Below are 144,179 nucleotides of genomic sequence, written 5' to 3' on the forward strand. Positions count from 1 at the left end.
TTCAAAGCCAATATTTCCTTTTTTATTTTCTATGGATGATCTATCCATTGATGTAAATGGGGTGATAAAATCCCCTACTGTTACTGTATTACTTTAAAACAATTATTTTACATATTTTGTCTAGTTTTTTAATTGCTTTTGGTAAGATGGCAAGCCCAGTGTAAGTTATTTGTCATGGCCAAAACCATAAATCATAACTATTTAACTTCACTTGGCTGGCCTTTCATGGAGTTCCAAAGCCTGGAAGGAAGAGAGAGGGAAAGACCAAGAGAAACAAAAGAATATATTCATAAGAATATATGCCTGGAATATAGTAAGCACTCATTCAATGTTAAGTACCAATATTCTTAATGCTTCATGTTCAAGAATACTTGCAGCATATTCAGAATACTAGAGAATGTATTTTCTATGAATGTTCCTATTGAATATGTCATCTTTGACATATACCAAGATTATATTTTTCTGAAAGGTATATTCAACAAATATATCCTACTTATGTAAATATTCTTCAAATGATTAGTCTTCTTAATATAAATAATGAAATAGCATGGAGAAAATCTTAGAGGATTTGAGGGAGATTGGGTCATGGGTCATGGTTTTATAGTCTTCCTGGATACCCCCATAAAAAAAAAAGCATAACTAAATAGCAAGCATAATCCCATTAACAACGTCTATGACAAAAATAAGTGATATGTTATCCCCTTTACCTCCAAACACAAGCAGATGGGCACAAACCACCAAGAGCTTAGTATCAGCATCTGTGCAGGAAGAAACAGAAGGAAGCAACAGGACATCTGGCAAACCTGAAACTCCAAAACAACTAATCAGTATTCCAAGTAACTCTCAAAAGGCCAATTTGAAAATAGCACCTAAAACTGGAAGGGATTTTGCATTCTCCAATAGTGTGTGAATTTAAATTACTCCATACTAAGATCTGAAGGAACTACAGTTTTCAGACTATGAACTCTCAACATAAAGCAACCAAAGCTCCCTACAAGAGTAGGAATAAAACCCAAACTAAACAGAACAAGGCAAATAGAGACAAAAGAAAGAAAAGGTCCAGATAAATGTAGAAAGGGGACAGAGCCAGGAGATCTCAGACAGTAAAGTCATCATATTTTTTAACACCTCACAAAAGCAACAGAATAGGGAGTTCTATAGGTATGTAGTCAGAAAAAAAAACTAATTTGATATAAAAACGAATAGTAGAAAAGAATCAAAAAGAAATTCCATATAAAATTATAAGTAAAAAGAAAAATTTTCTGATAGAAAATGTGGAGCAAACCACAAAGACATATTGCATTAGTCTGCTTAGGATACCATAACAAAATACCACAGAATGGGTCACTTAAGCAACAGAAGTATATTTTCTCATAGTTCTGGAATTCAGGGTTCCTACATAGGTGATGTCTCATGAGGACTCTTCCTGGTTTACAGGTGGCTGCCTTTCCAGTATTTCCTCACATTGGGGAGAGAGTGAGCTCTTCCTTGTCTTATGAATGGCACCAGCCCTATCAGATTAGGACACCCCCCCTTATGTGGCCTAATGTAACCGTTATCACCTCCTTATATAGGTTCTGTCTCAGAATACAGTCACATTGAGGGTTAAGCCTTCAACATATGAATTTGGGGGTTGGGGGAACACAACTCAGTCCATTGCCCATGACTACAAATAAATGAATACTATTACATTATTTCAAAATGAACTAAAATACATGAAAATGTTACAAGGTATGAAAGAACAACAAAAGTCAGAATTAGAAAAACTTATAAATTGGGCAAGAGAACCCAAGAAATTATTAGAAATAAAAGAAAAAATAATTTAGAAATATGACTGAATTAGAAGTAGCAGAAGAGCTAATAAACACAACAGATAATACCTTAGGAGAAATAGAAGGTGAAAAGCGGGGTATGAAATAAGAGAGAGAAAAGAAATGAAGAGGGTTTATGGGAAAGCAACAAATATAGACACCAGACAAAGAAAATCTACTCCACATAGAGTAGGAGCTACAAAGGAGAAAACCAAAGCAAAGGGCAGAATAGATAATAAAGACTATAATTCATGGATCTTTTCCTAGTGTCAAAAAAATTTTTTTGAAGTGACATATTGAAAAGAATCATCACACCTAAGAAAATTGCCCCAAAATAAGTATCAAAACATATCCCAGTGAAATTATTGGCCTTTTTTAATAAGAGATCCTTTGAGAACCATGTAGCCCGAAACTTCCTGGTTCTTTCTAAAAAGACCTAAAAACAATAACCAACCCAGAAGCAATGAGCCTCTCTAGCACCTAATTACTGGTCTTGAAATTCCATTTCACCACTAAAAGAAAGCATATTTCCTGGAGAAATGATCGATTCCTGATCTGAAGAATGAAATATCTGAGATGAGCTCAGAACATCTTGTCATAACAGATAAAAATTAGTATTAGAGACTAGGAGCACTCTTGTCAAAGACTCAAGAGACAAACTGAAGAGAATTCCACAGGCCAAAGATAGAAAATTTGAGCAACAAAAGGATAATAATTGTAATGACACATAAAATATGTTTAAAGTGATGAGAGTATAATGATTCTAAAGAAAAATAACTGGTCACCTTTGGACGATAATAAGAAACCAAACCATTATTTTGAAAATCAGAATATGAAGGCCATGTAAGTGTTTTTATCTGAACTGTGGGTGGATAATGAACCTATGCATGAGATAAAATTGCATTGAACTAAATGTACACACACACACACAAATGAGTACAAGTAAAACGGGGGAAATCTGAATGAAATCCACAGGTTGTATATGGCAGCATGGGTGAGTGGTATTGTGATGTTGCAGTATAATTATGCAAATGTTACCATTGAGGAAAACTGTATGAAGGGTACACAGGATCTCTCCACATTATTTCTTTCAACTGCACCTGACTCTGTAACTAACTCAAAATAAAAAGTCTAAAAATCATTAGCGGGATGCCTGGGTGGCTCAGTCAGTTAAGCATCTGCCCTCCCTCAGGTCATAATCCCAGGGTCCAGAGTCTGCTTCTCCCTCCCCTTGCTTGTGTGCTCTCTCTCTCTCTCTCTCAGACAAATAAATAAATAAAATCTTAAAAAAATAAAAATAAAAGTCATTAGCAACATTTTCATGAGTAAGATATCGCTGAATATAATCTCTAAAAGTAAATTTTCTTATGAACATTTTCCCTTTGTGAATAAGAATATGCATGAAGAGTTCTTATAATTCTACCTCTTACATCCTCTTACATCCCTCAACCTCCCGCCATTCCACAGTGGCCATCTACAGGTACAGGGTGACAAGTTCAGTGTTCCTTATAAACTTAACATCCCTCTACTGAAGTTCTGGTTTGTTTTAGTAAAGTATTTTCATTTGTTTCAGAAACATTTAAAATAAACAGTTTCAGCCTAATTGATTATGCCTACTGAAGAATAACATTGAGTAGTAGCCATAATAGTAGTAACCGATGATGTGGATTGTAATAACAAGTGGTGGCGGTGGTGAGGATGACGGGTTGTTGGCTATCAGATATTTTTTTTTTTTTTAAAGATTTTATTTATTTATTTGACAGAGAGAGAGACAGCGAGAGAGGGAACACAAACAGGGGGAGTGGGAGAGGGAGAAGCAGGCCTCCCGCGGAGCAGGGAGCCCAATGCGGGGCTCGATCCCAGGACCCTGAGATCATGACCTGAGCCGAAGGCAGTCGCTTAACCAACTGAGCCACCCAGGCGCCCCTGGCTATCAGATATTTGAAGGCTGGCATAAGACTCTTAAGTTTCCCAAGCTGAAGATGACTCCAGGTAAAAGGAAAATTAACACACCTGGGAGACAAACCATGCTTCACAGCAGAGGAGGACACCAAGACTCTAATTGCTCCTTCAGCACAGACTCTGGGCTCCGAAGTGACTGCATCCCAGGAGGTTCTGCCTGTGTGTTATATAAACAGACCTCCAGTCTCCCAGTCTCAGTGACCCCATTTTTCATAACCGTGCTGGCCCCTCAGAATACATTTAGGACTAGATACAAATCTGTATGGTTCTCTCCTTTCTTGCTGTTAATTTCCTGACTACTAGAATCAAGGCATCCCCTAAAATTTCCAAGAGACCGTGTTGTTTTTTTCTCACCACAGGTATTCAGTTATGGATTTAAAGCAACTGTATGAGAAAAATATTTCTTCCATGAACTCCTATTTCTAATGCAGTCTTTATTTCTAACATTTGTCTACCTTCATCTCTAAGCATCTTTTCTTTGTGTGCTGCGTTCTCATCGTCAGCAATCCCAAGCCTCTGATGGTCTGGTAAAGCTAGAGGTAATCATTGTAGTAACTGATATCAAATACACAGATCATGTTATACCATTAGATGATTATAGAAGTAAAAAATTAACTTATTGCTGTCTAGGATTTTCGCCATCTGCACCACACTGAGTGGTGTTTACCCTGCACTGCTTTGTAAAGCACTTTGATTTCTGGTAATGGTATATTCAAGGTGGTTTTTCTATGTTTCTTATTAAGAGGTGAAAATTGGGTACAGGGGATATGTAAGATTTTTTAACCTATTGTTATCCAGAAGAAATTTGTTTTCTCCTCTAATAAATGGAAAAAAAGTTAGCTACTTCTGAGACGAGTTATTGTGAAGTTAAATGCCATACCACCAATAACTTAACATATGAAGTTTACAATGCAATGCAGATTTTCTTATCTTCACACCACATCCTAAGGATTTAAAAACTGTTATATCTAAGAAAAGGAAATACAGTTAGTGCCAGAGTTATTATTATTATAGGAATCAAATGAGACAATGTATTATAAAGTACTTTTAAAAAGCAGGTTACAAAATGTTTTTTTAAAAAATGCATATATATTTATACACATGTAAGATAGATAGATAGATAGATAGATAGATAGATAGATAGATAGATAGAAAAAATCTAGAAATATAGTCACTGCCACCACCAGACTCCAGATCGCTGGGAAATGGTGTTTTTACTTTTGCTCATTTGTATTTTTTTTAAGATTCATTTATTTTAGGGGGAGGGGCAGAAGGAGAGAGAGAGAGATTGAGAATCCCAAGCAGACACCACACTCAGCAGGGAGCCCAACATGGGGCTCTATCCTATGCCTCTGGGATCATGACCTGAGCCTAAGGCAGAGGCTTAACCAACTGAGCCACCCAGGCATCCCTGCCTTTGTAATTTCTTAAATGCCCCTGAAATTAGCAATGAAATCCATCCTGCATCTCCAAAAATTCAATAAATTAAGTTTACTAAATAATAATAAACTGCTACCCAAAGATAAGCTACAGCAAAACAATACAGTTTAATGGAAACAAAACAGATGATAGAAGTCCTGGGTTATAGCCTAGTTCTGTCTCTACTAACTATATGATTTGGGGTAATGTTTAGAGCTCCAATTTAGTAGAGGATGAAAAAAAATAGTGTAACATTCCTCTTTTCTCATTGCTGTGCACAAGCTAAGACATCAAGCGTAAAGCACTTTCAACCACCACATCGCTTAGAGCTGTAGGTGTGCAGATATACAAGGCGGCACACTTGGGTGTGCAGAAATGAGCTCATGATCAGGTGAGAAGGGTTTGAGTTCTAAGTCACTGATCATTAGTATGCTTCAAGCAAGTCACTGAGGATCTGGCACTTCTGTTTTCTTAATAGGAAAATGGAAATAAAAATCCTAGTCAGAACACATTTCTCCTCATACCCAAAATTTTAGGAGTTAGAGATTGACCTTTGAGGGCATTATACAAAAGTTAGTAATTATATGAGGAAGCAATAAAAAGAGTGAGAACTTAAGGTTTTTAGCCTAAGCACTGTATCTTAGAGATGGGATGTCTGTAAGTATCAGGTCCAGCAAGGATGATCCATACTTCTTAGGGACATGTTGACAATTTGAGTACCTTGTCATTAGGGAGATCGTGGAGCCTGGCTTCATGCTACAATCTGAAAATCATCATCATAACAATAATGGCCTTTGGGCACTTACTCTGTACCATATTATGTGCCAGTGCCCATGCTGCACCACAGATCAATTAAATCTGAACCTCTATGGGTGGAGCCCAGGCATCAATACTTACAAATGCTCCGGGTGATTACAGTATACAGTCAATGTTGAGAACCACTGTCTTAGAGCCTCAAGTCCAGTGAAAAACTAAGAACAAATTCCAGACACCTAATGACAACTCACTTTTATGGGAACTGAGTGCTTGAAAAACTATTTCTAAATATGCATTATCCCATGTTATTTTTACAACCACCTTTGAAATTGATATTACTGATTTCTTTTTTTTATTTAAATTCAATTAGCCAACATATAGTAGTACATCATTAGTTTCAGATGTAGTGTTCATCACATCACATACCCTCCTTAATGCTCACCACCCAATTACCCCAGCCCCCCACCCACCTCCCCTCCAGCAACCCTCAGTTTGTTTCCTATAGTTAAGAGTCTCTCATGGTTTTTCTCCCTCTCTGATGACTTCCCATCCAGTTTTCCCTCCCTTCCCCCATGGTCCTCTGCACTATTCCTTATAGTCCACATATGAGTGAAACCACATGAGAGTTGTTTTTCTCTGATTGACTTATTTCACTCAGCATAATACCCTCCAGTTCCATCCACATTGATGTAAATGTTAAGTATTCATCTTTTCTGATGGCTGAGTAATATTCCATTATATATATATATATATATATATACCACATCTTCTTTATCCATTCACCTGTCGATGGATATCTCAGCTCTTTCCACGGTTTTCTATTCTGGACATTGCTGCTATAAACATTGGGGTGTAGGTGACCCTTCAGATCACTACATTTGTATCTTTGGGGTAAATACCTAGTAATGCAATTGCTGGGTTGTAGGGTAGCTCTATTTTTAACGTCTTGAGGAACATCCATACTGTTTTCCAAAGTGGCTGTACCAGCTTGCATGCCCACCAACCCTGTAAGAGAGTTCCCCTTTCTCCGCATCCTCTCCAACACGTTGTTTCCTGTCTTGTTAATTTTATCCATTCTGACTGGTGTGAGGTGATATCTCATTGTGGTTTTGATTTGTATTTCCCTGATGCCAAGTGATGTGGAGCATTTTTTCACGTGTCTGTTGGCCATTTGGATGTCTTCTCCGAAGAAATGTCTGTTCACCTCTTCTGCCCATTTCTTGACTGGATTATTTGTTCTTTGGGTGTTGAGTTTGATAAGTTCTTTATAGATCTTGGATACTAGCCCTTTATCTGATATGTCATTTGCAAATATCTTCTCCCATTCCATAGGTTGCCTTTTAGTTTTGTTGACTGTTTCCTTTGCTGTGCAAAAGCTTTTTATACTGATGAGGTCCCAAAAGTTCATTTTTGCTTTTGTTTCCCTTGCCTTTGGAGACGTGTCTAGCAAGAAGTTGCTGCGGCCAAGGTTGAAGAGGTATTCTCCTCAAGGATTTCAATGGACTCCTGTCTCACATTTAAGTCTTTCATCCATTTTGAGTTTATCTTTGTGTCTGGTGTAAGAAAATGGTCTAGTTTCATTCTTTTACATGTGGCTGTCCAATTTTCCCAGCACCATTTGCTGAAGAGACTGTCCTTTTTCCATTAGATATTCTTTCCTGCTTTGTCAAAGAATAGTTGACTATTGAGTTCCGGGTTCTCTATTCTGGGTTCTCTATTGTTTTCTATTTATCTGTGTCTGTTTTTGTGCCAGTACCATACTGTCTTTATGATTACAACTTTGTAATGTAGCTTGAAGTCCAGCATTGTGATGCCACCAGCTTTGGTTTTCTTTTTCAACATTCCTCTGGCTATTCGGGTTCTTTTCTGGTTCCATACAAATTTTAGGATTATTTGTTCCAGCTCTGTGAAGAATGTCGATGGTATTTTGATAGGGATTGCATTGAATGTATAGATTGCTCTGGGTAGCATAGACATTTTAACAATATTTATTCTTCCAGCCCATGAGCATGGAATGTTTTTCCATTTCTTTGTGTCTTCCTCAACATCTTAGTAAGTATTCTGTAGTTTTTAGACTACTGATCCTTTACCTCTTTGGTTAGGTTTATTCCTAGGTATCTTATGGTTTTGGGTGCTATTGTAAATGGAATTGATTCCTTAATTTCCATTTCTTCTGTCTCATTGTTAGTGTATAGAAATGCCACTGATTTCTGTGCATTGATTTTATATCCTGCCATTTTGCTGAATTCCTGTATGAGTTCTAGCAATTTTGGGGTGGAGTCTTTGGGTTTTCCACATAGAGTATCATGTCATCTGTGAGGAGTGAGAGTTTGACTTCTTCTTTGCCTACTCGGATGCCTTTTATTTCTTTTTGTTGTCTGATTGCTGAGGCTAGGACTTCTAGCACTGTGTTGAAAAACAGTGGTGAGAGTGGGCATCCCTGTCATGTTTCTGACCTTAGGAGAAAAGTTCTCAGTTTTTCCCCATTGCGAATGATATTCGCTGGGGGCTTTTCATAGATGGCTTTTATGATATTGAGGTATGTTCTCTCTATCCCTATACTATGGAGAGTTTTAATGAAGAAAGGATGCTGTATTTAGTCAAATGTTTTTTCTGTATCTATTGAGAGGATCATATGGTTCTTGTCTTTTCTTTTATTAATGTAGTGTATCACATTGATTGATTTGTGGATGTTGAACCACCCTTGCAGCCCAGGAATAAATCCCACTTGGTCATGGTAAATAATCCTTTTAATGTACCATTGAATCCTGTTGGCAAGTATCTTGGTGAGAATTTTGGCATCTGTGTTCATCAGGGCTATTGGTCTGTAATTCTCCTTTTTGGGTGTTGTCTGGGGTCTTTGTTTTTGGGATCAAGGTAATGCTGGCTTTGATCCCACTGGTTTTGGGATCAAGGTAATGCTGGCCTCATAGAATGAGTTTGGAAGTTTTCCTTCCATTTCTATTTTTTGAAACAGCTTCAGAAGAATAGGTATTAGTTCTTCTTTAAATGTTTGGTAAATTTCCCCTGGTAAGCCATCGGGCCCTGGACTGATTTCTTTGTCAACAAAAAACATCTTGGAATGCAAGGACTCCTCAGAGGCAAGGAAAAGCTTCATTGCCCTGCAGTTTGCAAACCAGGGAGACATGGCCTTGGGCTACAAACCAAAGTAGCTCTGTCAGGGAAGTTCAGGCTCGGGGTTTAAATAGGCAAAAGTCTAGGGCAGGCTCTGTGCCCTTTCTGGACATTGGTCAGACTCAGGTCCCAAGCTGCAAGTTTCAGGAGCAGAGTGGCAAGCAGGATATACAGTTCGCTATTTCTGGTAACCGTTTCAGGATATGGCAGCTGCTGAAGAGCATGACAGGATGCGTTGCGAAGGGTTTTTTTCGAAAATGTTGCTGAATTTTGTGCAAGCTTGTCATCTCAGGCTGTGCTGACTGGTTTTGTTCCCTGTGGTCATTCGGCCTGACTAAAATTTTAGTTTTTCTCCCTTGACATGAGGGCACCCATCTTGCCTGTCAGCCATTACTGTCTAATTATTGGGGCTTTTTGTTCTCATCTTCATCTTTCAGATACAGACATTGACTTGTCACTCAGTGATACAGTTGTAACTACCATACTACCCTGACACTGTGTGGATTTGAGATGGGTATTTGTGCATTCACACTCAGAGACTGTTTGGGAATTGCACGGATGACAAGGAAATTTTATTTCTGAAGCAAAATACATCTCCGAGTACAAAATATGAAATATGCTGCTTGTTACCTATAGGATAGAGGTTTTCAAACCTGAGCATGCATCAGCATCACAGGAGAGAGTGTTAAACCCAGATTGTTGGCCCCACCCCCAAGGGTTTCTGATTTGGTAGGTCCTGGGTGAGGCCTGAGAGTTTGTATCTCTAACATGATGCTAACGCTGCTGGTCCAGGGAATACACTTTAAGAACCATTGCTGTAGGATATTTGAGAAACATAAAAGTGGTAAAAGTCCCAGATCTTGCTCCCTTTTCCTTCTCACCCTCATGATCTTTGAAACAACCAGAGGCTGGTCTTTCTCCCTGCAAACAGCAAGATGAGGGGAGGATTCATCAGGAAAGAGCCCAGGATCGCCCAGCTGACCCCAAGTGCTCAAAACTAGCTTCACCCAAAAGTCCAAGATGCAGCCTTTCATGGGCTCTCCTTTTCCATCCCCACAGGGCTCCCAAACACAGGAGAATGGCTGCAGAAAATCACTCTACAGTGACCGACTTCATTCTCAGGGGATTGACAAATCAGCCAGAGCTCCAGCTCCCCCTTTTCTTCCTCTTCCTTGGGATCTACTTGGTCACCATGATAGGGAACCTGGGCATGTTCACACTGATTTGTCTGAATCCTCAGCTTCACACCCCCATGTACTACTTCCTCAGCAATCTGTCACTTGTGGATTTCTGCTACTCCTCTGTCATTACCCCAAAAATGTTGGTGAATTTTGTGTCAGAGAAGAACACCATCTCCTATGCAGGGTGCATGTCACAGCTCTACTTCTTCCTTGTGTTTGTCATTGCCGAGTGTTACATGCTGACAGTGATGGCCTATGACCGCTATGTCGCCATCTGCAGCCCTTTGCTCTACAATGTCATCATGTGTCATCAAGTCTGCTCCCTGCTGGTGGCTGTGGTCTATGCCATGGGGCTCATTGGCTCAACAATAGAGACTGGCCTCATGTTAAAACTGTCCTATTGTGAGCTCTTCATCAGTCATTACTTCTGTGACATCCTCCCTCTCATGAAGCTTTCCTGCTCTAGCACCTATGATATTGAGATGACAGTCTTCTTTTTGGCTGGATTCAACATCATAGTCACCAGTTTAACAGTCCTTGTTTCCTACATCTTCATCCTCTCCAGCATCCTCCACATCCGCTCCACAGAGGGCAGGTCCAAAGCCTTCAGCACCTGCAGCTCCCACCTTGTGGCTGTGGGGATGTTCTATGGATCTACTGCATTCATGTACTTAAAACCCTCCACAGCCAGTTCCCTGGCCCAGGAGAACATGGTCTCCGTGTTCTACACCACAGTGATCCCCATGCTGAACCCCCTGATCTACAGCTTGAGGAATAAGGAGGTAAAGGCCACCATGCAGAAAACACTGAGGAGAAAAGTGTTTTGAGGTAAATGTTATTCTTTCTCAATTTTAAAATTAAGTTGTTTTAATACCAGAGGGAAGCCCCCTGAATGCTTATCCAAGCATGATGGGAAATAGGCGCTTGACTACATGGTTGGATGAATGCCTCCTCCCCTTCTTCCCTCTTCCTTCCCTCCCTCTCTGGACTCCTGTTTCTGTTTGAAATCAAATTATTTCAAGTTCATGTTTTCTTTCACTTGAGATCCATTTTCTCTGTCCTGAACCCTTTGGTAAACATTTACTACCTTAACTGTAATTTAACATAAATTTTAAACTTTCAGCATTGAGTTTGAAAGTCATCCATTGTTTTATTACCTTCCCTATAGAAAATATTACTCAACCCAATTCTTTTGTGTGTGTGTGTGGGTGTGTGTGCCGGGGAGTACACAGGCAAGGAGAGGTGAGTGTGAAAGTCACCAAGAAGTGAGACACAGATCCTTGCTCATCCAGACCTCTTCTCCTCTCTTCACTCCTCTCTACTTGTTCTTGCCCAAGAACCTCTACATGATCCCTTTGTGTAATTTCGTAGTAACAATAAAAATAGTAAGAGCCAGTCACATATTTTGAGATGCTTACTCTGAGCCATGCAACTCCCCTAAATGCTTTATATGCATTATTTCAATAATGCCTCACAACACATAGGTACTGTTGTTATCCCCATCTCACAGATATGCAAACTTGGTTCAGTAACTTGCTAAGGTCACATAGCTGGCAAACAAACAACACTGGTATCCAAATCTAACTCAGAGCCCACAGTCAGCTCTCACACATTATCCCTTCACCTTTAGGCCGACACTCCTTTTGAACAGCCTCTTAAGCTTGACCTAATTATGCTTTTCCAGTTTTAGATACCTCCAAAAAAATAATTTCTCATATCCCCACCTTTTATCACCTGCCCTAGCCTCTTTCCCTTTGTAGACAACTTCTTCAAGATGACTAAGGAAAGATTACACCAGAGTGACCAACTTGACCCTGTTTGATGGGCCCTTTCCCAGCATTAGCACTGAAAGCCCTACATCTCGGGAAATCTCTCAGTCCCAGACAAAGCAGGATGATGGGTCACCCTAGATTACACATTGCTGCAAAACCTCTTGTCCTGCTTAAATAATTGATAGATCTACTGTCAGCCTCTCAGTAAATCCAGTGGCCATGGGACAAATTTCCCCCTGCTCCCCTTGCTTATAATGATATCAAGGATAAAAGGGTTTTAGACTCAGCAGCCTGACATAGGGCAAAGGATTTATGGACATCCTCTTGTCATTTATAGCTATTTTTGGTATGCTGTTGTATCAAGCTGTGGTTTATTATGGGAAACAGAAATAACTAGTTTTCTCAAGCAGAAAGGAATCTAATACAGGAAAATAGTTGCTTACAGATTTTTGAGTGACTGGAGAAGGAGTGAGGTGGCTCCCAGAGTGACTTCACAGTAGACATGACCTAGGGGTCCTACTATCCCTGTCCCCACTGCCCCCATGAAAATTGCCTCTCACACTCATGAATAGCAGAAGCTAGGATGAGCATCACCTGGAAACCTGTCAGAAATGCAAATTTTCAGGCCCTCTGTAGGCTCCAGGCCTATAGAATTAGTCACAATCTGTGCTTTAATAAACCCTCATGTGATTCTGAGACAAAATGAAATATGGGAACCCCCTCCTACCACCTTTCCAATGACAATTAATTCACATCCCAGGACTCCAGCTACCAGAGCATCTGGGTATGTAATTTTTAGTTTTTAACCTGACCAGAAGGAAAGTAGAATGGATATTGAAAGAGCCATTCCCAAGTGGCTACCCATTTTTTCCTGACCTTTCTCCCGAGATAAGATCACTACCACTATAGAGGCCTGCTGGTTAGAAAAAAAACTAGGAAAATACTTGTTAGCTGAAGGTGAGAAACCATAAAGCCAAATAAATTGGTGAATTTCATTATGTCAAAAATGAGGATATTTGTTTAGCAAAGGACACAGGGGATGGAGTTAATAGAAATAGAATGGAAGACGATATCTAACTAGCCTATATTAGAAACGCGGGCAAACCAACAAGAAGAAAAACATCAACAGAAAAAATGGGCAAGGTATATACAACAAACACTTTACATGACAAAACCCAAAGGGCCACCAAGCATGTGAAGAGATGCTTAAACTAATTACTAATCAGAGCAGTGCAAATTAAAACAATGAGCTCTCTCTTTACACCCACCACTGGGTACATAAAAGGACAGGGTGCGGCAGAGACTTGGCAGCAGTTAGAAGCAGAGGATTAGCTACAAGCGATAGAGCCTAGAGCTCGAGGGCTGTACGAGATCTACAACACATTACTTATGTATATAAAATTACATGCACACAAACCAGGAAAAAAAAACATATTTAGAAAGAAAAAATAACATAAAATATACATTAAGTAGGTTAGAATGGTTACCCAGAGAGATAAGACGCCTGGAAGTAGGGAGTGGGGAAAAGAGAAACAGAAATAAAAGCTCCTTTTTCTAGACTCACCACCACCCCCTCCCCCAGATGCATACCAATCAACACGCCCCAAGAGCCCTGGCTCAGAGCTGGCCACTGAACTGCTGAATGGGGAGACAGGCAGGCCCACCCTCAATATCCGTGGGGCCTGGAGAAAGATTCTCTAAATATTTGGAAGTTAAAAATCAAGCTAACAAAATGTTAAATATTTTCTTCTTCCTACCTTGACAAATATACCTTCATAACAAGCTAAAATGCCAGGTTCAAATTTAGAAATCTCAGAATGCTAAGTGTTCTGCACCAGAATGTGATATTAAAGGAAGACTCTGCCTGGTCTCCAGCCCCCTGCCCACAGCCACAGCATGCTCCCTCCATGTCCTACCACCAGATCTGGCTCCCTCTGCAAGGGGCTTCACGCAGACACATTTATGGATATCCTCGCATCCAAACTCCATCTATATCCCCCATACACAGCCATCCCCTGGTCATCCCTTTGGTCTCGGGGTGAACAACCAGCTGTGTGATCTACTTTTAGGGGATGGACCTTAGGAAGAGCATTATAAGCAGGTCGGGTATTTGAGCAGGGAATTCTGGTATCCCAACATTGAAAGCAAGTCCTAAATGAGGTACAGAGGTTCTGGCTGAGCATGTCGCCTTAGATCTGTTTATCCTGTGGGAAGGCGCACAGCCAGAGAAGGACCGAGGACAGAACACCTCTCACCAAGTCTAAGAAGGCTGTTATGGAGGGAGATGACCTTTGCCCATGTGTCTGCCCATAGCTGCTTCTCTCCCTGACTGGCAAGTCCTACAGTTGAGATAAGTTTGTCCTTCATATTACACTTTACAAAGCATCTTTTTTTTAAGAGTGAATTCAAATTTATATGCAGAAGACTATTATGAGAAAGCATATTAAGTTTGAGATAACTTTAATTTCAGCTTTCTCAGGGGTTTTTTCTACTTGTTATGGGTGTGGCATAGAGTTTTCTTAAAAAGAGAGGAAAGCTATGTGAGTACATAAGCTCTTTTCTCATTTTTCATACCATTAGAGATAAAAAGAGTGTGTACACAAGGAACATCCTCTCTCATGTGTCCTTTGAGAAGTATACTCAGCCTAAACTTCAAAGGGTCTCTTTCTTTTTTTTGCCTGTAGTTAACAATATGGTATTGTATACTTAAAAAATTTGCTAAGATGGTAAATCTTATGTTGTGTTCTTGTCACAAAAAATTTTTTTAAATAGGAGACAGAAGGAAACTTTTGGAGGCGATGCATATGTTCATGGTATTGAGTGTGGTGATGGTTGTTTTCATGGATGTATACTTACCTACAAGCTCATCAAGTTGTATACATTCAATACGTACGGCATTTTGTATATCAATCACATCTCAATAAAGTGTTTTTCTTTTAAATGGCATCTTAACGCTCAATAGCAATCAATACTTACCATCTTGTGAGATCTCTTATATACTGTTTACAAACAAAAATAGGGGGCGCCTGGGTGGCTCAGTCAGTTGGGGCTCCAAATCTTGATTTTGGCTCAGGTCATGATCTCAGGGTCATGAGGTAATGGGATGGAGCCCCATTGGACTCCATACTCAGTGGGAAGTCTGCTTCTCTCCCTCTCCTTCTGCCCCTCCCCCAACTCACATGTGCATGTGCTCTCTCTCTTTCAAATAAATAAATAAATCTTAAAAAAAATCAGATAAGAAAAATAGGGCTAAGTGAGTTATCCAAAGTGTGGAAAAAACAAAGACCACCAAATGAGAACAAGCAAAGGCTATTTATTCAGAGCTTGCCATAACAGGGAGCCAGCCACTGTCGCTTGCCTTTGGTAGAGAGACTCGTAAGTAGGCCAGGGAGTGAGAAAAAGGGGAAAGGCCTCAGTGGTGCTCTAACTGGAGGATGTTGGCATGGGGAAGCTGGAGGCAGGCTAACTAGAGCCGGGGCTCCCTCTGTGATTGGTTGGGGGAATATATTTGGCTTTCTCTGGTCCGGAGTTGGAACAGAGGGCAGAAATCAGCAAAGCAGTCAACAACTGAATCCTGACCACTCTGGGCTAATTATTGCAGAGGCTGTGGTTTGGCTTCACGGGCTGGTTGCTGCGGAGGTTGTGGGGAAGAATTCTATTTTTACACAAGGTCTGGCCATTATGTGTTCGTGTATTCAGTTCCTCAAAAGTTACACAGCAAAAAACTGATACTATGGTCCCTGGTCTTTTGACTGCAGCTATCAAAGTTCATGCCTTTTGCACTTCTGTATCCTGCTATGCATTCCAGAGCTTTATAGAAGGCTCTCATGTAGTTGAAACAGCTTATGAAAAGTCCAGGGCAAGGGTGTGGAAAGGATAGTCTTTAGCATCAAAGGCACAGCAGTTTTTGAATAAGAACCACAGTCCAGAGTTAAAACCTTCATTAGGAAAGAGAAGAAAATGCAGTTGTAATAATCCCAAGCAGAGTCTTGGGGTTCCATTCTCATTCAGAACCATAAAGTAAGAACCTTCAACACATTTAAGCAAATTCCGCTCAAATCCCACACCAATTATGGAGGGTCGCTGGCCCATAGCCTCCCTTTCCCTATCACCACGCTGAAAATTCCTTTGTGAGGGTTTAGCACAAAGCAGTGGAGCTCCACCAGCTCAGGGGCAACTCAGGGTAAGCAGTCTGGCACCAGGCCCAGCTGAAGTTGGATCCTCTTCCAGCAAAGACTCTCTCAAGGCCAAGCCTCCCTCTAATTACCCAAGGCCTAGACAGTTAGAGAAGCATCTCCTTCTCCTAGCATAGATAACTGCTCAGAGCCACCTGCTGAAGCTGTCCTGTCCTCACCCTGCCTGTCCTGGGATCCCTCCTCCTGTCTCTGCCTCCCCACCCTCACCCATCCCTACCCCAGTGCTCAGCAGTATCTTGGGGCTTGTACACACAGCTGCAGGGCACTTGCACTCTGAAGCCCTGGTGGCCAACGGGGAATCACGTTCATAGCCTTGGGCTTCCTCCTGCCACTCATGTTGCTGGCCCAGGAGTTCCCCTCCAGTATGTTGCTGCCACTACATAATGCAGTGGGAGTCTCCACCACCTCATTTCCTGTCTTTGCACGGAATTTAGAGTAAGGCAGCTCCAAGTGTGAAGCATACGTTGACCAAGTTTCATTACTTGGGGCTGGGCTGAAAGCAATGAAGCAAGCAGATGAAGCAAGTGCTTAGACACCAGTAAATCAGGACACCAGAAAGATTTTAGAAAACATCTCTACAGTCTCCCAGTTAAAAAAAAAAGAAAGCCAAAAACTAATTTCAGAATAGAGGTAATTTTTGCTTCGTTTCAAATATTAAAATTATATTTTGAATTTCATGTGGCTGAGGGAGAGTGGGCACCATGATTGTTTCATGGTCTGAGACCCCAATGTAATTGAAATATCTCCTTGACTAGTATCATGTGATCTCACTGATATGAGGAATTTGAGAAACAAGACAGAGGATCATAGGGGAAGGGAGGGGAAAATGAAATAAGACGAAACCAGAGAAGGAGACAAACCATAAGAGACTCTTAATCTCAGGAAACAAACAAGGGTTGCTGGAGTGGAGGGGGGTGGGAGGGATGGGGTGGCTGGGTGATGGACATTGGGGAGGGTATGTGCTATGGTGAGCGCTGTGAATTGTGTAAGACTGATGAATCACAGACCTGTACCCCTGAAACAAATAATACATTATATGTTAATAAAAAAAATTTTTTTAAAGGAAAAAAGAAAGAAATATGTCCTTTACTGATAGAAGAGTGGGTTTCAAACTTTAGCCTGCATCAGAATGACCTAGGAGGCTTAGGAAGACAGCATGCAGGGTTGTACCCCAGAGTTTCTGATTTACTAGCTCTGGGGCCAGGATTGAGAACCTGTATTTCTAAAAAGTTCCCAGGTGATGCTGATGCTGCTAACTTGGGGACTGCACTTTCAGAAGCATTGCTTTAGTTAAAAAGTGTCCATGTAAGCCACTTTATCAGTATGTATAAGGCTTGTCTGTTTCACCAGGAAGTTCTTCAACCTCCTTATTTAAGGTTGGGTTGGGATGGGCAAGGAATGAGTCCACGAGACTGGCTGCCAGCATTCTAAAAACCCAGCAATGGAAAGAGCATCAGGATGTCACAATGTGGTACATAAGATATTGGTAGTGTTTCCATTTTACAGCTAAAGTGAACTGAGGTTAACAAAAGTGAAATAATTAGTTCAAGCTCAGGGGTTAGTAAGAAGCAGCACAAACATACAAGTGCACATCTCAACAGTATATCTCAAAAGATCATGCTCTTTTTTAAGACACCACGTCCTTATTTATGTTAAGATTGGAAATTAATGTATAAAGCCACAGGGGCTCAAAGTGATAATTATCACTTAGATGCTCAGAGAAATGCAAACCTTGTAGCGGCATCAGACAGCGCAAACCGCATGGGCTTTGTTGTCGGGCTGAGCTGAGTGCAAATTCTGATGCCTTCATTTACTGCCGGAACAAAAGGTGCCCCACTGGATTCTTCTCCTACAGAGAAAAGGTGTGGCCAGTGCCAATCACCTAAGAGATAAGTGGATTCTCATCCAGGAAACCAACATTGTAAGACGAGGGGCCTAGGTGGAAAAAGAGAGAGAACCTGGCATCCCTTCCTCAGGCTGGACTTTGAGAAGTAGACAGGCCAAAGGCGATCCTGCATAGTGAGGGTAAAGGGTGGCCTCCGACACAGGAGCTAGGGCGTGGACCCCTCTGTGGGACTCCCGAAGCTGGTAATGATCAGACAATATCTCATAAGATGTATTCTGTTCACATGCTACCTGCTTATTTCCCTTCTACCATCCCCTAGCCTCTAGGACAGTCATGTTGGAACCGTCTGGCCTTGTCTCAAGAGGCACCACAGGGCAACAAGGTTGTGGTCATTTGTCCGGTGTTGAGGAGAAGCAGTGGCCCTCTGAGGCCTGCATGCTGGTGAGTGGACAGCAGAGAGGAGGGACAGGGAAATCTCCAGGACAGGGTCTGAGTCACTCGGTGCAATCACCTCTCCCCACCCTGAGAGTCCATCTCAGTGCCAAATTTGAATGTTCTGAGTTTATTTTAGGAAAAATGGCTTTTTTATGGAAGATTCAGCAAGTACACAGCAGTGACCAAGAGGCACATGAAAGAGAAATAAATATTTCTGTTTATTAAAATAATTATTAAAGCACCCATTCAGGAGGGCACGTGACGTGATGAGCACTGGATGTTATACGCAACTGATGAATTATTGAACGGTACATCTGAAACTAATGATGGCTAACTGAATTTAAATAAAAAATAAATAAAAATAAATAAAGCCTCCATTCATTAAATTGAAAAATATTTATTGAAACTATAAATAATTCTGGCTATATAAGCAGGAAAATAAAACCTATCACTAGAGACACATAAAAATAGTGGATAAGCAATATTAAAGCGATCTTTTATTATATGGTATGATTTGTGGGAAAGTAAGGGAAATTGCTGTGAGGGAAAAAAAAAAATGTAAGAAAGCAGGACTCTGACAGTGTACATGAAGCTGGAGTCAGGGTTGACCTGCGGGTGTCCTTGGGCCAAGAACCTGGATTTGCACACATGAGGGGCAAGAGATGAAGCTCGTGGCCCTGGCATGATGCTGAGTGGGAGTCGAGGCCATGTCACCTCCCACCACACTCACAAACCCATGCTCAAAGAAAGTGAGACTTGAGAGAATGAACTAGAAAAAAACTGCCCCCACACAGACAGAGGTCAAGGACACAGGCTGGTCTCAGCCTTGGCTCTGGAGGAAGCAGGGAAAAAGGAAAACCCTCTCCCCTGAGAACCCTAACCACACCTGCACTTGCATGTGTGTGGGCCTAGAATTCACACCTCCTCTATGAGCTGCAAAACCTCACACCAGACATTTATCATAAAGAGGCCCTAGATGTTATTAGATTGAATTAGAAGTGTGGTAATGCTCCAAGAGAAGGTACAGGGTTGGGTGAAAGCATTAAATGGGGGAATTGAACTGAATTTCCAAGGTCAAGGATAGCTTCCCTGAGGAAGTGAAATTCAGAGAACTGAAGGATAGGTTGTAGTCAATATTGGGCTTCCCAGCACCAGAACCCCCTTCTCTGTCTGGAAACCTGCCCTGGCTTGACTATTGAATTCTCCCCAGTTGGTAGCTAATAAGGCCAGACAATGCTCCCCAGATCTCTAAAAGGTACAGAGAGACCTCAGCCAATCAGATTCCCCCATGTAGGATTTGCTTCCAGAGCAAGTGGTAGGAAGAAGCAAGGAGAATTTTGAGTCCATAATGGAAAGACAAAGATGATAATCCTTCGCAACCAGCGGTGCTACATTTGTAATGGGACCAGTGATAATGGCCAATGCCCAGTGTGACTTAAAGCAGCACATTCCTTACTTGAGGCCATAACTGTGATTCTAGCCCCCAGGCTTCCCATGGTTCCTAATTATTTCCTAAACTTGGCTCCCTAGGTTCTGTACAGTTTTGTGAATTACCCCATATCTTTCCAATAAATTTCTTCCCTGCTGAAGTTAACCAGAGTCAGATTGCTTCTTGCAGCTAAGAACCATCACGGGCTGTAACGGGAGCTAGCCAATTGGAGCACCCAAGGGAAGGGAGGGGGGCAGAGAGCATTCCAGGCTGGAGAACAGCTCGCACATCCTGTAACTGGTCATCAGCCCCTCCACCATCTTGCTAGTGGGGCGAAAACAGCCCTCCCCTCTTGCTTCCACACAATACTCAGTATGTACTTAGTTTTTTTTCTCCCCTTCCAGACTCTTTTTATTGGTGTAGTACACCACCACCCCCCCAAAAAAAGTACAAATAGGCCAGATTCCAGAGATTATTATTCTCTCAGAGAGTAACATCTTTGAGGAAGTGGGTAGGGGAAGTCTGTAGGCCATTTGTCTCACAAGAGCTATATTTTAAAAAGATAAACTCATGCTCTAATGTCAGCAAAACAACTCTAACCACGTTTGCTTGCAACCTAGATATCTATCTACGTATCTGCTCAAAATCTACTGGGAACCTTCTCAAAATAACTTAATACATCCCCCAAATTATTTTCAAACTCCGATAAGGCTAATGACATCATTATTGTTCACAGGCTAACATGGGGCATAGTTAGCATTTACATTTTAAATGAGCCCTGTTTATAGTAGCGGTCTTTTATGTGACACACACATGCACGCACACGCACTTACATGCACGCACACGCACGTACATGCATGCACACGCACTTTGTTGTCTGCTGAGGAGTATCTCATTTCTTATTTTATACAATTTCTTTTATGATTTTGGGGCGCCTGGGTGGCTCAGCGGTTAAGCGTCTGCCTTTGGCTCAGGTCGTGATCTCAGGGTCCTGGGATCGAGCCCCGCATCAGGCTCCCTGCTCGGTGGAAAGCCTGCTTCTCCCTCTCCCACTCCGCCTGCTTGTGTTCCCTCTCTCCTTGTGTCTCTGTCTGTCAAATAAATAAATAAAATCTTTAAAAAAAAAAAAAAAAAAAAAAACAATTTCTTTTATGATTTTATGTTTTAAATTATTATAGTGTATAATATGTGGTGTGTCTTTATTTTTATGACAGATAATTGGCCAGACCTTTATTTATTTTATACTCAATCTTCACTCAGAAACCATGTCCTATTTCTTAACATCGTTACTATGGAAATACATGATTAAGTTTTACAGTGTGCTAAGAACTCTTTGCTCAGAGTCCTAAGTGATAAGTAGAAGGTGACTAGCAGACGATGGGAGTATTTCCAGGTAGGGAAAGCAACATAAAAAAAAGACATGGAGGTACAGAAAATACAAGTATATTTAGGGAAAGGTGGGTGATAGGGCGAAATCAGTGAGTGTACTGAAGAGTAAAATAAGAGAGCTTTGGCTAAGATTCTTGGTATTATGTGTCAGTTTGCCTGTATCGTGTTAGGAAGAAGTACGGCTTTTGTTATTGTCTTTATATGGAGATTAAGTACGGTTCAAGGAGATACATTTGGATGCCAAGTTGACAATGGATGGACTATGACAGCTGATTTTATATGTCAGCTTGTCTAGACTATAGTATCCAGTTGTTTGATCAAACACTAGTTTAGAAGTTGCCATGGATGTATTTTGTAAATGTGATTAACATTTATGATCATCTGACTCTAAGCAGGTTATTTCCATAATGTGGGTTGTTCTCATCCAATTGGTTGAAAGCCTTAAAGCAAAGAAATTTCCTGGAGAAGGAATTTTGCCTCCAGACATAGAATCCTGCCTGAGTTTCCAGCCTGTTGGTCTGACCCAAGAATTTGAGATTCAAAACAACAACATCAACTCTTACCTGAATTCCAGCATGCCAGCCTGCCCTACAAATTGCGGACTTGTTTGTTCCCACAATCACGTGAGCCAATTCCTTAAAACAAATCTGTAGATAGATAAATCCTATTGACTCTGTTTCTCTGGAGAACTCTGACCGATACATGTGGCTACTGATAATTAATCCTCCTCCCCTCCACACTCTGAGTGGTGAACTAACTGAGAAAGAAAACAGGAGCCACACAAAACAAGATAAAGACCAGCCTAAATACTGATGAAGTTGATAGGACGCACCATCACTGCTAGCCAGTTGGAGCACCCAAGGGAAGGGAGGGGGAGGAAAGCATTGCAAGCTGGAGAACAGCTCTCACATCCTGTGACTGGTCATTAGCCGCTCCACCATCTTTCCAGTGGGGTAAAAACAGCCCTTCCTTCTTGCTTCCACACAATACTCAATGTGTATTTATACTTGTTTTTTCCCTCCCAGGCTCTTTTTGTTGGTGTAGTAAACCCCCCCTCCAAAAAAAAAAAAAAAGTACAAACAGGCAAAATTCCAGAGATTATTGTTCTTTCAGAGAGTAACATCTTTGCAGAAAAAGGTAGGGGAAGTCTGTAGGTCATTTGTCTCACAAGAGCTATATTTTAAAAAGATAAACTAAACACCTTAGAGCTGAAACCATAAAAGGACTCTCTAATTCCCTCCCTACTTCCCCTAACTTTACAAACCAGCAGAATTGGCCATAGTAGTCTCCCCTGCAAAGGGAAGGCACTCTGAAGAGGAGGAAACTCCTGAGGACAGGCTTGTCCTAAAAAGAAAAGGCACAGGGAGTGGGGCCATACGTCACCAGTACCGTCTCCTAGCCCCAACACTCAGGACGCACTATTTTCTCTTGGGGTTGAGTCAGGAGGGAATGTGGACAAAGAGAAAAGATTCCTCCCATTTTTCATCATCCTGGGGCACAGAAGGAATAGGCACCCAGTTACACAGGATTCATCTGCTTTTGGCCAGAGCCATGGCCCCTTCACAGATGGGGCAATCATTTGCCTGCAGCAGGTTCCCTCCTTGTCACATCTTAAAGACTCCCTTATAAAGTTCCACTAAATATAGTTCAATACTGATACTACTGAGACATACCTTTAATTTTTAAACTACCCCAAAGAAGTAATTGAGAAATCTTAAGATACAACCTCTTTAAAAGACTATTTCCCTTTTAGCCTAGCCATTTCTTTCCACTGGTCAGAGTTTGGATCTGTTTCTGGGAACCCATGTGCAATTTGGGGTAAATATACAAAGTGTGTCTCAAGTAAAGAGCAACCCAGAGAATTCCCAATCCAATTTGGGAGCTCTTTTGGGAGAGGAGCTCTTTGTGGGGGGAGGGTAGCAGAGAGATGTGCACCTATCAGTCTTAAGGTCTTTGGCTTCCCTGTGTCCTGTCCTTCCTGTGGGCTGCTGGGGCAGGCAAGTATATAAGACCTGACTTAGTGCACAGGATCCATAGGGCAGAGCAAATCTGGCATTTGGTGAGGCAGGGAGCATAGAGAGTCCTAGCCATGGGTGAATAAGGCACAGGAGCTAGAAAAGCAAAGGCAGGAAGGTAGGCAGGAATCCTTTTCCTGCATCCTGGTGATCTTTTCATACATAGTAGGGCCACAATCAGTGGCTGGTGGGAAATAAAATAGTTCCCACAGAGGAGACTAGCCAAGAGGTAAGGTTAGAGTCTAGGTCAAGGAAATTGAGGGCCTGCCCAGGAAACTAAGACAATGTCATTCAGAGTCCCAGTAGAAAACAGCACGCTCAATTGGATGGTTTACCCTACACTCAAGTTCCAAGAGAATTTATGAAGAACATGAATGCTGGGGTGCCTGGTGGCTCACTCAGTTAAGTGTCCAACTCTTGATTTCAGCTCAGGTCATGATCTCAGGGTCGTGGGATTGAGCCCCACATCAGGCTCCTCACTCAGTGCAGAGTCTGCTTAAAATTCTCTTCCTCTTCCTCTGCCCTTCCCCTTGCTCATGCTCTCTCATGCTCTCTCTCTCTAAAATAAATAAATCTTTTTAAAAAGAGAATGAATGCTGAAGCAGTGGGGAAGGGTGAAAAGGAAAGAAGAGAGAGTGACCAGGTTTTTGTTTGTTTGTTTGTTTGTTTTGTGACCAGTTTTAAATGGAATCTGTAGGTAGTGAAACTTTGGACCTGCCCCCATCAGAGATGATACCTACAGAGATAAAGTGAATGAAAACCTGAAATAAAGATACTAAGCCTGACAACTACAAAGGGAGGAGGTCTTCCCAGGTCTCAGTCTTTGAACCTGGTTCAAGGCCAAGTTCTGAGTAGCCTGGGCAACTACTCAATCTCTCTGAGATGCTGTCAGTACTGGATTCTGGCGCACAGTCTAGCACCGCCCCGCTTGGACTGGAGATATGCCCTGGGGGCTGAGGACCTGTGGACACTTCAGGCCTGCAGATGAATTTAAAAGGGAAGAGCACACATAAGTGTGGAAAGGGACAAGAAAGGATAGCCATTACTACCTCGCTCCTCTTCCTTTGCATGAAAACTAGACATTCTCTTGATTTGGAGATAGAAATTCTCCAAACAAGAGGAGGGGACAAATCCAAACCAAAATCCACATCCAAAACATTCCACTGTGGGACTCTAGGTTGGGAAGGATACCAAGAGACATGGAATGCAGCCACTGTCCCAATGATGACATCAAAGCTGGGTCTTACAGTCCCTTCTCTCCTGCTCCTAGAAGAGAAAATGCTCAGATAATGGAGGAGAGAGCAGTCCTGAACCTAGATCCTTCTTTTCCCTGTTATTCCAGGAAAAGAAGAGCCTAGTCCCTTTATTTTTTTTGTTAGCCTGGCAGGAATTCTGAGCTAAAGACCATGATTTCCAGTTAAGGATGTTCCCAGAGGCTCCTCTCCAAATGAAGGAGGAAAATATCCTTTGTATCATTGTGGCCATAAGATGATTTTTTTATTTTATTTTATTTATTTATTTGGCAAAGAGAGAGAGAAAGAGCACAAGCAGGGGGAGCGGCAGGCAGAAGGAGAACCAGACTCCCAGCTGAGCAGGGAGCCTGATGCGGAACTCGATCCCAGGACCCTGGGATCATGACTTGAGCTGAAGGCAGATATGCTTAACCGACTGAGCCACCCAGGCACCCAGCCATAAGATGATATTTTAAAGAGTTTTATTTTACATGTAGATAAATTAGAGGCCTAAGTAGTAATCAAGAGGTGGTTCCTTCAAATACTCTCCTAGATACTATAGAAAAGGAAATCATGGCCTTTGAGATCATACATGAAGCACACTTTAACTGCTACCATGCACAATTTCACTTCAACCCTGCCACTGCTTACCTCAAGAACAATGGAGGCAGGTGCCTACCCTGTCCCCTCCCCCGTTTGGTGGATGCTACGCAGGAATCCTCACACTGGCTCTCTTCAAAGACGACCAAAATTCAGTAACACAACTTATAGATCTGGATATTGGACAGGGTTATAACATTTATCACATGACAAACTCTAGTGCTTGCTTTCATTTTACTTTTTAAAGTATATATATAGGGGTGCCTGGGAGGCTCAGTCGTTGGGCGTCTGCCTTCGGCTCGGGTCATGATCTCAGAGTCCTGGGATCGAGCCCCGCATCGGGCTCTCTGCTCAGCAGGAAGCCTGCTTCTCCCTCTCCCACTCCCCTTGCTTGTGTTCCCTCTCTCACTGTGTCTCTCTCTGTCAAATAAATAAAATCTTAAAAAAAAATAAAATAAATAAAATTTTTTAAAAGTATATATATATAGTATATAGTATGCACACACACACTATTTTACTATGTATATGTATATATATTCCTCCATTAAATAAATTATATATGTATATGTGTATATATAAAATGTAAATATATATACATATATAAATATATACGTATTTGAATACATATTTATATACATTTTTATATTTCCATTAAAAAGAAGTAGAAGATGGTGTTTAAAAATCAACAAAGGCCTAAACATCGTCAATATCAGTTCAGACTGGATGATCCCTTTAGCTACTGCCACCTGGTGGCAACATACCTAAAATTCAAGGACAGAAATCAAAGCTCCTGCTCAGGAGCTCCCTCTAGCCCAGGAAAGACTTGACAATTAGACAGCTATTCAAAAACGCATAGAAAACCCAGATTTTGATTTACAGGTACATCTGCACAGAGGTGCACTGGCTATTAGGAGAGAGATGGACAAGGAATGGCATAACATCTAAAAATGAACACCAGCCCTTGAATGTAGACATAAATGGAAGGTATAAGTACACATCACTGTTTTAAATTTTTTACAATAGAAGAAAAAGAGAGGGAAAGGGTATTGGGAGGAACATTTTTAGTGTAATGAAGCTGTGCTTATGCTTGTACACTGAGAAAAAGAGGTAGTAGGAAGAGAATATTGAAGGTACAAGGAAGAAAATGGAACTTTCAGGATTCGAAATACCTGAGGGGATGTGATGAGGTGGGGCCAAGAGCACATGAAAAGGCATTTTACCAAATTCAATACCCATTCATTATGTCTAAATATTAAATAAATAGAAATTGATAGACAGTTCTTCAGATGAATTAAAAACATTCTTAATGTAAAAATATTCATTGCTGTTATAAGCTGGATTGTGCCCCACCCCCTCCAAATTCATATGTTAAAGACCTAATATGACTGTATTGGAAAAAGGGCCATTAAATAGGTAATTAAGTTACAATGAGGCAATAGGGTGGGCCCTAATCCAACACCTCATCCAACTGGTGTCCTTATAAAATGAGGAAATTTGGACACCAAGAGAGACACCAGGGATGTGTGCACACAGGGAAAACCATGTGAGGGCACAGGAAGAGGACAGCCATCTGCAAGCCAAGTAGAGAGGCCTCAGGAGAAATCAAACCTGCTGACATCTTGATCTTTATTTCTAGCCTCCAAAACTGTGACAAAATAAATTTCTGTTGTTTATGTCACCCAGTCAATACTATTTTGTTATGGCAGCCCTAGCAAACTAATACATTCCCATTAAAACCTACACCAAGAAGAGGATGCCCACTGTACTTAATATTGTATAGGAGGGAAGAGAAAATGCCATTAGGCAAGAGAACGGAATTAGAGGCAAAAGAATCTGAAAGAAAGAAGTAAAACCATCTGTATGTGCAGATGACATTATTATATATCTGAAAACTTCAAAAGAATTAATGAAAGTATACTAAAAATAATACCAATAAAATTGCAGGAATAAAATAAAAAATACTTCATATACAAATAGTAACCTGTTAGAACATATAATAATAGATCTCATTATAATAGAAAAATAAAATAAAATTCCTAGGTAAAAATCCAACAAGAACTTTATAAAACCTATATGGCTAAAGATATAAACATACTTAGGACACAAACGAGATCTAACAAATAGGAAAACATTCCGTGTTCTTGGATTAGAAGACTCAACCAAAATATATCAATTCTAAGTCTGCTTATAAATGTAACATGATCTCAACAAATATAGCCTCGGGTTTTTTCTGGATAATACAAACTGATTATAAAGTTTATAAGAAAGAATAAATAAACAAGAATAGCATGGAAAATCCTGGGGGGGTGTGATTGGGGGGGAATGCACAATGTGTAAAATCCGACCCTAAGATATGGAGACATTATAAAGCTTCTATAATAGCACATGAAGAGAATGGTAAATGGCTGGAGTAGAATACAAAACTTGCAAATGGACTTGAGAACAAGTAGAAATTTAATATTTGATGAAGGTAACATCTCAAGTCAGTAGGAAAAAGATGAGTTTCCATTTTTTTAAACAGTGATGGTACAACTGGATAGCCATATGAACAATAATAAAATTAGATCCATTTCTCACACCATAAACAGTGGAAATTTCAAATGTATATATTTATATCTCAGACAAAAAGCTGAAGTCTATAATATAAAGAGCTTCTAAAATTGAGAATAAAAAGACCTACAACCCAAGGGAAATGGACAAAAGACATGAATAGAGATTTCAAATATTAATTGCTTTTAAACACATGAAAATATGCTCAACTTTTCTCATATAAGAATTTTCATGAGAAGTATACAGAAAAGATACTTCAAGAAAAAGTGGGTTTGCAACTTCCTCTTTGAACCATGAGGGAGTAATAGGGTTCAGACTTGCCCTACGCCTTAAACTAGAAAATTAGAATATATGAAACAACTGTTTTCAGATGTTGACCAAAAACAGCAGAAGAATCTAGTTCCAGGAAAAAAGCTGGGGGGGGGGGGGAATAAATGTGATCACCCTGACTTTCTTCCTAGAGGCAATTTCCAAACAGGGGTGCAGGGAAAGCAAAGCAAACACAGCCTGGTAGTTGTGCTAAACTGCAGAGACAGATGCTAGCAGTTGGGGAGCCCAAAGCAGCTAGAGTCTGTGGAGTAGGATACTGGAACAGAGAGAGCTTGCACAGGGGAGCTCCAGAAACCTGCATAGAGGTCCACTTGAGACTTTGGTTCAGTGCCATATCTGAGTACAGTTAAATTCCATGAGGCCAGGTCTGGGGGGAAGGGAGGGAAGGGGGAAAAAAACCACTTCTTGGACAAAACCAATTACCAGAGAGTATTAAGCAGAATAATTCCCAGAGCTGATGCAGCCTGGGATCATTTGAATTCCTGCCAGACAGAGTGAAGAGATTTCAATAAATACATGGGGAATACCATAAGCTATTTTAGATGTATCTAGAAAAGCTTAAAATCCAAGCTTTAAAAGAAAGCCTGCCAGAAGAAAGCCCAATACACTTTAAAGAAATGCAATAAACGTAAAATACACTAGATATGGAAGAAGCAGAAAAATGTGATCCAAAACCAAGAGGAAAATAAGTCAACAGAAACAGCCCAGAAGTGACAGAGATGATGGAATTGGCAGATAAGGACTTTACAATTAACTGTTATAAATATATTCAATATGCTCAATAATTTAAAGAAAAAATGAACATGATGCTAAAAGAAATTGAAGGTATAAGAAAAAACAAATGGAACATCTAGAAACTTAAATATAAATATCTGAAGAGGAATAAATAATCGATTGCATTAACATCAGATTATATACTGCAGAAGAAAATATCAAGGCACTTGAACAGAAACTCTCTAGAAAGACAGAGAGAAAAAAGACTGACATACAAGTTAATAGAACCTCAGTAACCTTTAGAACAATAGCAAGCAGTCTAACATAGGTGTAGTTTCAGTCCTAGCAAGAGAAGGGGGGGGGGGGGGGATATTTTTTAAAATAATGGCTGAAAATTTTCCAAATTAGATGAAAACTATATACCCATGTATCCAAGAGGCTCACTTAATCTACAAGCAGAATTGACACAAATAAAACCACACAAATTTATACCATAATCAAATTGCTAAATAGCAATCATAAAGAGAACATTTTAAAAGCAGCCAAAGGAAAAAAGCACATTATATACAGAGGAACAAAGATAAGAATTACTACAGATTTCTCATCAGAAACAATGCAAGCAAGAAGGTAATGGAATAACATCTTTAGAGTGCAGAAAGAAAACAATTAGCACTCTAGAATTCTGTATTCAGTGGAAGTATCTTTCAGAATTGAAGGTGAAATCAAGATTTTTTCATACAAACAAAAGCTTAGAGATTCTGTTGTCAGCTGACTGCACTAAAAGAAATGTTAGGGGAATTTCTGTAGGCAGAATGACAAAGATAATTTGGGGAGCCCCTGAAATTGTAAAAAGTAACCTTGTATATATAATATAAATGTAAATTTGGAGAGCACTTAAAATTATAAGTATGTGGATAAACATAAAAGATATTTTTCACAATTTTTTTTATCCTTAAAAATAAAGCAAGGAGGGTGCCTGGGTGGCTCAGTCGTTAAGCAACAGCCTTCAGCTCAGGTCATGATCCCAGGGTCCTGGGATCGAGTCCCACATCAGGCTCCCTGCTCCGCGGGAAGCCTGCTTCTCCCTCTCCCACTCCCCCTGCTTGTGTTCCTGCTCTATGTCTCTCTCTGTCAAATAAATAAATAAAATCTTTTTTAAAAAAATAAATAAATAAAGCAAGGAAAGATGATAGAAAGGGAGGGAAATGGGCTACAATTTTAAGTAAGATGGTGAGATTGGGCCTCATTGTAATTGAACAAATACTTGAAAAAGACATGGCTAAATTGTGCTTGGTAATATCAGTTATTCTGATGTCCTGTTGGGTAAACATAGCTCAATGAAACATCCCTCCCAGGAAATACATTTTTGTCATGCATTTTAGTAACCATACCTTAATTCAAAGCACTGGATTTAAGGAAGAAAATTTTAGACATAGAGATTAGAGGAGCAAAAGACTTTCTGAGCATTTTAAGAAATCACAAGTCATATAATGAAAGTACCTATATAGGTACCCAATTCTGTTCTTAAACACCCAGCCCTGGCTGCTCTAAATTCCATTCCTTGTGTAACTGGCTTTAGGAAGAGATCTGATAAACTCATTCCTTCAAGGACTAATACAGTTGGTATGTGACCATCCGTACTCTACATTCCTTATTAGGTACATTTTTATTTTAATGAGGACAGACTTTTTAGCCAATAAATCTCAATTTGGGGAAATTCAAGTCTCAGGAAGTTGGTGAGTTAGATGTATTTTTGGTCAGAGTTAAGGGCTGGAGTCCCCTTGGAGAAATTATGAAATTATAGCACAAACACCAAAACCCATCTTCTTCAAGGCCTTTTATGTTGATGAGTATATATTCACACTGATCAATGATTGCTTATTTTTCTTTGTGGCCCCTATTCAACCAAGGCTCAGCAGTGCTGGTTGGTATCTTATTTATAGATTTTTGCTTAGAATTTTTCTACATCCAGGACGCCTGGGTGGCTCAGTCGGTTTAGCATCTGCCTTCGGCTCAGGTCATGATCCGGGGGTCCTGGGATTGAGTCCCACATCGGGCTCCCTGCTCTGGGGGGGAACCTGCTTCTCCCTCCCCCTCCCCCTCTGCCTGCTATTCCCCCTGCTTGTGCTCTCTCTCTCTGTGTCAAATAAATAAATAAAATCTTTAAAAAAATTTTTTTTCTACGTCCTTCAGTATCATTAATAAATCCCAAGCTATCTCCTCAGTCCCACTGCACAAAATTTACAAATAGAGAAAAACAATTCATTATCACAAACTTCACATAAGTCCCATAAGGCAGAGTCTCCTTGGGACTTGAACACAAATAAGACCTCAGGGGTTCATTAAAAGTTGAGTTTTCTCTAAGAACCTTTGAGGGCTCTTGCTTGGATGATGCGACCCCAGGAGAAGTTCCTCTGACTTGATGTCTCTTCAGAGACTGTTGCCATGGAGGCATTTCAAAGGCATCTCAAAGCTATTAGAGCCACCTGCTTATTTGTTTTCTGTTTTATTTTATTTTTACTTTCTATTGAGGTAAAATTCACCATTTTAAGCATTTTCGGTTGTATGTACTATAGTTTTTAGTACATTTGCAATGCTGTGCAATCATAAACAGTCACTCCCTACTCCCACCTTCCCTCAGCCCCTGGCAGCCACTAATCTGCTCTCTGTCCCTATTGATTTGCCCGATTTGGTCATTTCATATAAGTGGAATTGTGCAACATGTGGCCTTTTATGTCTGTCTTCTTTCCTGCAGTGTAATGTTTTCAAGGTTCATCCATGTTGTAGCATGTGTCGATATTTCAACCTTTTTGTGGCTGAATAATATTCCATTGTATGGATATACTACATTTCCTTTATCCATCCATGCATCTGTTGATGGACACTTGGGTTATTCCCACTTTATAAATAACGCTGCCTGAAGGTCAGTCAGAGGTAAGAACTTAGGGTCTTCTCAGATCTGTTCTGAGCATGTGCCCATGCTGGACATGCATGTGGTCTTCTAGATTCTCAGGAATACATGGGAGCTTTTCAAAGCCCCTATTTCCCAAAACATCTCATTCCCTAGTCTTTCTTCCCAAGTTTTATGGCTCATCTATTGTTTGCCCCAACTGTTATCCTTGCAGTCACTGATGCATTTGCCTTTAAACATTTATTCATACATGTCTTCCTCCCCCTACAGCCGCCTCGGCCCTGGGAGAAGTCCAGGTTAAGTGAAGTAGAGGCAAGCCCTTTGAGCTCGCCTTTCAGAGGACCACCAGAGGGGTCAAAACAAATAACCATAATTCTTGGAAAATTAGGGTCTGTTGCGCTCCCTCCAGTACTGGTTCTTATATCAGGAATGCAGGCTGCTGTCTTCAAGGCCAACACCCAGCGGGGAGCAGGAGATGCATCCAGGATAAAATAAAATGCCACAAAGCTGTCCTACTGAGATTTAGCTTTTTTCCATTAATTGTGTGTCTCTGGTTGCTGCTACAAACTTTTGGTTAGTATCCAAAGTTCCTAGAAAGTTAATTTCAAAAGTCTTTTGTCAGTTTATTTATTGCTTTTGTGCATGAAAGGACATGGGGAGCCCCCTACTCTGCCATTTCTGCTGACATCACTCTAGAATCATCTCTTTCCCTCTCAGATATATCTTAGTTCAATGATAAATTATATGGCCCTGCTAATTATTCAGACCATATACTTTGGAATCAGTCTGATCTCAGTACAAATTCTGCCTCTGCCGCTTCTTAGCTGAACGACCGTGGCAAAGTTGATTAACCTCTGACTTTTAAATCCCTTATCTTAAAATGGGATAATAAACACAACTCAAGGAGTTATATTTATGAATAAATGGGGTGCCATTTCTGCACCATAATTTAAGGTATAAAGCTTATGATACAATGTGGGTTTCCCTGTCTTTACTAGTGAAATCTGAAGCCAAGCCTAGAGGAACACGTTTAAGGCAGGCATTGTTAGTGGAGAGGGGTGGAGGGAATCATATGAAACCATGTATTTTTAAATGCAACACAAAGAGGTTAAGTTATAAACAGTGTCTATAATATGGTCTCATTTCAAGAAAAAAAGGCACATATATCCATACAAAAATATCTGGAAGGTAGACATTAAGTAATTAAGAATGGTCATTATTAGATAGAGGAAATACGGTGTTTTTAATTTCTCATTCTTTTCTTACATTTTATCACTTTTTTCATATTGCTTTGAAATTAAAAAAATATGCTTATGAAACACAGTAATAAGATCCCTCTCCTGTTTATCTCCAGAAATCCAGTAAATCAATTTTACTTTAAAAAATAAAGTCCAGGGGCGCCTGGTTAAGCGTCTGCCTTTGGCTCAGGTCATGATCCCGGGGTCTTAGGATCGAGCCCAACATCAGGCTCCCTGCTCAGTAGGAACCCGGCTTCTCCCTCTCCTCCCCGCTCCTGCTTTCTCTCGCTATCTCTGTCTCTCTCTCAAGTAAGTAAATAAAATCTTTAAAAATAAATAAAGTCCAACAAAAAGTCTGTTCTAGCAAAACAGTGTGTTACAGGATGGGCTGGTGGCCAGAGGTCCTGGGTCCCAGGCCCAGTTCCGTCTCTTACTAGCTACCTGGTAACTTGAGTAACTTTTTGAGCTTTAGTTTCCTGGAAGATTAAAAAATATATATATATATATATATCATACTAATACAGCATTCCTCTTTTTCCCTGTGCTGTGCTAATAGTAAGACATCAAGAATAAAGTGCCTGAGAGACACAGGTGTACATATTTAAAAGGCTACAAACTTAGAACACAGTGGCTGTCAAATGTTCATGTACATCAGAATTGCCTAGAAAAGTTACGACTCAAATTGCAGGCCTCATCTCCAGAATTTTGATAGATCTGGGTGGGGCCCAAGGTTTATATTACAAATTCCCAGGGGGTGCTGATGGTGCTGATCTGTGAACCACATGTTAAGAACCACGGAACTAGAGGCAAGGGAAAAAAAAGTTCTTTGGTTTCAAGTTCCAAGTCATCTCTCAGTTCTGTGACCTTGGGCAAATCTCTTAATCTATCTGCTCTTGAATTTCTTCACCAATAAAAAACATATTATAATTCCTGCTAATAAGTACCATCTGCCCCCAAGATTTTTATGAGGATTAAATGATTTAAATGTGTGAAAGGAATGCATAAACTCTACTGAATTATGCAAATGGCATTAATTATATAAGTAAAGCAACTAAAGTAACTAGAATTTAAATTATTTTTATTTTAGGAAATAAATCTTAGACACAGATGTCTGTCAGTTTAGATTCCCAACAATGAGGATGCACGCTTCTAGAAAACATGTCTAAGATTTGAGTACTTTGCCACTGTGGGGATACTAGCACTTTGGTTAAATACCATGATGTGAGCATGTAAATAATAATAATAAACAACACAAGAGTTAACATTTATTGAACACTTGCTATTTACCAGGTCCCATGGTGATTTAAACCTCACGATCCTATGAAGTAGCTACTATAATAATTCCCAAGCTCTAGCTAAGGGAGCCTAGGCTTCCTGTGGTCATATAACTCGCTCAGGGTCACACAGTCAAGATGGAAAACAGACTTAAATAATAAGCTTACAGTGCTATTTGTTGATTCACTTAATTATTTAGACATAATTTAGACATTATTCGCTAATTCAGGGCCCAGAATAGTTTCTAACTCATTATAGTTATTATGAGTTATTTGCTAAGGGAATTAGATTTGATTTGGATTTAGTTCTCTTATACTCACTGAACCCCCAATTCTTCTCTCCTATCCCCCCAACATAGGTACATCACAGTTTGAATTTCTCAATACTTAATGTTTACTGTCCTATGAGTATGTTTCTTTCCTGGTTCTGTTTCTTTTTTCTAGAGTGAATGCTATCCCCATGACTTTCTATGTGCCTCTTCTTAATATTTCTGCATACTCCACTCTGAGGGGTGGAGTACGACATAAGACGGGAATTTAAGGACAGACTTCTTGGGACCCCAATACAAAGGATACACAGAGGAGGGGGATCTGGTTCCCGACTCAAATCATTTTTCTTTTGATCTGTGAACATATTATGTTCTATTTCTGGCTTCACTTACTTCTAACCCTGACCTAACCTGAATTTTCCTGAGCTCCTCTGAGTACAGAAAGACCAAAAGATAGAACTCATCTTTTTTCCCAATTTTATTGAGATAAGCTATATTCCAAGCCTAATCTACCCAATTTTTAAGCTATAAAATTATTCTGATTCCTGAATTTTTCAAGCTAGAAAATTCTCAGTTGATATAATCTAATCTTTCTTTAATAGAACACTGTAGGGAGTCATAGATGATGACTTTCCAGCATCATGGGGCTTAACCCAACTACCAATTTGGATTCAGTTTCATGTACAAAGAAAATCTAGTTACTGGCATAAATACACAAAGTACTATATCCTACTTCTTTTCTGCTTTTTTACAGTTTTCAATACATACACTCACAAGCATATATAATTTTTCACAGATAAATGTGATAATTTACATCTTTTTTATGGATATATACAATGCCTTGTTTTTTATTTCTTTCCTTCATCTTTGGCTACATCATGCATATACCACATGCAAGCATGTAAAACAGTTTCTTCATGGTCTTCTAACTTCTACAACTGGGTGCATTAAAATTCAGTGAGTCGGGGCACATGGGTGGGTCAGTCGGTTAAGCATCTGCCTTTGGCTCAGGTCATGATCCCAGGGTCCTGGGATCGAGCCCCGCATCAGGCTCCCTGCTCAGTGGGGAGCCTGCTTCTCTCTCTCCCTCTGCTGCTCCCCCTGCTTGTGTGCTCTCTCTCTGTCAAATAAATAAGTAAAATCTTAAAAAATAAATAAATAAAATAAAATTCAATGAGTCGATCTCCATTAATACTGATATGCGTAACCACACATGCCCTCCTTAATACCCATCACCCATGTTGGCTAATTGAACATAATAAAAAAAATACTGATATGCATGGCTTGTCAGAGTGCAGACTGTACCCCTTTTTGACCACATGGTACTGTCACCCCAACTACTGCCCTCTGATTTAGCTGGTAACTAACCTCTCCTGCTGTATTGGATCATAGAGCTTCAGGTCCAGGGAAAATCTAAAGTCAATTTCCAGCTGCCTGATGGCAATTCATATTTCTATAGCAACTGAGCATTTGAAAAAAATATTTCCATATGCATTATCCCATTTTGGGTTTACAGAACACCTTAAGAGTTGATATTTTGACTTCTCACTTTGTAGATAAGGACAGGACTTGTCATTCAGTACATGGTATAACTATAACCACACCACGCTGTACTCCCTGGATTTGGGATAATGTCAGCTTTACATTATCATGTTCTGGTGAATATTTTGGGATTGCCTCTATGAAAAAGGAGATTAAATTTCTGAAGCAAAATACACGTCCAGACCCAAGAAATGCAACACAAAAAGCTTTATCTCTAAATGTATGAAAAAGACTGTAGGCAGTAAAAACTCCAGGCCTTGGCCATTTCCTCTAACCATGCTGATCTCTGAAACACTGCCCAGCTCATCTGACTCCTAACAAACATTGAGTGTAGTGAGAAGAGTAAAACACAGTTCAGTGGGGGCAGATGCTCATACCTGGCCTCCTACCTGGAAGAGAATTGCTGCACAACATACCTCTACAGGGACAGAGTTCATTCTCAGGGGCTGCACAAGGCAGCCAGGGCTCCAGGCCCTCTACTAGAGAGCACCACGGTGGGGAGCCTGGTCTTGATTGCTCTAATATTTCCTACTTCTCAGCTTCACACTCCCGTATACTACTTCATCAGAAACTTGTAATTTGTGGATCTCGGCAACTGCTCTATGATTACCCCTAAGGTACTGATGAACTTCGTGTCCGAGACACCATTTGAGGACAGCATGTCACAGCTCTGTTCCTAGCTTGTGTTTGTCAGTGGCTGGGGGTTACACGCTGACCACAGCATGCTGTCATCAGGTCTCATCAAGCCAGATCCCAGCTGGTAGTTGTGGTATTTATAATGGGGTTGATTGGTTCGACAATAGACATCGTGCCTGGTATTAAAGTTGTCCTTTTGTGAGTTATTCATCAGCCATCACTTCTCCCATATACTAGCATGCATGATATTGACACGACAATTTTCTTTTTGGCTTAATTCAACGTTGTCGTCGCTATTAACAATCTTTGTTTCCTATGCCTTTTCTCTCCAGCATCCTCCACATCAGCGTCAGAGAGGGCGAGTCCAAAGCCCTCAGCAAAAGCTCTGAGATTCTTCTATGGGTCTGATGCATTCATGCTCAGATTGTTCTCTCTTGGATTGCTTGCTATAGGAGAAGCCATTGAAATACCACATATCATGCAGCCTCTGGAAAACACCACTACACTGTCCTGCAAGAATGGGAGTTAAAAGACCAAATAGTGTCTTAATATTAGTATGAAAATAGTTTTGACCTTATGGACCCCTTAAAAGCTCCTCAGATACTCTCAGGGGTTCCTGGACAACATTTTGAGAACCTATACTTTATATTCAACAAGACTGACACAAATTTTAAAGTCGAATGGTGTTAACTATCAGTGAAGATGTGGAAATGTAAGAAACTTTATGAGCCGCAGCCATTCTAGAGAGCAATATGATATGACTTAAGACGAGGTAACTATATGCTGCCCTATGACCTAAAACTTCCCGGTCCTCCATATATATCCCAATGGAATTCTCTTGAAGGACCACAAGGGGAAATGTACATTTTCTGTGGCACAAGGAGTACAAGCAAAATGTGTATTCATCAACAAGCAAGTGAGGAGGTAAAATGAAATATTTTGCAGCAGTAAAAACAACAGATTAGCTGTGAACATAGCAACATGAATTGACTTTAGAGGTATGGGGCCGAGTTAAAAAAAAAAGGAAAGAAAATGAGACATGAAACACAAAATCACTTATGAATATTAAAATTCTAGTACATAGACTTTTGGGAAAAGTGCAGTATGTCATGGCAGGGAATAAAAGGCTATATTAACTATAAAATTATGTTTTTTAAATCAGGATATCAGGAAGCTATGGAAGAAATGAGGACAAGATGAATTAAACTTCCAGAAGGGACAGACCCATTTCGAGGACAATGTCCAGGAATTTTTACCCTGGAGGAATTTTCTGCTTGTGGGTGCCAACTCACCCTGGACTAGACCAACAGTGAAATCTCCTACACTCTGCAGTATTTAGGAAACAAAAACACTGCACAGGGAAGGAGCCTGCATTTAACTCACTGATACAAATTCACCCAGCCCATCTCTCCTTCAAAACAGGGGCCATATTGTGAAACTAACTACATGCAGTGGGAGGCGAAAGAATTAAGCTGAAATCCTCTAAAGAGGATAATAGAACCTCTCCAGTCTTCCAGAGATTAAGAGACAAAGACCCAACAGACTCCCCATCAAAAATCTGGAAAGATCAGGCTCTAAGATTAGAAAAAATTAAGTTGTGGAATGAATCTTATTAAAACTCCAGCACTGACCTAACTCAGCTCAGTCCCTGATCAGATTCAGTGATGAGCATCTTACCCTCTGTACCTAACAAAAGAAAGGGGAAACATCTCTGGCAAAAGACAGCATCATCTAGAGCCATCTCTGGTTCTTAACAGTTAGTTCTTTTATCCACAATGTTCAGCATATAGTGCAAAAATGACAAGGAGGTAAGGCCATTTGCAAAAAGGAGACAGTAGAGGCAGATCTTCAGATCATCCCAATTCTGGAGCTGGCAACAAGGATTTTAAAACAATTCTGATTAATATGATCAAGAAAATAGAGGATGGATGAATTAGATGAAAGTGTGGGGGTTTTCACCAGAAAATTAGGATCCTTAAAAAAGAATAAAATGGAATTTTCTGGAGTGATGAGAACGTTCTAATCTTGAGTAGGTGTGGATTACACCTGTGTATGCATTTGTCAAATTCTGTGTATGCACACTTAAGCTTGTGCATCATTGTACGTAAATTTTACCTTAAAAGAAACAAACTGTAAACACATTTTAAGTATAATTAGTGATATGCATGGTGAAGTATTTAGAGAAAAGTATGTGAATATTTGCCATTTACTTTGACATGTACCCAGAAAAATAACATGGATGGATGGGTAGATAGAGGGATGGGTAGATAGATGTGTAAAAAATCAACCACAGTGGGGCGCCTGGGTGGCTCAGCTGTTAAGTGTCTGCCTTCGGCTCAGGTCATGATCCCAGGGTCCTGGGATCAAGCCCCGCATTGGGCTCCCTCCTCAGTGGGAAGCCTGCTTCTTCCTCTCCCACTCCCCCTGCTTGTGTTCCCTCTCGCTGTGTCTCTCTCTGTCAAATAAATAAATAAAATCTTTAAAAAAAAAATCAAGCAGAGTAAAATATGCTAATGGTAGAAATATTACAGATGTTCACTGTATAAGCTTTCAACTTTGCTTTATATTTAATGTTTTCATGATAAAATATTGCTATAATATAATGAGAGGATATAATAAATACTGGTATGCAAAATAAATTTGACAATTTGGATGAAAAATGGACAATTTCCTCAAAAATTTATCTAGTCACCTGTAGTGTTTTTAAAACATTCCACATATTTTTTGACACTCCCTTCAAAATGTGGTGCCTAATTCCCCTCCCCTTGAATATGGGCTGGATTTCACGGCTCCCTTCTATTGAATAGGAAAAAAATAGAAACAGTCATTGCAACGTGAGAGGTGAGGTCCTGAAAGGCATTACAGCTTCCTGTTTGATCTATCTGTTGGAGCATCCACTCTGGGAAAACCAGCTGCCATGTTGCCCCCATGGAGAGGCCCCCATGATAAGAAATGGAGGCCTCCTGCCAACACCCAATGAGACTCCAGCCAATGATCACTGGGTGCACCTGGATTTGGATCCTCCAGTCCCACCAAAGCCTTTGGTTGTCTGCAACCCCAGTCAACATCTTGACTATAACTTTGTGAGAGATCTTGAGTCAGAACAACCCAGCCAAGCTGCTCTTAAATTTCTGATCTACAGACTCTTTGACATGAACTTTATGCACCATGGCCATTCTAGAGAACAATATACTACTTAAGATAAAGTGACTATATGCTGCCCTATGACCTAAAACTTCTAGATCCTCAGTATATATCCCAATTGAATTCTCTTGAAGGACCACAAGGGGAAATACACATTTTCGGTGGCATGAGGAATATAAGCAAAATGAGTGTTCATCAACAGGCAACTGAGGAGGTTAAGTAAATATATGCCTGTTTTAAGCCCTCAGTTTTAGTACAGTTTTTATGCAGCAATAGAAAACTAGTGCATTTAAGCTAATAGAAGAGAGACCAGAAAATCCGAATAGTCAAATATTTATTAAGGAAACTGAATCCATTAACTAAGACTTCCCCACAAAGAAAACCCCATGCCTAGATGGCTTCACTTAGGAATTCTTGCAAATATTTAGTGAAGAGAATTGACACTGATTTTGCACAAACTTTTCCAGAGAACAAATTAAAAAGAAGTCTTTTCTAATTCTTTTCATAAGGCCAGCATTATGTGCCAGAGTCCTTCCAAGAAAGGAAAACAGGATCAAGCTTGTTCTTTTTTGTAAATATAAATGCAAAATCTTTAACCAAATTTTAACAAACTGAAACCACCGAAAAAAACAAGAATAAATGTAGAGCAAAAGAAGCCAGACACAAAAGAGTATATCCATATGATGCCGTTTCTAGAAAGTATAAAGAAGACAACACTAATGTATGTTATTAGAAGTTAGCATAATGATTATCTTTTGGGAAATTATACTTAAGAAGGAGGACAAAGATGGCTTCTGGGGTGTTAGCAAGGTTCTAGTTCTTGATCAAAAGAAAGTTTATTGAACTTTACGCTTATGATATGTGCATATCAATGTAAATTATACTCCAACAAAGTGTGAAATGATTTAGGCAAAAGAAAATACATACATACAAACCAATAATGAACATTTGGCAAAAATACACACAGTGTGAAAAGATACAGAAATGAGAGTGTGGAGAGACTAATGGGGAATAGAATAGATCCTGTTCCCATGCCTGGATTATTCCACTTTGCACACAGGGCAGCTCAGAATCAGAGTTGGCCTCTAGCCTGGGGATGGAGAGAGAGGCAGGCCCAGCCTGGACATTTGTGAGCCCAGGAAAAAACAGTTCAAATAGAGGCCCACAAACCATATACCTAAACATTTTAAAGTTATAAATCAAGCTAACTCTTAAATAAAATATGTTCTATCTGTCTACCTTGTCACACATATATACACACACATAATGATAATAATCACTAATGATCAGGAACGCCAGGTTTGAATTTAGAATCCTCAGACTTCCCAGATCCCTTCTTCCCAAACCACCTAAGTCCCACATTGCCAGAAGCCTCACAGTTACATGTGTGGGCACTCCATGACTTTTAAATTCTATCCAGATCCCTACAACAAGCAATTTCTTAAGCCCAGGAGTGCACACCAGCAGCATGATCTACCCTTGGGAGGACGCACCTGAGGAGAAGGCCTGTACCGGCCCTGGAAGCAGGCCGGGGCCACCTCGACAGGGAATTACAGTGTCCCAGGTGCTAGGAGAGTGGCCTACCTCCCAATGGACACTTCCCCCTAGCCCCAGGGACTCTTTGCCTTGTAAGGATACAGCCAAAGGGGTCCAGTGTGAAGGCCAAGGTCAGGTCCTCTCTTGCCAAGTCTAGAGGTGGTGCTAGAGACAAGAGTGCCCTATGCCCAGTGTTTGCTTTTCCACCCACCCAACTCCACCAAGTTGAAATAGAGTTGACATTTGCCCTATACTTTAGTTTACAAGGCACCTTCACATACAATACTCTTAATCAATCCTCACAATCTTGTAAGATTACAACATAATATCATTTGATAGATGAGAATACTGAACCAAAAGTGACTTGCCTAAAGTCACGTAATAAAAAAAAAAAAAAAAGAGTACTGCTAGGTCTACAGTGGGAGACTTTTTCCTCCAAATTTTAAAGGCCATGTTCTTTCCACTACTAAATACTGCCACCCATCCCCCAGCTTTCTAGAGAACTGACGGAGGCTAAAAAAAAAATTGTAAATAGATGGAAATTGTATGTATGTGGCTGAAACACTGTGGGAGAAGACCAGAGGCAGGGAAGGAAATTTAACAGCAAATATAGAGTAGTTTCTGGGAAAGAGCCTGGGCCCAAGGCGAAAATCATCACGGAGACAAAGAATACAATGTAGGAGCAACAATCCTAGCTAGGTCTTGGGGGCCCCACTCCCACCCTAACCACAAAATGAGGGCCTTCAACAGATTTAAGCAATCTCCACCCAAATTCCACACCAATTACATGGGGGGCCCTGGCTCCACAACCCTCCTTCTCTCCACCACCCCACCAAAAATACTTTATTAATGAGAGGGCAGCATAAAGCCACGGGGCTCCATCTGCTCGGGGACAATCCAGAGAGAGCAGCCTGGCACCAGCCCCGGCTGACGCCCGACCCTCCTCCAGTGAGGACCCACTAAGCTCTGCCTCCCTCTAATTACCAGATGCCTGGCTCAGGGCCTGGCCGGTTATTTAGAGAACGAGTGCCTGCTCCTAGCACAGATCCCAGCGAGGCTGGGGCTGCAGGCACTGTCCGCTCAAAGCCAGCTGCCTGAAGGGGCCATCTCCCCACACCACTGTCCTGGGACCCTTTCTGCCGCCGCCGCACCCCGAAGGTCCCTGGCACCATGTCGCTCGCACACGCAGCTGCAGAATACATGCTGTCAGATGCCCTGCTGCCCGACCGCAGAGGCCCCCGCCTCAAAGGACTGCGCCTGGAACTTCCCCTGGACCGCATGGTCAAGTTCATAGCTGTGGGCTTCCCCTTGTTGCTGATGTCCCTGGCATTTGCCCAGGAGTTCTCCTCTGGTAAGTGGCCTCCAAGACCCGGTGTACGAGAGACCCCGCTTTGGTTCCCTCTGTGCCTGGGCTCTGAAGTGAGACAGCTCCCACACTGTCCAGCTTTTGTGACTCTGGCCTGGGCACTACCCAAAAGGCAGGCGATGCAGGGGTTAAGAGCACCAACAGAGCAGAGGTACCGAAAGTTTTGAAAGTCATTTCCCAACTTTTATAATAAAATTATTTAGTTTAAATCTCAGTATTTCATATATTTTATGCATTGCAATAAAATAAACTTTTATTTTGATTTTCATATGGATGAGAGAGATTGGAGTTCCATGTTTTCAGGACAACGGACCGCTAACGGTCCTAGTCAACCATGCTTTAGACGAGTCTCTTACCGTCTCAGCCTTCTCCTACTCTCCCCCTCCCAGGCTTCCGATTTGAGGACATATGTTAAGAGCCTGACATATCATACGTGCTAAATAAATCCATTCCTTCTTCTCCACAGACCGTGGCCACACACGCAAACATGAACAAACACATATATCTGCTGTTCTAGGCACTAGATTAACTCAGCAAATTTCCTGTTAAAGAAAAGGTAGACTTCCTGAGAACTGGGATTTCTGGCTTTCTTTTCTGGCTGTGTGATTAGCTTCCTATGTTTCCCAAGGGGTTATCTCAACCGTGCACTGCCTCTTCATTCACCCACAAGATGGAAAGAACCATTGGTTCCCATTTCTTTCTCTCTCTAGAGAATGACAGGAAAACAAAACTCTCCCCCCACCGAGCCCACTTTCCTTTCAGCACAACCTGCTCACCCTTTCTCTGGATGTGGGCGCAGAAGCCCAGGCAATTAACCCTCTAAAGTTTAGAACCTAGAAGATGTCAGTCCTCTCAGGAAGGTCTCACCCCCAAACCCAGGAGTGTGGGGCGCCCCCACTGCCCACGTGTCTGGGAGTCCAGGGGGAGCTCCGAGAGGAAAGAACCCACGTCAAAGGCCAGTCACATGGGCAGGCCTGAGCCAAACAGACCTGTGGTGACTTGGCCGTGCGGCCCCCAGAAACTGGGGCCTGGGACGGAGAAAGTGCCTGCCAGAGACGGAAATTGGCAGAGCTGTGGAGGCAACCCCTGGAAGGCTCTCGGCTGGGTGATCCCTGGGTCCCCATTCCTCCACTCCAGCTCCGGGCTGCTCCCAAGCCGTGTTCCTGTTCCAGGGCCTCCCATCCGCTGCTTCTCTCCCAGTAACTTCAGCATCCGGCAGGCCGCCTACGTGGACAGTTCCTGCTGGGACTCGCTTGTTCACCACGAACTGGATGAGCTGGGCCAGCACAAGATGAAGTCCCTGTGGCCTCACAAGGTAAGGTGGGCTGGGCTCCATCTGGCCACTGCGGGGCGGGGCGGGGCAGGCCAGAGCCACATCATTGTCTTCTCTCTGGTCTCTTCACCACCCCACCCCCTACTTTTTTATTTTCATCATTGACTCCTGTGTTTCTTCAAGCATCCGGTGATCTTTGGTCACCCACTTTTATCTGATTGGAAGCTTCGTGCCCATGGGTGAGGCTGGCTGACCAGCCTTCTGATTACAGTGAAGCCTTTGGGCCATTTCACTGGGGAAACCTCAAATATCGGTGTGTGTAATCCTTTAGCTTGGGCGGGTCCCCAAGAAGAATCACTGGATCCTTAATCTGCGCAGAGGGGGCAGGGGGCAGTGGGTACTAAGCTCAGCTGCCAACCCTCTAGGAACTCAGCTGTGGGTCTCAGCACCTAGTATTCACTCAACTAACACAGTTCTCAGTGCTGTTCCCCTGCCCTCAATGGAGTCAAGTGCAAAAGCTCTTTGGTTTAATGTTTCCAAAGAGTGAACCACAAGCCTCTGCCAGGGGATGGAAAGGGCAGTTGCTTGTTCAGTGCATCACGTTACAGGGAGGATCAGTGGGTCTGTTTTTTCAGTACTCCTGTTGGCAGCCCCACCTGTACGTCCATTTTCAGAGGTACCTCATAGCTGCAACTCCTGGGTCTTTCCAGCTCTGTGGTGCGAAAACAGCTTGCTTGGCCTGCCTCAACTCCCCATCCTGCCCACGGGCCACCGTTTCCTAGCATGCTACTGCTTTCTAGTTTGCAATGTTTTATGGCTCTTGTCTCCTATTTTCCTTGTCCTGATAGAATTAGGTCTTTTTTATCCCCTTATTGTCATTCTTGTGGGGCTTCATGAGGGAGCAGAAGTCATGGGTGTCCAATTCACGATGTTGAATCGGAAGTCACTCATGACGTTTTCCAGTTATGACAGTTTACAAGGCCTCCAAAGGCCACACAGGTCTGGGACCCAGACAAAACCAGAGACTTAATGGAAAGAGTTCATGGGGTCTCTGTCACTGGAAGTGTTCAAGCGGGATCCAGATGGCAACAAGGTCAAGATATTGCAGACGGGATTCAAATGTCAGAAAAGAGTTAAACGGTCTGTCAGGATCGCCTGAGTGCTCTTTATACCCAGATTCCCTGGCTCCACTTAAAACCCACTGAAACAGAATCTCCGGGAGTGAAGTTTATTTTCAAGAAATGCCATTTCTTGAACAGGAATGAAAAGGTTCTGATTTTCTCCAGTGGACTGGTGTAGTTTTCCTAACCTGTCTCTGGTGTTTAGTTCAGAAACACACACACACACCTTTTTCTTCTCTACCTAGCTGCCACCAAATATGCATCCTCCCTCTTTTTCTTCAAACTCTCCTCTAATATAAAAAGCATCCCTACTTCAAGAAAAGCTATAGTCAAGTAGTCTTTAAGGGAATAAGCCCCAAAATCAGACTGCCTAGTTCCCAATCCTGCTCCCCCACCCACGAGATGTGTAACCCTGGCCACGTCACTTAACCTTCTCGTGCTTCAGTCTCCTTGTCTGTAAGATAGAGATATTAATAGTGCCTGCCCGGCAGCATCCCCCTGATGATCAAAAGAAACATGCAGGTGAAGCACCTAGCACAAATGTAGCTTCAAAAAGCCTACAACAAGTAGAGTTTTTACTGTGGCCAAAATAGTGGCTTGTCTCAAGTAGCATATTGTCTAGTTGAGAACACAAGACTCCCACGTACCTCAATGTCAGCTTGTGTACATGCATAACAGAAGTGGCCCCCAACGAATTCCAAGGCAGTCCCTGAGGGTGTCGTTTGGCATGACCACGACTGCAGAGATGAAAGGACCACCGCACAGGAGAGGAGTCAGGGAAGGCATGGAGGATGTGGGATTTGACCTCCTCCCCTCAGCGACGTTGGGGCCCCTGGCTGGGCTTTGAAAGCTAACAGACTCTGGATGCCTAGCAATAAGAACTTGGAGCAGTCAAAGAAAGAGAGGTTGATGGAGAATGAAGATTGAGAATGAAGGTCGCTCTCCCCCAGGATGCGATGCCGTGACCACAGTTGGCCGTGATCTCTGGTTAGCGACCCAGGCTAACATTCATAGGGAACAGGTGGTGTGTTCTCATGTTCTCTCTCTGTCCCCTTCTCCCCTTCTCTCTCCTTCCTTCCCTCCTTCTGTCCTTCTCCCTCCCTTTGCCCTCCCTGGGGTCCTCCACACCTACACAGACTCCAGATCTGAGGAGTGGAGCTGGGGAGCAGAGAGACCCACCATCCCTTCTCCTCTGGGCTTCACTATATTCAGCCAAGTCAGCGGAGAGCCTTAAATCCTGGGCCTGTGGTGGCTCATTCCCCACCTGCCTCCCCTTTCTGAGGCAGGAAGCAGGGAATGAGAGCCCCTCACTCAGAGCTCTCTCTACAGGCCCCTGCACCCTGGGCCTCCCTCCTCAGCTCACTCTCGCCCCACAGGCCCTCCCCTACTCCCTGCTGGCCCTGGCTGTGGTCATGTACCTGCCCGTTCTGCTGTGGCAATACGCGGCGGCGCCGGCCCTCAGCTCAGATCTGCTCTTCATCATCAGCGAACTGGACAAATCCTATAATCGCTCCATCCGCCTGGTGCAGCACATGTTGAAGATCCGGCAGAAGAGCTCAGACCCGCATGTTTTCTGGGATGAGCTGGAGAAGTGAGTGTCCTCTCCCACCCCTTTCTGAAGGACTCAACTGCACGTTAACACAATATCCTTGCAGGGTCATCTTTAAACTCTCCTCTGTACCATCCTTCTCAAGAATCCAGAGTGTTTAACACACCATCTCACTCACTTTCTATCATTTCTCTACAGGGAGGAGAGAAAGGACTCTTCCTTAGTTGACAGATGAACACCCCGAGTCACAAAGGGACTAATGTCTCTAATGTACCCCTTCCATATACCATCCCCCCCGCTCAGACCCTCCCCCGCCGTGCCTCCAGAAAAAGACCCAAATTCTCCCAACTATTTTTCCAAGGCCTTCTACACACTGTCACCAACTACTTTTTCACACGTCTGACCACCAAGTGACAGAAACCTCCCACTCCACCCAGGCAGTCTCCTCCTCTTCTCCTGAATAACCATTCATTCACTGAAGCATTCGTGCATCCTTTACTGCATCCCAGGTGCTGTTCTGGGTGCTTCGGACCCATCAGTGTGTGCTGCGTGTGTTGGGGGCAGGGGTGGGGAGGAGACAAAGCTACCCCTACCCATATGGGGCTCACATTCTACTGAGGGGAAACAGACAACAAATAAACACAACACGAAAGCAAATTACATGGCAGAAGATAAGTGGTTTGAAGGGGAAAAAATGTAAAGCTTGGGTGAGGCGGTCAGGAAAGCTGGAGGGTGGTGGAGTGGTGCAGTTTTAAATCAGGTGGCCAGGGGGCGCCCCACCAAGAGGAGCGTTGAGCTGAGACTTGAACAGTATTCTGTCTCGTGTTTGTACACATGCTTTTTCCTCTGGAAAAAGCTCCTCTGCCATCTGTCTTCCTGGACTCCATCTACCTCTTGAAGGCCATCTCTAGGACAGCACTCTCTGTAAAGGTTTCCGAACACTGTGGTCCGCGCCATTACCTCTCTCCTAACTTTCACAACACCATGGTTTATATCCATCATTTTAGCCACAAATCAAGCATGATTTTTATTTCCTATTTGCATATCTTATCTGCCTCTTCCCCACAAGCCAGACTGTAAGCGCCTTCAGAGCTGAGACTGGCTTACCTGTGCCTGAACACCACAGGTCTCAACAAATACCTGTTAGCATGTTTATTTTTATAAAATAGGTGAATTGGCCTAAAAATCATCCACAGAGTATACAGACCAAGAACCAGAATGTGGTTATCTAGACTCCCAGTCCAGTGCTAATTCAATAAGCCTATTGCTTCCTAAGGATCCCATTTTAGCTTGAAGGTTTAGTCTGCTTTGCTGGGCAGAAATCGAGTGTGACCAATGGTTATTCACTGATCATTCACTGGGTTGACCACATTGCACTCATTAGTTGGAGAATGAAGATCTACTCACACACCTCTTTGGGGAGAGGAGTGGTTATGCTCAGGGAAGGCAGATTTTCATGTGAGCCAAGAATGCCACATCGGATGCACAGATTCCATTATGTCCCCACATGGCTCTCTCAGGATATGGTTCTAAATGGTCTCTCCTAACCCTGCTTCCTTTCTTCCCCTGCCCAGGGCACGGAAAGAACGATACTTCGAATTCCCCTTGCTAGAGCGGTACCTGGCATGTAAGCAGCGCTCACATTCCCTAGTGGCTACCTACCTGCTGAGGAACTCCCTCTTGCTCCTCTTCACCTCAGCCATCTACCTGTACCTTGGCCACTTCCACCTGGATGTCTTCTCCCAAGAGGAATTCAGCTGTTCCGTCAAGACAGGGCTGCTAAGTGATGAGACCCACATGCCCCATCTGATCACGTGCAGGCTGACCTCTCTGTCAGTTTTGCAAATTGCTAGTCTCTCCAGTATAACAATATACACCCTGTTGGTTCCAGTGATAATATACAACCTCACACGACTATGTCGGTGGGACAAACGACTACTATCCATCTATGAGATGCTCCCAGCTTTTGATCTCCTCAGCAGAAAGATGCTGGGATGCCCTATCAATGACCTCAATGTGATCCTTCTTTTCCTCCGAGCCAACATCTCTGAGCTCATCTCTTTTAGTTGGTTGAGTGTCTTATGTGTTTTGAAGGACACAACCACCCAGAAGCACAACATTGACACAGTGGTCGATTTCATGACATTATTGGCTGGCTTAGAACCCTCAAAACCTAAACATCTCACCCACCGAATAGGTGATGAAAACCCTTAGTTAAGAAACCATGGAGCAAGAAATTTTATGGAAAGTAAAACTCTCCCTCCTTCTTCACAAGCCTCACACACTAATGTACAAAAATACCCACTTTAGAAATGCAAAGTGTGGATTCAGCTGAATCATCCATCCTGTATTATGTTTTCCTAAAGGTGAGAAGGTAAAATCAACACATGAAAACAAATCTGTAAGTTAGAGCTGAAGAGTCAAAGAATTAAAAAAATTAGGTCTAGAGCATTCTATGAGGATAGAAAAAAAAAAAGCTAAAACTAAACTAAAAGTCTAGACATTCTACAAGGAGAGAAAGTTCCAAAGGCTATTTATGGAGGCAGGTTCTTCTCTGTATATTTACTCCATGGCCCTTCTAGGATGCACACTCAGCTTAACCCAAAGAGCATGTGGGGCAATCTGCCAAGTGAATAAAAACGTGAAATCCCTGGAAACCCTGTGGTGTGGCCTGAAATCCTAGGAACTTGCCAGCTTGCTTCATGGAAGTCACTGACCCTGCCCAGACCCTGTGTGGCCCGCAGAGTGGGCCAGAAGATAATGATGCAGGAACTTACCTGCTCTTGGGGGTTAGGACAGCATAGAACAAGGCCAGGGCCGTGCGTCAGCTGTGGGTGGAGCTATGGTGGTTTTCATCATCTAAACCAGAAACTCACTTCACCAAGGGCTGGGGTTATGGGCTGTGGACTCCTTCATGACTCCTAATGGGTCCAGGTGTGCTTCTAATCCTCCAGGGGATGCTATACCTCCTCCACTTAGAGCCAATCACTGAATAGCAACCACTTAGAACTAAATGGGAATGACAGTAAAGTGCTGTTGCCCCTTCTCTCTCTTCTCTGACTCATTATCCCATTTTAGCTTCTAACTTCCATTTCTGTGTCTGGACTTAATGGAACCTTGGTCTGACTTCAGAGGCCCGTTTGAGCCCACAATACCATGTTGTCTCTCATTGGATATTTCTTTTTAGAGCTGCATATTTCTTCAGAGAATTTTTGTATAGGCCATTTAGACCCTTCCTCATATAGGTAAGCAGAAAAATTATATTGCTCCCATGCGTCTGATGATGCTGAGCCTTCGAATGTGCTGTCTCCCCTGCCCAAGATGCCCTCCTCTGTTCTTCACCAGCCGCCACTAGCTCTCCTTCAGAGTCTGCCCAGCCGTATTTTCTTCAACATGGCTTCTCTATCTCCTCCCCTGTTCCCTAACTATGTGCTGCCACATCATTCAATACCTACCTCTGAGATAAAAGTTATTACCCTGTATTAATACTGCCCAGGCACCCAGACAGGTGCCTGTCTTTTCCTCTTAAGTAAGTTTCCTAAAAGTTGTGTCATTGCGGGCACTAAATAAATACTCTTCTGAATAAATAAGTGACTGAACGTTGCTTGACAATGTTATATTGTTTGGAGCACACAGACCCAGCCCCTAAATAATCTTGTATAAAAAAAAGCTTTGTGCACAAAGATGCACTTCACAGCAACTGATGACCAAAAACCAAACAACATGGAAGTAATCATGTAAAATTATTATGCCATAACTAGAATATTAAGGATCCGTTTGAAATTATGCTTATAAAGCAGTCATAATAACACCACAAAATGTCTATAATAACGGTAAGTGGAAAAAAAGGAAACCTTGTATTATCTAACATACATAAAAATGCATGAAAGTATTAACCACACATGTTAAAAACAGCTCACCCTGTGTGGCAACATTATGGATTTTTAAAAATCTTCTTTGTACTGTATTTTCTAAATATCTAAAACTTGCACACAGTGTTTTATAAGTTGTAAGGAAATGTTTCTAATGATGAAAAAATATTTTAATGCAAATTCCACTGAAATCCATTGGCCAGAGCAGCTTGAAAACTAAAGCAATGATCACACTTTCCCTCCCACTAGGTATGATACCAGCATATGAAGAGGAATAGTGAAAATAAAGTCAGATCACAAAGCCTGCAAGGACAAAATATAGCTGGACAGCAAATAAATCATGCAGTTGGCAAACAGATTTAAAAAAAGAAAAAAAGAAAAAGACAATCTCTCCCTATCACTCAATTATCTTTTCTCAGGTTCCAAGAAGCAAACTATACTAGCAAAGGTATGACTGTGGATATTTTGTAGGCTGAAAATATTCCTGGCAGTTTCCAAAAATGATTCTATTATGGCTGCCTTGAGTTATGGTTGTGAAAGCACACTGGCTCCCAGCCAAGTCCAACAAGGGCAGCCTTCAATACGGAGGGACATAAAAGAACTTTCCTAAGACTCCGCTGTGTTAAAACCATTTTGTCAGACCCTGTCACTATTTTTTAATTTGCAGAAATGACATACCTGGGTCATCAATTCTAAACCTCTCTTTTTGAACTCTGATTATAAGTTACTTATACCCATTAGCGTTACATTTTTCTCCAGTAATTCACTTGTTTTAACTATGTACATGGTTTCCTTAATTTCCATATACAACTCTAGAAGTCTACATTTTGAATATGTAATTGTAATTATATTTTAGATCAGTAAGAGTACCTTACAACTTAGAACCCTCATTAGCCCCCATTATTCTAAACAGTATATTCAGTTTTAAACAGGAAAAACCTATGACGTAGAGGCTCACTCAGCTAGTTATGGCACTGCTGGAATAAGCAGGAATACATGCCTTTCATCTTCCAAACCTGAGCCTTTACCTATACCGCTTCGTAAACAATTGTCTACCCTCCTTATTTGATGATTTTAGATAGACCTCGGTTACAAAGTTAGCTATAAACATACTTTTAGTTTCGTCAAGGAAACGTTTACTGAGTGCCTACTTAGTGCTAACATGTTATTAAAATTGCGTGTTAGATCTTGTCTTCCCTATTAGATTCTAACCTGAGGAGGCAGAGGCCTTTTTTTCCATTCACTAGTGTCGTCCCGGATCCTAGTAAAATCACGGCCTAATAGGCTCTCAAGAAACCTTTCTGCGAGCCGTATACAAGAAAGCCGCAGTCCCAGCACTTGGGTTCAAGTGCGTCCCACAATCCGGGAAGACCTGTGTTAAGAAGTGTGGGAAACGCGTTGAAACCCAGTGGGCCGGCGGGAGCAAGTGTGAGATTCGCGCCGGGAATACGGGGCGGGGGGGGGGGGGGTAGGCGTCAGCTCCACACACTCCAGCTACGCACACAGCGCGGAGTCACAGAAAACCGTCTCCCGCCACCTTCACCCGGCCGCCTCCCCGCTCGGGTCCGCCGACCGGCACTGTCGCGACCACCGCAGGCTCAGCCGCGACCACCGCAGGCTCACCGCCCCGGAAGTTACCCGCGGCCGGCGCCGTTACGTAACTTCCGGGCAGGACTTACTTCCGAGGCAGACGCGGAAGTGCGGGGAGGCCCGGGGCTGAGGTCGGTTGCCGGACTTCTGGCGCGGCCGTCCGCCTTGGGAACGTTCTGGAAGGATAGATTCCTAAGAGGCCGGATCCCGGCAGCCCAGACGAGACGAAGCCGGCGCTCTTCGGCCCAGGAGCCGATGCCGGCCGCGCCCTGGAGGCCCCGTAGCGGGGCCGGACCATGAGCCTGCTGGGCGGCCCGGCCTCCTCGCCGCGGGCGCCGCTGCAGTCCGGCAAGGCCAGGATGAAAAAGCTCCCGAAGAAGAGCCAGAACGAGAAGTACCGGCTCAAGTACCTGCGGCTGCGCAAAGCGGCCAAAGCCACCGTGTTTGTGAGTCTGACCGTCGCTCGGCCCTTCGCCTCGACACTCATGATTCGCGACATCTTTCCCCACACCGTTCCCCTCCCAGAGTGGCAGGAACAGTAGTGTTAGCTTTTGCAGTACACGTCACTTCTCGTTAGCCTTGTGTCCTTGGACAAATTAGGTAGTTTCTGTACTCTTCTCTTTCCCGACCCGTGAGAGCCAACTACCTTTCGGAGTTGCGAAGATTAAGTGAGGGAAGTGAAGTGCTTGGCACCTAGAAGAGGTGCCAGTAAGTTTCAGTCATTGTCGTTCTTACCGCAAAACTCTTGGAAAGGCGTTTGATTCTCAAGGGAACCCTAGAGTGAGGCATTGTTTTTAAAAAATGGCAACACTGAAACCCAGAGAGATGATTTGCTCAAGGGCACTGTGTCAGAGCCCTGAATCCAACTTAGACACCCTGGTCCTAGTTGACTACTTCCGCACCCCGAATACGCACAACTGACCTCTTCCCTCAACAGGCACGTGAAGCTTTCAGTAATTTACCCCCTTCTAATCCCTTGAGTCTCAAGTATTCCTGCTGTTCTTTTATTGTAGAGGCGCTGAGTTTATTAAGTGAACTGGCCTGCCGGCCACAACTTGAGTGGCGGTATTCTGGTTGCTCCAGCTTGCCTCAGTGCTGGGAAGCAGGGAATGAGTCCTCGAATGTGCTTCCATGGCTGAATCACCACCTTACCTCTTCTTTCTACCAAAAGCTTTGGACATCTCTCAACATTTTTGGAAGGATAAGGGAAGGTTTGGAAACGAGAACGTTATTTTCAAAAGCATTTATTTAGCACTTGTGTGCTCTGGAGACAAATGAAGAAAGTAGAATTAAGAGGACTTGCTACTTCATTGGCCAGTCCCTTTCTTTTGTCCTCTACATGTCAGAGGTACCTAAAGTCTGAACATTAAGAGTTTGAGGTCCCACTTGTGGAACACCCAGATGAGAGCATTTCCTTTACAACTGATGCTTGGGAAACAGATTGAGGCAGAAAGATGATACTTGAGTACACATAAGTAGATTATGAAGTTTAAGAATTTTGCATACTAGAGTTGATTTTATTCTGTCCAGTTTTTCTCTTTAAGGTTCATATTCCATGGGATGCTTTGGGTTAGGTTGGTTTTATAAGCTCCCCAAGAGTCAAGGCACTTAGGAATGTATTTCTCATATTTGTAAGGATTAAATTTAAGCATATATGGATTTAAGCAGTATGCCCTTTTCTCTGCCAATACCCTAATTAGGGTGATCATACATCTTGGTTTGCCTAGGAGACCCTTGTCGACCATACTGTACTGGCATAATAATTAATAGCACCCCCTTTTCACTCAAATATGCCCCAGTTTCAATAAGTTATGTAATTACCCTGCCCATAGTGGAACTTGACTCTGCCTTTACTGTAGGTTTTTTTAATAGTTTCTCTGCAAGGTAGAGTAGCTCATCCTTCTCACCCAGCAACACTTCTTTGGTTTGAAATATAGATCTTCTTGGAGTGCCTGGGTGGCTCAGTCTGTTAAGCACCTGACTCTTGATTTCAGCTCAAGTCATGATCTCAGGGTCATGAGATCGAGTCCTGTGTTGGGCTCCTCGCTGGGCATGGAGCCTGCTTAGGATTCTCTCTCTTTCCCACTCCCTCAGCCCTTTCCCCCCACCTTCTCCTCCATCTCGTTCCTGCGTGTGAGCTCTCTCTCAAAAAAAAAAAAAAAAAAAGAAAAGAGAAATACAGCTCCTCTTCCCAGAGTAATACTTTGATCTTTTACTCTTTTTATGTGATTATATCCAAAAATTTTTCTTAAAGGAAAATGCTGCTATTTGTGATGAAATTGCTCGTCTGGAGGAAAAATTTCTTAAAGCGAAAGAAGAAAGACGGTGAGCTGCCTTCATTTTGTGTTCAGAATCACATTTTCAGTGATTGATATGGTGTTACTGTTCTGGGAATTTTTCTCCAGTGGAATTTTTGTGCATTACAACCCATTGGCTACTGATCAAGTACAGAGAAACTCACAACCTCTAGTACTGGTTCCCATTTACCCAAGTTGTGTTGGACCCTGGGGATGAGACAGCTCCTTTACTCATCTTTCTAACACAGCCCTCTTGCCACATCTAATGAGCTATCTTCTTGTAACTCCCCAAGGGAGAGAAAGAGAAGGGATAAAAGAAACTGCCTCTCATTCCACAAATACTCAGTATGTACTACTCTGTGCAAAGCACAGTGGGTATATATAAAATATATACATAAACAGGTCCTGGTATGTGCCCTCTGGAAGCGTAACACCTTTCATCATCAACATCTTTAGATGCAAGAGAGATAAGTTACAGTCCTTATCTTTGGCTCCTTGACGTATTGTCCTCTGGAGCTTCATTAGTCCCTGGGCCCAAGAACATTATTTTTATGAGTGTAATAATCTTAGTATATAGTTCTGGCTTCTCCAGTACTTGAATAAAATACCAAATTGAGATAAACCAGAAGTTCATACCTCTGCGCCCTTTCCTTCCCAACCTCAGGTACTTGCTAAAGAAGCTCCTCCAGCTTCAGGCCCTCACAGAAGGGGAGGCACAGGCTGCGGCTCCCGCCCACGGCTCCAGTTTGCCCCTGACTTACGGTGTGGCCAGCTCTGTGGGAGCTATACAGGGAGCTGGGTCCATTTCTGGGCCCAGCACTGGGGCTGAGGAACCATTTGGGAAGAAATCCAAGAAGGAGAAAAAAGAAAAAGGCAAAGAGAACAACAAACTGGAAGGTACCTTGGGGAGAGGATATCACTTGCCCCTGTGGCCCAATGACTAATGGCAAAGACCTGGAACTACTGATAGACACACACGACCACAGATGTCCTTAAACCCTCCTCTGATCCTTAAATAGCCCTAATAGCCCTCGGGAAGCAAGTGTATTAGAGCCACTTTGGGTGGAGGACTTCTAGACAGACCTGGTTAAATGTGAAGGGAGCAGGCTCAGGCCTCCCCCCCACACACACACCCCCAGTTCCCCAGGTTGCCTTCAGTTCAGTCTTTCCTAGAGGCAGGGAAATGGGCTAGGTGGCCTTTTGAGCACACAGATGGCTTGGGAAATTTCTGATCTGATAAATGAAGTAAGAGGCCTTAAAAAGTGGAAGCCTTTTAGGCACTAATATTAAAATTAGCCACTGCCAGGTGGGTGGGTTAGAAGGATACTCTGGGCTTTGGGGGAAAGTCCCATGTGCCCATTCAGTGAGTATATAGAAGCAGGATTGGCTTACTGCTCTTAGCATTCACGTGTAAATTTTTCCCTTCCCCTTAGCATTGGGAGGGGCCTAAAGTGGGTGACCCCAGATTTGCGTTTCAGTTCTGAAGAAAACATCCAAGAAAAAGAAAATGGAGGGAGGTGCTCGCAAGCTGGTTCAGCCCATTGCCCTGGATCCCTCAGGACGGCCTGTGTTCCCCATCGGACTGGGGGGTCTAACAGTATATAGCCTGGGGGAGGTGAGTGAGACCAGCGATACATAGAGAGGAGACTCAGAAATATGGGAATGGGGTTGAGCCTTCCCTCCCTGTTCCCATTAGCCGCAGCCCCTTGCTGATCCAGACCAACCCCAGAAAACCTCCAGTCCCTAGGAAACCAGGTCAGTTTTGTCTGCTGCCCAGCCTACACACTTTCTCTCTGTGATTCGAGTCACTCTTTGCAGCCCCAAAGTGGTCTTAAAGGCTACCACAGTACACTGGACTCCTGAATTCTCCAGCGACCTCAGTCGCAGATTGGGAAATCTTTCTTATAGATCATCACCGACCGACCTGGCTTCCATGATGAGCGCGCCATCTACCCCGTGGGCTACTGCAGTACTCGAATATATGCCAGTGTCAGGTGCCCAGACCGGAAGTGTCTGTATACCTGCCAGATCAAGGATGGTGGCATGCAGCCTCAGGTACCCACTCTACGAATAACCGCTCTTTTCCTTTTCTTTCTTTCTTTTTTTTTTTTTGAGAACCTTCTCTGTGACAGCCACTTAATAGGTATTACCTGTTTTGACCCTTAGAGTACATACTGTATAATAACCATTTGGGCAACTCCAAGATGCAGAAAAGCGATTGGCCCTAAGTCAGACCTTTGTTGTTAAGTGCTGGAGCTGGGATTTGAATCTGCCTGGCTGACTCTCATCCTGACGCCCTTTCCTTTGAGCCCTGCTGCTTGTACTGTTGCTATGGTGATGGTGAGGCTGAGCAAGCCTCCTTATGTGTGACGCGCACGCCTGTGTACCAGAGCGATGATTCTGATACTCTGCCATTTCAAGAAGGACCAAAATGGAGGAAGCAAAGAAACTACATATTGGTTTCTGATTGCACACACTCTGAAGGACCTGGGAGACGTGAACCTTAGTCTTAGGAAATACCTTTGTTCATCCTTCCCACTGCTGTGATTCAAGGCAGTTCATTTTCCCCAGCCATCACCTCTGATCATTGGGAAAAAATAGACCATTTTCAAAGTTCCAGGCTTCCCTGTCTGGTGATGTTACAGATCACTAGAAAGTTGGGTGGAAGGAGGTAGAGGCAAGGAAAGGAACCTTTGAGCAGAAGCTGAGAGCCTGCCTGATGCATGCGGATAATACCGCACCACCCCAATCCTGGTTAGAGCACCGTTAGGTACATGTGAGTGTTCAGATGACCTGACCATTGCAGGAGTTCTGTTTAGAAAGTACTCTAACAGAAAGACTTATTGTAGCAATATACCATATTTATAACAAATTATAAATTCAGTGCAAATGTAATCAAAATTTAATAGGATTGTAATGGATATCGACAAGCCGATTCCTAATTTCTTTAAAGACAAACTGCTGAAATATTTCTGAAAAGAAGAGTTTGCGGGGTTTTTAGTGTCCTTTTTTTTTTTTTTTTTTTTTTTTAAAGCTTGTTAACCCCTCTGGACATTATTTTCAGGTATATCGTGAGGTTTAATTCCTTTTTTTTCCAACTAACATGATGTGGTATCTCTAGTGTGCATATAATGCATATTACACTTGAGTATGCTTCCAGATGGTTCTTTTTCATCTCTTTGTTTATAAATGCTACTAGGACTTTTAATTACTTTAGCTTTATAGAATGTTTTATACTATATGTTAACAGAAAATATAGAAGAATATTTTTATAATCTTTGAGGTGAAAGCTTTTCTTGAGCAAGGCATGAAATGTAGAAGCCATAAAGGAAAATAGTAACAGATTTGACCATTAAAAATTTAATAAATGACAAAAGACCCAGTAATCCAAGTTAAAACTCAAGCAAAAAACAGGAAGAAAATATGTAACAGTGGATTAATATCCAGATAAAGTGCTCCTGTGGTCAAATATAAAAAGCAATCAGATACAACAGGTATTTCATAGAAACAGTGCAGGTGGTTGGTAAGAACGACCTCATTAGCAATTACGGAAATGCAAATAAAAAGGTCTTACTTAGCTCATAGGCAAACAGCAGAGAGACTGATAATATTTAGTGTTGGCCAGGGTATAGGAAAACAAGTATGCATTAGTATGAGTGAAAATTTCCAGTCTTTTGGAAGGCAACTTAGCAATATCAACAAGTTTAATATGTGTGTCCTTTGACCCAGAATACTGCTAGGTATTCGAGTATTTCCTAGAAAAATGTGCAATTGTGAATAAAAGAGTTACATATAACAATATACATTATGGCATTGTATGCAATGGCAAGAAATTAGAAATAGCTGAAATACGCATCAGTAGGAGAATGGTTAAAAATTAAGATTTATCCACCTTGTGTAATATTATGTAGCAGTTAAAAGAATGAAGTAGAGTTATACATACAAACAAGGAAAGCTCTCCAAGATTAAAATATGAGATTTTGGCCTTTTATTTGCTCTTTGTGCAAAACAGAATAGTGTGCATACAATATGAAAGATTGGAATTGATGTGACCCAGTACCAAATAAGAGAGCCATCCTGGAATATTTGAAGATAATTACTTGCGTTTTTTTTTTCATGCATGGCTAAGAAATAAATATAAACCATCAGTATCTTCAACTTGAAACATATGTCATTGGTTGGTTGAAGTAACAAAACCACTGACTAAAACTCACAATTATTGACAAAATTGAAAGAGCTCTAAAATTTGACACAGTATAATTGAAATAAAAACTGCAGAAGAAAACTTAACAGCTGCAGAAACCATACTCAGTAAAGTAGATTTTGGATTCTAAAAAATGATCAATAATGCACATGATTGTTTGAAAATATACAGAAAATAAATTAATCCTGTTTGGAATAATTTGATTAAAGTAAACATTAAAAAGCTGAATACTGGTTTTTTTGTTTTGGTTTTTGTTAAGTTTTTATTTAAATTCCAGTGTTGGTTTTTGTTAAGTTTTTATTTAAATTTTTATTTAAATTCCAGTGTAATATTAGCTTCAGGAGTAGAATTTAGTGATTCATCACTTACTACAGCACCCGGTGCTTATCACAAGTGCCCTCCTAATCCCCATCACCCATTAACACCCCCCCTCCAGTAAACCTGTTTATTCTCTCTAGTTAAGAGTCTGTTTTATGGTTTGCCTCTCCTTTTTTTCCCCCTATGTTCATCTGTTTTGTTTCTTAAATTCCACATATGAGTGAAATCATAGGATACTGTCTTTTTCTGACTTATTTCACTTAGTATAATACATTCTAGCTCCATGTCATTGCAGGTGGCAAGATTTCATTCTTTTTGATGGCTTAGTAACATTCTAGTGTGTGTGTGTGTATGTGTGTGTATATGCCACCTCTTCTTTATCCAGTCATCAGTCGATGGACATTTGGGCTCTTCCTATAATTTGGCTATCCGTGTTGATAATGCTGCTGTCAGCATGAGGGTGCATGTTTCCCTTCAGATCACTATGTTTGTATCCTTTGGGTAAATACCCAGTAGTGCAATTGCTGGGTCATAGGGTAGTTCTGTTTTTAACTTTTTGAGGAAACTCCGTACTGTTTTCCAGAGTGGCTGCACCAATTTGCATTCCCACCAACAGTGCACGAGGGTTCCCCTTTCTCTACGTCCTCACCAACACTTATTTCCTGTGTTAATTTTAGCCATTGTGACCACTGTGAGGTGATACCTCATTGTAATTTTTATTTGTATCTCCCTGATGATGAGTGATGGTGAGCATCTTTTCATGTGTCTGTTGGCCATCTGTGTGTCTTCTTTGGAAAAATGGATACTGTTTAACTGAACTTTATAGAACACTAGTCAAGGAATTTCATTGGCTAAATAGAACTTCTTACAGAAATATTTTCTTTGCAAAAATTCACTGAACTTATAGAAAACTGGTCAAGGAATTAAGTTGGCTAGATAGTATTTGTTACAAAAATACTTTCTTGGCAAAAATTCCTCAGTATAATTTTGATTTAAGGGGTTTTTTTAATAGATATTTTGCTTCAATATTATGGATATTATAGACATAGATAGATATATAGATATTACAGATACTTGCTTCGGGGTATTTTGCAATTCAAAAAATAAACGAGGCTTGCAGTAAAAATGGCCTTCCTCCTAGATACTACAAAGTAAACGTAAGGTTACATGATCTTATTTGATCTCATGTATTTCTAAAATACCATTTGTGGGGTGCCGGGTGGCTCAGTTGGTTGAGCATCCAACTCTTGATTTTGGCTCAGGTCATGAGATCGAGCCCCAAGTCAGGCTCCCCCTCAGCAGGGAGTCTGCTTTTTCCCTCTCTCTCTTTCTCTCTGTCTCTCTGCCCCTCCCCACACTGGTGCTGTTCTCTCTAAAATAAATCAGTCTTTAAAAAATAAAAAAAAATACTATTTGTATTTGTACTGAAAGATGTAAGTAAGTAGATAGGAAAGGTATGTAGCAAATTAAGTGTTGGCCACTGGAGAGCCGTCAGGCAAGGTGTATAGAACTGAAACAGTCAGAGGACTTTCTGTGTTTTCTTGGACTCATTTGAATTTTTAACAGGACTCTAGGAAATTGTGCCCACCTTCTAGTATCATATACTTCAGCTTCAAGATCTAGAGTGAAGAAGTAGTTATAGGAGTAGGATGACTTTCTACTACTTCCTTCTTCAGGGTTGATCTCATTGCCCTTTGATCTTTCTCAGTTTGAAATTGTTCCTGAAGATGACCCCCAGAACGCCATTGTCACCTCTTCTGCAGACGCCTGTCACGCAGAACTGCTCAAGACCATAAGTGCTGCTATGTAAGTTGAAGCTTGAAGACAGACAAGTCTAAAGAGATCGCTTGTGGTACAGTGAGACTTTCCTTGTGTTTAATGTCTGGAGATCCCCTATCTATAGAAAGCTATCCTGCATCCTTTATATTTCTTACCAGAAATCCTTCGGATTTCTCCAGAGTATCCAAGTCAAGAAAGTGTGTTCTCTGCATTCATACCCAGAGTCCATTCCTAAACCCATTCTCCTCTCCATCTCGACTTGTAAACTACAAATCCTTCCTCTCCTATTTAGGGGGAAACTAATGCCCAACCTGCTTCCATCTGGAGCTGACTTTTTTGGGTTTTCTCATCCAACTATTCACAACCTGATCCAGAGTTGTCCAGGAGCTCGAAAATGCGTCAAGTAAGTGTGATCAAATCCATTCCCTTGAGAGAAGCACTGTGACCGGCAGTTACTGCTTCGCTCGTTCTTCCGCTTACTGAGCTGCTTCTGTGTGCAGAGCGTGCTTGCTCCGCGGCCAGTGTGCCTCAGTGTTAGTCCCCAGCCTCAAGTGAGCAGGAGCCAGCCCCCCACTGTGGTAGAATTACCAGCGTCTGTGAGGACCATGACCGCAGAAGGGTTGCCAAGTCCTGCAGACACCGATCTTCTCTTAGTTTCTTTGTTAATATGATTTTTAGATACATATGGGAGAGACCTAGAGGAGAAAATACCTGATCTCTCTGGAAGTCAGAATGGGTTATTACAGCTAACAGACACCCCTTACAACGATGTCCCTTGATCCTGCAGTTACCAGTGGGTGAAATTTGATGTGTGGAAACCCGGAGATGGGCAGCTGCCCCAAGGACTGCCAGAGAATGATGCGACTGTAAGCTTCGAAGCCTTTCAGAGACAGGCCTTTGGTGAAGATCATAGTGATCCCATTCTGCAAGGTATCTTAACTTTACCTTCTGGTTTGAAAGTGGACTGTTTTTAGGCCGCCCTCTGCTCTTCATTCAGAGTTGACTACTGCAAATAGCTGGGCAGCAAGGGATAGAAACTGCACCGCGCCGACCACAGAGAGCCCCCGGCGCGAGGACGGGCTGGCTGGCCTGCCGGGCTCCCCAGCAGTGCTGGGGGCAGTCACGGGGAGCGGCTGCCGTCGGGGTGAGGCGGGGCCCACGGAGAAATTAGGCTTTCTCTTTTTCTAACCTAAGTAAGACCCAAGCGGGGCTCCAGGGGAGAGTCTACTGTGCAGGACTAAAATTTCAAATGAAGCCAAGGGGACCAGGTCATGGCCTTGGTCCCGCCTGTGTTCAGTGGATTCCCCGCCACGAATGGGTGGAACGATCAGGGATCTGGCCTTGGGTGATACAGGGAGAGCTCTGGACTGGAAATAACAGAATTAAAATTCTCACTCTCTCCCTCTAATATACTGTATAACCCTAGGCAAATCACGTAATCTGTCCTGGCCACGGTTTTCTTCGTTGTAAAAGTTAAGTTTCTGTCCTGTCTTACCAAACAAGGGCGAGATTCGGCTGACAGACGTTAAGGGTGTTAGGAATTGAAAGGACGTCCGTGTGTCTTGATCAGTCCCCTGAGATTCCCAGGCAGCAGTGGAACTGAAGGAATTTTCTTCTCCAGGATCCTTGGACCTTCCAGAGCTTCAGCCCACACCCTTCGTGTCTTCTTACGAACCCGTGTTCCTGACGCACGAACCCCTGGTGGACACTCACCTGCAGCACCTGAAGTCTCTGTCACAGTGTAGCCCGACTCCGTCTTCAGACTGAGCAGGAGGGCGTCGCATAGCATGTCATTTAACTTAAAGTAAAACTCCAGATATGGAAGAAGACAGCACTTGAGGAGCGAAGGAGATACCAACACATTTTGTCACAGAGGCTCCTGTGGTGACAGTGTTCCCTGGGAAAAACTTCAGCTGCTTTATTTTTAGCAATAAATTTCTCTTTACAAATCTGCTTATTTTCATCTTGTTGTAATCAGGATTTTTTTTTCCTTTTTTTTTTTTTGCTTAGCCCTGCCTGAGGTAAACTTAGTGTTCTGTAAGCCCGAGTGAGAGGAGGCTGCCGACTCGGGAGGGAGAGGTAGGAGTCTGAAAGCCTTGCCCCTGGATTCTGCTCCTAGCTCCAGGAATGAAGTCCTGGCCCCTGCTACCCAAGAAGCTGCTCTCTTTTCACGTCGCTGGGATCACAGCCCAGTGCTACTTGTCCCCAAGCTGGAGAGGCCAGGCTGAGGCACGCCGTTCGTCTTCTTCACACGTCACATCCTTCAAGGAAATCAAAAAGTCCTCTGTAATCCTGTCCGCCCCCTTTGCTGTTCCTTATCCGAGAATGTGCTTGTCGCTGAATAAACTGAGTGCACACGATAACAGAGATACAGCGCGTCGGGGGGGCGGCCCCCGTCCCGCGCGGCAGGCTCCCCCCGTTCCTTCACTAGCCAGCTGATAACATGACTGTATTCTATGCAACTGGATGTGTTGGCCTGCCTATGACGCCGACGGGGAGCTTTCCCGCCTCGCCTGAGCCGGACCACAGCAGAGCCGTGGGGGCTGCCCTCGCTGGCCGCCAGCCGGGTACCCGGGCCGGCCAGAAGGCAGCCACGGAAGGACCCCAGAACAGGAAGACCGGGGAACGAGTGGTGACAGGTGTCGCTGTGCCGCAGTTCCTAGCTGCTGACTGGGGACAACAAGAAGGGGGATCTTGTGCCCCAGGAGTAGATGCGCCGGCGGAGGGAGGGGTCGGACAGCCACGCTAAGAGCACAGCGCACTGGCCACGGAAGTACCCGAAACTAACCGCCGTTCACTTTATGACTCTTCACTGCAGTCTTTTTATAAGTCTGTGTAGCTTTCACAGTACAAAAAAATAAAATCTGGATAACAGCAAGCCAGGGGCTCAAGGGGGATGACTCAGAGCTGTCCGAGCTCTCAGGCCTTCCTTTCCTCGCCGCCTAAGTTGGCTGGACGCGCGCCTGCGCAGACGGGACAGCTGCTTTAACACGGAGCGAGGGTCTTCCCCTTGTAGTGCGGTCGGAGTGAAATACGCCAAAACGAGCTCATTTTAAGGAAGACGTTTTTTAAATAAGTTATCGTGCTGTTTGCTTTCATAAGAGTATTTACTTTGTAGCCTTCCTAGAGGAGTGGTTTTCAAACTACAGATCTCCACCCACTGCTTGTTCCTAAACTTAGGGAGTCAAGACCTCTGTTTTTAAATTAAATAAAACAATTAGAACTTAGTAGAATGTGTCACATGTCCAAACGTTGAAATTTGGGTTTCAACTATAGTGTGTACATAATGTATTTATGTAAAAATCACATGCATACACATGAAAGGGGTACATGGAATAAATATAAAATGTTTTTACTGTGGATCATTTTTTAAAAACTTGAACCCCCCCCCCCCTCAAGTATACTTAAGACATCTTTTCATCTATTGGATTGTTAAAGATTTAAATTTGACAATATCCAGTGTCGCTGGGAGTGAGGCTAAACGCTATACTTTGGTGGGCACTTTACCTTGGTGGGACTGTACACCGTTGGACCCTTCAGGAGAGTTAATCTGTAGGTATCAAAATTTTAAACATATTTTCCTTAAAACTGTTATTCCACATTAAGGATCCTAAGGAGGTAAGTGCGCTATGATGTCTGCATATCACATTCATCACAGTATTCGTTATAACGGAAAAATCGGAACAAACCTCTATGTCCACTAATGGAAAATTGGTTAAATAAAGTAGGGGGCTCCCATAAACTAAAACACTTAAGCTATATTCAATTTACACAGGAAGAGTATTTTACTAGAGTAAGTCAAAAACAGATTTAAAATAATATGACGTGTAGTGTGTAAAATATAGCCCAAGCAAATCAAATGAATGTTTACCAAAATAGTAAATGTTTTTTGCCAAATGATGAATTTTGGGGTGATTTTTACTTGTTTATTCTTTTTGTTAGTGTCCAAATCTACAATAATTAACAAATTTCATTTTTCAAATAGTAAAAAGTTATTTTCATTTGGAAAATAAACTGAATTCCTGCAGAATGTTTTAAATTATTCAGCCATTAAAAATGAAGTTTCACATGACTTCTCATTAATTTACTACCTGAAGCTAATTTTCCCCCTGTACTTCACTCAGTTACTGGGCGAGGAAGGAGCCTGGGCATAGGGTTCCTGCCCACGTCGAGCCACCTGCAAATTAGAACAGCCCCTGTGTGCATGTGTGTTGGCAGAGGGGAGGGTAGATTTACTTTTTCTCAGGAGTCTGTTCCTAGGTTCGTGGTTCCCCTTAGGTCAGATGCATATGAGGTCAAAGTATGGGTGTTGGGAGTTAATTCTACACTAGGAAGTCCTCAGAGGAGCCAAAGTTCCTTGTAGACTGCATAGTTGTGTTGGTTTTCTACGAAATAAATCCTGGCACTGACCGTTCCGGATGCTCAGAGCTATACTGGGGCCCCTTGGGGTCAGGTGCTTCTTGTTTTAGTTCTTTTTCCCATTAAGGGAGTGGAAGCTACTCATGCTTCAAAGGACAATTTACAAACCTGTTCCTAACCCAGTTTTGATGGGCTATAAATGTATACATGCCACTAAAGATTATACTTTTATTTCCAAATTCCAATAGATGACACAATTATCAAGTGCTGTTAGCTGTTAATCAACCAGTAAAAAGCATTATGATTCTTAACAGTCCACCCAGAGCGCACTTTCACAATTGTCCCATCTGGATTATTTTCCTAAACACTTATCATGGAGCTTTATTTTCAGCCTCTTTTTTCTTCCAGCTGGGTTATCCTTTTTATAGGTAAACCTCTTACCTTAAAAAGCCTGAGATTTATATTGAAACTGTTTGCTTCTCAGTGACCTCTGTTGCCATGTTGTCGGGAGCCTGACTCCCCCACCCGTCCCTGGCTGCCCGCACGCCTTCCTGGGCCGCTCCAGAAGCCCCATCTCCTCCTCCCTCAGGCAGCCCCTTCGCGCCTCCCCACAGGCCTGCACGCGGGGCTGGTTGGTTTCGAACACATTATCATTATTTCGACTGAAGGGACAGAACTGTTTGGCTTACGAGAGAACACAAACAGGGCTAGAAAGAGTTCAGTTCCACATAAGGAAAAACTGCTGGGAAGTTCAGAAAGTTTATGCAGAGATTCAGTAACCACCCGCCAGAGTCTGTAAAGAACACACAAATATGAGCCTTGAAATCTCTTCCAGCCGTGAGTTTCCAAACGCCAGACGTGAGGTGACAAAGTGTGACACTTCGCACTCTCCACAAGCCTCTCCCCTGAGGCTTCATTTGTTTGTAGTTGGGAATTAGTCCAGTAAGACACTAGGCTGACGAAGGGACAAAAGGCAAGCATCTCGTTTGCCTCTCGGCACTGGCTCATCTCCTGTTCAGAATCTAGAAACAGCCATGTGCTGGCTGGGAGCCGGCCGGGGCGGCTTTTCTGCCAGCCGCCTGTAAAAGCAATAGTTGTCATCATCACTTCAACACCGAAATGCCCAAATCTAAAGGACCCACACTGAAGCCCAGGAGAAGGACCGTAAGGCCGCTCCGTCATTCGGCAAGCCTGCGGTGGCCCCCCGGCCTCAGGTCTGCCAGGAAAGCCACGAAGGGAGGAGCCGGGAGGGCGCTGCCGGGGTGGTACAGGGGGCACTGCTTATATTCACAAGGCCACGTGGCCCAGGCGTAGCGCAGGGCGGCCGGGGTGCCACGGCAAGAACGGACGTTCAGGGCCAGGCTCTGGGCCGAGACCGTGTCCAGGGGAGCTGGCAGCCACTTGCACTGATGGTCACTGCAACACGAGATCTAGTAAGAGAATCGTAACATCAGGCCAGGCCAAGAGACTGGGAACTGCTCATCAGACAGACGAGGAGGGAGAGGAGGAGCCTCGCTTAGCCCAGGACCCGCTGCCTACGATAACCAGAACAAACCTGAGTCCGCGCTGGGTTTGGTCAACACGGCCAAAGTGTGACGAGCAATGTTCAGGTGATAAAATCAATCGGTAAATGAACGGCTCAATGACTGAGGGAGACAGGGAGGCATGATCACACAGAGCCTTTAGAGAAGGCTCCCCTGGACGTGCTTGCTGTGATCCTTCCGACCAGATGGCAAAGCACGCAGGACCTGAGCCAGTGGAGCGGTCCGGCTGCTGTGAGCACTCTGGCCTCCCCGAGGAGCCACGGGACGAGGAAGGGGCACAAAGGGACCTTGGATAATAAGCCTTTCTCCAACCAGAAAGCAATCCAAGGAAGGGGACATAAAGTATCCAGCACCCACAGGTGAAATTCTGTCCTGCTCCCAACTATGGTTCCGGGTCCAGATGACGGGCAGACTGCCAGCAACTGACTACAGGGGAGAACCGAACTCAGCATGGAGACTTCTGGGGAGCTAGAATTACCTCAGACCCAATGTCCAAAGAAGCTCAGGGGCGTAAGTGCCGCCCAAGCCCCTGAGGCCAGTGGATGTGGTAGTTGGGGCTCCAGAGGAGGGGCAGCCCTAGATATAAACTCAGGTGTAATTCAGGTGTGTCTTTCATGTTCTTTCATGCCCTCCAGTGCCCTCTTCTCATACCCCACACGCCCCATCCAGCCTGGTGGCCTCATGGTTCCCAGAGACGCTCATCGGCATGTTGCAAGAGGAATGCCTCCCCCCGCACCCCCAACTGTGGAAGACCCCTACATAAGCTCTTTCATTGTTTACCCTAGTTCCACAGTGGAATGATCCTCGCTAGGTACTAGAAGAAAGTAGTTTCATCACATTAATTCACACTGAGTTGCAAATCCCCAAGCTAAGCCCCTCAAAGGAGACACTAAACTCAAAAGAATATCAGAATGTGGGATAGTGTGACATAAAAAGACATCCAAGGATGAGGGAAATACTCGGGAGTAAGGAATCTTTCAATAGGGAACCTATACATTAAGCCACGGGCCCTCGCCACAGCAAAGATGGTTGCTCTGGAAGCGACAATACAAAAGGAGTATTTTAATGTGAATTCCTTTTCCTTGATTGTCCTATCAAAATTGCCACTAAGTGGAAGAATTAATAGCTACTCAGCCACCCTTCTGAGATATACTCCACCCTACTAAAAACCAAGCCCTGGGGGCGCCTGGGTGGCTCAGTCATTAAGCATCTGCCTTTAGCTCAGGTCATGATCCCAGGGTCCTGGGATCGAGCCCCGCATCGGGCTCCCTGCTCCGCGGGAAACCTGCTTCTCCCTCTCCCACTCCCCCTGCTTGTGTTCCCTCTCTCGCTGTGTCTCTCTCTGTCAAATAAATAAAAATCTTTAAAAAATAAAAAAATAAAATAAAATAAAAACCAAGTTCTGCCTCACAGAAATGTTATAGTTAAAGAGATGGGCCCCAGTGTGGAGAACATCCTGACTCCCCACACAGGATGCACACCTACTGTTTCAACTACTCTTCTCACCTCAAATAGATTGTGCTGCCTCTGCACCTGGATTTCCAGCGAATATGTGAGGTTGAGCAGCCCCTTGTCAGCCAAGAGTTCCATGTTCTCAGGCAGCGGTCCTTGAAAGACCAACTTCTCCCCATAAGCCACAGCGCGGGCCCCCAAGAGCAGCCTGTAGGCCACCGTCTGTTTGTCTCGAGGGTGGATGCTACGGGACAAAGAACAAGCAGAGAACTTTGGGTTTGAGCTCAACAGTCACCACACTTTAAAAAAGGGGGGGGAGGGGAATTAGGAAGATAAGAATAAAGTTGACTGAATCTAATAGCCAGTGATCAGTGGCTCGTCAGTTTAGGAGACATGGTGAATGGTGACCATAAGTGGGGCTCTGGGCCTCCTGTGGGTTAGAAACCTTGAAAAAGCAGATGACTTCGAAGGTAGGAATAAAGGCCCCTGCGGGAGGGAGGAAAGGCACTGGAGGAGAGCTAAACTCAAAATTATTCGAGCCACTGAAAGCGCTGTGTTTCATCTGAATCCATTGTTCATTACTGGGTCCCCTCCAGGTTTTATTCATTCAATCGATCAATCTCCATTTGTTCAAAAATAAGTATCTGTTCAAGTTCCTACTATAAACCAGACACTACGTGTTGGGCCCCATTTCATTGCCAATCCCCCTCGCATCCCACAGCTAGTGCGCGGTGGCCACCAGGGCCATTCAGAGAGCCCATTCCTCCCCCTGAGCTCAGGGAAGGGTCCCATTTCCTGCTCACGCTGAAGCCCCGCAGAGCCCGATGACCTGTTGGGGCCAATGCGATGTGAGCAGAAGTTACTTCCATCACCAGGGGGAGACGTGAAGGTGAGGGAAGCCCGGATCAACTCGGAATCTCCGTCACTCCAGATCTGTGAATGACTCTAATGAGCAAAGCCTCTCTGATGACCTCTGTGGGCCTTCTTTGGACATGTGGGGTGAACAAGAAATAAAATGTTGCTGCATCAAGCACTGAGATGTTGGGGATTTTAGTTACTGCAGCCCATGCCAGTGCAAATGATGGACAGACACTGCCCCGAGGGTCCAGTCCTTAGAGCACCCACTCTCTGCCCCTCACAAGTGAACATCAGAGTGAAGGCTACGGACAAAGAACAGATAGTATTGCTCAAGCAAAGCCCAAGAAGCACCCGTACCTGCCAAAAGGTGACTTCCTATCACAGAGATCCATTGCTACCGCCATGAAAGTGCTGGGCATCCTTGTGTTGGGGACATAGCCGAAGTCTGCGGTTTGATGCCACCGGATCTGGGGAAATGTGTCATCTGAGGTTGCAGACAGATATGAAGATAACTGGAAAGTAGAGAATGTTGCATCAGAATCCTGTCGTAGAGTCTTCTTCATAAGCAGACTCTGCTTCTGCTTCTTTCATTCGTTCAAATGCTCATTCGACAAGTACTCAGTGAGCTTCTTCCTGTTGTGGCTGAACACCCCTCCCCCCACACGCCAGTGTGTCTGTGACGCCCCTCTCGTCAAGAGGTGGAGTCTATTTCTCCTCCCACTGAATCTGGGCTAAGCCTGTGATGTTCTCTGACGAGCCGAACGCAGTAGAAGTGATGCCATTGCTCCGAGTGGCCCTGCCTTCGGATTTCATTCTCTTGGAACCTGGAGATGGCCAGGTAAAAACAGTCCAGCTACCCTGCTGGAGAAATTACCTGGAGACGGGGACCTTGGACATGGGAAGATCCTTAGGAGAGAGAGGGGCTAATGTCCCCGTGGGCTCAGCCGAGGGGCCAGTCACATGAACGCTCGAGACTTCAGTTCAAACTGCAGCCACGTGAGCAAGCCGGGCTGACGTCACACGGAGCAGAGCTGAGCCGTCCCAGTTGAGCCCTGCCTGGCCGACCCATGGCATCATGAGCAAATACAGTGGCTGACGTTTTAAAGCCACTAAGTTTTGGGGTTGTTTGTTACAAAGCAACAGGTAACTGATACATCTATCTATAACATGTTTAAGCGCTATAGGGAAGCTGAGAGCAATCTGCCCATGAGCATGTGGTAAATTGCATCAAAGACCCCAATTCTTCACCCCTTCCTACAACCACACTTTCCTGCCATGTGGCTTTGTGGTTTCTCCCAGGAAGAGAAAGAGTGTATTTCCCCACCACTTTCTAAGGTGGTTTGTTTTGGTCGACAGACTGAAACAGAAGTTACGGCACGTCAGTTCCTAGCCTCGGCCTCCAAAGACCTGTGTGGTTCCACTTGCTCTTTCACATTTCTGCTGTCAGGAGAATGACATGCCTGGGCTAGCCCACAGCTCTCTGCAGAAGGAGGAGCGCTGTGGGACGGAGCTTCCTCATCTAACCCACTCCAGCCAAGCCCAGGTGAGAGCCCCCACCTGCCTCTGACCCACAGAGATATGAAAGAGTTCAGTGGAGCTCAGCCAAGATCAACCCACCCCCAGCTACCCACACATGTGAGCTATGATAAATGTTATGTTAAGCCACGGAGTTTTGAGGCGATTTGTTACATAGCGAGAGCTAACTGGTACAAGTACTTCACAGCTTTGTTGAGGGGACAGACCTGTACATAAGAAATGTTAATAAACAGTTATATAAAATAGCGTGGATTAAGTGCTAACGTCGGAGGCACAGAGAGCAAGTACTCTGCACTAGAACAACGTTTATTATTATAAGACGACAGGGCCTCAGAATATGTTAAAAAAAAAAAGGGATGGGCCCAGAAAATATGAGCAGTCACTACCAACAGGATATGTCAGAATCTTGTAATATGCAAAGGTAAGAAAGAGAAAGGCAATTTTGAAGGCGAGAGAGAGAGTAGTCGAGCTGAACTGGAGGGTTTATGTAGGAAAGACAATGTTGTTAAGACAGTGAGGCAAGTATTCGGATAGAGTTCATACTTTACCCGCACGCAACAGGGACTCACTAGAGGGGATGGCTGCAGAACACTGTGATCGTACTAATGCCACCAAACTGAATGCTTTAAAATGGTTAATTTTATGTGAATTTAAGCTCAATTTATTTTTTTTTTTTAAAGATTTTATTTATTTATTTGAGAGAGAGAATGAGATAGAGGGAGAGAGCATGAGAGGGGGGAGGGTCAGAGAGAGAAGCAGACTCCCTGCTGAGCAGGGAGCCCGACGTGGGACTCGATCCCAGGACTCCAGGATCATGACCTGAGCCGAAGGCAGTCGCTTAACCAACTGAGCCACCCAGGCACCCCTTAAGCTCAATTTAGAAATTAGAGAGCCACTGAAATTGACATGATAAAAGGACTATTTCAAAGGATTAATCATGCAAATGATTCTGTGAAGAACCCGACAGCAGAAAGGCTGATTGGTTCAACAGCTACGAGAACATTCTAGACAAATAAGAGAAAAGCCTGACGTAGGAGAGCAGCAGGAATGGGATGGGCAGGAATAAGATAACCTAAAAGCAAAATGACAGAAGCAGGCAAGCACCTGGATAGGGGATGGGACCCAGAGAAAGGACAGTATCCATCACTCAAGAAGCTGTAATATCTGATTGTCTGCTTGGAATCCTGCAGATGTAGGTGAGGTCATTTATCAGCTGACTTCAAGATAACCAAAGGAAGAGTAGGTGGAGAGCCCAACTCAGTCAGGGAAGCCTTTATAAGAGGGTAGAGAAGTCAGAGGCTCTCTCCTGCTGGCCTTCAAGAAGTCAGCTGCCCTGAGTTCTAGAGCTTCAAGGAAACGAATTCCACCAACAGCCACCTGAGCTTGGAAGATAACCCCAAGCCTCAGCTGCGACCCCAGCTCTGTCCAACACCTTCACTGCAGCCCCAAGTGGAAGACTCAGCTAAGCCAGGCATGCCAGACTCGTCGCCCACACAAACCGTGAGATAAGAAATGTGTGTAGCATTGTTTTAAGCTGCTAAATATGCAGTAATTTTTTATGCAGCAACAGAAAACTAATATACCAGGGAAAGAACTTTCTAGGCAGAAGGAAAGGAAAATGGCTGGCCCTAGGGCAGAGTATGCCCGGTGTGTAAGTAAGACTGTAAGGCAGCCAGCAGAGCTGACGTGGAGCGAGCGAGGCAAAGAGAGTTAGGACGGGAGGTCAGATGGGCACTGGCGGCAGGGGCAGACCACGTGTCACTCCGCTGACCTCGCTCATACGGAGGAACCACTGGAGCCTTCTGATGTGGCTTACACTTCAAAGGATCACCTTAACTGCAATGTTGAGACTACCCCAAAGGGGAGAAAAGGTAGAAGCAGGAAGACCAGTAAGGAGGCAACACTTCAAGGGAAAGAAGATGGCGCCTCAGAGTAGTGCAGGAGCGGTAAAGGTAGTAAGAGGCTGTCTGACTCTGCAACATCCTGAGTAAATACTTCCATCTAGACTTAAAATCGACAGACTCCAACTCCTGCAGAGGAGAGGCTCCCGGGAAAACTCTTTAACATTACTCTGACGCATGTGGTCCCACTCTTCCTTCCTTACTTCTCTCGTATTTATATCACCCTGTTCTCTGATTTAGACTACACATCATTCTTAGCCCCAGTCCAGCCAGTGAGAGGCATCAACCCATTATCTCTCTTTCACAACCATGATCTAACAGTAAGCCAGGCCACAAGCTGGGAAACAGTCTGGACGAGCAACCACACTGTCTTTGGACGCCATTTGAAAATTTCTGTCCCCATGAGAGGAGCTACATCGTGAAGAGGCTGCTCCCCCCAAGCCTTCTCACCCCCAGAGCCAGCAAATACCTGGGATCATCCCGACAAATGTGGCCAAATGAAGCTTTGAGCACAGGACGTTTTCTGCTTCTTGACCTGTTCCAGAAAGACTAGAAAATCCTCAGGAAAAACTGGAGAGGTTGCAGTGGTAGTAAAAAGGACGTGATCTGGAACTAAGGGGACATTTCCAGTTCTCTTATTAAAACCTCTTAGGCAAATCTGCTGGAATATATGAAATGATAAAAGGTGCTGAAGCTTCACAAACGAACTTCGTGAAAAGACCCACTGAGTGACCCTACTTCTTCCCACACAACACCCGGAAGACTGAGAGCGGAACACTGGTCACCAGCCAGTGTCATGATGAAGTTCACAGCAACGAAGCTACCAGACAGAGACTAGGGTAAGTACTAGCCTGAAGCACAAGTGGGAGAAATGCTGAATACGGCCACTCCAGCCAAGGAAGCTGTTTCAAAATGGCAGAGTGGGGAGAAGTCCTGCAGCAATTGGCGGGTTTCGTTGCTTGCACTACTCCAGAGCGGCCACACGGAGGCGCCAGCATACCCCATGATCTGAGATCTACTAGGGTGCTGTTCAGCCTCCCACAGTGATTAGTAGAAATACTGTTCCTAATGAAGGCATATGATTGCCAGAGAATATAAAAGTGGCCACACTCAGAGGACTTTACAATAGCATACTGCACTTCGCAGTCCGCTCCACCGTTCCTCCAGACCCTTTGCACAAAACGCATACTCCTAGGGACTCCCTAGCCTCTTGCTCTTCCTTCCCTCCCACACTCCAGGTCACCTCCCTACTAATAACCCCTGGATACATGTGTCTAATTCCGCTGGGCTCCGGTCCTACATCTCTAGCTGTGCTCTAGCTATTGCAACCATCATTTCAAACTCAACACCTCTATAAATTCATCTTTCCTTGCAGACCAACTGTCCCTCCAGATTTTCTGACTTCTCACATTGATAATAATTAATACTAACATTACCTAGCATGTGCCAGGTTCTATATGGATCAACTCACGTAATACTTAAAATAATAAAGATAATACTAAAAATAATACTTCAAATACTAATCCCCTATTCAATACCTGGTTCAAAATCACATAGCTAGGGGCGCCTGGGTGGCTCAGTCAGTTAAGCATCTGCCTTCGGCTCAGGTCATGATCCCGGGGTCCTGGGATAGAGCCCCACATCAGGCTACTTGCTCAGCGGGGAGCCTGCTTCTCCCTTACCCGCTCCCCCTGCTTCTGCTCTGTCAAATAAATAAAATATTTTTTTAAAAATCACATAGCTAGAGAAGAGTCAGAGCTGGATTTGAATCCAGGCAGACTAGCTCCAGATCCATGTGCTGAACCATTATTTTGTCATATTTGATATTTCCCTTTGAAGGTATATGTTTGCATTCCCAGTTTTCCACAAGCAACCAACAGATTTTTGTCGATGATGACCAGCTAAAGCCATGAGACTAAGGGACTTAGTCTCACTAAACGGAAAGGCGTAAGTGCAAGGACCAGGTCTCTCTGATTCACGCTCTATTTCTAGCACCTCACACAATTCATGGCATATAATAAGCATACAACACATGGTTGGAATTGGCTGAAGTCACACTCAAATCACCATCTACACAGCAAAGACAAAAAAAGAACCTCAAAAGTCCAAATGGGGTTTCCACCAACAGAAACACAGAACTGATGACAGGGCTTGCTATTTTAATAATAATGAGTAGAATCATCTTGTTTCCAAGTCAAAACAAATGTGAGAAAGGAGAAAGAACATGGTTGTAAAGTAATTATAAGTGGAAAAAAGGTCTATAAAAATCTTTATCCAAAAAAAGGTATGGTGAACTAGGACAGGGTGGGGGAGATGTGAGGACGGTGAGCGGGAGGTATCTGTGGACCGTGCGGAGCCAGACGGCTGGACGCATGTGTGTCCAATTCAAGTATTAAAGCCGATTCCGTTATTATGCTGGGAGTCGGGCCCTGGTTTTCTAACACCTTACTTGTTTTATTTCCTATATTCCAAGCAAGTCAGAACGACCACCCTGCTAAGACGTCTAGGTCTTGGAGGGGCCATAGGAACAGGTAAGGCAACACCATTATGAACTTGGTTAAATGCATTTATTCCTTTTCAGCAAGGAGGAGAGCAGAATCTTCCTGACTAGTTGCCGCTAATTAAAAGTATGATTTCTCTTGATATTTTTTTTCATTCATGTGTTAGGCCATATTTAACAACTGCTGAGCAGTTAGGTACTGGGATGTAAATGTGATCCAGAAAAACGTGGTCATGTGCGCAACCGACATGCAAGTAACATGGGGAAGGAGAGGGTGCTAAGTAATCATCTGTCTGGGGAAAGGAGGTACCTACCCCAGATGTTGAATACTCACAGAAGGCTTCCTAACCTGATACCCAGGCTGAGGTCTAAAGGATGAAGTTGGCTAGGAAAGTGTGGGACAGTAAGGTTGCTCCAGACAAAGAACGCGTGCAGTGGGCAGGCAGTGAGAGAGCAAAGCTTCGCTGTAGAGGGGCAGAAGGGGCAGCACCGAGTTAGGGAGGGTGTGGGGAAGTGGACATTCTCACACACAGCTGCTGAGTATACAATTAATCCAAATTAATACATTTCTACAGAGAAACTTGAGGACATGTTCAGCGCCTTAAAAAGCGTTCCATTTGACCTAGCAATTTCATTTCTGGGAATTTATCTTACGGAAAGAATTAAGCACATATGCAATGACTTAGCCACAAGGAAAATAAACGCTGCTGCTTATAAAAGCAAGATGTTTAAAGCAACCTAAGGGCCCATTTACTGAGAGCTAGTTAAAGAAATTAGAATACAACCGGATTTCAAAGTGCCCTGCAATCGTTATGAGTTGTGCTCAAGATTAATATTTATCGGCATGAAAAACTGTTCACAATATGACATTAAGAGCAGAAGCAAGCTATGGTACAGTATTATGGTATGGATCTCACTGCAGAAACACATAAGCAGAAGAGGTCAGCTTATGTCAGGATTGGGGAATTAGAAATGTTTCAGTTTCTTTTGCTTATCTTTTAAATATCTTTAATGAACATGTATTCTTTTTTTAATAAGAAGTATTTGTCACTTATTAACCTTTTTTTGCAGATGTACTTGTCCCATCAGTGAACTGAGATGAATTAAGTCTGACACTCAGTTCTCGACCAGCAGACTATGAGGGCACAAAAAGGAATATGGATTCCAGGAAAGAGACCTCCACAGCACACCCCCACACCCATGCCCCAAACCTTCTTCCTCCCAACACATACCTGGACAAATCCAAATGGGAAGAAACGCTCTGTCTGCCCCCGGGAGCCACGGTGGAAGGTCTGGCGCCAGTCTTCAATGAGCGCAGGGAACGTGCAATTATACAGGTCCCTGTTAAAATTCACGTTGGACTCCCCTAAAAACAGTCCAGATTGTGAGAGGGGCTTGGGGTGGATGCAAACACGGCCGCACGTTGCTCCCCAACCGCCATCCATGCCCTTAGGGAGTGGGCCTTCCTGCAGTCTCTCTGGACTGGCCTTGTGACTTGCTCTGGCCAAAGGGGCCTCAGCAAATGGGATGCAAGCAGAGGCTTGAAAAGTGCTTCAGCTTTGGGCTTCACTCAGACACTGCTGAGTGAATGCTATGAGACTGAGACTGAGACTGCTATGTCAATGATAAAGAAGTCTGAACTAATTTGCTCAAGGCTGAGAGACCACTTGAGACCATGGTGCCCCAGCAGTCAACAAACAGGAGGAAGAGGCCATCCTACGTCATCCAGCCACCAGACACCTGCCAAGTGGCCAAAGACACATCAGAGATCCCAAGAGAAATTAACCAAAGCAGTCTATACAGGAAAACTACCCTAATAACCCACTGAATGGTGAGCCAAATAAAATTATTATTGTTTTAAGTCACTCAGTTACGGGGTGGTTTGTTATGCAGCAAAAGCTAACTGATACAATGGAGAAATAGCAAAATGAGCACTCACCCTGGTACCAGATCACCCCTTTCAGAGTCATGTTATGCAGTGGATGGATCATGGCATTCCAGAGAACAGAGTACTTACTGGGACCAGTCACAGAATCAGACGGAATCAACCTGCAATTGATAAGATTCACAAGTGTCACGAGAGAGCTAGTGACCAATCACAGGATGATCCCGAAACTGGGTGTCTATCCAGCTTTCACTTGGGGTAAACTTCTGATGAAAGCAACACAGAATCAGACTGAACCACTCTGTTCCACATGAAAACATGTGAACAGCCTCCAACTTTCATATCTGTCCAGGTTCTTCCTGGGATAAGGGTATCGGTCAGCTTTCTATGAGTCCAGAGAGGGCCATCCCAGTTTCCAGATAAGGTCACTAAAACCAGAGGGGAGGAGTGTTTTATTATGAGTATCTCATGCAGACAATTTATTTAACTAGTACTCAGTGGATGGACACTTGGATTTTTTTTAAGCTTTCTGCTCATCTTCCTTATAGCTAAAATCACTGCATATATGCTTAATTATGTCCTTAAGATAAATTCCCAGAAATGAAACTGCTGGGTCAAAGGGCATATTTTTTCAAGGCTTTGAACACATTCCTAAAGTTCTCTGTAAAATGCATATATGAGTTTATACTCATGACCGCTATATATGAGAATGCCCACTTCCCCACACATTCGGTGGCGTCCCTTCCTGTCCCCAGAGATCTGGGAAGCCTGACTTTACATCCCTCCCACTCTACCTAGGCCATTCTCTTAGTTCCAAAGTTGAACATCTCCCCTTCCCTACAGGCATGTCTTTACCTGAGCTATACCAAGAGCTCAAGTCCATCCTCTCCCCAGGGGCCTTCCCAGATTGAATGAAACAACGTCTGTGAAAGCAGTTCACATACTGTTAATCTCTGTGTTAATATTAGTGTCAGGATTTTATTAACTACTCCTTTCTCCCCCACTCCACATATTCTTCCAGACCTAGCTTTTCCTGATTGTGCTTTCATAATCAGAATTTCATAATCAAATAAGTTTCTTTGATTACATGTATATTTGTTCTTCCTGTTAGACTGTTTATTCTTATGGGCAATACAGCACAGTGGCTGAGAGCACAGACATTGAAGCCAGACTTTGCCCCTTACCAGTTGTACCCATGAGTGAGTTACTAAACCACTCTGAGACTTAGCAGCTTTATCCACATATTATTTGTGTTAATAGTATCTACACTTCTAGAGGTTATTGCGAGTACTAAGTGAATTAATACATACAAAGTGATTACAACAGTATCCAACATAGAGAAAGCTCTCAGTAAGTATTAGCTATTACTAAGGAAAAGGATCATAATTTCTTCTTGACATATTCTCAGATGAGCATGGTACTGACGACAGTGAAAATAACACGTTCCATGTTCGTGCAATAAGTTACATACATTCAATACCTATTTGGACATTCAACAAGTATTTGATTCCCCAGAGAAAACCATGATCCTTCTCTCTTACAAAATTTCCTGGATCCTTCTCCCAGACTCCAGGATACTTTCTCACCCTCGCGTCATAACACCACAGGCTCTCAGCGACCTTCCAGATGACCAGGCTTCAATGGGTGTCCCAGCCCACGAGGAGGAGACCAGCCCGATGGGGTACTGCAGAGTGTCATACAGGGAACGTCCAAAGAGCCAGCACACTGCTGACATGTACTTGAAAATCCCATGGCCTAAGTTCTCTGTTGAGGAAAAGTTAAACAGAAGAAGTCAGGAACGCGGTAGATCTACTACTGCATGTGAGTCACCGGCTCAGCGCTACAGAAGACCCCAGTACAGCTCTGGCCCTCAGAAAGTTGACAGTGTCATACTGGGAATTCCAATCAGTTTTGAATGAGATAAAACGACTAGCACCTTCTAGGTGCCAGGCCCTTCTAGATGGTTGGGATACAGTGAACAAAGAAATATGAAGAGACATGGAGGCTCTCCTCATAGCTCTTATATTCTACAGAATAAGCCAAACATTCAGCTGAATAAAATATACGGCAAAATATGGTTAAGTGCCTGAAGAGGTACAAACAAGTGGTAAGGGGTTTCAACAGCAAGAGAAAGAAGAGCAAATGAAAGGCACATCACAAAAAGCCTAATAAGACCTACCCCTCTCCCCTGTGCTTCCATAATACTCTATGCATAGTGTTTCCCTTACCCTTGGAGTATTAGCTACTCCAAGGCAGGAACCTTATCTTCTTCCCTTCTGGATCCCCAATGTCTAGTACCTAACAGAGAGTCAGTAAAGGTTCGTTGGCTGGTGTCTGGTGGCTGTGGGTAGCTGGTATAAAGGCAGATCCACTGATGGGCAGGGAGAAGGAAAAGGTAAATAAGGGGGATGGGGAGAGAGGTGGGGGGTGCAGAGCTGGTATTCTGGGCAGAAGAAACAATATGTAAAAAGGCACACAGAGTAGGAAAACTGTTGAAAGGATCTGATTAGAGCCTAGACCATAAAAGGAGAAGAGTGGAAGATAAGACAGGAGGGGAATCACATCTTGGAGGAAAGAAAGCAGAAAGCCACAAAGCCACTTGAAAATGCTTGGGAACAAGAATGTGTGGAAGGCAGGGCACCTGGGTGGCTCAGTCATTAAGCGTCTGCCTTCAGCTCAGGTCATGATCCCAGGGTCCTGGGATCGAGCCCCATATCGGGCTCCCTGCTCCGCAGGAAGCCTGCTTCTCCCTCTCCCCCTCCCCGTGCTTGTGTTCCCTCTCTCGCTGTGTCTCTCTCTGTCAAATAAATAAATAAAATCTTTAAAAAAAAAAAAAAAAAAAAAAAAAGAATGTGTGGAAGGCAGAAGAGCCCTCCAAAGATGTCGACACCCCAATGCCTGCAGTCTGTGATCTGTTACCTTACGTGGCTATGGGGCTTTGTAGATGTGACTGGGGTTGAGGGCCTTGAGAAAGGGAGACTGCCCTGAATTATCCAGGTGGCTCCCATCTAATCATGAGTCCTTAATATCAGAGAACCTTCCCAGCTGCAGTCAGAGATGTGACAACAGTAGGAGAGGCGGCAGAAATTTGGAATATAAGAGCGGCCTGACCTACTGTGCTCTTCCCCAGTACCTGCACTGCCTCGCCTTTCTCTGTCGGGACCACCATGGCCGCTCTCCACTGGAAACCACAACCCCATCCCAGCCCCAACAGTCCTACTGCACCCCCTTCCCTGAGGTATTTCATTTATGTGTTTTTGTCTCATTAGTTTGCTCACCATCTACCCTATCCCTTCATACCCAAAAATGTATTAGGTCTCCAAGTTTAGAGTAAAAGTCTGCTGATAGCAAGGTAAAATATATTATCCAAATCTAACCTATTCCTGAGTTTTGGATAACACACAGGGAAAGTTCATAGACCAAAAGATTTATCCAAAAATTTACCCAAATCGATTCAGCTCCTGAGTTCTCACAGGGAGAATTCAGATAGCGTGATACTGAGTATTATCAGAGACTTTGTATATAATGTACTGATTTTATTATTCATTTGCTAAAATCCCCCACACTAGAAAGCAAGCTCCATGAGATCAGGTGTTCTTGCCTGTCTTACCCACTGCCGTCCCCGAAGCACTTAGAACAGTGCTTAGCACACAGGAGGTTCTCAGATATTTGTTGAATGAATTAACACTTGAAAATGTGGGAGCACACAGGAAATGACAGATGTTGACGAGGATGCAGAGAAAGGGGAACCCTCCTACACTGTTAGTGGGAATGCAAACTGATGCAGCCACTCTGGAAAACCGTATGGAGGTTCCTCAAAAAGTTGAAAATAGAGCTACCCTATGACCCAGCAATTGTACTACTAGGGATTTACCCCAAAGATACAAATGTAGTGATCCGAAGGGGCACCTGCACCCTAATGTTTATAGTAGTAATGTCCACAATAGCCAAACTGTGGAAAGAGCCCAGATGTCCAATGACTGATGAATGGACAAAGAAGTATGATACACACACACACACACACACACACAACGGACTATTACTCAGCCATCAAAAAAAAATGAAATCTTGCCATCTGCAACAATGCGGATAGAACTAGAGGGTATTTCTAAGTGAAGTAAGTCAATCAGAGAAAGACAATTATCGTATGATCTCACTCATATGTGGAATTTAAGAAACAAAACAGAGGAGCATAGGGGAAGGGAGTGAAAAATAAAACAAGAGGAAACCAGAGAGGGAGACAAACCATAAGAGACTCTTAATCACAGGAAACAAACTGAGGGTTGCTGGAGGGGAGGGGAGTGGGGGGATGGGATAACTGGGTGATGGGCATTAAGGAGGGAATGTGATGTAATGAGCACTAGGTGTTGTACGCAACTGATGAATCTCTGAATTCTACCTCTGAAACTAATAATACGCTATATGTTAATTAATTGAATTTAAAAAAAAGAAAATGTGGGAGCAGAGGTTAGCAAAGTAAAGCAGGTACAGACGATAAAAGAAAAGGGACGAGAAAAAGCACAAGGGACCACATTTGGAGGAAGAGAGAGAAGAAAGCAAAGAGAAAGAGGGAGAAGTCAGAGGAGGAAAACTAAGGAGAGGAGAGACCATGCAAGTGAAGAGGAATGTGCAGTTTCTTTTTTTTTTTTAAGATTTATTTATTTATTTTAGAGAGAGAAAGAAAGAGAGAACAAGAGAGTAGGAGGAGGGGCAAAGGGAGAGGGAGAGTCCCAAGCAGACTCCCACTGAGCACAGAGCTCAACAAGGGGCTCAATTCCAGGACCCTGAGATCATGACCTGAGCCGAAATCAGGAGTCGGATGTTCAAACCCAGGCGCCCCTGGAACATGCAGTTTCTAAAAGCTGCGGTCAGCAGTGTCAAGTGCTAGAGTGTCTGGAGTGCATAACTGGAAGAACAGCAGTAGCCTTGAGGTGAGCAGGTTGTTGAGGCGGAAGCGGAAGCCAAATTACAAAGAATGAACATATGGAAAGGCAGTGAAAAGAATGAGAACAAAAGATGTTCTAGAAAAGCTTAGGAGAGAGGTGAGGCATCATGAGAAGGGTGTTTATTATGTTCAGTTTTCCTTTGTTTTGTCAGAATAAAAGGAAGGCTAAATGTGAGAGCAGGGCCTGTGTCTGCACTGCCCACTGCTGTGTCTTTGGGGCCCAGCACAAAGCCTAACAGAACAGGCAGGAAATACAGAGTCTGTGCTGAATGGACAGGGGCGTGAAAGACCAGAGCTCAAGGGGTAAAAGAAGGCCGTGGAGGGGGTGAGCACCCGCATCAGAGGCAGCCCTGAAAGGACACCGGTCCGTTGTGTTCAGACACAGGAAACAAAGGAAGGGAGAGAAAAGCAGAAGAGCAATGAGGCTGTGGGGAGAGATGCCGGCAGAGCTCATGCTGAAGGGCCTTAGTGTGTTTAGCAAAGCTCAAGGAAGCATCATCTGCTCAGAGCAAGGGGGGGGCGGAGTGTGACTGGTGGAATCTTGGGAGGAAACATGAAATGGCTACCATCAGAAATCAGGTGGAAAGTCAACAAGAAATGAGTAAAGGGATGGTTGAATCATAATAAATAGATCAGAAGCGAACCCAGGATTACAGATTCCACCTAGGGCTCTGACCCATTATGTAGGTGATGGCACGCGTTCCGGCAATCCCTTACCTGAGGTGGGCTTAGCCCACTGCAAGTCAACCTGAGCAAGGTCCTCCAGCTCCCGCTCTGCCTGAACGAGTGACACAGAGAAGATGCGGACAGACTGATAGGCCGCAGTGTTAGCCAGCTCTTCTGTGGCATTGAATATCTAGAAAAGAAACAGGAATGTCATTTCTTACACCCACCTAGTGGGTGGTCAACTATCCTACTACCTCTTAGTAAACACTGCCAACCTTCCAAGCTCCTTCTGAGCCTTCATATACCAAGACCGATCAAATAAATAACCAAAACCAGTGATGGGCTGGTCTGAGTCACCTTGATCCATCTTGATGAACTGAAACCATGAGGAATCATGTCGCCAAAGAAAGGAGAACACAGTGAAATTTGAGATCTCAAAGAGCAAGTCTGAATTAGATGAGGGTTAGGCTGAAGAAGGTCAACTATCAGTTAGACCACTGTAATATCTTAAAACTAAAATACTTTTATTCAGAAAAGGTATCTCATAACATAAAACCATAGCATTCTTTTCAAAATGGAGCCCAAAAGGCCAGGAGGAGGTAGATTTGTGTAATCCACAGCACATAAGAGAGGTGTCTTCAAAAGGAACACACCTGAGAAACCAGTCGACTGTAGAAGTACTGAAACATACTGAAATGTCTCAGGTGCTTATATTCTCATCTCATCCTGGCAAATCACCCAAAAAAAGCATGGGAGGCATGGCAGTTTGAAAGGTGGTGTTTGGCGTGAGTGCTGAGAGCAGTCCCAAGGAACCAGACAAAGAAAAGTGTCCCATCCAAAGACATCATTTTTTCCCCAAATCCCTTTACGAAACCTCACCAGTTGCCAAAAGTATGACAGGAATGGCTTGGAGCTTTTCTGGATGAGAACGAGTTCTACTGAGTAGCTTCCCTGTTAGTCATTCCTCTGTGAGCTTGCACAAAAGTGCTATTTCCTTCCATCCTGATTTTCCAGTTAGGTTTTTTTTTTTGTTGTTTTACAAAGAACGTATTGTAAATATACTGTTTTGGTTTGTCATGTGTGTGTTTGTTTTTTCTTGTCTTCTCTCTCTCCCTCCTGGACTAGTCTGGTTTTCCCCAGACAAAGGGCCAGCAGGAGCATCGGGAAGCCCAGTGATCGCTGGCCTCAGGGAACAAGAGCCCCAGCTGACAGGACCGCCCCAGCGAGAGGCACAGGCGGCTGGAGACTTTCCACTGGCCGCAGGCCACAGAGCGTGCAGCTGGCCCCCTCTCCCTCCCACCCAGCACGGGGAACACAGCTGGTCCTCCAGCCCCCAGTGCGAGAGAAACCGCCGCCGAGCAGCCGACTGCCCCCACAGGGCATTTCGTGAAACACGCTGCCCCTCCAATCGCCTTCTGACCGGCCACGGAGCCTGCTGTGGCCAAGAAGACGGCCAGCCGCAAACGAAATGTGTCTCGGCCTCTCCCGGGGCAGCCACGGCCGAAGTGCCCCCTGCCTAACAGCCGCTCTAGCCGGTCAGGGCCACCGGTCTCCCCGCTAGCGGGACAGACGCGACAGCGGGTCTCGGGAAAATTCCATAGGAAATCCAGACCTGTTTGTTCAGAGTCTTGCCTGGCAAGCGTGCTGTAAAATAAACAGTAAAGAGTACAAACAGGCTCGAGCGCTCACAGTCTAATCTGGCAGGAAAACTATTTTTCAGCAGCAAGTACCTGTAAAAAGTCACCTCCCTTGAAATCCGCTCGGCTCTCAGCGCCGCGGATCGTATGTTGCTGCCATGGAAACGGGGGTGAAATGCCTCCCGTCTCTCCACCCACACCGGCTTCCGCACTGACTGCGAACTCAAGTGCCTCCTCGCAGGGAGCTGCCGGCGTGGGGAGGCGGTAGGGGCGAACGAGCTACTTGCAGTGTAGACGGCTGCTAGCCCTGCAGAGCGGCGCACGGCCGCCAGGGTCGGGGGGCCGGCATCCTCCTACACCACACCAAGCCCACGGAACTGGATCCCCAACCCTGGCTGGGAAAAACTTCCATTCTCAAACTCACATTTGTGTTCTATTTCAAGCCAAAACTCGAAAGCCACAGCAAGTGTTAAAAATGGGGCTGGGGGGAGTGGGGCGGGGGGAATGCTTGCTCTACCTGATGACAATTACTTCTGAAATTGGTACCCTTTCCCAATATCACCAAGCCTTCTTGATGGAAGCATTTCCTCAGGGATATTGGCAGCAAATTTAGGAATAAAGAGATTTCAGGAAGATTTTCATTTAAATGACACTTGGTTTCCCTGCTGATGAAAGGGGAAGGCTTCCTCCATCTGCTGAGATCAAATTTCATCTCATCAAACACCTCAGTGTAATTATTTTTCTACCAAGTATTTAAATGAGGATGTAAATGAATACCAAGGTATTTGAAGTCATTAAGGCTGCCGAGGCTGAGAGGGAGAACCACTGGCTCTCAAGGGACCCGCAGTTCACCATCAAAGCAGCTGCTCCCCGGTGTTCATTTTGTAACCTTTATGCCACATTCTTGAATTAATGAAGAAACGTCAAGAATCTATTTCCTCAGAGAATCTTGGCATGGGGTCTGCATGAGGGAGCAAGGCACGTGTGAGTGAGAGAGAGAGAGAGAGAGAGAGAGAGAGTGTGTGTGTGTGTGTGTGTGTGTGCAGGGGACACGGCGGAACTTTACTTAAAAGAATTTGGACTCTATAAGTTATAGTCCCTTCTACCACAGTATAATAGAACAGTTTTAAAGTCGAGGGAATAACTATAAATAAGCCGGCCATCATAACTCCCATGAATCTTTTATTGTTATATGGTACCAGCCCTTTTCTTCTGGATTTTGACTTCTCTACGTGTAAAGTAGGAATGTGGGGATTGCCAAGATATTGAAAACTGGGTTTCCTGTCTAACAGTGGCCAACTTCTTCTGAGCCTAACTAGAAATATCCAAGTCTTAAGACCTACCCTGACTTAGGAGGCGACAGATGAACATTGAGACTTTTCTCCATTTATACACATCTCACTCAGCGTTATAAATAACACTCAATCTTAAAATTCCACTTTACCCTAACAACAAGATGGGCATACAATCTGCCATTCCCTTCATTTGAATGCGAAGAATGGTAGGTTATAGTAGAAATCTTACCTCCTCAGAAAAGTCACGTGGAGGGGGGCAAAGAGAAGAGACAGACACCGTGTGTGTACATGCGTGTACATATGTGTACGTGTGTATGTGTGTGCTGTGTGTCTGTGTTGGGAGTCTTTAGAGGAAAAGGAGCAAAAGGGATAAAGGAGGAGTCATATAAAGCATCCTTTTGATCAAAAAATAAAGTTCTGCAGAGTGTTAAGAGACTGGAAAACTAGGCTTTGGATACTGTCCGCACCTAAAATGTTGTCTTGCAAACTAAGTGCAGGATTTAAAACAAAAAAAATTTAAAAAATTAACACGTGGCTGTGTCATAGGGCATCTTTTTTATATCCTATATCTCAGAGCTTGTAGCCTTAGTCTAATACAGAAGATGCGTAAGAGTAAATTCTAGGCAGAGAGAATGTGTTCACTCTTAACAATATCAAAATCTGATTCAGCTTGACAGAAAACGGGATGAGATCCCCTGGCATAGACTGCTATTGAGAACCTGACCGTATGGATACAAATACATCTGGTCCATGGCTTTCTGTGCAAACAGGGAACTACAATTAAAACATTAAGGAAAGTACTGTTCTCCTTAGTGAGTTAGCAGCAATCCCACTTCTATACAAAACCATGCTTTCTCTCAAGATATAAAACTTCAATTTTGCTTCCACTCACTGGTGCTAAAAGGGAGCCCCATTAAAGTTCACCTTAATAAACATTTAAATTCAAAGGTGTCCATATATTTAAGCAGGGCAGGAAGCAAGAGTAAATAAGATAGCCGTTATGAAGACATAAATGCAAGAATTTAGATTCTGAATTATAAAACTAATAAAAAAATGAAGTAGATATGTCCAGAGTAGGATCTTTTTAGTAGCATTATCTACTAACTGGTCAAAAAACAAAAAAGGAAAAAAGGCAATCAGAGGTAGAAGCAATAGAAGCAAAACAAGAAATCATAAAGTATATGAAAGGACTCAATTTTACAATTTTCTTTTAAGATAAATGAATTGAGATCACAGTGTCATCATAGAGATTTTTAAATCTCAAATTTAAGTATTTCTCAAAAATGGAGAAGTAAATAATGAATAAACGGCAGGAAAATAAAAATCAACTTGAGAAGAAATTAAGTTGTAGAGGAAGAGCTGGGAAGACAATACTGTTTTCAAGTTCTTAGCCAATTAAAGGAAATAAAGTATGCAGAACATATCTATGCCAATCCATAATGCAAATTAAAGAATTTATTCCTATGATTCCTGTTTATATAACATGACTATTGTAAACTGTGCCTTTGATAAATATTTAAGAGATTAGTTAAGTCAATATCAGTTTCCTGTTTTTATAGCTTTTTTAAAAAAATTATAGTTATTGGGTGCCTGGGTGGCTCAATTGTTAAGCATCTGCCTTCAGCTCAGGTCATGATCCCAGAGTCCTGGGATCGAGTCCCACATCAGGCTCCCTGCTCAGCAGGAAGCCTGCTTCTCCCTCTCTCACTCCTCCTGCTTGTGTTCCTGATCTCACTGTCTCTGCCTCTGTCAAATAAATAAATAAAATCTTTAAAAATAAAATAAAATAAAAAATTATAGTTATTTCATGCTCATTATAGAAAAGTAAGGACATACAGATAAGCAAAGAAAATCAATCCCAGTTTCAAATGTGTCAAAGAACTTAAGTCAGACTAATTTCTCAGAAGTTCTGATACTGCACACAAAATCTTTACTCCTCTTTCACCAATATTTTAAGCAGATATAGTTTCAACATGTCTATGAACTTGCTAATACACTGTCCAGCCCTGATTCCAATTTAAATGAAACCACAACGGTCTCCCTTACTTTTATTTTTAAATCAGATAGCTTCCAGCAAACAAACAAAGCAAGGACAATTCTGAGGCCCAAAGCACTAACCCCATCACACCCTATCCAGAAGTCCAACCTCTTCATTCTAGACAGTTTTGGGGTTTAATTTGGAAAGTAGAGCTGATTTTAAAAAGAAAGCTGAGTGCTGAAGACATATAGCACCAAGGCTTTGTGCTACCACTGCTACCTTCCTAGAACACTAGTCAAAGTAAGAGGCGTGTTTTCCTTGGCAACTTTTTCCAGTGTCCTTTTTATCCAGCTTTACTTAAGAGACCTCACTCATAGTCTATCAGAGGGGCCCTATTCTCTAATAGCAACGAAGACAGGAACGCTTCAAAGTGAATTTCATCACTGACCAACACATTGGCAAGTCAGTATTCCCTTGTTCTGTCCCACTTGATTCTCCATGCACTCTATGTGCCCCATCCCTCCTTGGGAGCCTACACAGTGCTCTTCCACCCAACATTCTAGCAGGGTAAATAGCTAGTGAAGCCTCTATATAGTTATACTAAAGGAGGAGAAAAAATGCGAGGTCTCAAAATTTAAGAACAGTTCATCTTCAAAGACCATGACTGAAACAGAGAAAGAAGAACTGATGCCAACAAAAGAAAAAGCTGAGCAAAAAAAGTCATTACTGGCCTATTATTTCCCCTTTCTGTGTAAAGAAAAAACATATCTAAACCTATTAATTTGATATATGAATATATATGACACCTAATTGAAGTATCAAGATGTCTATAGCTTACCTTGAGATAGTTCACACACACACACACACACACACACACACATAGACAAACCAAATATGGCAAAATATTAACAACTGTCGATCTAAGTGATGGGTATATAGGTGATAAGTCTTTTTTTTTTAAGATTTTATTTATTTATTTGACAGAGAGAGAGACAGCGAGAGAGGGAACACAAGCATTGGGAGTGGGAGAGGGAGAAGCAGGCTTCCTGCCGAGCAGGGAGCCTGATGCTGGGCTCGATCCCAGGACCCTGGGATCATGACCTGAGCCGAAGGCAGATCCTTAACAACTGAGCCACCCAGGCAGCCCAAGTGTATAAGTCTCTTAACTTTTGCGTGTGCTTGAAATTTTTTATAACAAAAAGTTAAAAAAAAAATAATGACATCTTATTTTTAGACAGCAGTTTTCAATTTATAAAGACCTTTTAGAAACAATCACAATAATTCAATCTTTGTAAATTAGGTCCGATATAATCACTATTGTAGTAGAGTCATGAAAACTAAGACATTTAGCAAAATTCAACATACTTTCATGATTAAAAAAAGAAACTTTCAGACAGCTAGGAATAGAGGGAAAATTCCTCAATATGATAAAAGGCATTTATGAAAAACCCATAAGTAACATCACACTCAGCGGTGAAAGAGTGAAAGCTTTCCCCCTAAAACCAGGACGAGACAAGGATATCTGTTTTCACCACTACTATTCAATATTGTAACTAGAAGTTCTAGCCAGAGCTACTAGACAAGAAAAAAGAAATAAAAGGTATCCAAATAGGTAAAACTATCTCTATCCACAGAAGATATGCCCCTATATTAGAAAACCCCAAAAAAATCCACAAGAAAGCTACCAGAACTAATAAACTAATTCAGCAGTTTCAGGGTACAAGACCAACATGCAAAAATCACTTCTTTCTATACACCAGCAATGAGCAGTCTTATGAGGAAATTAAGAAAGAAATTTCATTTATAATAGTATCAAAAAGAATTAAATACTCAGGACTAACTCTAGCAAAGGGGGTAAGATGTATATACTGAAAACTGTAAAACATTGATGAAAAAATTTAAAGATCTAAATTAATGGGAAAACATCCCTTCATATTAGGAAGGCTTAATACCATTAAAATATCAATATCACCCAAAGCAATCTACAGATTCAACACAATATCTATCAAAATTCCAACAGCCTTTTTTGCAGAAATGGAAGAGTATATCCTCACATTCATATGGAATTGCAAGGGACCCTGAATAGCCAAAACAATTGTGAAAAAGAAGAATAAAGTTGGAAGACTTATACTTCCCAACTTTAAAACCTTCTACAAAGCTACAGTAATTAAAACAGTATGGTACTGGCCTAAGCAGAGACATATAGATCAATGAAATAAAAGAAGAAGCCCAGAAATAAACCCTCACATATATGGTCAATTGGAATTCCAAGAGTTCAACGGGGAAAGGACAGTCTTCAACAAATGATGCTGGGAGAACCGGATATCCACTTGCAAAAGAATGAAGTTAGACCTTCACCTTACACCATATATAAAAATTGACTCAAAAAAATGGATCAAAGACCTAAAACTATAAATTCTTAGAAGACAACATTGGGGAAAACCTTCATGACATTGGATTTGGCAACAATTTCACGCACAGACAACAAAAAATTAATAAATAAACTATTATAAACTATAATTAATAATAACTAATTAATAAACTAGACTTCACCAAATTTAAGGACTTTTGTGTATCAAAGGGCACTCTCAAGAAAGTGAAATGACAACCTACAGAATGGGAAAATATTTGCAAATCAAATATCTGAAAAGTGATTAATATCTACAATATATAAATAATTCCTACAATTCAACAACAAACAACCCAATTGAAAAATGGGCAAAGAACTCAAACAGACATTTCTCCAAAGAAGATATATAAATGGCCAATAAGTACATGAAATAACACTCAACATCATTAATCATTAGGGAAATACAAATAAACCACAATGAAATACCACTTCATATCTACTGAGGCTATAATAAAAAAAATTTTTTTAATTAAAAAAAACTGGAAAGGGGGTGCCTGGGTGGCTCAGTCAGTTAAGCGTCTGCCTTTGGCTCAGGTCATGATCCCAGGGTCCTGGGATTCAGCCCCGCGTCGGGCTCCCTGCTCAGCAGGGAGCCTGCTTCTCCCTCTCCCTCTGCCTGCCACTCCCCCTGCTTGTGCTCTCTCTCTCTCTGTCAAATAAATGAATAAAATCTTAAAAAAAAAAAAAAACTGGAAAGTAACACGTGTTAAAGAAATTGAAACCTTTGCAGATTGCTGGTAGGAACATAAAATAGTACAGGCACTATGGAAAAATGGTTTGGTGGTTCCTCAAAAGTTAAACATAGAACTAACAGATGATCCAGCAATTTCACTCATAGGTATATATCCAAAAGAACTGAAAGCAGGGACTGGAACAGATATCTATAGAACGATATTCATAGCAGCATCATTCACAAGAGCCAAAAGACAGAAAGCACCCAAGCGTCCATCAACAGAAGAATGGATAAACAAAATGTGGCATAAAAAGGGACAAAATTTCGATATATGCTACAACATGGATAGACCTTGAAAACATTATACTTAGGAAAATAAGTCAGACACAGAAGGACAAAGATTGCACGATTCCATTTACAATAGCATCTAAAAAAAAAAGAAAGAAAGAAAGATGCTTTCTACACAGAAAAATAAATAAATAAAACAAACAAACAAACAAACAAATAAATAAATAAATAAAAGAATTGAATACTTAGGAATAAATCTAGCCAGGGAGGTAAAAGACTTGTACACTGAAAAATGAGGTACAAGAATAGGCAAATTCATAGAGAGACAGCAGAACAGAGGTTACCAGGGGCTGGAAGAGGGAGAAAAGGAGGAGTTCTTGTTTAATGGGCACAGAGTTTATGTTGGGGATGATGAAAAAATTTTGAGTATAGATACGGGTGACAGGTATACACAGGACTGTGAATATATTTAATGCCACTGAGTTGTACACTTAGCAATGGTTAAAATGATAAATATGATGTTATATTCATTTTAACCACGATTGTTTTAAAAAGCACGTTTTGAAAACAAAGTCTCAGAAATACAGTGATTTGCTCCAAGTCATACAACTGGTAAAAGGCAAAGCCAACATTCAGTCTCAATTTGTTAAATCTCCATGACAACAAAAGACATGTATTCTATCAGATGCAGAGCTTGAAACAAAATCTAATTGTTTTGATTTCCTAGGCTCTCTCCAGAAGCTCATCTTCTAAAACCTATCATAAAGAAGAGTAATCTACTTTGTCTTCAATTTGATATGAAATCTGCCTGACCATCAGGTACTCCGGCTTCTGCCTTTAGCTCAGGAAGGGGAGGAAAGAGTGCCCCGCACCCTTACAGTGCACTAGGCATGATTAAGAAAGCAGGCTCTGGAGTCACATTACCTGGATCCTCTATTAACTGTGTGACCTTAAGCAGGTAATTTAATCTCCGTGGGCCAGTGTCCTCATCTGTGAGATGAATGGTATTCATCTCATAAAGTTGTTAAGTCAAATTAATTATTACATGCCAAACACTTAGCACAGATCTTGGCCCCTGGTAAAAAAGAAGGTTTCTACCTCCTTCTTGCCCCCTTCTTCCTTCTTCTTCTTCATCATCATCAACATTATTTATTAACACTGAGCCCCTACAAATTACCTGGGAAACCGTCATCTGCATGTTACTTTGCCCACTGCAAAGCCAGACATCTCCAAATAAGACATCATGAACTCTCAGGGTGATGTTCTTTCTCCCGAAAGTCTGCTGTGCCATCACCTTGTAAGGTCCACCAGGCTTCATAGGATCCAGTACCACCATCCAGCTGTGAGAGCGTGCTGAAATCATTAAGAGGCTCCAAGGAATTAATCAATCAATTAAAATGAAATTAAAGCCCAATCCTGCCATGCATCATACTCATTTGTGGCTAAACCCAGCCATTGTGATTAACTAAATGCAAAGATACAAACATTGGCCAAATTTCACACAAGCAAATAGAGATAACAAAAGCAGCAGAATTTCTATCCTTAATCTGTACCAGTCCCTCCTTCCTTGTAACTGAAGCATTTACAGGAAAAATAAATCACCCAGTTATCATCCTAAATGAGAACAGACAAAAATATACTGAGATTAAAATTCAGGGAGTTTAATTAAAAAAAATAAAATAGAAATTCTTATTATACTATCCAACTGTCAATATTAATAGAATCATAATCTAATAGATTTACACAGTGCCCCCAAACTAATCTGTAATTATATAATCAAATGTGAACACAGGTTAGAGAAAATCATTTACAATCTGGAACTTTCCCCTTACTTGATGGTGTCATCCTCGTCATCAATCCCCCACCCACTCCCCATGTCGCTTCCAAAGATTAATGCTACCTTTGGGTCTGGGTTCTCCAGACTCACAGGTGAGCAGAGAAAGTGACATATAAAGAAGCAGTAGGAGCATACAAATTAATCTCTATGAAGAAGATATTTAGATGTGCCCAATTAATTATTTTCAGAGTTATTTACCAGACTCAAGGTTTTCGGACTCAATTAGGGAGATGAAAAAGCTATCCAAGACCCTATTTCAGAAATTCATAGCATATTCCTTAGGAACCACCCCCCTACCACCTTCCTACCTCTCACCCACTCATACCACCACCACTGCCAACATCATACTCAGAAACTTAGGGAAAATATCTTCAAAATGGCAAAATTATGCCTCAGAGAACCAAACAACATGAATAAAGTTGAAGAAACGAGAGTGAAAAAAAATAAAGAAAATAGAGAAATGATCATTTTAGAATAAATATTCTTGGCCCAATGCCAAAGAATACAAAATATTTTCTAATGTGTGCCCGTCAGATTAATGTTAATTCAACGGGAAAGAATGGTAAGAACTGGAAATGGAGCACGCTGAAGTTATCACAGCAACCGGTAAAAAAATAAGAATGATAAAAATACTATCCAAGTGCCTACTATGTGCTAGACATTGTGCTAAGTTCTTTCCAATCAGCAAAAGCTAAGCAGGAGCATGAGAGGTCCAGATGCACGATAGGAGATTCGTAAAAGCTCAAACCACACGGGGTTGCTCAGTCTTGGGGAAAATGTCCAAAAGCCTCAAGGCATCAGCAAAAGGGTACACGCTTGCTCCTCTCCTAAGTACAACCAACTGAGATTGCTACTCCCCTCCCTTAGAGGTCAATTAAAGCCAGGTCCAAACGGTCGCTAGTGTTTTTACACCACCGATAGCCAGACATCAACATATTAAATGCATAATTCACCTAAAGCGGAAAAATCACTGTTTTGGAAACAGTGGGCAGCTCATGCAGACAGTGTCGCACAGGTGTGATATGCACCATATGGCTCACGCTTCTGAGCAGACAGACACTCCAATCTGTCCCAACTACAGTCTTGCCAAGGTCTTCCCAGGCTTCTTGCACGGACATATCTTCCTAAAGCTCTGTCCTTCTGCCACCAATATTACTCATCCATTGATGAGGAGGTCAAAAAACTTAGGCAGGACTTTTTTTTTAGCTTTCTACTACTATACGATCTATTCCTACTTGCTAGTGTTTATTGGATTTTACACTTGGCCTCAATCACGCAATATGGCTGGTGAAGTAAATGGCCTTCACCAGCACTTCTGAAACGTTTTGCTGCCCAGCAACAAAAAGACAAATAAGGGGAAGGTGAGACATTTGGACAAGAGATGGCAACACCGTCCTACTACAGCAGGAGGATGAGCTCCTTCTAGCACCTGAATAGTCTGAAGAGGACTAGGGATCCAGACCTGAGCCTTAGTCCCAAGAACTACTCTCCTGAGGAAAACTCTCAACTCCTTCAAAGACCTTGGAGAACTTCCTCTGCCCTACTCAAGTTCTCTTAGTTTCAAGCAGTTTTCCTCTCCCACTTGATAAAAGAAAAATAAACTCTGACACAATAATGAGGGTTGAATAAAGTTGCCTGCCCAGGAATGCAGGGGAAACCGGACCCACTGCAGAGAGCTGACTAGGGGTCAAACTAACTCAGAAACAATTCGGTTAAAACAATGAGTATTCCCTCCCCAGTCAAAGTATATACAAAGGAGAGCAACCCCCATGAAGGCTGCCTCTTAGACTAAAGGCAAGGGTGGGATGACAAAGGCAAAAGTCACCCTGTTTCCCAAGGCGAATTGATTGGTCCTTGGCTGGCAGTTCAGGACTGGCTGGATAAAGTGGAGCTCACCACAGGATGATGAAATCCACTTACAGTTTTTAGAAACTGTGTTGAGCCACCAAGTCCATTACGTTGAATCCAAATAATAAAACTGAGTCATTGACTACCAGGAGTTGGAAGTTCACCATCCAGCTGGCTTTCTGCTGATCCTGATGGGCTTTCTGAGCAACAGCTACTCTGGTTCCTTCTTCTGGGCCCTTATCGCCTGCCATCTTACCACCTGTCTTACCAATCCAGGCCCAGGTTTCTGTAAATCCTCATTTTTGTTGCATTCATATCTCTGCTTCCTCGCATTCTTTCTTCTCCCATCGGGGAAGATTCATGTCCTTCCTTCATTACAGAATGTCTTAGAATGCTTACCGTGTGCCAGGCACTCCATCAAGTAAACCGCAGATAGTAAACCCCAGCCCTGAGTTACACCAACAAGAAAGCCACGCAACCTGATTAGGGACTTATGTTTCCATGTCCAATGGTGAGTGTATCTGGTGGCCTATTTCTTCCTGTCCCTCTTCTCTTCAGACTCCGGCCAAGGGCTTAGGTAAAGAACTCTCTTCAGGGGCGCCTGGGTGGCTCAGTCAGTGAAGCATCCGCCTTTGGCTCAGGTCATGATCCCAGGGTCCTGGGATCGAGCCCCATATCAGGCTCCCTGCTCAGTGGGAAGCCTGCTTCTCCCTCTCCAGCTCCCCCTGCTTGTGTTCCCTCTCTGGTTCTCTCTCTCTCTGTCAAATAAAATCTTTAAAAAAAAAAAAACAAAAAAAGAACTCTCTTCATTTTTTTCTCTCTACCTCCCTGACCAACCCCCACCTCAAAAATCAGAAGAACAAATCATCAAAGGGAAAAAAAATTAAAGGAATTTGTCTAAAGACACGATTAGTCATAAAGGGCTTTCATGCTTTTTTTCCTTTTTGCTATTCACATCAGATGTTAATTATTTTTCAGGTTATTGTGCCAAATCTCAGATGCCAAGAGAAAAAGGAAAATTATCCATGACCTTTCCCTTCCCCAAAGGAAAAGCCTACAGCTGAAAGAAGCAGCCCTGTTCGCTTCTTCCCTCACAAAACCCTGGCACTTCACCAGCTGCAAATCAGTTCAATGATTTGTGGAAGTGACTGGGAGGTCTTAGTGCCCAAACTTCCCCTTGACAACCTGCATTTATTCTGTATAAAGTTCATGTCCACCGCCACCAAATATGAATGTAAAAAGAAAAAAAAATCTTGAATATTTTCTAGTGATAAAACCGTTTATGCAAGTTGTTTAAATGATAGAATCTATGGCAGACACACCCTAAGGTGACACCCCGTAAGTCACACTCTTATATAATCCCCTTCCCCTCAAATGCAAGCAGAATCTGTGATTTGCTTCCAACCAACAGAAAATGGCATGGGGGAGGAGATGTCATTCTTGTGATGATTAGGTTACATTATATGCAAAAGATAAAGGAGTTTTGCAGATGGAATTAAAGTTCCTAATCAGTTGACTTTGAGTTAATAAAAAGGGAGATTTCCTTGGGTGGGCCCGACCCTAATAAGGTGAGCCCTTTAAAATAAAGGTCTCAAGATCGGAGATTTGAAGCAGCAGAGATGCTTCCACAAATGCTATAGGCATAAGGAAATGAATCTGCCTGCAACCTACAGGATCCGGAGGTGGATAATTCCCTAGTCAAGCTTCCAGATGAGAACACAGCCCAGCCAACACTTGATTTCAGTCTTGTGAGACCCTGAGCAGAGAACCCAACTGAGTGACGGCCCAGGCTTCAGATCTCTAGAAACTGTGTCATGACAAAAATGTGTTCTTGTAAGCACCTAAGTTTGTGGTAATTTATTATGCAGCATAGAAAAGGAGTATGCATGCTAACACTGCAACCAGGAGCTTTTTGCTTCTCTAAGGGGTTTAAGCTTTTTGGAATTTTCTAAGTTAGAGAAAATATCTCTACTTACCTCAGTCATGATGACAAATCCAGACACACCCTCATTTTACCACCCTCCATGTATCCCCCATGTGTATCAGAGTGAGAGGATATACCTTATCCTCCCCCATTTTATTCCTTGTGTTTGAAAGAATCATCATGCATCATCTGACAATATGTTTTGAACAGGCCCAGTACCTGACCCATATTCCCAATCATCCCTCAAGTTCTAATTTTCCCAAAGCTTGAGTGTCAGTCTGCTGGACAAGAACCTTCATGCTGTTAATTCCATTTTGTTATGGGCACCCAGGGGACTGATTATAGGTAATTAGTTAAATATTAACAGAGACAGAGTGACAAATTGAGGTAGTCTAGCTGAAAATCCCAGAGTCCTCATCAAAATTTAGATAGAAATCAACCCTCCAATATACCCTGTAGTGTTTCCTTTGAGAAACATTTTCTTTGCTGCCCTATAAAATTTCCTACGTGTCTACCTCCTTTACTCCAAATAATACTTTATCCATTTTGCTTCATGTGCAGAACGGAGCAAGGCACCCCTATTGGTAGGTTTATGGATCTACATAAAATAAATATCTTTCTTCTCTACCTAGCAAATGTGGAGAGCCGAATAAATAGATCTACCCCCACTGCTACCAATAACCATCCCTTTTCCTGTGAAATTACCATCAACAGTCCATGAATCACTTGGTTCCCTTAAGTTGCTACTGGATATTTTAACTTCAAATGACACATCACTTTGCAGTAAAGCAACGGAAGCATTACTTAAACCAAAAGTACCAAATGTGAAAGGACAGCATGAGAGAGTGAGTTCCTGGAGGATGGGCACAATTTGTATTCTTCTTTGTATTTTCTAGGGTTTCAGGGTTTTATACACAATAAACCCTCAGCTGATGTTTATAGGACTGAACTCAAGACAACTGAGCAAGTTCACTATCACCACGAAGGAAAAGAAGGCTCAGCCCCTAATCATTACCTTTTATACCTTGTTGTCACTACCTATCCTCCTGCCTCATCTCTGGCCATTCCAAATATTGGTCCTACAATAGCCATGAAGGGAAAAAAAACTAAAAATAATGAGTAAGAACATTTTAAAAAATCTGAAATACTATATATATGGGCAGAACAGAGCAAGATGCCCCTATAAGTAGGTTTATGGATCTACATAAAATAAATACCTTTCATGGAACTGGAGGGTGTTATGCTGAGCGAAATAAGTCAAACAGAGAAAGACATGTATCACATGACCTCATTGATAGGAGGAATTCTTAATCTCAGGAAACAAACTGAGGGTTCTAGAGGGGAGGGGGTGGGGGGATGGGCTAGCCTGGTGATGGGTATTAAAGAGGGCACGTTCCGCATGGAGCACTGGGTGTTATGCACAAACAATGAATCATGGAACACTACATCTAAAACTAATGATGTAATGTATGGTGATTAACATAACAATAAAAATTAAAAATAAATAAATAAATACCTTTCTTTTGTACCAAGCAAATGTGGAGAGCCTAATAAACATATATAAAGTGTATATATATATATGTACACACACATACATATGTATATACGTATATATATGCATACACACACACATCTTCTGTATCTGCCATTAGAGTACTATTTAGTCTCTGTCTCCTAAATATTTATTGGTATGTTAATTATTGGCACCAAGGAAATCCTATTTATTGTATTTAAACTACAGCGGTTCTTTGGACTTCTAAATCGACATCATTTACTGAGATTACCAGTATTTACACTCTGTGCTGTTAATTTCTGAGATAGACAAAACACAAAAAGAAAGCACTGCTCATCTGTTGAATTGAACTCATCTTCATTTTATCCTACAGGCCACCAGCAGCATTTAAATCTAACAGAGAACAACTTCTCAATCAGTTTAAGCTTCCCTTTTAACTCTTCTAGTCTCACCCAATAACATTCTTACCTCAAACAGTGTTACAATCCAAGAACTGGAAGCACTCACCTTGCATCTGTGGCTGGTACACAGTAGTTAAAAATGTCTATTGATATGCACAAACAATGAATCATGGAACAATATATCTAAAACTAATGATGTAATGTATGGGGATTAACATAACAATAAAAAATTTAAAAAAAAATGTCTGTTGAATGGAAATGAATTTCAAAGAGCCTGCACCAGGGTTTAGATCACTCTCAACTGGATATTGACAGAACTGATTAGGCAATCTTTTTGTTTTCAAGGGCCAAAAGAATGTCCACAAGCTTCCTGGTCGTATATATACTCAAGTCACTGCTCCAACCACCAACTCCCACATTCACCGCACTGCTCCCCAGAGTAGCCTCCTTCCCCAACAGTCTCTCACCTTCCACACCCCACAACTATATCGCTACCTCTGACGGAGATCTGACCCAGTCTCCACTTGACCCAGCCCCGACTGTGGCCTCCTGCCTCTAGTAACTTCCAGCTACGCTCCTCCCCGTGCTATCTTACACAGCTTTATCTCTCCGGGACAGAGAATCCTTTGTAGGACCTGTCTGCCCATGGAGGCTTCTGGTTCTCACCTTCTTGAACATCCTTGCGGCCACTATCTCGGGCCAGGCCTTCACTGTCTATTGCCTGAATCTCATAATAACTGGCTAACAGTGCCCACCACCTCTACTCTTACTGATCTCCAATCCACCTTCCACAGTGCTGCCAGGGTCATCTTTCCAAAATACAAATCCGACTGAGTTATTTTGCTACTTAAAATCCAAAAATCCCAATTAGAACATACACTCCTTAGCAGTGACAGACAAGCGTTCCTGCATTTCCAACCTTCGTCCGCCGGCAGGCACGTTCCCCGGTGCTCAAGCCCACCAACCTGCTTGCCACTTCTCCAAGGACCCGTGCTCACTCGTGCCTCCATGCTTCCGTCCAGGCTATGCCCCCTACCTGGTTTGGCCTACTCATCTTTAAAGATGCCCTACTCATCTTTAAATTCACTTAGGCTAAGTGAATTATCTCTCCTAAGCACTCCCAGACCACACTGCACTTCTAGACTGTGGCCCCTAACGCACTCACCTGTCATCAATTATTATTTTTCTCTCTCCTCCCCTAATCTGTAAGCTTCCTTAGAGAGAGACCACATCTATCTTGCTAATTACTGTACCACTTGATAAATATTTGACTGACTAAATACAATAATAATAATAATAGTGGCAGCTAACATTTATTCAGTACTTCCTCTGTGCCTGGCACCGTTCTAAGTACTTTACACATGTTAACTCATGTAATCCTCGCACTAATCCTAAATATCATTATTATCTCCACTTTACAAATAAGGAAATTGTGACTCAGAGACATTAAATAACATGCCCGAGGTTATATAGTCATAACGTGACAGAGTCAGAACCTGAACCCAGGAATCCAGAGCCTCAGTTCTTCAGCCCTCCTCCATACCGCCTCTCCATTTACGGTTCAGTTCAAATGGCACCTTGTGTGGAAACCGCCTCTGACCATCCAATCTGAGTTCGATGTTTCTCTTCCGCATCCCATGATACCATATATAACACCTGCCTCATAGTATTGATCACGCTGCACTTGATGACTTGGTGTCTATTCCCATTATTCCATGAGATCCTGGAGGGCAGGGATTTTGACTTTGTCTTGATTTCCTTTGTATCCCCAGGGCCCAACACATGGTAAACACTCAAATTTTTATGGATGGATGAATAAATGGATGACTGGGATAACCTGAGCTGGAGCCTAAGCATTCATTTCCAGATTATCCAGCAGGTGGCAGAAGAAGACAAAAGCTGAACAAAGGACCAGCGGCCTTACCTTTCACACTTGTCACTTTCTTCATGATGGCTTCCTGCTGTTGGTACAGAGTCACTGTCACGGTGGCCCCCGATGTGCCATAGCCCCAAATCACTGCCCCGGCAGGCTCCTTCTGCAGCACCATGTAATTATTGATGTATGAGGCGAAGCGAAAACCAACATCTAAAAAGTGTAACAGACACTTAGAAGAGCATCATTGGGACATTCATCACCAATTGAAGCTGCTTAAACAGCAAGGAACATAAAGTCTTTATACAGGGCAATTTGAATATATCCAGTCCTTTTCATCTTCTAAAGCTAGATCTTATTCCTTCTAATTAGGTGAGCGACCTAACAAGAACAGTTGCCAAAGATATGCAGCATAGTACACGGTGACCAATAAAAGGAAAACTCAAAGAGCCTAGGGCAACCAAAGTGCCACCAGCCTCCTCCCCCTCAGAGCTCTTGACCTGCCTTTGCCCTTGGGCTTGGCCCTGATGCTTCACTCCCCCCCCCCCCAATTGCTAACATGCTCCTCTTATACACCCCACAGATGGTATTTATGAGAAAAATAAACCACTTCCTTCCCCTACTTTCCATTACCACGCCCACTCCTTGTTGCTGGGAATAAAGAAACCTGCCTCTCTCCAACACAGCCTTCCCCATCTTTCCCCCCACTCTTTATCTCCCCTTTTGCATCCTACCAGTGTCGATTTCCCACAAATAATTCCCCTTACTGTGGTTTTTTTTGACAACCCACTGAAAATTCTAAATAAGCATTTATGAATATCTGCAATGTCTCCTTCCTTCTAAGGTAAATACAGATAAATAAGATGAAATAATAAGGTCAGTGAGAAATAGAAGGTCAAAATGTCAGAACAAAGGTCTTCCATCTCAATTTTACCCATTTCACAAGCTAAATTATATAAAAAGCACAAGAAGGAGAGCACTTGAAACTGTAGATTCTATTCTAGAGTCACTAACAAGACTGAATAAGAACTCACTTTAACGAGATCATTCCTATTTTTAACATGCAGCCTATATTGAAGTATTTTATTAATAACAAGCATCTATCCAAATTATCCCAGTGAGTTCCTCATCAAAACTTAACAAGGGGAAAAAAAAAACTTCTTAAGTTATGTCCCAATTTGTCTGAACAAAACAGACTAAAATCCCTAGAAGAAAATAATTAACAAAGTTAAGATTTTTTTTAAGGGCTTTAAACAAAAATGATAGGCAGGAAAGAGAATGAGAACTAATAAGGTTGACATTTTCCTCCCTGGAAGCTACCAATAAGGATGGCCCCTTAGGCTATGCTTAACAGGGCAGTAGAGTTAATGGGGTCTCCTACACAGATCCAGTAGCCTATTTGTCCTGTGCTGTGAATAGCAACCCAGTCGCTAAATATCCTCTGCTCTCCCTCTCTCATGAGTTTTAGTTCCATCATAAAACCGACATGACAACCAAAGATCATCCAGAAGGCTGTGTAATGGGCTGGAGACGCACAGCTACCACAAGCAAAATGCTCTAAGAAGAGACGCTAACACCGCACAATTGCATAAGCAGGTTGGCAGCAAGCTGGAGGGAAGGGGAGAGGCACATGCGTGGGAGGGCCTAGTCTTGGGTAGGTACTTCATATGGAACAAAAACTGGAAACTAAAGGGCTAAGAGCTAAGCAGAGAGACGGGGGGGGGGGGGGGGGTACAGAGTGAAGGAAACTGGCTGTCCGCTCCCACATGAGCCTGTGCAAATAAAGGGCGCTCTGAGTGCAGCCATTGTCTTCCAGGCTGGGGACACATCTTTCCAAGTCCGTCTGTTTTCGCCGACACACACTTACTGGACCTCCTTGTGCCTGGCTCTATTCTGCGTTAAAGAATTTTAAAGGTAGAGAGAATCTTTCACACCCCTACGTACAATCATGATCAACAGACTAACACCCGGCTAGTTTAGGTAATTGAGGTTAATAGCTTGCATATTAATTAATTAATTCGACAAATATTTATTGATGCCTACTGTGTGTCAGGCACCACTTTAAGCATTGAGGCTGTAACAGTAAGAAAAAGAAAGAAAAAAAAAAACAGACAAAAATCCCTGCTAGCAGCAGGGAGCTTACGTTTTACTGGGGAGCTTACTTGGGGCAGGCACAGTGTTAAGCATACGTCAACTCCTTTGACCGACCTGAAATCACGTAGGTAGTTTATGATAGGACTAGAAATCAAGCCACCTGATTCCAAAGTTACTGCAATTTCCACTCTGCTGCAGTTAGATACTGGTGGTAAATTAAAAAAAAAAAAAAAAAAAAGTCATATTCCCTGCCCTTATAAAGCTCACATTCCAAGCCGATAAGAGTAGACAGTGGAACGTTACCAAGGAATTGAGCAATGGACAAAATAGGAGAATAGGGAAGGACGCAGGACTGCTCATTCTTTTTGTCAAACACAAGACACTTAGCATTTGAATTTTTTTTTTTTTTTTAGGTCTTTAATTTTTCCTCCATTTGGGTGTTGGGAGTGGAAAACAGGAATTAGCGTTCTGGGGAAGTTAAAAGTAGTCATTAAAAGTAGACTGACAAAATTAGGACAGTGGTTAAGTTACCTCTGGTGACGACCTGGTGGATGCACTGGAGAGAAACATCCAGAGAGTCTCAATAAAATGCAATGTTCTAGTTCTTAAGTTGGGTGCAGCACCCTTGGGTATTCATTTTCTTGTTTCATTTCTCATGTATTTTTATACATTTCAAATATTACACAGTCAACATGGGCACAGGGGGAACGACTGGAAAGAAAGATGCCAAGATATGCAACCAAACAAGAAGGAAAGAAAATTTAAAGCATTAATGAAAAATAGTCATTGTTAATGCAAGCAATGTAACGGGAAGACCCAAAAGCGAAGACAGAACACTGTATTGGCATTAAAGTTAACAGCCTTTAACAGAAAAATTAATAAAAGAACGGCCCTACTCTCCTCTCATATGCTGGACTCAAAAGTCACTGAGTGGGGATGAGAGTCAAAGTGCTATGCACAGTGCTGCTGGTCTACACTTCTGTCAAAGCCTGAGACACTACTGATGGGCCACAGTTGGTCTCAGTCTGGGTACTTTTGGGTTCTCAGGTATAGCAACAGTCATTTTTCTGCACCCTGTCCCCATTCTCACTTCAACTTTCATTTCTTAGCAGGGATCTTTGGGGTCCACTATTTGAATGGTTTGAAGGAAACAGTAGGTGCAGCATTATCATTTTACTTGGCATTAGCGGGCAGATTCCACCTTCTGGTTCTCCATGGTTGTGGCTCAGTGTCCAGCCCGCAGTATTCAAATGACAGGATCTGCCCTGGACAGTAGTCAAAGTGAGTCACCCTCCTCCCCAATGCCACGCCTATGATCCCACCACCGATATCTGTAAGCTGCGCCAGAAATCAAAGCTAAGCCTTAAATACTCTGAGCTAGTGAGGGGGTTGTATTTCCTAATCCTAATCACCACTTAAACTAGTCAAATATAATTCCCCCAAGGAACCAAGCTTGAAGCAAACCCTCCCCAAGGGTACTGCTGAGGGGGCAGCAGGGAAATGTTGTGGATGACTCAGTCACCTGTTTCCAAATATTATCTAACTAGCTTCACACCCGCCCCCGCCTTCGACTTCCCCTGCGACTATTCAAAGACCCCAAAGGCCTCGGTGTGGGACATTTGGGCCTCCCCACTCAGATACACCCAATCTCCCTCTGCGCCACACCGGGCATCAGGACGACGGTGCAAGGGCGTGGAGGAAGCGCACCGGCCGGAACTCCCGCCCAGCGGACCCCTGCGGCCTAGGCCCGGGTCAGAAGGCCGGCTCCAGGGTCGCGGTTCGCGCGTCCGGCAGAGGACGCGGGATCTCGGAGCCCGCGCAGGCTGACCGGCAGGGCCTGGGCCGAGCCGGGCCGCCTCACCTGCACTTGTGCCGGCCGGCAGGATTAAAGGCAGGACCAGCCCAAATACAAATCCCGGTACTACCATGTTGGCGAGGATCCGACACCCGGGTGCGGAACTCCGGGCGCGGACTCCAGGCGGGGCCGGGGTCGTGGGCGGGGCCGGGGTCGTGGGCGGGGCCTGCGCGGGGCGGGGAGGCCTGACTCCACCCCTCCCAAGCCGTTCGGTCGCGAAGACGGTCCGTGGCCGCCGGGCGAGGCCGTGCCTCCCCCTTCCCGGCCGCCGTAGTTGAATTAAAAAAAAAAAAAAAAAAACGGTTACCCAGCAACGAGAAATAACAACTGGAACCATCCGCACCAGCTCTGAGAGAACGAAGAGGTGAGGCGGTTTACCCCACTTCCTCTCCAAATCCGAGACCTCGCCCTTTTCCTTTGCCTCTCGCATTCTCTCAGGATCCCAGACACGTTCCGGGATCGCGAGGGCAGATTGGGCGCCAAGGCAGCCCATTCTGCGAGTCTGAAGTCCCAGATCCTCGACGTCCCGCCGCCCAATAGACCGGTGTTCCCCCTCCAACCGCCCTCCACTCCCCTGATTGGTTCAGGGTGTTACCTGTCCTTCTCACAACCCTAGAACGACTCAATGCCTCATCTCCTGTTCCCTCAAAAACAGAAAAACATCCTCCACACATTGGGCCTCATTAAACCATCTAGTCCCTCACCTGGACCCCTCCCACGGCTTGTGGAATTGTCAAAAAATTGACACCTTCACAAAAAGGCCGGGTCCCTGAGTGTCGTTGCCATACTCAGCAGCTCAACCCGCTGCTTGGCAGCTATCCTTAATGCAGTCCTTGTATTCCAAGACAGGAAGATAAGACCTGGTCAAGACAAAACCAGAAAACACAAGAATCCCAAAATCTTGGACGCTAGGACTGCAAAATCATGACCTTGCCTCCGCCCCCCTTTAACCCTGCTGCCCCTTCCAGAGTATGTAAGTGCTTCGGAGCTTTGTAGGTCATGCCTCCGAAGTGGAAGCAAAGGGCAAGACTAAGTGTTAAACTTCTTCATTCAACAAATTAGAGTAATTTCTAGAACCAAGATTAGTTCTTAATTCAGGTTTGTTTTTTTTTTAATTTTAGACCCCAAACAGTGTCTTCTCAGCGATTTATGATGAATTTTTAACAATGGTTCTCTCTGAGTTCCTGTGGGATAGCAGAAATTACCCTCACCTTCTAAAGGCAAGAGGGACAGAGAGAAAAAGTACTTAGTGTTATAGTGAAAAATCTGTGATTTTTGTAATTTAAAAAAATGACTTGGCCTAGTAAATGAGTCTGTATTTGTAAGATTCTAATTAATAATGGAGAGTTCAAAACTCGAAGAAATGATGGATTGGGGTTGTGTTCAGGGGAAAGGATTGAAGTCCAGAAAATTTGGGGCTCAGGAATAATTTGTTGTCATCATTGTGATTATATAAATAAAATCAGACAAATTTAAAGACAGTACACTCTAATGCATCTCTAGGTACAATAGGCAGTTCCTTCCAAGGAGATGTCGATTCCATTCTCCAACACCCACTACCGAATTCCACAAGGATTTGGGAATCTTCTGGAAGGGCTGACACGCGAGATTCTGAGGGAGCAACCAGAAAATATACCAGCTTTTGCAGCAGCATATTTTGAAAATCTTCTAGAGAAACGAGAGAGTAAGCTTTTTTTAAATGGGCATTTTTTTTTAAAGTAAGAGACTAAGCATTTGGTTATGGTGAAACTGGCTTAAGACCATCCTCATTCCATAGAAAGTCTTTATGAGGCAGGTAGCTTCAAGTAACAGTTCTTGCTATTGAAAACATGTGCCTTTATGACAGGTTCTCTTAAATCACGTTATTTCACATTATTGAAGATTACCAGTTGATTACACAGACCTTCTTCATTGTGTACTTCATGGACACACTGGGTGGAAGGAAACCTCAAGAGATCGTCCAGTCTAACTCTCCATTTTCCAACAGGCTGTTCCAATGCATGCCAGGCAGTTGACTGTCTAGTCCTCCTGGGAGGAGAGTTTGTGGTTTTCTTTACATGGTGACTCTTCTTACTTGAAAGTATTATAAGTGTTGTAAAAAATAATTCTATGCTCCTTAGATTAAATAGATTAGTATTTGCTGGGGTATATGAAACTAGTCTGCAAAAAGTCACAGAGAAACACTGCTTTTAAAGTGAAATTCCAGAGGTGCCTGGGTGGCTCAGTCAGTTAAGGATCTGACTCTTGATTTTGGCTCAGGTCTTGGTCTTGGGGTCATGAACTCAAGCCCCACATTGGGCTCCACACTGGGTGTGGAACCTACTTAAAAAATAAAAAATGAAAGTCCAGCTTGAGAAGGTAATTTATATCTTTTCTCTATTCTCCCAAGGTCCCATCCTGCCCAGATTCATACTAACAGTGACTCTTTGGCTGAGAGCCAAAGCAGTTTCTTCACTTCCAGAAATAAAATGTCCAAATTCCCAGGCTTGAAGGTTCATAACTATCAAGACCTGATCCAGTAGTCAAAATGGGAATTATTACAGCTATACATTTCTATTTAAAAACCCCTTCTTGACTAGAACAACCATTTTGTATAAACTGTTTCCATCATTCCAACAAAGTGGTAAAGGTGACTAGAAGTAACTACAAGTAAGTAAGCATTTGATTTCAAATCATTTTCCAGAAGGAGGAAACCTCCCACAGGTTTGAATTGAAGCAACCCCCATACACACTGCACAGCTCCACCATCTTGTCTTCTTTGCTCAACCCTGGCAGAGCTCAGAATCTCTGCCAATTTCCTGAATGTTGCTGGTCTTTTCCATATCCAGTCAGTGTGAATATTTGTTGCACAATTTGATACTTATGTGCCACTAAAAAGCTATTAAGAGAAATCTTTTAGGGTAAGAAGTGAATTATAATGAACATTAATTTAATTTTGTTATTATAACATTAATTTTACAAATTCATGAGTAAAAGGTCTTTAGTCATTTATTTAATTTTAGATCTCAGAAATGTCCCATTACAAAAACATTTGAGTCATTGTTAGTGGATCATGATAATTAAAGAAATTGGTGATTCAGATTAATGGTCTCAGAATACTAGTCTCTAACTAATAAAAACTAGACAAAACTATTTGAAAAAATTTGAAGCACCATACCCATTTCCACTCAAGCAAACCAAAGGCGAATTATCCAACTGATGCAAGTATCAGAATGTAGTCTCTAAAAGGGAAGAAAAAAGTCCTCCAGCCCTGTCTCTCACACAATGCAAGAACTCCCTGGCCAGCATTCTTCATAGGTAATTATTAGTCCTAATTTTGATTTTTCTGACAGAAAACGTGTTAGCATTTGATTTAAGTAGTATCTGAAATCACTAGGGAAAAGGTAGACTTTTTATTAAATGATGTTGAGATAAAGATAGAAAAAGATAAAATTGGATCTTTTCCTTACATCATACACCAGGGTAAGTTCCAAACTGACTGAAGATTTAAATTATTTTTTTCATGAAACCATACAAATACTAGATGGAAACATGGGTGAATTTCTCTGTAATATAAAAGAGGAAAAAATTTTGCTAGCTAAGTAGCTATAATTACTTATTCAAAAGCAATGAGGGAAAAAGACTGATAAGATTGACTACGTAAAAGTAAACTTTTACATGACAAAATCCCCATAAGAAAAATGAAACTACAAATAACAAACTGAGGAAAAATATCTGTAATTTATATCACAATGGGTTAATAAACATAATAACTAAAGGCTTGTAAAAATACTGAAGAAAAAACTAATAACCTTATATAAAACAATGGTCAAGAGATACGAGCAAAACACACAAAAAATGCAAATGGCCCTTAACATATGAGAACATACTAAAATTAACCCATAACAACAGAAGCCCAAATCAAAACTACAGTGAGGACCACTACCCACCCCCATCCCCCTTAAGACTGGCAAAAAGCCAAAAGTTTGCCAATTTATTCCAACAAAGCTAGAGAGGAAATAAGTCATATACATTGCTGGAGGAGACACAAAATGATATAACACCAAGGAAGAGAATTTGACATAGAAATTCAACTTCTACCCTTTTCATTTCTTCATTATTCGAGGAAACAATCCAAATATCCGTCATAGGGGATTTGTTGAATAAACTAGAGGACATCCACACAGTGGAATTATATACAACTGTAAAACAAACGAACAAAACCAGAATGAGGAAGATCTCTATATGTTGCTATGGAGTGATCTTCAGGATATATTGGGTGAAAAAAATAAGGTAGGAAAAAAGTATGTTTAGGGGCGCCTGGGTGGCTCAGTGGGTTAAGCGTCTACCTTCAGCTCAGGTCATGATCCCGGAGTCCTGGGATCAAGCTCTGCATCAGGCTCCCTGCTCAGTGGAGAGCCTCTTTCTCCCTCTGCCATTCACCCCACTCATGCGCACACTCCCGCGCTCTCTGTCTCTCGCTCGCTCGCTCTCTCTCTCTCTCTCAAATAAATAAAATCTTTAACAAAAAGAAAAAAAAGTATGCTTAGCATGCTACCAATTATCTAACAAAGGGGTGTGAATACGAATATATAGGTATTCGTTTATATTTTTAAATAGAAAAATAAGTCTTTTAAAAATTTACATTTACATCTGAAGGAGAAGTAACAGAGTGGAGGGAACAGGATAGAAGCTAGACTTCTCTGAATATATCTTGAATTCAAAATCATAAATGTTTAACATAGTTTAAAGTGGAAATAAATTTTAAAATTGTTAAGCAAGCTCTAAAGTTTAGAAGCAAAGTGAAACAAACAAACGTAGCTAGTATTGAATGGGTAGACATAACCACACAGAAAAGAATTATTTCAAGTGACTTTATAACACAGTAATTTGACTGTACATCCCTAGTGGATATAGCCTAAAGACAAAATGAAGTTAAAAAGTCTTGAATTGTTTTCAGTAATCATTGTTATAATATCATAGTATAATTATAATTATAGTATAATTATAGTTTTTATACACTGTAGGACATAGCAAATAAGTCACTATCCTACTGTTATTAGGAATAAGATTTTTAGCATAAGAAAAATGACAAACAGATATAAAAATGAAGGAAGTTAATAAAATCCTGTAATCCTAAATTTGAACAGAAAAATATCAGTGTGACCTCGATATATTTTCTCTTTAAAAATTAAAAAAAAAATGTTTTCTAACTCTATGCATATTTTAAAAGGCCACAGAGCAATGACCAACCCAGTACCGGTGAGCACCTAGCCTCTAGACTGTGGCCTCTAGCTACCATTTCCTAGGAACCAAGGCTTCTTAGAGAACTACCTAATTCTGTGAATTGGTCAGGAAATATGCAAGTTAAGCCTGAACATCTTACCATACCAGAAAATAAGGAAACTATCAAAGATTACTAGAGCTGTTTCCAAAGGACTAAGGAGCATCTGAACACCTGAATGAGCTCCTAATGGCCAATTTTGGACAATTAGAGCATCGAGAAGAATAATAAATGTAATGGATTGAAGTTGATCCAATTTCTTAAATATTCATTTGTTCATAATGATCAAAACAAACAAACAAATAAAACCTCCTTAAGAGGATCCTAAGGAACCAACTGATTATTCTGTAAACTGGTCAATAAAGGGAAAGAATCAAACCTTTAACCTGCCTTTTCTGTATGAACTGTATGTCAGGGTAGCCAATAGTTGGTATGGGTAAGTTTTTCTTTACTGATTATTCCAGAAATAAAGAAGTACTGATCAAATAAGAACATTGCCATTTTGCAACCCCTAAAGAAGTGATCTAAGCACTCATCATCAATGGGCCCTTAAAGATTATAAAAAGAGAGACAACCAGATATTATGTATATCCTGACAATTACACTGAACTTTCTATAAAGTATGCTTGCCAAATAAATAAATAAATAAATAAATCCTGAATCAGCTACAGGAAATTCAAAAGCAAAGGAACTTGTTAAAAGTCATCACGGGAATGGAATCAGAAATATCTAAACTGTGGAAAACTCCAAAGGAAAAATGATCCAATTTCCTCAACAAAAACATTGCAAGGAAAAAATGTGGGCTGGGAGATAGGTGAAAATCTCTTTCAATTAAAAGAGATGGGAAAGGCATAACGAAAGGCTGTGTGTGCCCACTGTTTGGGTTTTGATTTGAACAAATCAACAGTAAAAAAAATAAGCAAAGAATATATTAGACAATAGGGGAAATTTGGATAGCTGATATTAAGGTATTATTGTTAGTATTTTTAGATGTGATAATGGTATTGTGGCTTTATATCTTAGAGATACACACTAAAATAACTATTTGTAGATAAAACAATAGGGTGCCTAGAACTGGCTTGAAAATAATCAGAAGAAAGTGTGGGTAATTGAGTGAAGTTACAGATAAAATAAGATAAATCATGAGTTTATAATTATTGAATCTGAGTAGTGTGCACATGAGAATTTGTTATATTATGCTCTCTACTTTCTAAGTTTGAAATTGTTTATAATGAAAAGTTAAAGAAAAATTCTGCTTAAATATAAATACTTCTGCCTGTCTATGTCTACTGACTACATAATATGCCTCATTTTTTAAAAACCTCTCCCATTCTTTACTTTTCCAAACTTCCTTGCTGTTTAGCATTTATACATTTTCCTGTGTTTACTGACACATGTTTATGAGTTTCTGTATTTATATTTAAGTATTGGCATTCGTTCTCTCTCTCTCTCCCATTTTATTATAAATTCTATGAAGGCAGCAATTATGTTTCTTTACTGCCTTTCTAAATATCCCCAAGGGCTCATCTAATGTTTAATTCATCATCATATATTCTGTGATCACTGCTTATGTTTACAGTGTTAGGCTATGTACATAATAAGATTTTCAGCTGGCAGTAAAGAACTTGTGGTTTGAAAAAGAAAACTTGTTTTGTGTTACTATTCTGGATTTACTTTAATGGACTCAAAATAAGTCTGAAATTATTATATTTTTATTATTTAGAAACCAACTTTGACCCAGCAGAATGGGGGACTAAGGTAGATGACCGCTTCTATAACAACCATGCATTCAAGGTATGGTCCCATGAAACTCGGGATTTGGTTATTTTCTTCTCCCTGTCTCCAAAACAGAGAATATTGCAATCTCCCCAGAATCATGAACATCATGAAAGGCATCACAAATATCTTATTAAACCTTTTTAATTATGCTGTTCTTTCTGACAAGAAATTTTTTTCTAAAGTATCTGAATCGTGGACAGATGCTTAGCTGAAATTGAAAGGTGATCAACAGGAAGAATGTACTTGAAAGTTACAGAATAATTACTCTCATTTATTCTTCAGATTGTATTGGGTATCACAATGCTTAGCAATAGCAGATCCTCAATAAATATTTGTTGAATTAATGAATGACATTTCATAAAACACCATTTATCCAGTTGTTTCATCATCATTGACATCTTACAAAAGCCTGATTAGAATTTAAATTCATAATGGTAGAGTTTTTTCTACAAAGCTCATCTGTTCAGAGACTGAACTTACCTTCTCTTTAGCAGCATTCTTAGAATCAGCCTTTTTCAGCCAAGGTTCGTCAAAATAATTAAGCCCTAAGCCAAAGGTGCTCATTGCATGTAAGGAATCAGTGTCCCTCCTTTGTTCCTAGAATGACTCTAATTATGTACCATCTGAGAGAACTGAGAGAATAGTCACTCAAATCATTCTGTGTTCTGTGGTCCAGAAGAGGAACACTGGCTGAGAAAGGCTGTGTGCGACCCTGCATCATGGCATCCACTAACTGGGAACTTGATGGAAATTCTGTCTCAGGCCCTACTCCAGGTCTGCAAGTTGGAAGCTGAACTTTAAAAAGCTCCCCAAAGTAACTTGTAGGTACATTCAAGTCTGAGAAGCACTCTTCTAGACGACTGAGATAATACCTTAGCCACAAAGTACCATCAGATATTAGAATTAAAAGGAATTAGCCAAGTTCAAGTTTTGATGGTGTTCCCCAGTAGATTTGGGGAATTTCCTGGGGAAATACCTGTCACTTATTCCATGAGTTCAAAAGTGAAGTTCCATCCATTTGTGCCTGCCAGATATGGGGGTGTTTAGTTTGTTTCCATCTAGTCTTTTAACAAGATTCTCTGTGTTCATGTTTTATTTCAATCAAAGGAATAATGTCAAAAAGTTTTAAATCTTTGTGTCACATAGCAATTTCAGGGTGGTTTTTTTTTTTTTTTTTCATCTCTTTTGAATTCTAAAGGCTTTACTTAATTAGCTTATATGTCTTCAAATTTCTGTTTTATGGATTAAAGAAACTCTTCCCATAGGTTGTGAATTAGCAATGCCTCTATTTTGGTGGAAGATTTCAATAACCATGTCAAAATAGGCAGAGCTGATTTCCCTTTTTTACTTAAATGGTTCCCCAAAGCAGAACTCACCTCTTTGACAGGGTTTTTAATCTACAGACTTCTTTAAAAAGTCAACTTGACCTCACACTACGGGACACAGTGGCATACATTTTGCTCTTATTTTAAAAACTAACAGCACTTCTTTTTTATACTTTGTTCAAGATTCATTACAGCATCTTAACAACTTTTAGTATAAGACAATAGCTTGTTTTGCATATGAGATAATGTTGCACACATTCCAAAAACAAAAAATCAAACATTTTTCACCGATTCCTTGGTCATATTTGTTTATGCATATTCCCTTGAGAGTTTTCATTTATTTCTCTTTTTTCCCAACCTACTTCCCTTTTTTAAAAAAAATCAGTGGGTATTTAATTCCTACTACTTCTCAATAACATACAGCAATATTTAATGACTTGAAGCAGTTTGATCCAAGACTTTACTGTTTTGGAATATTGCCTGTTTGGCCCTGTCACCCCTCTTCCAGGATCATGAATCACCTGAGAATTGTGAGTCCGAAAAAGAAAAGTCTCACACACCTGTGAAAGAGGATGAGACACCAGTCACAGCCTTAGTAAGTTATGTTTTCCATATACTATTAGATTCCTACAAGAATCATATCACTCAATTTAAAATTATACTCCAAATATGAATCCAGTCTGTTATCCATATTGCTAAAATTATGATTTTGCTTTCTAGATAACTAGCATCATGATAAACTAACTGGTGGATCATTTTTAGCTATGCCTATCATAAAGGAAAACTCCTTCTTCCCCTTAAAAATAAAATCTTTTTTTTCCAAGATTGTCAATGGGTGGGGAAATCTCCCCAAGGGGAAACACAGACAGAACTCACCGCCTCAGTCTTCATCCTTCAGATTCACTTTCCACTTTGAGAATTTGTCACTAATTGATGCCCTCACCACCACACAGGGGCAAAGGTTCAGAGATAACAAAAGGAAACGCACTGAGAATCACATACCACCAAACAGAATGGCTTCGCACAATGTGTCATATTCACCGTCCATGCACTGCTGTCTACAAAATGACTTCCTGCCTAGCAGCCTCCATCTAAGCAATAAAGACCTGAGTAGGGTCCACCTTCAAAGATACCTACTTTCAGTAGTGTGCTAGATCCAGCTCTCAAGAGACAATTGTGCACATCTCTAGACAACCCATGATCAATAATGTCTGCTTGGTAGCTTGAAATCAGCCATGGTAGGAGTATGAAGATCATGGCCAATACTGCAAATCAGACTTTTTTTCTAGGGAGTCTATATATAAACATTTACCAGCATATCACTATCTATATTCTTCATAGTCCAGACTCAAGCCTAATGAGAAAGAACTCACTCTCGACAGTGCTGAAGGCCAAACTTATGAGTTCCTTTTCATGTTTTAATGTCCCAGTTAGTCACCCATTAATTGACACCCAAAGCAGGTATCCCCTTCAAGGAATACCTTACCTCCTACCCAGTTGAGGGCATAACTTTTCCCTACACAATACCATTACAAATTATTCCAGAATTATATCAATACAACCTAATTGGCCTAACATTGCCATAAGATGCAATGGGAGGTCAGGGAAGAAAAGGAGTCATTTCCTTACATCTTTAGTAGTTGCCCTTACTCAGCTTTTCATGACTTTGAGTTGAGATCTCATTGATTTCCAACTTCATTATAATTCATTTGCCCATACTGGGGCATCATCTCAAGAGGGCTTAATACCATTCTGTTTGCACTGAGAAGTTTGAAAGCTAGATTTGCCTCATTGTTTTTTTAATGGGGTGAGGGGTGTAAACAATCCAAAGGTCCATCAACAGGAGACTGAGTAGATAAATCAAGTCGTGTTAGTACAATGTAATACAATGGTGTCATAAAAGAAGAAGAATGGGCAGAGTTACATACTGAATAATAATAGAAAAGAGAACCAAGATACATAGTTACCAAGGAAAAAGTAGTTGGGAACATTATAATTAGTATGATCTCATTTTTAAAATAAAAAGCCATGTATATACCCATTAAGAATACTTTTTATACAGAGAAATTTTAGAAAGTTATATATACTCAATCCATAATAATGGTTACATCTTAGGAGTAGATTTGGAAAGGGGGAGAAAACTTTCACTACGAGTGACATTTAAGTTTTCATTTTTTAAATTTTTTTTTAAGATTTTATTTATTTATTTGACAGAGAGAGAGTACAAGCAGGGGGAGTGGCAGGGAGAGAGAGAAGCAGGTTCCTGCTGAGCAGAGAGCCCAACATGGGGCTGGATCCCAGGACCCTGGGATCATAACCTGAGCTGAAGGCAGATGCTTAACAGACTGAGCCACCCAGGCACCCTGGCATTTAAGTTTTTAAATGTATATATCACTGTTATAATTTAAAATGATATATCAGAAACTATATATCGGTACACCTGGGTGGTTCAGTCGGTTAAGCATCTGCCTTTGGCTCAGGTCATGATCCCAGGGCCCTGGGATCGAGTCCTGCATCGGGCTCCTTGCTCAGCAGGGAGTCTGCTTCTCCCTCTGCCTGCCACTCCCCTTGCTTGTGCTCGCTCACTCTTTGTCTCTGACAAATAAATAAATGAAATCTTTAAAAAATATATATATATATGTACCGGGACACCTCGGGTAAGCGTCTGCCTTCAGCTCGGGTCATGATCCCAGGACCCTGGGATCGAGCCCCGCATCAGGCTCCCTGCTCGGTGGGGAACCTGCTTCTCCTCTTCCTCTGCCGCTCCCCCTGCTTGTGCTCTCTCTCTCTGACAAAGAAATAAATAAAATCTTAAAAAAAAACCAAACTATCTATTGAGTTAGACACTTAAGATCTGTGTGTTTCACTGTCTGTAATTTAGATAAACTATACCTAAATTTTATTTTTTTGAAATATTTTTATTTATTTATTTATTTGAGAGAGAGGGCAGGGGGAAGAGCAAAGAGACAGAGACAAGCAGACTCCTTGGTGAGCATGAAACCCAATGCAGGGCTCGATCCCAGGACGCTGAGATCATGACCTGAACCGAAATCAAGAGCCAGATCCTCAAGGGACTGAGCAACCCAGGCACCCCTCTACCTAGATTAAAAAAACAAAAAACTATATACGGAAGTTCAGCCAACCACCCTAAAACTGACATTTTTGGACTAAAAGGATTTCTCCTTGGCAGTCCACTTTACATGTATGATTCTGATTAGTTAATCATTGAAAAATTAAGAAATTAATTTCATGTAATCATGATTATTTTGAAACAGCACATTTACTATTCTTGACATTTTTATATGCTTCAAGGATTCTTACTTATTTTCCCCCAAAAAAATGTCATTGCTCAGGAAACTGTTAAATAGGAGCTATTTTGAGGGGGGAAGTTGGCACTGATCATTTATTGCAGAGACATATTAAAGAATGAGAAAACAAAATGCCTGCTATTTTGGCACTCACCATTTGGAACATACACAACGTGACAGTATATAAAATTCCCTTAGGAAGCAGCAGATCTCGATTGTTACGTCCCTATATTGATTAAATTTATGCAGTTATTTTTATGGCATCAAAATATTGGATATTTAAGAAGTCTCTTAATTTTTCTCCTTTCCATAAAGGAACCTTCTGAAGAAGAAAAAGCAAAAGAGGAGAATGCTGCTCTCAAAATCCAAGCAGTCTTCCGGGGACACTTAGCCAGAGAGAAGGTGAAAAAAATGAAATCGGGTGAAGCTCAAGAGAAAAGAGAAGAAAATAAATGAGAAGACTGGTTTTACTCCCCCGCTCCCCAGAAAAAACATGAAAAAATCATCCAGATCCATCAACCTCGTTGTGATTATTGTTTTTTTTTCTTAGTAAGGGAGATTTGATGTAGTGAAATAACATTTGTTGCTGTTGTGAAAATCTGTCATGAGCATTTGTTTAATAAACATGCCATTGAACACATGCCTCTTAAAGATTTCTCTGAGTTCATGAGTCTTATTTATACTTCTCCCAAGTCTCTGTATAAAGACCCCTGGATTTAAAGTTATAGAACTGACATATCTGAGTTTTCAGGACTCTCAGTGGTTATGTGGTCTAACCATTACCTAATGAATAAATCCTCTATCACATCCCTGAAAAATGGTCTTTCTGCTCCTGGTTCACTCCTGGTGATAGAGAATTTTACTGCCTTTCAAGCAAAGTCCATTTAATTTTTGAATAACTCAAATTATTGAAAAGATAAGCTGAATCCAAAATCTGCCTCCCTGTAAGTTTCATCCATATGTTTTCATTTGTCATGCAGGCATGCAGTCATTTATTGAAAAATGTATTGAGCCCAAAACATGTGCTGGGATTTAGTAGTGAATATCTGTTCCTACACCCATGCCGCTGACACTTTTTTATTATCTTGCTCTCCAGAACCACACAGAATAAGACGAATACATATTTGGAAAAAAAAAAAAAGCCATCATAGCATCATAAATACTCTCCCATAAATACTAAAACTTCCCCAGTTTTCCCCAATGCATGAATTGTAAATACCTGTGTCATAAATTCAGAGGCCTTATGGCTTTTTTTTTCCAGTGAATCATTCAAGCCCCCTTTTAGAAATTTCAGTCTCTCCTTTTTGAGACCTTCTCACCCTTGAATATCTAAGGAAGTGTGAGGTTCATGTCTTAGACCCAAAGATGCAGTTCCCTTCCCAAAACAAAATAGAGAGGAGGTGGGGTCTTGTTTAACTAACACTGTTACCTTCTACTGCAACGATGCGGCATTGTGGTAATGTTCTGGCTGGTTCGGATTCCTGTCTGCACACACTGGGTGTCCGGAGCTTTGGTTCTAGGACTACACCTCTCTCGGTTCACAGCCACACAGCCATTTTTCCCCAGAGCTCAGTAACATGCCTGGCTCTGTCTTGAGGAGTTTCTAAAACCAGCCCCATGTTATGCATAACAAGTGTACACCTGCAAACACTTAGATCCTTGTCTTAAGCTCAGACGTTCTCTTTCTGCAAAGCAGTTTTATTTCAGGTGCCCCATTTTCTCCCATCCCCATCCCTGAGCTTTTATCAGGTTCTACGCCAGAAGTTCACCCAAATGATCTTCTCAACTCAAATCAGATGACTCATGCCAACAATTTCAAGGTTGTGGCGTTCATTCTCCAATCTCCACTCACCTCTGAACAGCCATCCCCCCTTCCAAGGTCTGACTGCCACCAGGGAGCTGCATGCTAGCTAAACACAAATCCCTAATACCCACTCACCTCTTCCTCCTAGCCTGCATCCCCCTCTCCCAGGCTTAGAGAGAAAGAAAAAAAAAAGTAATCAACTCTCCTCCAGCATTCTAGCTGCTCATTCCCCTATTCCATTCAAAGCACCAGCCTCCCATCCATTTGCTCCTCAAACAAAGCCATCCTGCTTGCGGGATTATGAAGAGGTCCCAGAATTAATACAAAGACTTAGCTTCTCTGACCTGGAGAGAAGACCAGAAGAGAAAAAGGAGATTTCCCCCACTAGTGAGTATATAGCAAGAAAAAAAGAAAAAAGACACCTGTCAACTTTTTAATAATTCTGTTCTATACATAAAGTGATTAACACTGTGCTTGCCACATATCAGTGTGCACACATACACACATCTAGTGGTGGTGACATTTTTGGTGAAGGAAAAAGAAAGAAAAGAGAAGAAAGTAGGGAGGAATGGATGTCATATCATAACAACACATATTAATAACACTTTACTATCACTTAACTGGTTTTCCTCTTACGTCCCTGCGTGATCCTTCTCAATCTCCTTTGCTGGTAACTTCAACTCCCCACGCGTGAAACTCTAAAGTGCCCCCCAGCCATCTACAGAGTAACTTCTCTCAGATGTGCAACTCTATACACTGGGTCTTTCTCCAACTCCAGACTTGGATATTCAATGGCCAGCTTAACATCCCTATAGATACCTGTAGGCAACTCAAACTTAATGCATCCAGTACCATGTTATTGCTCCTGACAACCTCTCCTGATATTCAAGTCTTCAAGTCCCTCAGCTTTTCCCATCTCAGAAAATGACCATTCCAGTCCCCTGTTTGCTCAAGCCAAAAGCCTAGAATTCATCCTCAGCTCCTCTCTTTCTTTCACACTCCATTTATAATATATCAGCTAAACCTGTGGGTTCTATCTTTAAATATACCCAGAATCTGACCACTTCTACTGTGACCACCCTGGTCTTAGTTCCCATCCTCTCTCTCGTGAATTATTGCAATTACCTCCTTATTGCTCAGTCATTACCACATTAATGCCGCATAACCCATCGCAAAGTCAGAGATTTAAAACAATTACTTTTTTCTTATGAGTCTGTGGATCAGTAGCACATTAGTTGAGATAGGCTGGACTCCAGGCTGGAGATTAGGTTCCGATCTGCTGTAAGCTGAAGGTTTGTGGGTTGCCTGGGGAAGATTTGCTTCAGGCTGTGAGCCCAGGGGTCGACTGTAGTACCTCTCTTTCATGTGTCCTATTCAGAGCCCATACTAAAAATGCTACCCAAGGTATGCTCTTCTCGTGGTAGTCATAGAAGCACAAGCAGGAAAAGCCAACATAGAATATTTCAAGCTTTTGCCCATATCACTTCCCCTGACATCCCATTGACCAAAGAAAATCACGTGACCAAGCCCAAAGTCAAGAGGTGAGAAAATATACTGCTCACCATGCAACCATAGCAAAGACCTCATATATGCACTACAGGGTAGTGAAGAATTATGAAGAACCAATAATTCGACCTACCAGAGTCTGCTCCCTTGGTTATAACTATTTGCATCCTTTTCAAATATATGCAAAATAATTCAGTCCTATCCCAAGACCTCTAAAAGATCTATCAAATCCTTGAAATCCTGGATCTATATTAGGTCCAGATATGGCTGTTCTTGAGCTTATGGATTAAAAGAGCAAGTATCTTCTTCTCATACACTCAACATGCAACAAATGATGGGCAAGGAAAATGTAACCACAAAAAAAAAAAAAAATACTCTCATTCAAAAAATAAAACAATGGAGGGAAAGAGGAGTCACTGGTCCATAACAATTATGAAATCCCACTGAGTGAAGATTGTCAGGTTCCTCTATTTGGGAAAAAGGAATAATGTTCCATGATTAGGCACAGGTTCTGCTCTCTAAGAATGACTTCCCAGTCTATTCACCATAACTCTTAGTTCGTCAGTCTAGAAAATTATTCTTTTTCCATCATCTTCCTTAGTCACTTGGAAAGGGCATTGGCAAATATGTCTTTCTTGGTGGATAAGTGGATTTCTCAACCTGATTCCTGCCTGTAGAAAATTGAGGACCCAAATTTCTGTTCACATCTTGCACATCTCTAGTCTCTTTTAGTTGTTGGTAATGTTTTTGCCAATAGACTTTTCTTAAAAACTTTTTGTGAGTTTTCTGTTTGACTTCATGAGCCAAAAGCTGCGCCCATAATTTCCTTCAGGATATGCCTCCCCCTCTCTCTCTAGATTTAATTATATTAAAAGGAGTGAAGAATTGGAACCAATATTTCAATATACTAAAGCCTCATAACTGTCACAACTAGTCTCCCTACTTCCACCCTTTTCCATTTTCAATACCTTTCCCCCCAGCCAGAAGGTCCTATTATAGTTTAAGTCCTACCTTGTCACTCCTCTGCTTAAAATTTCCAATGACTTCTCATCTCACCCAGAGTAAAATCTAAAGTCTCCATAATGTTCTACAAAGTTCTACGCAGATCTTGCCACCTGTTACCTAACTCCTTTCCCTTATCAACTTTCCTCCATGTTTCTGAATACCATCTAATGAATATGTCTGTTTACTGCCCACTTCCTCCTACTAAAATGTATGTTCCATGAGGATAGAGATTTGTTATTTTGTTCACTGCTCAGTGCCTCTATTACATGCGGCAGAAAAGAGTGAAATGTTTCTAGTGGTTCATACAGAAGTGGGAGGAGAAGGGAGAAGAGATATTTATCTTTTTCTATCAAATTAGCTCTGATTGGGTTATAAATCCATCCCTGAATAAATCACTGAGGGGAAAAGGATATGCTAATGGGCTCATACCTATCACCATCAGAACCCACTCCTGGGAGTAGAGGTCAGTTCTGCCCAAAAAACCTGGTTGAAATTCAGAGAAGTTTGAAGTCCCTTCTAGGGAATAGAGTAATATTGTCAGGAGGAAGGGAAAGTGGATGCTGGGCAGGCAACCAACAAATAGCCACCACAATACTTTAATCACCACATGGCTTCACATTACACCGTGCTGTTTATTAAATTATTTGCCAAAACCGAACACTAGGGAAGTATCAAAAATGAAAGGAAAAACTTAAAACAACAGATGAGGGGCTAACAAACATGGAGGGATCTGAGTAGCCTGCTACAGAAATTGCAGTGGTAATGGTACTCCTTGGACTTATGCAATGAGGACAGGGGAATCCCCCAAAAAACGGGCTTTGGAGTCTAGGAGAACATGAAAAATCATGTAAGAGAGCAAGTTCTTAAACTGTTTTTAAAATATATGCAAAATTTTGTATTGTGGGAGGCTAAGTGTGAGAGTTTGTGACCCTTAGTTTTTCATAAAACATTCTTAAGAACACTGTACCTATAGAAAAGGAGTTTCTGTCAAGATCATCAGTCAGTCCTTTTTAATAAACATAAGACCAACATAATAATCTGGAGAGACGGGCTCTCTGTTGCATTGTGATATGGAGCTCAGTGTCTGTGAGTGAAAGATGAGCCCAAGATAAGAACCCTAATTGTTGCTGCCATTCTGTCTCTAAATATGACATCATCCACTTTTGTTGTTGGTCTTAGAGCAAACTCAACAGTGACTTCCCTAATTTCTCAATAAAAGTAACCCAGTAGTTTCTCTATACCTCAAGCTAACTTGAGTTTTCTAATATTTGGACACATTTCAGCAGGTATATTTTCTCCAAACTGGGTTTTGTCCTATGAAATTATCCCCATGTTTTTTGTTTTATGGGAGAGAAGGGAGGTTATAAGAACCAAGTACTAATTTCCTACATGGAGCTCTCTTGGCCTGAGAGTATTTCTAAAGAGCAGGTTAAAATATAAGACTAGGACTTTGGCTCTTTGTTTTTAGTCTTATTTTCCCTCTCCCATCTGCAATGAACATACAATGACCCATTTTGTATGAATTTATGATGGGGATAAACTTCTATCCAATTGGAAGAACTTTTTACAAATATAGCGATTGGGATTGGCAATCACTTATATCTGTGAAGCTCTCAGAAGAGAGTGGACATGAAAAATGGGATACTTCAGAATGTAAAAATACTTTTGTGAATAAAATGTCCTTGGGAGCACGCAATCTCTGCTGTATGGAGACAAAATGTAAAAATCTGCTGGATGGTGATGATATTGTAACTAAAATCTCAAGAGCCACCACATTCATTACCAAATACCTTGGCACATGAATGTCAGCACTCCAAAACCAAGAGGTCACCACAGGAAAGAATATACGATCCCAAGGGGGTCAGAGAGCATGGAAAAGGTGCGAAAGTCTTCCACCATGCTATCCCTGAAGACACCTGTCTCAGAGGCTTCTGACCAAAAACTCAGGCATTTTATTCCATTGAAATTATATTATTAAGAAGCAGGGCTCAGTTTGATAAACCAGGCATGAAGCCAATATTGGAGGCGGCCAGAAACACTTGTTTTTGAAATCCTTGAGACAACTGAAAACATGCTTGCCTGGAGACGTAAGCAATTAGAAGGGAAACATGATGAGTGGCTGCAGTGCTATCCCCACGATGAGTTTAGAGTCACCTGCTTTTAGATTGTTGGAGTCCTGTAGTGAAGGCTGTGGTGTGCTGCCCAGACCAGCCCCTCCCCCACCCCAGGTTTTCAGGACCAAAGGCTACTTCCGTTCGAGAAAATGCCTTCATCATTAGGGAGGTGCTTCCCCCTAGGTCGCGCCCGCCCTGGAGACAGCTTGCATCTAATGGTTACAGCGGTACACAGCATGGCCCCTTGCCTCAGAGTGAGACATCTGTGCAGGGCCAGCCCAGCTCTCAGCCATACAATTGGCTGAGACTCTGCTGCAACTTTAGCCCCGTTCAGTTTCTTCCTCCATCCCATCCTGCTTCCCTACCATCCTTACAGCTATTGTTCAATAAACCACTTCTGCTCAAGCTCTCAAAACCATCGGTCTCAGAAACCATTTCCAAGGAACCTGACCTATGATAGTTAACTTCAAAGTCTCTGACATAACTGCACATATATAAACTCTTTGCTTCCTCTAATGTCATCTGTATAAAAATTCAATGATGGGCATACTGGCTGATCGGGGGTTAATCTATAACAGAAAAATATGCATTTCTATTTCTTCTCTAAATGAATTATAATTACCAAAATTCCAAATAATAATACTATGTACTGAACTGTGTTTCCTCCAAAATTCATGTGTTGAGGCCCTAACCCTCAATGTGATTGTATTTGGATATGGGGCCTTTGGGAGATACTTAGGTTTAGATAAAGTAATGAGAGCAGGGTCTTCATGGTGAAATAGGTGCCCTAATAAGAAGAGACCTCAGATATCTCTCTCTCTCCCTCTCTCTGCCCCCCCCCCCGCTTCTTTCCATTATAATGGAAGAGCTAATGGTGAGGGTTTAGGACTCAATGATTAATTATCAGGTATTATAATGGGAGAACATGGCAATGGTCACTTAACTGCCACTTTGAGCCTTGTATCAGATTTTGCTGGGGTGGCCATTTCTTGACTATCGAGTATCACCTCCACCTTCCCATTAGCACCTAGCTTTTCTCTTTGATTACTACACTTCACCAACACAGACCAAAAGTTGAACCAGCTCTAGAGGTAAATCCAGATTGGCTTAAGCCAAATAATACCTTCTATCATTGTTTCAGACCAGGCATGTGATTTAGGCCCATCTAATTAGGTGAGAAGCTCTCAAATGGGGGTGATTTCACTCCCCAGGAGATTTTTGGCAATGTCTGGAGCCATTTTTGCTTGTCCCAATCCAGGATGGAGAGGAATGGTATTGGTATCTAATGGGTAGAAGCCAGAGATTCTTAACATCCTACAATGTTCAAGATAGACACCGCCCCAACAAAGAATTATCTAGCCCAAATGTCACCGAATTAGGCATAAAAATGTCCTGTAGCTGCAAGGGAGAACAAGCTTTAGAATAAAGCTGACCTGGTAGGAAGTAGATCAAAAAGACAGAAAGACACCATATCCGGTCAGTGATCTACTCAATGACCTCCTGAAGTCCTAGTGCTTTCCACTTGTATGATCCTATTAATCCCCTTTGTTGTTTTTTTTTTTTAACTTTTTAGTAATCCCCTTTATTTCTAATAGTTTTCAGTTACAACTGATATTCTTCTAAACTCATCACTCCTGTGTAAAAGAATAGGAAGGAGAAATGCGGACATAAAGAAAAAGGAAAAAAGAGGGAAGAACACAAGATAGTGACTAAAGGGATCCGCAGCTAGAGCCAGATATGCAGAGAAAGACAACATCCTGCTGTCCACCAGCTAGGGCTTTTGACCCACCAGTTGGGATTTACTGGAATTAACATTGTAGAGGATGAAAGTATATAAATCATGATCCTTTCCTCAAGGGAACATAGAGATTTATCAAAAAGTAAGACATGCAAAGAATACAGGAAAAATAGAAAAAGGATTTTTAAAATGTAACACAAAAAGCACATACCATAAAAGAAACATCTGATAAATATGATCACATTAAAATTTAAACTTTCATATATCAAAAAACACCATAAGCAAAGTGAAAAACACAGCACAGAATGAGAGGAGATTTGCAATTCAAAATGCATAAAATTAACAAAGGGTTAGTATCCAGAATATAACTTCTACTCAGTATAAAAACTTTGCATGGGAATGGTACACTAAATTCATGATAGTGATTATTGTGGAGAATGGAAAAGAATAGGATTGAAGAAGGGGGCCAAAAGGATCTCAAGTATATACATGTTTTATTTCTTTAAAAAAAAAAAAAACTTTGAGTAAGACAATGAATGAATACAAATAAGATAATTTAATAAAGCTCAGTGGTAGGAACATGCACGTTTTTTATATTAACCTCTATTCTTACCTGTATGTTTCAAATACATTTTACCAAAAAAGTTATGAATTCCTGCAAATCATTAAGAAAAAAATTAGGGAAATGGGCAAATATATGAGCAGAAAAGGAAAGTCAGGTCCAGTCAACATATGGAAAAAAGATGTGCCTCCTCCCTAATAAAGGAAATGTAGATTAAACAATGGTGAGATACGATTTCTCATTCGGAGATTGGCAAAACTTAAAAGTAGATGATGTACAACCACTGGAACTCGTACTGCTCTTGGGAATGCATGCATGTTGGCACATTAGCAAATAAACTTGTTGACAATAAGCATACTTGCTAGTGTTTATGGAGGTTGGCATATAATACACCACATTTCTCTGTTGCCAAAGGATCTCTTTTAAGCTCTGACAATAAGAGCCATTCAGGAGAGACTTAAAGGCTGGAGGAGGAGGAGGGCACATGCTCCTTTTTTTTTTCTTTTTTTAAAGATTTTATTTATTTGAGAAAGAGCTAGAGAGCGCATGTGCACACATGAGCAGGGGGAGGGGCAGACAGAGAGGGGGAAGCAGACTCCCCATTGAGCAGTCCGCCCAACCTGAGCTCACCCCAGAACCCTGAGATCATGACCTGAGCCAAAGGCAGATGCTTAACCGACTGAGCCACCCAGGGGCCCTAGCACGTGCTCCATTCTGTTTAACTTCTCCCTGGCTTCCTGTGCCTGTTGATACCATTCAAGGCTGCTTCTTCTTCACCCCAGTGCGAAGGTTCAGAAGCAACCGAATCCAGCTTCCCAGGACTCATAGCTGGCCTTACCATGTGGCCTCAGAGAGGCCAGCTTCAGCCAAGTGTTCTTCCTCAGATGCTTGAGTTTCAGCTCTGGGAGGCCCTTCCACTAAGTTTCTAACTTTTAGTCATTCCAACTTCCTCTCTTTGTTTTGCAGACCTAGGAGCGGTAGCTGCTTCCAGCAATTTCTACCTCCGTAACAGCTGAGTTTTCTATTCTAGCTTTTTAGGTAACAATTCTTTATACCTGATTAACAATTCTTTATAGTAAATTCTATTAAAATAAGTGTAGTGGTTTTTATCCCCTGATTAGATCATGACTAATTCAGAAAGGAAGGAAAATATCAGATTTTTTTTCATTTAGAATGGTGGGTTGGAGACTTCTGGATTAAGATGGAAGACTGATGTATCACCCAGAAACTCCATTAAAGCAACAGCAATGAATTTTTTTAATGAAAACGTAGTTAGTGCAATAGGAACTGAGACAAAATCAACAAGTTTTGGAAACTGGAAACCAGATTCAGCAGAACCGAAAGAGCCAAATCCCAAACCCAAAGTGAGGAAGGCTGAGAATGAAGACAATTTGTATGACAAAAATCATAAAAGGCACAGAAATAGGCAGTATCAGTTAAGTTAACACAGGATCTAGCGGTAAAAGGGAAAAGGCTAAATAAAACCAAAAGCTGTTTGAGAAGCAATTAGATCCTTAGGTTCATTTTCCCACTCCATGCCACTAGGAACCTGCCCCCACCCCCATTCTAGCAGAAACCTAGAGGTTTACAGTCCAGAGAGCATAGAACAGCCTCCAGACTGGGAGCTACCAGGCCCATTTGAGGACAGAAACACCATGCCCAAAGAAGGCTATAAGGTGACCATGTGCATACTGAATTGTGAACCCAGAGACTTCCAGCCTTCTTTCCCAGTCACCCTCCGCCACCCCAGAAAACAGGTAGAAAGATCCTAACCTTCCACAGGAGATTGGAAGGTCCTTCTTTGAAGAATCTGACCAAAATAATTGATATTAGGGGTTCTCAACAAATAGCCCAACAAATCACTCTGACACCCAAAGCCAACAAGACTACCTACATGATAGAGAGCATGATCCAGCCAGTTTTCCAGTTCCTCATTCTTGAATAAAACCATTCTTGATCAGCCAAGGATTATGAGACATAGACTGCAAAGCCTCTAACATAGAAACAGATTTTTTAAATTAAATTAAATTAACTTTGTGAGATAGACTATACAGGGAGAAGAAATCTCAAAAAATACATATATCATTGATACTCTCAGGGAGGAAGATATTACATTCCATTTTTAAAAAGAAGAAGCATTCAGAAAATTTTAAAAAGATCTCTTAGAAATATCTAACTTGATAGTAGAATTTCAAAACTCAATGGAGTTTGGCAGTTCCTCAAAAACTTAAACATAGAATTGCCATATGACCCAGCAATTCCACCTCTAGGTACATACCCAAAAGAATTGAAAACGTATGTTTACACCAAAACTTGTACATAAATGTCCATAGCAGCATTATTCATAGTAGCCCACCAGCGGAAACAACCCAAATGTCCATCAACCAATTGATGGGTAAACAAGAATTGTATATCCATACAATGGAATATTATTCTGCCATAAAAAGGAATGAAGTATTGGGGAGCCTGGGTGACTCAATCGGTTAAGTGTCTGAATCTTAATTTCAGCTCAGGTCATGATCTCAGGGGTTGTGGGATCAGCCCTGCTTCAGACTCTACGCTCAGGGAGCAATCTACCTGAGATTCTCTCCCTCTCCCTCTACCCCTTCTCTGCTCATTCTCTCTCTCTCTCTCTCAAGTAAATAAATAAATCCAAGGGAATGAAGTATTATTACATACTACAACATGGATGAGCCTGAAAAAAAAAAAACTATGCTAAGTGAAAGAAGCCAGACACAAAGGGCCATATGTTGTATGATTCCATTTATATGAAATGTCCAGAATAGGTAAATCCATAAAAACAGAAAATAGGTTAATGATTCCCAGGGGATGGGAATAAAAGGGAATTGGGATTAACTGCTAATAGGTACAGAGATGTTAGAAATGTCCAGATCTTGGGATTTTAGAAATGTCCTGGAATTTGATAGTGGTGATTGTTATACAACATAGTGAATATACTAAGAATCACTGAAGCATACACTTTAAAGTAGTGAATCGTATGTTTTGTGAGGCATATCTCAATTTTAAATGCTTTTAAAATAAAATTCAATAGAAGGATTGAAGGAAAAGTTTGGGGAAATCTCCAAGAAAAAAGGGTAAAAAGACAAAGATGTAAAATAGGAGAAAATTAGAAATTTAGGGGCAAAGGGAGCAGGAAAACAGAATAGGGTAAATTATTAATGAAATAATTCTATTAACATGTCCAGAACTGAAAGCACACTTTCAAGATTAAAAAGATCCTATGAGTATCTAGAGAACAATGGATAAAAGTAAATCCACTGCAAAGCACATGGAGAAAATTTGTAAATATTTAAGGATGATAAGAAGACTACTAATTTTGAGAGAGAAAAAGAGAGGTTTTTCAAGAACTATACTGCACTGGAAATTTCTTTGAATTTCTGAAAGAAATTTTTCTGTACCCCACCAAACTATCATACACGTATAAGGATAAAGTAAAGACATTTTCAGCCATGCAAAGTGTGTTGAATGTTTTCCATTTGCCTTTCCAGCCCTTCATCCTGCTTTCCGAACTAGGAGAATTTTTTTTAAAGATTTTATTAATTTATCTGAGAGAGAGAGAGCACGCATGAGTGGGGGGAGGAGAAGAGGGAGAGAGACAAGCAGACCCTCTGCTGAGTGCAGAGCCCAGTGCAGAGCTCTATCCCACAACCCTGAGATCATGACATGAGCAGAAACCAAGAGTCGAACGTTTAACTAACTGAGCCACCCAGATGTCCCTGCACTAGGAGGATTTTTTAAATAATCTGCATCAATGGTTTCCTTTGCCTTCTAGGTTTGATAGTAGGAGACATCAGCAGAAGTTCAGAGGTCAGGAGGAGACAAGGGGATGATATCTATTTCCTTTGCCTTCCTCCTTGGTTTCTATGAATTGTCTACATCCCTCTACCAAAAGCCTGCTCTTGTCAAACATCCTGTCCTGTAGCTACTCTCTCCAGGTTCTAGTAGGTTCTTCCTCCCCTTCATCCTTCAAGCCTACTATCAACATCTCTGAGGTTCTGCCCCACCTCTTAATTGGTTTTTATTTATTCCAGTGTACCAGCTAGCTATTGCTATACTAATCTATATATCCACCTCTCCAAAGTCCAATATCCTAAAACAACCATTTGTTCTCATAAACCTGCAGGTCAGCTAGAACTTGGCTGATTTAGGCTGGGTTCAGTTGGACATCTTTACTTCATGCTCTGGTAGCTAGAGCAGCTATGCTGATTCTCACTGTAGCTCTATAGGAGAGTCGGACCAACTCTATTCCACATGTCTCTCATCCTCCTTGGGCTAGTATGTATACTTCTGTCATGGTGATGACAGAGGCTCATAAGAACATACAAAAACATGTCGGGGGGGGGGGGCCTGGGGGGCTCAGTCAGTTAAGCATCTGCCTTCAGCTCAGGTTATGATCTTGGGGTCCTGGGTTCAAGCCCCACATCAGGCTCCCCACTCAGCAAGGAGTCTGTTTCTCCCTCTCCCTCTGCCCCTCCCCCTGCTCATGTGTGCACATGTACTCTCTTGCTCTCTCTCTCTCAAATAAATAAATAAAATCTTTTTTTAAAAGCCCAAAAAACATGTGATTCCTCTTAAGGCCTAAGATTGGAGCTGGTATCTTCTCCCACTCCCATGCCATTGGCCAAAAAGTCACATGAGCAAGTCCAAAGACATGAGGCAAGGAAGTACACTCCACCCCTAATGAGGACATGAAAGGGTATGGACAGAGATAGGGATGAAGAATTGAGCTCTACTCAATCTAGCATAAATAGTCACTTTATTAAACCCACCTCCATGACAGTATTTGAGTGTGCCACATTTTGCCTTCTAGGCTCTGAACTGATATAAGAATAGATACCAGGAAGGGCCCAGAAAACAGTCCCCCAAAACAGGATTCTGATATCCTATTGCTCTCATAGCTGAAAAGCACAGAACTACCTCCTTACCAGGAGAAAATGGTATACTGGTAATCCATTCCAATAATGACATTCAGTGGCATCACAGTGACTCAACTTATCCTACAAGGTGGCAAGGAATGAAGTGCAGGTGGAGAACAATGGAAATCAAGTTACTGTGGTACTTAGTCTCCATGGTGACAATCATGATTATAAAGACTGTGGCATTGGCTGGCTGCTTCTGATGGCTCCCCAGAGAGTAAACAGTGAAAAGGACATATTGAAAGCCTCTTAATACCCAACTCAGAACCAGGTAGAAGATCAGAAAGTGTCTATGGTAGCTCTAAAGGACTCCATGTCCTGTAGTCTCTGAATTGATACGGATGAAGACCAAGTCTAGAAAATAATTTTAACAGCTACAGAGTTGCAAACCCAATCAAATACTCAAATCCTTCAGTTTCAATCTCTTAGAATAAGCTGAGCATGCTGATAGGAAGGAAGTGGGGTCCCGAGATTTGGAATGGGCACATTTATGTAGACCTGATGGGACTGAGGACTTGAATGTTCAAAACTTGCTAAACCTCCCTGAATGTCCTGCAATCTTTTTCCCACTGAATAAAAACTTTTCAGTGACTGCACCAAGGAAACTCAATTCCCCTTAGGACTCACCTCCACTACCCTCATTGCTTCCAGATCGTCAAGGAAAGTTAAAGAGCAGCATAGTTCAGACTGTAAAGTACCAGCCCTGGGCCTTGAGGAGAGAGACTATATGCCCAAAGAGTTGCGGGACTTCGGGAGTCTGAGGAGGGTGTATTTAAGTGGATTCTAAGTTTGTTAGACCAAGAAGAATATACCTTAAGACTTGATTAGCTAAATTTTTGAAAATGGATGCACAACTGGGAATTAGGATTTAATGTTATGATTTGAGTACTTGGGAAGTGGCATTACTAGACAAGTAAGTTGGCCAATCTCAACTATAAGCTACAGCCAGTAAGATCAAAATGTCAGAACTTCTCTGGCATATACAGATGGAGGAAGAAGTCTAAATGCTGCAGAATATGAGAATGTTAAAGTGAATCTGTTATAGGCAACCTGCTCACCACCCCCATCCCTATTCCCTCAGGAGGCCCCAGAGGATACTCTATTCCTCAGAGCAATAAGAAATTAGTTGAATTAAATTAATCCTAAAACCTGAAATACTCTGTTGGATCACTCACTGGAGTGTGTTTATGAAAGTCAGGTAAAAAATGGAGTTTTTGTCCAAGTCCAGTGGGACCATGGATCAATGTCATGGTTCTCGGTCTTCGAAGGTATATTTTGAATAGATATACTTAGTAACTGGAAGAATCTTCATTTTGGTTCCCTGACCCACAGGGTGACGTCTATTATGGCCAGAAGGGAGAACCAAGTGGAAAGCCTTAGAACTGCCCTACCTCAACCCATTCCTCCCTGTCAAACTAGTAATCCAAAAACAAATCCAGCATCCTGAAAGAATTACAGAGTTAGTGTCACCATTAAAACTTGAAAGAGGCAGAGGTGTGATTCCAATCACATCCCCATTTAACTTCCTTCCTGGCTCTTGCAAAAGCCAGATGGTCCTGGAGAATAGCTATAGATTATCACACACTTAATCAGTGATGCCATTTACAGCCAACTCTTCTTGTGGTTACTTTGTTGGAGCAACACAACAAAGCCTTTGGAAGCTGGTATGCAGACACTAAATTAACAAATTCTCCCCCACTCTCCATTCCTATCACCAAAAATAATCAGAAGCAATTTGACTTCATGTGGCAGGGACAACAGTATACTTTCACTGTTAATGTTCCTGCTCTTTGTCATCATATAGTCTTGGAGACACCTCAATTGTCTTGATATCTTTTAGAACATCATACTAGTCCCTTACGCTCTTACCATGATAGAAAGCACAAGGGCTTACCACATCAGTGAAGTTCCTAAGGATCTAGTGGCCTAGTTCATGTCAAGATATACTCTCTAAAGGAATAGACAATTGGCTGTATCTACCCATAAAAAGAGGCACAATACTTGGCAGGACTCTTTGGATTTTAGCAGCAACATATAGTACATATGAGTGGGTTTCTCCTACTCATTTATCAGGAAAATCCTAATAAGGCTGTCGGTTTTGAGCTAGATCTAAACAAGGAAAGACTTCGCAACAGGTTGCTGAACAAGATATACTTCCGCTTTTAATTATATAGGGCGATGCTGACTACAGGTAAGTGAATGGGGCCCATGGGGCTCTCTCCACCAGGATTACTTTGCACAGCTATGGTCAAGGAAGGTTTCTTGGGGGAAGAAGAGGTATGGGATCATATGTTGGAGAAGAAGCATGAATCCGTTCCAGCCGGGGAAAACAGCTAAAAGGCTTGTGTGTTTCCATTTAGCTTTGTTTCAAAAACCTGGATCTCAGGAAGAAGTATCATTCCTAAATTGGAGAGGTCACATGAAGCTCAGAGTTTCCTGTCCTCTGGTGACACAACCAGGATTAGGGATCATGGGCTGACTTCTACCCAAGTACCTCCAAACCCTGACATAATAGTATGAGTGTTTTAAAGTAAGTCTTTGCCGCCAACACTATCTCTGTTGATATGCCCATACGGGGAGGTGACCCAAAATGGGGAAAACGAATGTGATATCCCTGGGTAAATCTTCACAGGATAGTGGTTATGGCCACTCTTACCCGATATATTTATTCAAGGATGATTTTTTTAAATTGTTTTCCATTCTATAGGCCACAGTCCCTTGAAGGACAGACTCCTTCCTGGGAGCAAACTATGGCTGCCTTAGAGGTGGTTTCTCTCTGGAACTTTTCCCTAAGGGTCCCCAAATCGGCCCTGAGGCCAGAGGAAAGGGGAAGAGTAAGAAAGGGGGCCCTGTGTGGTTCTGCCTTCCCTCTGGCTTTGGCGAGGTTGGAAATAAGCGGCACGGTGCACCCAGCTCCCTGACCGCTAGGACTCCAGGGGAGTCCAGCGAGCAGCCAGAGAACCAGGGGTCTCATTGGTGAAACCAGCAGAAAGGAACCTTGAGACCCCAGCTGCCGTCCATCCCCGGCACCGATGTGGCCTCGCCCCCATCTCTCGGGGAGAGAATCTGTGTCAGAAGCTGAGGAGGCGGGCAAGGGCGTAGTAAATATTTGGCAACGTTAGCAGCTTCCCCAATGGGAATGGAGAAGCGAAGGATCCAGAGAGCAACATGGAGGCCCAGGCAAGCCCGAGCCCTGTTGTGGCTCCCACTCCCGGGGAAAAAGGAACAGGCTTCCGAATACCCGCCTGCTGCCAGCGCAGCTCCCCGCCCCCCGCCAGGCGAGCAGCACCGCGCGGGGGGGGGCCGCCGCCCGGGAGGAGAGGAGCGCCGAGGCGTGGGGACAGCTGGGGGCGGCGGCGCCCTTTGTGCGGGGAGCCGCTCCGGGGCCGAGAAGCTGCCGGGGGAGTTGCAGGCAGCGTAATGATTGGTTTCTCCTCCACCACACGGTTGTTAGCGGTGGTGGGTTTATCGCCGCGGTTTAGCGCTGGGCAGCGCCTCGCCTCCCCCCGCGGCGCTCGCAGGCTCTCGGGCTCCCCCGCCGCCCGCCCTCCCGCAGACGCCGGGACCTCGCCCCCCTCCCCGCACCCCCCCACCCCCGCGCCCCGGGATGGGCTCCCGCTGCCTCGTCCTCTCCCTCCGCGTGCGCGTCGCCCGTCCGCGTCTCCGTCCCCGGGGAGCGTGCAGCCGGGGAGGGGGCAGGCGCCGGGCTAAGGTACTAATTGTATTAACGAAAATGGCAAATACGCATCCTTCCCATCTGGCAGCACAAAAGGAGAGGCTGTGGGAATGCAATCACCCACTACAGGAGAGAGTAAAATATTTGTCAGGTTTAGCAATGAAATTAATATCCCCAATTACTAGAACTTCACTAATGAGATGAATACGAATTGCCTTTCCTAGTTGCAAAAGGAAGAACCTGTCGCATAAAACCCTAAGTGCGTTTTTTTTTTTTTTTTCTTGCAGGAATCTCTTGCCGTTGAGACAGGCATTCTCCCCGTCTGAGGAGTCCGGGTTGTGAAGCTGGAGACGATGTTCTGATTGTTGGTGACGCACACCCTGACATTACAAACTGGGGTTGGGGGAGGGGGGATGTCCATCTGGAGCCTGTGCTCCCGGGACTCCAGAGGGCTCTGGACAAGTCCCCAGACCTGCATGACAAGACAGTCAAGCCCCCCACGCACCCCTGGCGCACCCAGTCACTATCGCCATGCCACCTGCCTGCCTTCCAGGTCGACTGCAACAAATGGTTGTAGCCAGATATTTCTGCAATTTCCGACATTTTTTTTTCTTCATGAAATTTGTATATAGCAAAACCTGGGTTTGCTTTAGGCAGAGCATATGTTTCATATTTATTGGAATAAGTTTTCTGGTTCCTTAGCATTCTGTTCACTGATATTCCGTATGTTAAAAATATCTCCGCTTTTTCCCCTGATACTCAGTAGTAGGCAGCCACAGTTTTCGTCTATAGTTTTTCTGGGTAGAAACCAGAATCTGCTCTCCACAGCCCGGGGGAGTATTCTATACCTTAGGAGAGGGATGACCTGATTTCCCACCCATGAAGAGAAATATGATTTTCTTACTTTCCACCAGTTCCACGGGTAAGGATATCAGGCAGCCTGATTCCAGGGAGCGAAGACCGGATTTTAGGAAGGAAAAAGCTAAGGCCAAACACTTTGCCTGTCACTTAGGGGTTCTGAAATTCTGATTCCTCTTGCAGGTCTGTAGTGTGTTCCATGTAGAAAGCATAAAGAAGAGGATCCGAACACTTCGATGAGTGGGGGGACTCAAGGAGATTGCAAATAAACTCAGCACGTGCACTCTTCCCAGGAGGAGTGGGTTATCAGTCCCTTGGGACCTCAAATGCTGAGCCCAGGGCTCTAACAGCCTCTGTGATTTCCCAGAGGTCCAATGGGGAGGCCATCTTCCCTGCTGAGTCCCCAAGAGGCACAGGGAACTGCCATTTCAGCAATGGGAAATTGATTTTTATGACAACTTCAGCAATAAGTGAATAAATGAATAAGCCAGAACTATCCACACTTGAAAAACAGTTTTGGGAGTTAAGATGGTGAAATCAATATCCGAACTCTTAGGCATGTGTGTGTATATACATAATATGCACATAATATACAAACACATAATGTGTGTGTGTTTGAGAGAGAGGGAGAGAGAAACAGAGCGAGAAGACAGAGAAAGACTGCCAGAGAGACAGAGACAGAGACAGAGAGAATGAGACGGTTGGGTGGGGCTGGGGGGTAGAGGGAAGAACAAACCACTCCTTGGAGCAGACCCCATTTGAATGTGCCCCTCATCTGCTGGGAGAATGGATAGAGGATGGAGTTGCCAAGGCCAAGGCTATTCATCTACTGGCCCCAATAGCCCCTCAGAGACCTCCTGGGAAGACCCTCCCCCTCAAAACCCATTGACAGGAATGCCTGCAGCTTGTTGCCTCGTCTGAGCCAGGAAGCTGTCCAGAGCTGTCCGGAGCCACATGTCATGGCTTCGTAGGCCCACTAGCAAATTAGGTGCCCAACCTGGACCCTGACCTGTCTTCTCTGGGCCTGGCCTCAAAGAGATTCTGTAAGCAGACCGACCTCATGAACTCCTTATGTTTCAAATATTCTTTTAGAAGTGGATTATCGTTCACTTAAAATGCCTTTTCTAACATAAACAACACATTTGTTCACTCACCCAACACTTGTTTATTGAGTACCTGGTCTACCAGATGCTGGGAACACCATGGGGACATAGAGCTACAATCTCAGATCAATGCGTAAAAACCTATTCAATCGATAATAAAGGCAAACTAATTTTTGTGTGCGGGAGAGCTACATTCTGAGTTCCAGCTTGGGCTACCTGGAAAATAGCATTCCTTGCCTTGGCAATAGCAATTGGAACTCCCACCTGGTCCCTGAGCAACTGCAACCATAAGAAAGAAGTGCAGAAACCAGTATCTGCGCGTACCGACTGTTTGTCTGGCGGTGCTGGCACTTTACATCCATCTAAGGGGTACGGCTCTGGGAGACAGACACAATTGCTCTCATTTTACCAATAGAGAATCCAACTCTCAGAAGCTAAGTCAAGTCGCTTAAGGTCAGACGGTTAGTGACTAAGCTAGAATTTGAGCCCAGGCTGCTGACACCAAAGTCCATGTTGCTTCTTCTGCTCATCAGCTGACGGCCTCAGTTTGGACTTTGGCCCCGAAAGATGGGGCAGCTTGGAAGGTGAGGACTGAAGGTACGTTTCCAGGGCTTCTGACCATGGTTGGCCATGGGGCCACAGGGAAGTAGAGCATGTAGATGTATAGATGATTCCTCTGTCGAAATCCAGCTCTGACAACACCAGCCACTTCCCCTGACGTGGCTTGTGGCTGTTACGTGCCCTGCTGCCTACCCTGGAATCCTCAAGACTGACAATATATTCAAGTTCCCAAGACTCAACTGGAGCTCAGAACCCTTTCCTTTCACGGTGTTTTCTGAGGGAGCTGCTGCTGGAGACAAGCAGGAGGAAGCCAGAGCGTGAGTAATGAAAGAGTTGCTTATGTAATAGGAAACCACCCAGTCTGGACCATAGGGACCTCTCTGGGAGTCAGGGAGCCTGAATTCCAGAGTTCTGTTCCAAGATCTACCGTGCTTGGACCTGTCCCCTTGAGCAAATCACCCACACCTTCTCCCATTTTCCCCCATGTAACCTTGATGGGGGAGGGGGAGATACTCTTCCTCCCATTTCCCACTGAGAGGCCCCCAGGAATGCCTGCACGGGGAGCTGTGTGACAATTTGAGAGACATCCTTTTCTTTCTAAGCCCCAGCCCAAGCCTCTCACCTCCAGATGCTAACTTTTCCACGGCACTCCACAGGGGTGGTAGCCCCATTTGTCTCTCAAATGTCTTTAGACTTACTTGATGTGCCTAAGATGTATTCTCCCCCAGGGCCCCCGTAAGGGTTATCATGGCTTCTAATTATCAAGCTGTGTGCAAAGAACGCCAGCGGCTGCTCCGACTTAAAATGGAATGAGTCTCGGCCTGGATACCTGTTTTCTAGTTACCACTTCTGTCACTAATGAGATCTCTGTCTTGGGAAAGTCACTTACATCTCTGGAACTCAGCTTCTTCATTCGTAACAGAAGGGGATCAAGCCGGCTGTCTCTGAGAGTCTTTGCAGTTCCCTGGTTTTGATCCCCTTACCTAGGAATTGCAATCATCTTCTACAGGGACTCTCCCCTTCCTGAAAGTTCGCCTTACACCACTTCGCTTTTACGAAAAGACACACAATAACGGTACCTGCTTTCGCTCACTGAAAGAAATCCGAAGAGGATTTCTGCTTTCATGACAGAGGGTGAAAAGCAAAAATAGTATTCGGGGTGTGTTTGTCCCAAAGAGGCAAGGTGCACACCCTCTCCCCTAAACGGTGAGAATGGCCCCATCAGAGCTTGGAACTGAGCAGCTGTGCTTGATCTTGATTTATTTCGTGCATCCATTTGCAAGATGCGCCCTAAGATATCAGAAAGGCTCGAGAGAGGTTATTTTGGGGGTCTGCAACTGTTAAAAATTTTCCCATATAAATTAATGGTAATTGGTTCTTCACTTTATATCATTTTGATTTAGGAATGGTTTCATAGGAACGCTCTGCTTTTGGGTAGCAGGAGAACCCTTACTTCCTTTTATTTCATAACCTTAGGAATGACAAGACTCCATGGGTTGATCGGAATGGACACACAGAAACATGTACACAAACCCAGGCCCTTCCCCAATCATGCACCTACGTAGTCCCCTAGTGTCAGGTTGTGAGAAGCACCATTCCAACCACTGCCATCAGATGTCTTAAACTTGAGCTGCTGCCCATCGTCTGCCCTGACACCTGCTCCCCAGGACCTTTGCCCCCATCCAGTTCCTGGAGAGTTTCTTCCGCACAGCTGGTGGCTGCCCACCAGCCAGCCACTCTCTGAAGTTAGAGGGCGAAGCTGGAAGGGGAGACTCGCTCCTTGCCCAGCCACCCGCATCCCAGTCTCAGGACAGCTTTGCTCTGCTCCCCACGCCCTGCGTGGGTTGGCTCCTGTTGCTAGGAGAACCTGACCATTTGCATTTCCTGCTGTTTTTATTTTAGATTAGCAGCCGCACTGCTGCAGGAACACAGGGTATTTTAAGAAAGACAGAAAAGGGAATGGTGAGGGGAGCACCTAGCATGGGACCTCCTTCCCAAAGGCCTCCCAGGCACTCAGACCAAGGGGGACCCACCCCAGACCCCGGCCCCACCCAGGCCTCTTGTTTCCTCGCCCCTGAACAGCACCATTCCCCAGTCCTGGCATCTTCATGAGCATCGACCTGCAAGCCACACAGGAACAGAATCACGGTCTTCTTCCAGAAAAAGATTGAGGCTTGTACTCAACCTAACACACACAGAGCACCAGTTTCCCCATCTTCAAACAAACAAATAAAAACACTTCTAGATTCCCATAGGGATCTCCAACTCTGTCAAAACACTTCATCTCCAAAGATGGCTCATGTTTCCTCCTGTCCCTTGCCCCTCTCTCTAAGCCTGCCTTAGAGATGGAGGCTTGGCTTGTCCTTCAAGGCCTCCCAGAAATCAGTGTTACCAATCTCTTTTAGGGTTCCTGACCCCAATTCCAATGGTGGGGTTGGGGAGAGGTCCCACACACACTACACCAAGCAATTCTCAGAGAACCTGCTGGTGTCCGAGAATTCAGTTCTGACACTAACTACCCAGACATAACATCAGGTGATCCTGTGGTTAAGGGTTCAGTCCTACAGGACTGCCCCTCATGCCCCATGTCAGATGCCCGTCACAAGCTCCAGGCTGTCACCTTTGCTTCTGACCAACCAGCTACAGATTGGAGGCTCCAACGGCCTCCTCCTTAGATTTGATGAATTTGCTAGAGCAGCTCACAGAACTCCTGGAAACACTTACTTACATCTACCAGAGTATTAAAGGATGTGATAAAGGATGCATACCAGCAGCCAAATGAAGAGATGCATAGAGTGAGGTCCTGAACAAAGGAACTCTGTCCTCATGGAGCTTGGGGCCCTACTCTGTTGCACATGGAAGCATTCTGGTTTCCCAAGCATGGAAGCTCCCCTAAAAAGAACCCAAACACTGTCCTTTTGGGTTTTTATGGATGCTTCATTACATAGTCATGATTGACTAAGTATTGCCTATTGGCTGATTCAACCTCCAGCCCCTCTCCACTCTCAGAGGTTGGAGGGGGGAGACTGAAAGTTCCAACCCTTTAATCACAAGGTTGGCCCTCCTGGCAACCAGCCCCCTCCCTTGGGTGGGGTCCAAAATCACCTGCATTAATAACAACATACCCAGTTCACCTTCATGGCTCTGAAATGTTTTCAGAAACTGTGGATAAAGACTAAATATATCTGATAAATACATTTCAGTCATCTGAATGATGAATAGATTATGTATCTTATCTTATCTTATATCTATATCTTATCTTATACCTATATCTTATCTTATAAATCATTATATTGAACCTTCCCAGACCCATTTGTTCAATTAATCTCTCCCTCCCGGTTCTAAAAATACCTGCATCTTCTCACCATTACTTTTGTTTCAGATCAGGAATCTATTCTTCTGTCTCACCCATTAGACTATTGAACACCCAGAAGCCAGTATTTTTGCAATTTGTTTAATCCCCTTCTTACTGCTAGAATATTTGCTCACAATAGACGCTCATTAACACTTTTAAAATTTGTTCATCCCCATCAAACAGTTATTGAGCCCTACCAAGACTTGCACACCATAAGTAATCATGAAACATTCTCTATCATTTAGGAGCTCTTGGCCCAGTGGAGGAAGACAAGTAAACAATTTTAAACAATGTGATGAATGTTGTAATAAAGATAGGTCCAGAATTGCAAGAAGTTTCCTGAGGCAGGGGTGAAGGTGGGGTGGCATATGAACAAGAGGAATCAGGAACGGTTTCATGGAGCTAACTCTTGAAGAGGCATTAATGTCCACCATGGGATGACCACTTCAATCAGGAAGAGCGTGTACAAAGGTTCAAAGACCTAAAATAAATAAATAAATAAATAAATAAATAAATAAATAAATAGATAAAGGATTGAATTGAATATACAACCCAGGTGCTCAGCAAGTGGAATCTCTCACTGGCCCAGTTCACCTCTCTGACACCCACATCCCAGACCCACCCTCATTGGTGTCTTTCCTCAAGAAGTAACAACGACTTCCTTCTCCTCAGCCACCTATTCCAGGCTGTGGGGAACAAAGTGTTGCCAGAAAGAAGATAATTATGAGAGACCAAACAAAGCTGTTCTTAGACACATACCACAAAGCCTCCTGTGGAGCCACATCCCTCAGTGGAACAAGAACCCGGTTAGTTAGCTTCCTTTCAAATAGCCACCCTTATCAGAGGCTAACCCTGCCAATCTCATGTGGGAGGACCAGCCTCTGAAGACCAACTGTCAACTGAGGAGTTGTTCGGACTGATGGGACGGCTGATGGGACTGCTGATGGGACTCCATCCGAACAAAGGAGGCACCTGGATTTTCGGTCTCTTTCTATAAGCATCTTTGTCTGGGCAGTGGGCATGGAACCCTTTGCCAGATGGCAACATCTCTTCCCCCAAATCCGAGATTCTTGACCTTTAGCGAGACAGAGACTGCAGCAGAAATTTCTAGGTGTCTGCCATTCTCTCCTTTTTCTTATTAACAGAAACACTGATTTTATATGGAGCTGCAACACGGTCAGTTGAAAGACCGTATTTCCCAGCCTCTCTTCCAGGTGGGTGTGGACAGTAGGATGGAGGTGAATTTCTGGGATAGCTTACTAATGGGAGACAGAAGACTGGAGTGGATCTTTTCTCCTCCCCTCTGCCCACCCCACCTTTCTCCTGCTCCCTGTCCAGAAGATAGATGCTCGGCTAAGGCTCTAGCAGCCATCTTGGGCTATGAGGTGACCTCAAAGGTGGGTACCACATGCTGAGGATGACACCATAGAACATCACACCAGCTCTGATGGAAATTCACTACTGTCCCCAGAAAGCTGTTTATGCGTGCACACATAGTTTTGCAAACAATTTTCAGGGTTTTGTGAGCCCTGTAACCAATGCATGGACCCCAGGTTAGAAGAACCTTGCTTTAGACATCTGGGGAGAGCCAGCTCTACCGCAATTGCTTAGATCATGACTGTTAAAGTGGGGGGAGCGTTGTGACCACGTCCGCTGTAACCTGCAAGCCCTCTACTTCCCTCTCCAATTCCAGCACCAATACCTTGGCTGCCTCATTCCTCTTACTGGTTCTAAAGCAGACCCACCCATCTCTCCTCACCTCCTCTCCTTCCCCCTTCCCCACCTATTCTCCCCGGGCTGCCAATCCCACTCCAAAGTCACTGTATACCAGGAAGGAAATTGGCATTTGTGTTGGGACAAAAAGTGACACTGCTCAGCTCTCCCTGTCATGCTGCTCTTAATTAATATTTAACCTCCGAGACTGTGTAGCAGGCGGAAGTGGCTGACAGGAGAACTCAGCCAGAGCCGGCTCTCCTTTTCACCACTGCCTCCCTGACTCCCAGCCTCACTCCCAGCAACTCGGGGCCCAGAGGGCCCAACGAGGAGTGACGGGAAGTGACAAGGAGTGGCAGTGGACACCCCGGGGAGTCCCTCGATGGTACTTTATGGATTTGCTCTCTCAGATCTCCCGTCCAAACAGCCCTTCTGCAACCAAATGGGAGCAACTGGAACTCAGAACCGCTTGCCAGCACCCAGAGCTAGACCCAGGCCTGGCCAGCCCGGAAGGATGAAGAGACAGGCAAGGGGGAAAGAAAAGCAATGCAAATGTGCCCCTCAACAGATTATATTTAATGCACTATTTTTAGTTGCCTTCAATCCCTCGGGGCTGTCAGGGCGGTTGCAGCCCCACTCCCCCGGGGAGAGGAAATGACAGGCATTATTACCAGCCCAGAACACTGGTGCAGTGCGCGGTGGGGGGGGGAGGTGCTGCCTTGCCAGCTCCAAAATTTGGGAACTTAACTTCCCAAATTGAGGGAAATTGAGGACACCAAGAGAGATCAGGCTACACACAGAAGGGCCCACAGGACCCCCTCCTCCATCTCCAGCCAGCCTGCCAGACCATCCCCAAATACGCGTCCACTGGGCCCGGACCAGGAGTGTGGGAGTCTCCTCAGTCCTCAAGTGTCTCAAAAACTAGGTTATACAACATCCCTCACTGCCAAGTTCTTCCTTGTCTCTAATCTTAGCCCTGCCTTCGGTCTAAGCCCATTTCCCCTTGCTCTGCATGCAGAGGCAAAGGAGGACAGCTGGGCGCCAGCCCCCAGCCAGGGAGCCCTTCTTTGTCTTGAAGAAAATGATTCAGTTTCCTCTCGGCCTTCTCTTCTCCAACCTGAGTCATCTCTAGCTCCTTTAACCTTTCCACACACGTCATGTTTTTTCGCTGATCTCCTAGTCACTCTTCTAACCCTGCTCTGGTTATATCTCCAGCTTCCTCCTTGGAACCTGATCAGACACTGGACCTTCGCCAGGGAGCACCTGAAGGTCAACTTGGGTGGAAGAACTTAGTACAGACTGTCTCTGAGAGGTTGTCTGCTTGTCCTCGTTATCGTGCCTCTCCGCAAGACCAAACTCTGCTTACAGATTTCATCCTCTCCTTCTGGAAACTCCCTCACCCTCCTCTGCACCCAGCTAAGTGCAAAGCTTTTAAGAAGCAGCACATACATTTTCACTGGGTTTTAGGTTTAAATGAGATGCACATATAACATTTTTTTGGCCATGTAGTTATCATTTGCTTTGTAAATCATCCAGTGGCATCTAAGTGGTAGCTTTTATCGTTGTTGTGTGTGCCAGACCCCTGGAGAATGCTTGTTTTTTTAACTGTAGCAACGCAAACCACAGCACTGTCTTATAGTCATTCAACCCGTAAACACTGATCGAGTTCCTGCTGTGTTTCAGGCACCATGCTAGATCTTGAGACGTCAAAACGAAAGGCCAAATTCTGGTTCCACAGGCATTCACAGCCTAGTGAGGAAGATGAGACATGAACAAGTACCAAGGAGTGGGGCAGCCACTGATCAAGCCATCACACATCCTCCGGGTATAGGGAAGGAGGGACTGACCACAACTCTTTACTCTCTATGATTACGCCTTGTTGAGCATTGGTATGCCATGCTTATGACTGCCAGCATCCCGGCCAAAGGTCGGCTGAGTTTGTATTGTCCAGGAGTATTGGTCAGCAACGTGAGCACATACCCAGGAAGGGCTGTGCAGAACCCCTCCACAAGATTTGGTATATGGATACTGAGGAAGAGATGGTCTCTTTTTCTTTTGTAGTTTGGGGCCTGTCTGCAGCCTTCTCCCCAATCTGAGGGTAAATCTAACACTGAGAGACTCTGAGGGAAGCATGGTTGAAAAATGGAAAGGAAAACAGAAACCTACAATACGATTCTAAGCCCCTGGGTCCAGCCATGCCAACCCAGTCAAGCAGCCCACTGAATCCTTGTTTTTGTTTCAGCTAGGAGCTCCAGAGGAAGCAGAAGTCTGAAAAGAGCCCGCAGTACCAAGATGGCATCTCCTGGAGGGTGGCTGAGGGGTAGAAGATCGTTGCCCAGTGTGCAGACTTAGGGTAATTTTTCCTAATGTCTCCATGACTCTAATAGTTAGAGGAGAAACTCATCTAGGGAGGAGAGGTGGTCAGGTGATGGAGTAGCTTTGGAGTTAAGCGGACCCCAGTGGAATCGCAGCTCTGCTGCCTACCAGCTATGTGACCTTGTTCAAGTTGCTTAACCTCTCTGTTTCCCGACATGTTCCTTGTCTATAAAACACAGATAGTAGTAATTGCTTCCCTGGACTATTGCGAGCATTGCCTGACTTCATGTACTGAATTGGGCATATATTACTCAGTCAGCCTGGTCAGGAACAACTCCCTTTCTTTTGTGGAAATGCTCTTCCCCACTCTCACCAATGGTTATGGAGAGCACTGCCAATCATAGAATGCAGCTGGCCACACAGTTGTGCGACAGGCTGGGTCAATTAGAGTTCTTCATCCTCCGAGCCACAGGGATTGGTGTGGGGCTGGGCATGCAGCCCGAGTCTGGTTTATCAGAGACCTCTCCTAGGAATTTTGAAATTATTATTAATGAAATCGGGATTGAAGAATGATATTTCCTCTTTAGTTTCAAGACTCTGATGGTTTAAGCTCAGAGCTGCCTACAGCCATAGTTCCAGTAGAATGAGGATGGCAGCATTATGCAGAGTGAAGCAAAGACAAGAAATTAAAAGGGAAGAGGAGAATCTTATTAATATTTTATACCCTGGATTTGGTTGTCCCTGAAGCTCTACCTGTGTCTTTGCAGGGAACTGATGCCTATCCTAATGTAAATTGGGTTTCTATCCCTTACAACCAAGAGAGTCTTGATCAATACAACACGTGATGCCCTTAGTATAAAAGAGATGGCACATAATAAATGCTCAAAATAAATATTTGGCACAGAAAATGCTCCAGGAAAATGGTTTGAGACCTTCCAGACTTATGACATATTTACTTTAATTTAAGACAAATTCAGAAGTTCTTGCATACATGTACTGGTTTACAATAATAATAATAAGTGCCCTCCCAGTATCCCAAAGGTTTCTTTTTTTTTTTTTTTTTAAAGATTTTTTATTTATTTGACAGAGAGAGACACAGCGAGAGAGAGAACACAAGCAGGGGGAGTGGGAGAAGGAGAAGCAGGCTTCCCGCGGAGCAGGGAGCCCAATGCCGGGCTCGATCCCAGGACCCTGGGACCATGACCTGAGCCGAAGGCAGACGCTTAACGACTGAGCCACCCAGGCGCCCCTCAAAGGTTTCTGCTTATAGGTGCAAAGCATTCCCTTGTCGTG

The 144,179-nt window shown here is 42.7% G+C and overlaps 5 protein-coding genes across 11 annotated transcripts; 4 read left to right on the forward strand and 1 right to left on the reverse strand.

The window, feature by feature from the left end:
- The first annotated feature begins 9,986 nt into the window (after positions 1–9,986).
- LOC116645902 (olfactory receptor 8A1) lies at positions 9,987–15,024 on the forward strand. Its single transcript, XM_032426421.1, has one exon. The coding sequence runs from the start codon at positions 10,162–10,164 to the stop codon at positions 11,089–11,091; it is 930 nt and encodes a 309-aa protein (XP_032282312.1). The 5' UTR covers positions 9,987–10,161; the 3' UTR covers positions 11,092–15,024.
- Positions 15,025–42,190: 27,166 nt separating this feature from the next.
- On the forward strand, positions 42,191–52,036 carry PANX3 (pannexin 3). 2 transcript variants are annotated; one of them, XM_032426416.1, is made up of 4 exons: positions 42,191–42,673; positions 43,861–44,003; positions 46,459–46,673; positions 48,206–52,036. In XM_032426416.1, the coding sequence occupies exons 1-4, from the start codon at positions 42,493–42,495 to the stop codon at positions 48,843–48,845; spliced, it is 1,179 nt and encodes a 392-aa protein (XP_032282307.1). In that variant the 5' UTR covers positions 42,191–42,492; the 3' UTR covers positions 48,846–52,036. The 2 variants fall into 2 exon arrangements, with proteins under 2 accessions (XP_032282307.1, XP_032282306.1); XM_032426415.1 differs by lacking the exon at positions 42,191–42,673 and having other exon boundaries at positions 42,955–44,003.
- A 139-nt stretch (positions 52,037–52,175) lies between these two features.
- TBRG1 (transforming growth factor beta regulator 1) lies at positions 52,176–62,637 on the forward strand. Of its 2 annotated transcripts, XM_032426414.1 has the most exons (10): positions 52,455–52,539; positions 53,107–53,441; positions 54,348–54,418; positions 55,055–55,287; positions 55,869–56,005; positions 56,299–56,445; positions 60,621–60,718; positions 60,984–61,094; positions 61,479–61,621; positions 62,313–62,637. In XM_032426414.1, exons 2-10 carry the CDS (start codon positions 53,433–53,435, stop codon positions 62,456–62,458), a joined length of 1,095 nt encoding a protein of 364 aa, XP_032282305.1. In that variant the 5' UTR covers positions 52,455–52,539; positions 53,107–53,432; the 3' UTR covers positions 62,459–62,637. The 2 variants fall into 2 exon arrangements, with proteins under 2 accessions (XP_032282304.1, XP_032282305.1); XM_032426413.1 differs by lacking the exon at positions 53,107–53,441 and having other exon boundaries at positions 52,176–52,539.
- A 26-nt stretch (positions 62,638–62,663) lies between these two features.
- SIAE (sialic acid acetylesterase) lies at positions 62,664–117,092 on the reverse strand. Of its 5 annotated transcripts, none has more exons than XM_032426411.1 (10): positions 117,068–117,092; positions 100,066–100,227; positions 91,796–91,971; positions 82,389–82,527; positions 78,313–78,490; positions 76,781–76,890; positions 76,074–76,207; positions 69,262–69,416; positions 68,101–68,290; positions 62,664–66,480 (listed from the first exon to the last, which is right to left on the reverse strand). In XM_032426411.1, the coding sequence occupies exons 2-10, from the start codon at positions 100,187–100,189 to the stop codon at positions 66,229–66,231; spliced, it is 1,458 nt and encodes a 485-aa protein (XP_032282302.1). In that variant the 5' UTR covers positions 100,190–100,227; positions 117,068–117,092; the 3' UTR covers positions 62,664–66,228. The 5 variants fall into 5 exon arrangements, with proteins under 5 accessions (XP_032282302.1, XP_032282301.1, XP_032282300.1 ...); XM_032426410.1 differs by lacking the exon at positions 117,068–117,092 and adding an exon at positions 104,271–104,467; XM_032426409.1 differs by lacking the exon at positions 117,068–117,092 and adding an exon at positions 104,034–104,104.
- Positions 104,262–116,244, forward strand: SPA17 (sperm autoantigenic protein 17). Its single transcript, XM_032426422.1, has 5 exons — positions 104,262–104,327; positions 105,467–105,647; positions 110,950–111,020; positions 112,839–112,925; positions 115,954–116,244. The coding sequence occupies exons 2-5, from the start codon at positions 105,494–105,496 to the stop codon at positions 116,092–116,094; spliced, it is 453 nt and encodes a 150-aa protein (XP_032282313.1). The 5' UTR covers positions 104,262–104,327; positions 105,467–105,493; the 3' UTR covers positions 116,095–116,244.
- Positions 117,093–144,179: the final 27,087 nt, after the last annotated feature.

This window comes from Phoca vitulina, unplaced genomic scaffold (assembly GCF_004348235.1).
Source record: "Phoca vitulina isolate PV1807 unplaced genomic scaffold, GSC_HSeal_1.0 scaffold34, whole genome shotgun sequence".
NCBI lineage: Eukaryota > Metazoa > Chordata > Mammalia > Carnivora > Phocidae > Phoca > Phoca vitulina.

What these genes read in the sequence shown, in the direction of transcription:
- SIAE (XM_032426408.1), bottom strand. Translation starts at nt 104,036, where the DNA reads ATGGTAGTACCGGGATTTGTATTTGGGCTGGTCCTGCCTTTAATCCTG. An exon ending in AGGGGTGATCTGGTACCAGG is followed by an intron (nt 76,208 to 76,780) that starts GTGAGTGCTCAT and finishes GACTGTTTTTAG; the next exon opens with GGGAGTCCAACGTGAATTTT. An exon ending in TCCCATTTGGATTTGTCCAG is followed by an intron (nt 69,417 to 76,073) that starts GTATGTGTTGGG and finishes TCTACTTTCCAG; the next exon opens with TTATCTTCATATCTGTCTGC.
- PANX3 (XM_032426415.1), top strand. Translation starts at nt 43,653, where the DNA reads ATGGGCAGGCCTGAGCCAAACAGACCTGTGGTGACTTGGCCGTGCGGC. An exon ending in AGTCCCTGTGGCCTCACAAG is followed by an intron (nt 44,004 to 46,458) that starts GTAAGGTGGGCT and finishes CTCGCCCCACAG; the next exon opens with GCCCTCCCCTACTCCCTGCT. An exon ending in TTCTGGGATGAGCTGGAGAA is followed by an intron (nt 46,674 to 48,205) that starts GTGAGTGTCCTC and finishes TCCCCTGCCCAG; the next exon opens with GGCACGGAAAGAACGATACT.
- TBRG1 (XM_032426413.1), top strand. Translation starts at nt 52,390, where the DNA reads ATGAGCCTGCTGGGCGGCCCGGCCTCCTCGCCGCGGGCGCCGCTGCAG. An exon ending in AAAGCGAAAGAAGAAAGACG is followed by an intron (nt 54,419 to 55,054) that starts GTGAGCTGCCTT and finishes TCCCAACCTCAG; the next exon opens with GTACTTGCTAAAGAAGCTCC. An exon ending in GGAGCTCGAAAATGCGTCAA is followed by an intron (nt 61,095 to 61,478) that starts GTAAGTGTGATC and finishes TTGATCCTGCAG; the next exon opens with TTACCAGTGGGTGAAATTTG.
- LOC116645902 (XM_032426421.1), top strand. Translation starts at nt 10,162, where the DNA reads ATGGCTGCAGAAAATCACTCTACAGTGACCGACTTCATTCTCAGGGGA.
- SPA17 (XM_032426422.1), top strand. Translation starts at nt 105,494, where the DNA reads ATGTCGATTCCATTCTCCAACACCCACTACCGAATTCCACAAGGATTT. An exon ending in TCTTCTAGAGAAACGAGAGA is followed by an intron (nt 105,648 to 110,949) that starts GTAAGCTTTTTT and finishes TTTATTATTTAG; the next exon opens with AAACCAACTTTGACCCAGCA. An exon ending in AGACACCAGTCACAGCCTTA is followed by an intron (nt 112,926 to 115,953) that starts GTAAGTTATGTT and finishes CTTTCCATAAAG; the next exon opens with GAACCTTCTGAAGAAGAAAA.